General features: G+C 42.3%; 5 protein-coding genes, 10 non-coding genes and 2 pseudogenes across 24 annotated transcripts; 6 read left to right on the top strand and 11 right to left on the bottom strand.

Moving 5' to 3' along the window:
• Positions 1–19,465: 19,465 nt before the first annotated feature.
• Positions 19,466–61,097, top strand: Cep295 (centrosomal protein 295). 3 transcript variants are annotated; one of them, XM_055615403.1, is made up of 30 exons: positions 19,466–19,583; positions 21,381–21,508; positions 22,944–23,144; positions 24,159–24,283; positions 25,045–25,138; positions 31,002–31,082; positions 34,332–34,472; positions 36,864–37,047; positions 37,444–37,608; positions 40,452–40,673; positions 44,498–44,590; positions 44,705–44,808; positions 45,145–45,282; positions 45,455–45,552; positions 45,807–49,062; positions 50,067–50,226; positions 50,344–50,487; positions 52,995–53,147; positions 54,226–54,338; positions 54,823–54,925; positions 55,277–55,522; positions 56,665–56,810; positions 58,596–58,740; positions 59,118–59,713; positions 60,005–60,142; positions 60,240–60,330; positions 60,418–60,501; positions 60,608–60,707; positions 60,780–60,879; positions 60,958–61,097. In XM_055615403.1, exons 1-30 carry the CDS (start codon positions 19,466–19,468, stop codon positions 60,994–60,996), a joined length of 7,506 nt encoding a protein of 2,501 aa, XP_055471378.1. In that variant the 3' UTR covers positions 60,997–61,097. The 3 variants fall into 3 exon arrangements, with proteins under 3 accessions (XP_055471378.1, XP_055471377.1, XP_055471379.1); XM_055615402.1 differs by having other exon boundaries at positions 60,608–60,879; XM_055615404.1 differs by lacking the exons at positions 60,240–60,330; positions 60,418–60,501; positions 60,608–60,707; positions 60,780–60,879; positions 60,958–61,097 and having other exon boundaries at positions 59,118–59,210; positions 60,005–60,137.
• Positions 43,393–43,842, bottom strand: LOC129682867 (60S ribosomal protein L19-like; annotated as a pseudogene).
• Positions 54,441–54,520, top strand: LOC129683079 (small nucleolar RNA U2-19). The gene has a single exon (XR_008721094.1). It is a non-coding gene; the product is annotated as a small nucleolar RNA U2-19 (small nucleolar RNA).
• LOC129683078 (small nucleolar RNA U2-30) lies at positions 54,667–54,736 on the top strand. Its single transcript, XR_008721093.1, has one exon. It is a non-coding gene; the product is annotated as a small nucleolar RNA U2-30 (small nucleolar RNA).
• Positions 55,426–69,748, bottom strand: Taf1d (TATA-box binding protein associated factor, RNA polymerase I subunit D). Of its 6 annotated transcripts, none has more exons than XM_055615409.1 (13): positions 68,802–68,954; positions 68,504–68,595; positions 67,456–67,837; positions 66,301–66,476; positions 65,910–65,961; positions 65,010–65,168; positions 63,966–64,028; positions 63,350–63,391; positions 63,111–63,141; positions 62,304–62,334; positions 62,007–62,049; positions 61,346–61,666; positions 55,426–55,501 (listed from the first exon to the last, which is right to left on the bottom strand). In XM_055615409.1, exons 2-6 carry the CDS (start codon positions 68,572–68,574, stop codon positions 65,022–65,024), a joined length of 828 nt encoding a protein of 275 aa, XP_055471384.1. In that variant the 5' UTR covers positions 68,575–68,595; positions 68,802–68,954; the 3' UTR covers positions 55,426–55,501; positions 61,346–61,666; positions 62,007–62,049; positions 62,304–62,334; positions 63,111–63,141; positions 63,350–63,391; positions 63,966–64,028; positions 65,010–65,021. The 6 variants fall into 6 exon arrangements, with proteins under 6 accessions (XP_055471384.1, XP_055471383.1, XP_055471382.1 ...); XM_055615408.1 differs by lacking the exon at positions 55,426–55,501 and adding an exon at positions 61,013–61,235; XM_055615407.1 differs by lacking the exons at positions 55,426–55,501; positions 68,802–68,954 and adding an exon at positions 69,677–69,748 and having other exon boundaries at positions 61,013–61,666.
• LOC129683072 (small nucleolar RNA SNORA25) lies at positions 61,186–61,315 on the bottom strand. The gene has a single exon (XR_008721088.1). It is a non-coding gene; the product is annotated as a small nucleolar RNA SNORA25 (small nucleolar RNA).
• LOC129683074 (small nucleolar RNA SNORA32) lies at positions 61,466–61,589 on the bottom strand. Its single transcript, XR_008721090.1, has one exon. It is a non-coding gene; the product is annotated as a small nucleolar RNA SNORA32 (small nucleolar RNA).
• LOC129683069 (small nucleolar RNA Z40) lies at positions 61,856–61,928 on the bottom strand. Its single transcript, XR_008721086.1, has one exon. It is a non-coding gene; the product is annotated as a small nucleolar RNA Z40 (small nucleolar RNA).
• Positions 62,101–62,231, bottom strand: LOC129683073 (small nucleolar RNA SNORA1). Its single transcript, XR_008721089.1, has one exon. It is a non-coding gene; the product is annotated as a small nucleolar RNA SNORA1 (small nucleolar RNA).
• On the bottom strand, positions 62,465–62,601 carry LOC129683070 (small nucleolar RNA SNORA8). Its single transcript, XR_008721087.1, has one exon. It is a non-coding gene; the product is annotated as a small nucleolar RNA SNORA8 (small nucleolar RNA).
• On the bottom strand, positions 63,231–63,302 carry LOC129683090 (small nucleolar RNA SNORD5). The gene has a single exon (XR_008721105.1). It is a non-coding gene; the product is annotated as a small nucleolar RNA SNORD5 (small nucleolar RNA).
• Positions 63,452–63,580, bottom strand: LOC129683076 (small nucleolar RNA SNORA18). The gene has a single exon (XR_008721092.1). It is a non-coding gene; the product is annotated as a small nucleolar RNA SNORA18 (small nucleolar RNA).
• LOC129683086 (small nucleolar RNA SNORA40) lies at positions 64,305–64,432 on the bottom strand. Its single transcript, XR_008721101.1, has one exon. It is a non-coding gene; the product is annotated as a small nucleolar RNA SNORA40 (small nucleolar RNA).
• Positions 69,749–69,861: 113 nt separating the features above from the next.
• On the top strand, positions 69,862–90,313 carry CUNH11orf54 (chromosome unknown C11orf54 homolog). Its single transcript, XM_055615542.1, has 9 exons — positions 69,862–69,970; positions 73,928–74,073; positions 77,110–77,208; positions 80,736–80,809; positions 80,974–81,075; positions 82,168–82,344; positions 83,118–83,267; positions 86,787–86,903; positions 88,738–90,313. The coding sequence occupies exons 2-9, from the start codon at positions 74,019–74,021 to the stop codon at positions 88,909–88,911; spliced, it is 948 nt and encodes a 315-aa protein (XP_055471517.1). The 5' UTR covers positions 69,862–69,970; positions 73,928–74,018; the 3' UTR covers positions 88,912–90,313.
• Positions 75,677–75,796, top strand: LOC129683071 (small nucleolar RNA SNORA24; annotated as a pseudogene).
• Positions 90,314–93,801: 3,488 nt separating the features above from the next.
• On the top strand, positions 93,802–112,317 carry Med17 (mediator complex subunit 17). 2 transcript variants are annotated; one of them, XM_055615602.1, is made up of 12 exons: positions 93,802–94,180; positions 95,739–95,905; positions 97,652–97,871; positions 99,034–99,170; positions 99,249–99,333; positions 101,025–101,177; positions 102,115–102,245; positions 103,264–103,448; positions 106,466–106,603; positions 108,849–108,966; positions 110,579–110,738; positions 111,747–112,317. In XM_055615602.1, exons 1-12 carry the CDS (start codon positions 93,937–93,939, stop codon positions 111,956–111,958), a joined length of 1,950 nt encoding a protein of 649 aa, XP_055471577.1. In that variant the 5' UTR covers positions 93,802–93,936; the 3' UTR covers positions 111,959–112,317. The 2 variants fall into 2 exon arrangements, with proteins under 2 accessions (XP_055471577.1, XP_055471578.1); XM_055615603.1 differs by having other exon boundaries at positions 94,142–94,199.
• A 5,037-nt stretch (positions 112,318–117,354) lies between these two features.
• On the bottom strand, positions 117,355–136,900 carry Vstm5 (V-set and transmembrane domain containing 5). 2 transcript variants are annotated; one of them, XM_055615676.1, is made up of 4 exons: positions 136,519–136,900; positions 119,256–119,582; positions 119,025–119,165; positions 117,355–118,621 (listed from the first exon to the last, which is right to left on the bottom strand). In XM_055615676.1, the coding sequence occupies exons 1-4, from the start codon at positions 136,604–136,606 to the stop codon at positions 118,578–118,580; spliced, it is 600 nt and encodes a 199-aa protein (XP_055471651.1). In that variant the 5' UTR covers positions 136,607–136,900; the 3' UTR covers positions 117,355–118,577. The 2 variants fall into 2 exon arrangements, with proteins under 2 accessions (XP_055471651.1, XP_055471652.1); XM_055615677.1 differs by having other exon boundaries at positions 119,256–119,715; positions 136,519–136,581.
• Between the last annotated feature and the right edge of the window lie 3,807 nt (positions 136,901–140,707).

The raw sequence follows: 140,707 nt of genomic DNA, 5'->3' as shown, positions 1-140,707 counted from the left end.
GAAGAAAAAAACTTAAGTAGTAACTTTAAGTTAATGTGTCCTCTTAAATCCTAGACTGTCCAAGAGTATCGCTGGGTGCTGATGGCGGTAGGTGATTTTCAGTTTAATGACCTGTGCTGATAGCAGCAGGCCCAGGACCGCATCAACCTGTGCGGATGACCACAGGTGATTTAAAACTGAACGCTTTTTTCCTGTTGGGGGGTGGACCTTAAAAAAACAGTTTCATCCTATCAGCAGGGGACCCCTGCCCAGGAAAACCTAACCAACCACTTTTTTTTTTTTTTTTTTCTGCAGCTGAGCTTGGAAAAGCGGTGTATTTTATCAGCTGGGGGTCCCCTCCCTGACCTCATTGGGTAGACCAGGCTGATCCAGAGCTCAAAGATCTGCCTGTGTCTGTCTCCTTTGAGTTGGGATTAAAGGTGTGTGACTGAACACACCTTTAATTTGCTCTGCTCAAATATCTCATCTCTATTCCCTATTGTTGTAACTCAAAACTTTTAAACAAAAACCAAGCAAAGAAACAAAGGTCTAAAAAAAGGAAAGCCTAAGCTTGGGGCCAGTCTTAGTTGTGCCATTTTACGCTGCAGCTGCAAGCCCTGTTCGTCATTGCTTGGAATTTAGTTGTTGCTAAAATGTATCAGCCAGCCCTTTCCAGAAAGAGCTGACAAATAAATATCTTGCATCTAGAGAGCTCTGAGCTCTAGCCGCCATCAATTCTATGGAGAAGAATCTTACTCCTTTCTCCATTTTTACTGCCTGTAACTTAGCATTCCATCCCTCGGCTTTCTCCCCACTTTCTCCTTGAACTTTTTTGGAGAGTGCAGGGAGAAGCAAGATCACCACTGAACACATTGTAACGAAACCAGAACAAAGCCAGGAAGGATCCAAACACCCTCCGCCATGGCGCTTTCCATTTTTGGCGCAGTTCTAGGCCTGGCTCTGACTAGAAGGCTGCTGGCCCCCCAGTTTCGCCTCTCCATGTCATGTTTCCGCATCCGGCACTGCTCTGTGAGAACTGAGCCCACGGGCGGCAGCGGGGAGCAGCGCCTGTGAAATGCCCTGGCGTGTGGATGCACGTGTTAAACTAATGTGTGCCTTTCGAACTGAGCAAGGTTTGGGGGCAAGTAGGGGGAGAGACACCGTTGCTAAGGAACCATTCGTCCCATCTGCTTTCCAATAGCTAAAATTTGGAAAACGGCTGTGTTTCCCAGGCAGGTGTGGTAGGATCAGTTGGAGGCGATGGCTGGCAGTGTAAGCCAGCTCTGCCAAGTCTGCTGGATTTATCTTCATACAGTAGTTGTAAGCTTGGGTTATCTCTGTGGGAGCTTGTTCCTCCCCCATAACCACCAAACTATGGTGATTTTTAAGGGTGTGGGTACATTAAATTAGTTGGGTGCCAGTATGTTGCAGTTAGTTTAATGGTATGGTCTAATAAAATTTATTATTAGTCCTGTAATTATCATGGCGGTATTATCTAACTATAACTATTGCAATAAAGAAATGACACAGACACCTGATAGATTTTACAATAGTCTTATTTCTCCTGGAGCAGGGCAGGTATTAACCATCTAAACTACCTTTACCTCCCAGCCCCCTCCCTGGCTACCTCCCATCCTTAATTCCATAAGTAGTTCTCCATCTCACAGACAAAGCAGCTGAGACTACAGTGCAATCAATCCTGTGACTACACCAGAGACCCACACAGCTCTGCTGATCCACCAGTGAAGCACTTCCTGCCTGTATTAGTCAGGGTCCTCTAGAGGAACAGAACTGGTTAAATGAATCTTGTGCTCTCTCTCTCTCTGTCTCCCTCACACACACACATACATACTAACATATGCTCTATTTCTCATATATGATTATATATTATCTGTCATGTATGTGAATAGATGATATCTTGATGTAGATGTAATATATACATATATATGTGTGTGTACATAATAAGGCCAGCATTGTCTGATCCATTTTATATTCCTAGCACCCAGCACTGCCTTATAAGTAGTAGATATTAGTAAATTGGTCATGGGGGTTGGTTTACTAGAATGACTTACAGGCTGTAGTCTAGCTAGTCCGACAGTGGCAGTCTACCAGCGGAAAGTCCAAGAACACAGTAGTTCTTCCCAGACATCCACAAGGCTGGACATCTCAGCCGACCTTTTGTAATATGCCAGGATCCAGAAGAAGTAGGAATCCAGTGAAAAAATAAACTTGCCAGTGAGAGTGAGGGCAAGTAGGCAAAGAAGGCAAGCCTCCTTCTTCCATGTTCTTTATATAGGCAGGCAGCCTGAGGTGTGGCCTAGATTAAAGTTACATCTTCCCACCTCAAAAGACCCAGTTTAAAGGTGGGTCATCCTAATTCAAATGAATTAATTAAAAAAAATTTCAGCTGGACAGTGGTGGCACACACTTTTAAACCCAGCAACTCAGAAGGCAGAGGCAGGCAGATCTCTGTGAGTTCGAGGCCAGCCTCGCTCTACAGAGTGAGCTGCAGGACAGCCGGGGCTATAATAGAGAAACCCTGTCTCGAAAAACAAACAAAATCCCCACAGGCATGCCCGGCCACTTTGGTTTTAGGTAATTCCAGATGCAGTCTAGTTGACAACCAAGAACAGTCGTTACACCGCCACACCCACCGGCTCCTAGGCAGGGATGTTTAGGTGCCACTAAAGACTTCGGCTCTGTAATTTATTTCACACCTTCCTGGTATTGTGCTTAGCATTCCCTGCAAACAGACCTAAGAGGAGAATGTTGTAAGGGATGTAGGAGTTAATATCTTCACTGACAAGGACCATGACCCAGAAACCAGAGAAAGATTTCAGCCATGGATTTTTGGTAACCCTTGAAACCTGCTTCCATGGCAAGGGCTATGAGTCCACAAAGGACAGGATGAAGATTAGAAATATAGTTGGAAAGAAAGAAATGGAGCCCTTGAGAAAACAATCTGCCTCCACATCTATGAACCCTCGTCTGCCAGCTGTGCCCCAGAGCAAAATAGTGCAGTTGGGCCAAACATGTGGGTCATGGACGGAGACCTTGCTCCTAGGATCTTGCACTTTTGTCCTACCGGACTCAAACTCCAAGTACCAGCAGCAGTTCAGGCTGCACCAGAGACTGAAAGAATAATTCTGAAAAAGGGAGAGCCCCGGAAGGAGTTTGGATAAACTACTTAACTACATGACCTTAGATTAATCACTTAACCTCTTTGAACCTCAGTTTCCATATCTATAACATGGGAGGTAGTAATCCCTGTCTCCATCAAGAGTTTTCTTTAGATTTGTGTTTTAGTTATGTGACCTCATGTATGGGCAAGATCAGCAAACGCCCCAACCCCAATAACCAGATCATTAGTACTTACCGCTTACAAGGCAGTACCAGGTTCTAAGAATATAAAATGGCATGGACTTGATGCTGATCTTAACTTGTTTATAGGCTGGTGAAAAATGGTTCCACCGAATTTTACAGCGTTTGAATAAATAATTGTTAATGTAAAATGAATTCATTGCTCAGCAAGCACTCTTACCACTGAGCCATCTCCCCATCCTCTATCATGGACTTTTGTCATGATAAATTTTAACTAATATTACAATTGTTAAGGTTTTGTTGTTTTGCTTTGTTTGCTTTCCAGTGGGTACAAACATTTGAGGTCCAGATTTCCACTATCACACCAAAAGTTGTCAGAATTTGATAGAAGTCGCTGGCGGCTAGGCTTCCTGTGCTGTGTTTCAGACTGGACACGCACAAGTACAGTTTGTGTGGAAGGGACAAGGAATAGACTTCGGTGGCTCCTGGCAAAATGGCCCACCCATGAGTGAGTCACCTCATACGTCCCTAGCAAGGCAGTGCGTGTTCTTAGTTGAAGCAGAGTCCTAGCAAAGCTGGGAAATGAGACGTTTCTCAGAAAAGATAATGTACTGACTATTTACCACTTAACTTTAGTCTGAATTACTCTACTCACAGATTATCCAAGTACTATTCTGAAGCAAACACTCTGTGAGAAAATTTTCAAAGCTTGCCTGGCTGAACCTTGAGAAGTTGTATGCTCCTCTAGCCCACGAGAACTCAGCAGAAGTGATGCCAAGAAGCAGAGGCTTTCATCTCTTTCCTTCTTCTCAGTGGCAGAAAATGTTCCAGGAAGAGGTGGGTACATTAGCCTGTACCTTGCTGCTGGCCCGTGTTGGACATAAAACTCAGAAATGAGCCTGTAATAGAAACCGAGAGAGAAAGACTTGAGAATCTCATTTGTTATTATGGCATGCCTACCTGTCTTACATGTCCAGAAACCTCTGTCTCTTGCAGCAAATTCAGAAAGACAGGATCACAGACATGCAGGCACAGTGTCAGACTGGACCCTGGCCAAAAGCACCGTGATGTTCCACGGGTCAGGAAGAAGCTATGTGGTCTTTGATGATTTCAGGGCACGTGTGTTGCCATATCCTCAGTCCCTCTATTCCATCTCTAATGACCTTAAAAAAAAAATCTTACCTCCTGAGACCCACCTCATGGAAGAGAGCCAACCCTTGACACTATTGATGATATTCTCTGCTATGCTTGCAGACAGGAGCCTAGCATAACTGTCTTCTGAGAGGCTTCATCCAACAGCTGATGGAAACAGATGCAGAGACCCACAGCCAAACAATAGACCGAGCTCAGGGAGTCTTGTGGAAGAGTGGGAGGAAGGATGGAGGGAGCCAAACGGGTCAAGGACACCTCAAGAAGACCTGCAGAATCGAGTAACCTGGCCTGTGGGGGCTCACAGAGACTGAACAACCAATTAAAGAGCATGAATGGACTGGACCTAGACCCCACTACACATATGTCACCTAACAGTGGGAGCAGAGGCTGTCTCTGACTCTGTTGCCTGCCTTTGGACCTCTTCCCTCTAGCTGGACTGCCTTGTCTGGCCTCAGTGGGAGAGGATGCCCTTAGGCCTGCTGTGACTTGGGGTGCCAGGATGGGTTAGTACCTGGTGGGTTCCTCCTCTTCTTTGAGAAGAAGGAGAGAGGGAACGGGGGAGGAGGCAGGAGGATGGGACTAAGAGGAAAGGAGGGAGAGGACCAGGATCAGGCTATAAAGTGATCAAATAAATAAATAAATGGAAAAATCTTGGAGCTTAGAGCTATAGCTCAGGGATGGAGGAGGGGTTAGTTGTATGTGAGGCCTTCTATTGACACCACCAAAACAACCAAATAAACCCTGGTGTTTTGAAGAAAAGCAAAATGTACTCTCTTAGTGCCAAAGACTGACCCTGAGCATCTTAGGACTCTACCTCTTCTGTAAGTTTGGAATAACCACTCAGAGACTGCCGGTGATCCTGAGGTGTCTGACTCCCAGGTAACGTCCTGAAGAACACCTCATTACCACATTTACCAAGCCCTAGCCTCCCTCCTGTGAACAACAACATTTTAGAGTGGAGCCTTCTTCATGGAGCTAGCGTGTTAAAATTGTGTATGTGGCCCGGCTTGGAGGCACACGCCTATAATCCCAGCGTAGGAGGCAGAAGCAGGTGAATCTTTGGAGTTCGAGGTAAGCTTGCTCTACAAATAGAGTCCGAGACAGCTAAGGCTACACAGAGAAACCCTGTCTCGAAAAAAAAAAATTGTATGTGTGTTCGAAAAACAAAAACAAAGAAGGTACATGTGTTGTGTGCATGTGTGCTCCTTCCTTCCCATTGCACAGCTCCGGGAGACTCTTGGTACCTTGAACCGATAAGTTCCTATTTGCTGTCTATGAGGTTACCACATGGCCTGGAGCATGGTAAATGTTCAATAGGAATTGTTAAACAAAATAGTGAAGGAATGAGCTTGGAATGGTGATTCTTAAACAATTCACCACTCGTTATCTCCATGTCACTCACTTTCTATTCTGTGTCAATCCTGGCTCACTTGTGGCATCCATCAGATGATGGAGTATAAATGCTTCTCGGTGTGTGTGTGCATGCATGTACTTTATAACGGTGCCACACATGGTACCCTGAGCCGTTCAGAAGAAATACGAAATATGCAATATGCTCCTCCATACATCCTGTTGAACTGTGCATCAGCACCTGAGTGGCTATTAGTGTTCAACTTCTTTCCTAGTCAATGCCCCGAGGGGTTCAGCAGTGAGCAGACCTTTTCTGCTGTGCTGGCTGCTATAGATTGTTTTTCAAGGGTCCTTAGTTAACTAGCAAAAGTTACCAGCCATCCAGTGGTTTAAATTATACATGAAATCATAATAAAAATTTTTAAAAGGTAAGCAATACTGCCACTTGTATTTAATTTTGTAGCATGTGAAAAATAACAAGAGTTTGGGATTTGTTCCTGAACAGATGTCAGATCTTTCCTTACCTAAACCCTGTTTTGATGTGTCTGTCATATTACAGTGGGACCTACATTTCCCCCAAAGCCTGAGGTTAGATTCAGAGATTTCTAGGGGCATCTGGGTCCAGCGCTTGTTATAAAAATTTTTATCAGCTGAGACTTCACACTCAAGTGCTCCCGACTTACGAAGCAGTTCTCTCCCCACAAGCATGTTCGGTGAGGATAATACATGCAGGGTTTTGCAAACATGTTCTGTGGCAACCTGGCTCAGAGTTTCCAGATGAACAGGTTAAAAAAAAAGCTGATTTGAGGCTCCGCCACAGAGGGGGTGGGACAGAGTTTCAGAGAGAAGCTGGGGGTGGGGGGGGCTGTCAGTGGTGTTTTTTTTTAATATAATAACATTTTTTAAATTTTTTTCTTTATTAATTACACTTTATTCACTTTGTATCCCTCCTGTGGTTCTCTCCTTCCTCCCGTCCCAATCCCTCCCTTCCTCTATCCTCTGCATGCATGCCCCTCCCCAAGTCCACTGATAGGGGAGGACTTCTTTTCCTTCCTTCTGATCCTAGTCAATTAGGTCTTATCAGGAGTGGCTGCATTATCTTCTTCTGTGGCCTGGTAATGCTGCTTCCTCCTCAGGGGGAGGTAATTAAAGAGCAGGCCAATCAGTTCACGTAAGAGACAGTCCCTGCTCCTATTACAATGGAACCCACTTGAATACTGAACTGCCATAGGCTACATCTGTGCAGGGGTCTTAGGTTATCTCCAGGCATAGTCCTTGGTTGGAGTATCAGTCTCAGGAAAGACTCCTGTGCTCAGATTTTTTGGTTCTGTTGCTCTCCTTGTGGAGTTCCTGTCCTCTCCAGATCTTACTGTTTCCCACTTCTTTCCTAAGATTCCCTGCACTCTGCCCAAAGGTTGCCCATAAGTCTCAGCATCTACATTGATAGTCTGCAGGGCAGAGCTTTTGTGTCCTCTGTGTCAGGCTCCTGACTTGTTCCCTCTTGTGTTTTTAATAAGCTCCCTGGGTAAATCTTTTCCCACTGAGTTGTGAGAATCCGTAGTGTGTTGGTTACAAATGTGGGTTCTAGAATTACCTGAAGTCCAGTTTGTATTCTTACAAGAGGTCTGCCTTCCTTGGGCCTTAGCAGCCCATCCACACATCTGAAAAACTGCCTCACATACTGAAGGTAAAATGAAGCCAAGAAGATTAGGCATGGGAAGCATGCTTCTCTCTCTGGCATGCCAATCTCAGGGATCTTGTTAAAATGCAGATTTCGAGTCAGTGGATGTGAGCCTGGGCCTTCAATGAACTTTTTCTACTAAGTCTCTGGTAAAGCCAATGCTTGCCATTCTGTCTGTATGCACCTCCAGTAATTACCAGGCACGTAACAAGTCCCTGATGGGCATTGCCATCCCCTCCGTTATTCAGCTGGGGAAGATGGAAAGAGTGTGTGCACTTTTTTTTTTTTTTTTTTGTGTGTGTGTGTGTGTGTTTTGTTGTTGTTGTTTAATGCAGATCCCAGGGCTTTTATCTTAGAAGATGCTGAGAGGTATCCCCAGGCAAAGCCCAGGAATCTACATTCTTAAGCTGTGACCCAGTATGGACATGTAGAGGCTCAGCAACAATCAGCATCTTATGTGAATATTGTTTTAAAGCCAGTGAGAGATCGCCCGAGAGGTAGTCTCCCACTGACAGAATGAACCAATTCAAGCCAAGTTAGAGTATATGAGGACAGGTTTATTGGGGGGGGGGGGGTGTCAGCTCTCAGGTGGGCTCACTGATCTCACAGGAGGGGGTCAGGGAGGTTACCATGCAGAGGGAGACAGAAAAGCAGGAGGGGGCAGAGAGAGAAAGCAGAGAAGGGTAGGGGACCACAATGTCTGGATTATATAGTGAAGAGCTCTGGGGAAGAGAAGGAGAAGAAGACCCATCCCTAAGCTGGAAAGTTTAGGGTGGAGGAATGGGTATGCCAGCCATGCCCTGTGATAGGTAGGGACTGAGGGATGCTGGGAGGACCTGGAGGCTAGGTCCACTTTCCTGAGGCACCTCAGCCACCTGTTCCAGGTGTGAATTGTAACATTCCCTACTAAAAATTCTTATTCATCTTGGTGCCAGTTCACAGGGTTCCTGTCTGAGTCACCACATCAAAAAGGAAAATGTTGTGTCAAGACCTCAGCCCTCCAGCAATTGCATGGCCAGCTTCCACAGCTGATCCTTTACCACACAAAGGAAAAAGGGCTTACAAGAGGTCAACATCAAGCAGGCCCCAGCTTCATTGCTTGCCAGATATAGGATCTTGGACATTATGTTTGAACTCCCTGTGCCTCAGATGCCCCATTTATAACAGAGAAAAACATCCAGTCTGTTTACTCATAAACATGCTAGTATCTATTAAATAATCCTGGTGCTTTAGGATCCCACCGTCTCATTAGAAAAGGAACAAGCCTTATATTGCACATGAACAGAGAGAGGTGGGTACAAAGACAACAAAACAAAGTGCTAAACAGTATCCATACTTTTCTATTAAAAAGCAATGCCATTCCAGGTGTGGTGGTGCACACTTTAATCTCAGGACTTAGGAGAAGAGGCAGGTGGATTTTTATGAGTTTAAGGACATCCTGGTCTGTTTAGCCAGTTTCAGGCCAGCCAGAGCTATGGTGAGAACCTGCCTGAAAACAAATGCAATGGGCCTGGGAAGGTGGATAAGCAGTTTAAAATATCAACCGCTTTTCTGAAGGGCCCAGGTTGGAGTCTCAGCACCCACAGGGCAGCGCACAGCCACCTCTAAGTCCAGTTCCCGGGCATCTGATACTTTCTTTTGGCCTCTGTAGGTACCAGATTTACATGTGATGCACAGACATACGTGCAGACAAAACACATACATAAAATAATTTAAGAAATCTAAAAACAAAAGTAATGCCAGCAAGCACATCATTGGATACCAGTTCTGAATCACAGCCATCAAAGCTTTCCAAATGTGTTCACAGTCTCCTATACTGTAGCTCACCCATCAAAGTACCACAAAAGGACACAATTAAGACCAGTCAATCGCCTTGGGTACAACTTGTTTAATGTAACAGACAATCATCTGTGTATTTTTAATGTAGATTCTGGCATTAAGACAGCTGATCTTCTTGACCATGCACAGGACTTTGAGGAGTTAGACTTGGAAAATCAGGCCACCCAGGCCCTACACCAGCACTCTTGGGGACAAGGGAGAAAAATATCTTGGCATACTTTAACCACCTCTGCCACAGCAGGCGACCTGAACTCTTCCCACCCAGAAGCACTCCTTCTGCTCATAAGCACTGCTTCTGCTCATAAGCATTGCTTATGAGAGCACAGGTAGAAGACAAGGGACACCTGCTCCAGCTGCACATACACAGCAGCACTGTGACAGGGCACAGGAAATACAGAGGCAGCAGACGTACTGTTCTGTAATCCGAGGAGCCCATCGGCATAACCTTTCTGACTTTTCCAAAACTACACAGTTGTGTTCACGTACAGAACGTGTCTTGGAGCAGAGCAACATGAGTGCCAGCTTCCAGGAGCTACACAAGCTTCTCTTTGGCACTTTCTTTATGTGTAGATGTTTAACAACTATGTCAGCTCACCCTTCCGTGAATCTCCCTCAGGTAATTGGCTCTATAGCAATCTGCTTTGATGTAACATTCCTGCTCTACAGATTCATCGGAGTGTATGGGTGATGGGCTGGGAACATTACACCACCCCCATCTACATAGACTCATGATATAAATTTTAGCAAGGCATATCCCTACAAGGGAAGGCTGTGCTTAATAAACATTACCAAGAGAGCCTGAGCAGGCTCAGCACCCGAATATATTCCTACTTGGAAATTTAAAAACAGAGAAAGGAAACTGAATACATTTGATTGAATAAATTCTTTTTTTTTTTTCCTTCATAAAAACAATGCTGAAAGACAAATGGTGAGCTGGAAAAGGTACTGACAATTTAAACACAGATTTAATACACAAAGAGCTACCCCACAAAGGGAGATAATCACAGTAGGAAAGTGGGCAAAGGACATTCACACAAACAAAAAGATAAAAATGGCGAATGAATACACATAATGAGAGGGGCCCTGACCACCCCCGCAAAAGTTGTCAGTCCCAGGAAGTAGGTCACAGGTCACCAATTCCAGGAGAAAGACCATAAAATCCCCTACCCAAGGAATAGCCTGGAGATAACCACAAAAATGGGAAGGTATCTTATCTGTGCATCTGTGCTAGGCAGCCTTATCTTGTAATAGAACATTCTTAGCACAGGAATGCAGCCCATGGACCACCTGGACCCAAGCCAGTCAGGAGTTGACCCTTGTAACTTCCCTGGCACCCACCAGTTTAGGCCAGTTTGAACCAGTTTAGAGAGCCCCCCCCCCAAACCCCTAATCAAGGCCTAGCTAGCCCTAGCCAGGGCTTTGATGCACTCCTACCTTTGCTTTTGACCTGTGCTAATCACAATAAAGGTGACATAACTGTCTCTGACGTTCCCCTAGTTGACCTTAAGTAGAGTTCTTGTGCTCATCTGGGGGTCACCATTCTGCCAGGATGGTGGCCCCAGCATGCTGGTCTTCTGCAGAATAAATGCCTTTTATTGCTTGCATCCTTTCAGCATCTTCTGGACCCTAACAATAAAAGTCGCAAATAATTTCAAAATGCAAATAAGATGAAAGCAATTTTTTGTACCAGATTAAAAAAAGCTATTCAGGTGAGATATGGGCAGATAAACCTGTTATGTGTACTGTTCATGGCACTATAAATTGGCCACATGTGTCAAATATACCTTTAAGACACCTTGCAGTTAGCAATCACACCCACAGAAACCTTCTCCATGAAGGTGTTTGAAGCAGACAATGAAGATTAACATTCATACATTATAGTGACACTGAGCTGTGTGTGTGTGCGGAATTCAGTCTTGAATTAGGGGTACAGCTGAGCATAAGCAAAGGATCTCTGATTTCAAGAAACATAACCTATGCTCCAAGAAGATGCATGGCAGATAAGTTGTGGGGGAAAGCACTTGTAATGCATGCATATGGGGTAACAGTGGAAAGAAAAAGTAAAGCAGGTTAGGGTAGTGGAAGATGGGGTGTGCTGTTCTTAAAGAGAGATTAAGAGGCCCAACCCAGTAAGGACAGCAGAGCCGAGACTTGACTGACACGGACAGGCAGGGCATGGAGATGCTGCTGGAAAGATGATCCAAACTGAGAGAAGAACAGATGCAGCACCTGAGCAGGCTGGTATGTCTAAGTCCAGCAAGGTGGACTGTGGGACTGGAACAGAGTGAGTGAGGGATAATGTGATGGTTGTTGCCACTAGGGGAGGCGGGAAATGGTCCCTTGGAATCATGAAGAGCTTTGTTGGCCTTGCTACGCGGCCACCAAGCTGTAGTGTTAATGGGAGTCGATGTTGCTATTCTATTGCTGTGATAAAACGCCATGACCAAGGCAACTTATAGAAGCGAGTGTTTAATTAAGCTTATGGTTTCAGGGGATTAGAGTCTATGATAGTGGAGTGAAAGCATGGTGGCAGGAATAGCCAAGAGCTCACATCCTGATCCACAAACAGGAAGTAAAGAGAGAGCACACTGGGAAGGCTCGAATTGTTTGAAACCTCAAAAACCACCAAAATGTGACTCATCATCTCCAATATGGCCATACCTCCTAATCCTTCCCAAATAGTTCTCCCAGCTGGGAACCAGAGTTTAATCATATGAGCCATTCTCATTTAAGCCACCATGTTCCACCCTGCATATTGCTTAAAAAAAAAAAAAAAAATGTAGGAGGCTAGAGAGATGGTTCAGCAGTTAAGAGCACTGACTGATCTTCCAGAGGACCCAGGTTCAATTCACCCACATTAGATGGATCACAACCACCTGTAACTCCAAGTTCAGACAATCTGACCCCTCTTCTGGACTCCATAGGAACCTGCATTTATATGCACATAAACACACACACACAAATTAAAAATTAAAAAGTCATGAAAAACAATACCATTATTGATCATATTTTACAACGGGCAGAAACTTGCTTAGAACTATTTTCTCCACTTAGAGCTACTGCTGTCAGCCCCCTGAGAAATTGTAAGTAACGCATCATTTAATTTCAGCCCTTTCAACAAACAGCCCAGTTCTACTACTTATTAGCTTCTTGCTTTGAAAAATTTATTAATAAATCTAACTTTTATAGGTCTGCTTCTTCATCTGTTAAATAATTTCTCTTTTGTTAATAATTTACATGAAATTTTTAATTTAAAAAAATCGGCTCCAGACAGGTGTGAGAATCAAAGAAAACAGAGTGGATGGACGGCCCAGTGCAGTGCCTATCACGCAGCAGGTGCTCAGGGCTAGGCTGTATGTATCACGCCTACGTGTGCCTGTGTGCTCCGCTGGGGCAGAACTGGCATTCTGGACACATTTAGATAAGACGATGATGGCAGTGTTGTGGCAGCTTAATACCAGTGACCTTAAGTTATTCTTCGTAATAGGGGAACTGTGGAAGGAATTTGAGGAAAAAACCTGGGGTTAAGATGTAGCTCAAGGGAAGAACTCATGCCTCTCATGTTTGAAGCCCTGGCATGGATTACCTAGAACCACAACTACATTGAAATCTAAAAAAAAAAAAAAAAAATGAGCAAATATTCCAAAGTTTGTCTGGCCTGCCCTCTAGTGGTAAAGATTTTAATCTTAGGGTTAAACTAGAGCTGTTAAATAAACCCTGATGCCACTTCTTACTGTTGATTCTCCTCCACCACAAAGGAAAGACAGCGCGTGAGCCTGGACCCTCTCATATTCCAGTTTCAACACTTAAAAGATCCTTCTTAAAGTGAAGACAGGATTGTGGTTTGAATAAAATAGCCCCTTAGGTCCATAGGAAATGGCACTATGAGGAGGTGTGGCCTTGTTGGAGGAAGTGTGCCATTGGGGGCAAGCTTTGAGGTCTCAGATGCTTAAGCCATGCCCAATGTGACATTCCTTTCCTGCTGCCTGCTGATCCAGATGTAGAACTCTCATATGCCTCACCATGTCTGCCTGTGTGCCACCATGACGATAATGGACTATACCCCTGAAACTGTACGCCAGCCCCAATTAATTTTTTTTTCCTTTGTAAGAGTTGCCATGGTCATGGTGTCTCTTCACAGCAATAGAAATCCTAAGAGAAAGACATAGGAAGAGTTGCCTGTGAATCCTTGAAGTTGAACTACACCACCTGAAGAATAATAAGACCATGTAAATTACATCACTGTAGAAGGGTCAGGAAAGTCCACGGCAAGCCCGCCACCCAGGAGTACCAGGCTGTTCATAGACTGAAGAGCAGCAGAAAGCACAAGTGCCAATGATGTCTCTTCTCTCTCAACAGTCACAGTGCCTGTTTAGGGTCAACACCTCAAAGCAGGTAGGTGCAACCAAACTGGAACACAGGTCTCAAAAGAAATCTTTTTTCTTCAATGACTCTTCCCAAGTTCCCCATTAATGCTCTCTTACCTCCCCATCTCCTCAAGCTTGGGCCTCTAGGGCTCCACTTTGGAAGTTTCTCCCAAATCCTGCAATAAGGATCTACCCAGTCTGCACACATCTATCTCCTTGGCTTTACTAAAGAGCCAAGAACTTCATAACTTACCTTGAGGCCACTGGACCACCAGGTCAGAAGACAAGTGTTTCTTTTCGTACATTTCCTTTTTTTTTTACCACCACCAGCAGTTACCTTTCGTGATTCTAGTGTCTTCATAGGATAAACAAAACCATCACGGTCTACTAATGTTTCTCCAGTCATTGCCCTGAGAGCTGAATTATCACAAGCAAGCCCATTCTATAGGTGAGAAAACTCATGCTTAGACAGTCCAAATGGTTTTACGGGTATAAGTCTTGTCGGTAGCAAAAGTGGCACTCAACCTTTATCTTCTAAGCCTCCAAACCTAAGGTTCCCCATGCCAGCAAGCTCCAGGTTTAAGAGTAACCTTTTGAGCTAGGAGGAAGGTAGTTCTATGATGGTAGCACAGGAGAGTAATGATGATCAGACCGATCTTAACTTGAAAATAGCATCATCAAGTATTATTTGTTTAGGAAAAAAGTCAAGTCAAAGATGATTAAACAGTGATACTCCTAGATACAACACTTTATCACATCAGACATAGTGTGGATGACTCTGAAAGGCTGGAAGGACTTTCCATTGACTCTAGGAGATAAGATGTGGAAAGAAGAGATGGGGAATCGCCATAATCCCATTAGAGAACTGATACTGTGGCTGAAAACACTGTGGCTGAGAAATACAATGTCATATTTTCACTATTGATCCTAAAATATATAGCATAACACGGAGCTTTATCACTTACCATGAGGCTTTGTGTGTGTCAGGACTTCTCAGGTGTTAAGTTGCTGTAAACGATGGGTAGATGATTTCAAATACAGATTCTGAGGGCTGGGAGTGTAGCACAGTGGTAGAGAACTTATCTAGCATTCATGAGGCCCTGAGTTCAACTCCTAGCCTTAAAAAAAAAATCAAATGTAAAATTCAGATTGTGGTCCAGCAAAGCAGGATCCGAGAGCCTGGATTTCCAACCATCTCCTAATGTCTGTGCTGCTGCTGGCCTTGGGCTACACTTTGAGCAGCAAATGTTTAAATGTGTGTAAATTATTGTTATGTACATGGGTAATGAAAAATAATTTTGCTGCTGGTGTATTTCTTTTTTGAGGCAGGGTCTCACTGTGTATAACAGGGTGGCTTGGCCCAGCCCAAACTGGTTTCAATTTAAAATTCTCCTGTCTCTGCCTCCCAAGTATGATGATTTCACATTGTGCTTTCTAGCCTTGATTTGGACATAATTTTAGATGGGAAAATGCTACGCAGACAGGGTTGTTTCTCATGAGATGAATTAAAGCTGGTCAGGTAGCAGTAGTAGAAATGCTAGAATGGATGTCAACTTCCTTAAGTCAGTAATGGTGGACAAATCCTACTGTGATCTTTTGTAATTAGTTATGTTTCTAAGTAAGATGTTTACAGTCTATTTGGATTTTACAGCTTGAGGGTTTATTTATTTATTTTATATGTATGAGTGTTTTGATGCCAGGGGTATACGTTCCACAGAAGCCAGAAAAGGTTGTTGGATCCCCTGGAACTAGAGTTACAGATGGCTGGAGACACGTGAGTGCTGAAAATGGAACCCTGACCCTCTGCATGAAAAACAAGTGACAAAGCCATTGAGCCACCTCTCCAGCCTCATAGCTGCAGGTTTGACAATGTCTTTACAGCTACTGTTAGATGGAACAGGGATTTCTGGCACGGAGAACGTTCAGTGAAAGTTGATACTTTCATCCCCAAGAGCATCAGAGAAGCTAACTTCAGATGAAGCAGGTGTTCAGACCCACATCTGAATCAGCAAAACTAATGCTGGCTCACTCAGCCCCACTTGACTGTATGCTTTTCTGGGTTGGTAAATTATGTGTTTTCTTTTTGTCTAGCCTTCCCTGTCTTTGCAAGCAGGTAACAACAGCCTATTCAGCCTGGTATCAATCGTCTTGATACATCTCATTGGAACATGCCCAGAAGACTTAAATGATGGAACAATGGGTTTCCACTTCTTCTCATTCTTTTTTATGTGTTTTATCCACATGTATGTATGTATACCAAGTGTGTCCATGAGGCCTGCAGAGGTCAGAAGGGGGAACTGGAGGTAGGGATAGTGGTGAACCACCATGTGGGTACGGGAACTGAACCCTGGGTCTCTACAAGAGCAACAAGTGCTCTTAACCTCTTGAGCCACCTCTCCCATCCATTCTCCTCATTTCTTAAATGGCTCAGTCCTTGCTCCAGGACTTTAAAACAGTATTTGTGGTTTTGAAGTGTCTCAGACCATCTTTTCTTGCCACACTCTTAATCTCACTCCTGTTGAAAAACTGCCACTTGTAACGTTGTGATGCTAATATGAGGAAAGCCAGAAGAGCAGACTGCCAGATGGAGGCTCTTCAGTTACTTCTTCCTTCAGGATTCCCTTTCTTTTAGGTTGTTTGCTGAGTAGGGGTCTTGCTATGCATCCCTGGTTGGCCAGGAACTTGCTATGTACCATAGACTGGCATCAAACTTGTGACGATCCCTGCCTCTGCCTCCTGAGTACTGAGATTACAGGAGTGCATTGCACCTGACATTCTTCTGGATTTTCTACATAAGACTCTGAGGACTCCCTCCACTTAAATGTTAGTTTATCCTAATGTGGTAAGAGAGTAAAGGGGACTCAGAACCATGAAACCATCTTAAACTATTCTGCTGTGACTTGAGTACATTGTCTCCCTCCGCCTCAGGATTGCAATCTTTGGCCTCCACATGGTGGTGCTGCCTGGGAACTTTAGAAAGTGGGGCCCTAGTTTGAAGGTGTAGACCATTGACAGTGGGTCCTTGAGGGTATATCATCCCTGACTTGTTCCCATTTCACTCTCCCACTTCCTGTCCACCAAGATATGAGCTGTTCCTTGCCTCTCTGTAGGATGGGCTGAAGACCTCTGAAACTGTAAGCCAAAATAACTTTTTTCTTCCCTTCATTAACTTGTGCCTGCCAGGTCCTGTGGTCACATAATGCTAACATAACTAATGCTCCAAGCCTACCTGGGTTCAGCTGTATTCTGCAGAGAGGCAACATTACACAGAAACTAGTCACACTAATGTCCCAGTTCTTCCTCTGACCGGTGGTGATTGTTTACTCCAAGGGCTAGGGAAGTGGCCCAATGAATAAAGTACCACTGAGTAACTAAGTTCAGATCCCCAGTCCATATGTAAAAACATGGTGATATTGCAGAGACAGGGAGAAGGTGTGTGGAGAAAGGTATATCTCTGAAGAACTCTTGTCAGTATTACTACCAATCAGTCTAGCTCTGGGTTCAGGGAGACTTTACTTCAAAAGACAAGGTAGAGAACCATAGAAAAAGACCTGATATCGACCTATGACTTCCACACATGTGTACATACATGATGCACACGTTCACATGTGTGCTTAAACACACATACACACACTCACTCCTAATGGGTGGACATTAGAAGCTAAACATACCTGCTATCTCTAAAGTTCAAAGACAAAAATTAAAAATCAAAACCAAAGCATTAAAACACAGATTTAAAAGTTTATTTTCCGTTTTCTTCAGTCAATTACAAAGCATTATGGGGCATGGTGACCATGCCTTAATCCCAGCACTCAGGAGGTAGAGGCAGGCAGATCTTATGAGTTCAAGGCCAGCTTGGTCTACAACAGCAAGTTTCAGGACAGCTAGGACCACATAGAGAGACCCTGTCTCCAAAACAAGACTTAAAAACAATATATTAAAAGGTAAATATTAAAAAGTAGCATATGCCAAGCCTTGTCTTAATAGCTTTAAACCTCACAGCTACCTTTGGAACACTTTTACTGTATGTGAGTTGAGAAAACTGACTTGTAAGGAAATTCAGGAATTAAAAAACAGGGTCAGAGTTGGTAAGCTAAAAATTTACATCCATGAAGTTGGACTCTGGGTCCGACATCTCAACTATTATTCTGTTTTATTCCCCAAGATACCAAATAAACCTGTAGCCTGATAAGTCACAGTGGCACATGCCTTTAATCCCAGCATTAGGGAGAGAGAGGATCTCTTTGAGCTCAAGGCCAGCTTGGTTTATATATCAAGTTCCAGAGCACTCAGTGAGATCATGTCTCACAAGCAAAACTTCAGCCTTTTTTTTTTTTTTTTAATTTACAAAACACAGAACCCCATATTGAAAGCATCTTAAAATCAGGATTCCTGTCCAAAAGATACAGAATGACCAGGTTTGTTGCTGACCTCAAGGATGGCTGCATTCAGGAATCTGAATACAGAATTTCTTTGTGCTCCGTAATGTACATCAGACTTGTGCTTTCAGACCAGCTTGTTTGGAGATATATGATGAAGAATTTATTCAATGAGGGTCCAGATTAATATCCTGGTTTGAGCTCAAAGAAGAACGTGTTCGTCCTTGTTGTTTTCAGTAAGAACAAATTACTTCAAAATACTGTGGTGGACCCAATTTAAGTCATGTGCCAATCCTTGGGCCAGTCACAGTGGCAAGGGAGATAGAGTATGGTCATACCTCTGTGCCCTGAGGGGCTGGGTCTGTATCAAAGGACAAAGTTCTAAACAAGAAAGAAAACACAAACTAAAGACCTTCTTCTTTTTAAGAATCTGCAAAATGCCTTCACTTGATTCTTTTAAGTCTCCCATGGGTCCTGGGAAGAGAGCAGGCCAAGTATCTAAACAGTTACCTAAGGACACCACAGTGGATTAAGATGCCCACAACGTTTCTCACCCTGATACCTAGCCAATACAACGCGGCAAAATTTACAACTCCTCAGCCTCCCGTGCCAAAGTACTAGCAGCCTCACTCTTTCCTGGAGAATTCTCTTGGGACACTACCTCTGAAAACTCAGAGAACAAACAGTGAGGTAGACGTCCGGTCCTCATGGCAAAGGCACAGGGAGGCAGGCACTCCAGAACACTTCGAGCAGAGCCCTTAGCTGACAGGAACAGACGCCAGGTGAAACGTCACTTCGGACATTCCAGGGTGGCGTGGTCTACAGCAATACAAAACTTTAGACTCTCGAGACTCGGAAGCTATGACTCCAGTGGTTCAGGGTCCCAGCTAGAACGCATCAGAGTCGCGATGTGAAGCCTGGCACTCTCTGCTTATTGCGCTTGCTTTTACTACTCATGCTTTCCTATTCCAAACGGAACACGTCTCAATCCCAAACTTCACTTGAGGACTTTCTGCGCCAAGACGCCAGCTGGGTAGAGCACATAACTGGCCAATCATGAGAAGTGCCAAGCAACTGAGCCAAACATGCCTCCAGAACAAGAAAGACTAATGTCTCGATTCGTGGTTCGCCAGGGATCTTCCCTCTCCTACACCTCCTCTTCCGCACTTGGGAAGGGAGCACATCATCAGAGAGGGAGCAGGACTACACAACCGGCCGTTGTGAGAGATAATGGCTCGCTGCGCAAGACTGCGCATGCGCGCATGTAGGCGGGGTTGCACATGCGCAGCGCCGGGAGTGGGCGGGGCTTGGTACAGCTTGGCCTTCCCAGCGGCCTCGGCGGAGGCAGAACCAAGCTGGTTCCCGCCGTCCGCTCCCGCCATTGGCGGGCCGTTTAAATGACGGAAGTGACGAGAGCCTGGCGATGGCCGTCCCACAGGTGCCCAAACCGCTGCTGGGTAGTCTGCAGTCGGCGGGTTCCTGAGTGTGGTGAGGTGCGACCACGCCTATCGTCAGGTGAGTGACGGGGGCCCAGGAGGGTTCTCTTGGCAGGCCACGAGCAGCCTGGCGAGGCTCCCGGCCCTTTAAGCCGCCCCGAGACCGACCCTGCGGAGAGCTCGGCCTTTCTGTGGGATCCGCTTCCCTGGTACTCTGCCGTCATACGCTCAGCTTAGAAAAAATGGCAGTCCCGGCCGGGGGTGTTGATTCACCCTGTAACCCCAGCACTTGCGGGGCAGGAGGAGTGCCTCGAGTTCAAGGCCAGCCTAGGCAATATCGTTCGACCTTGCCTCAAGAAACTACAGCGGCCAATGGTTGTCGTCAGTCTTATGTTAGAATGTGTTAAGCAGTTCTTACTAATTAAGCCACACACTTAGTACAGCCACGTGTGGTAGGTATTACTCCGCTCACCAGGAGAAATATAACAAGACCCCAGGGAGTTGAGACTTGGCTACTGCCTTCTGCTAGTGAGTGGCAGCGCTGGCTCTTGCAGCCACATCGTTTAAGTCTAGTGCTAATTTTGTGATTATTGTGTGTCAGATAATGCCTAATTCCCAGAATGAAAACTATCAAGATAAATCCTACAGTGTCCATCATTATTGGACAGTTAAAACATAGGATTTAAAAATCTACATGGATAGAACAGACCAAGGCAATCAATCGGGATTCTACTTGATCAGTGTAGGAGGAATAGTTTTCTCCTATGGAAAGCAACTTACAATATTCCTCTCTTGGAGCCTCAACCATCTTCATGAGTCTTTCTTCTTTTTTTAAGAATGTCAGGGGCGGGGGGAGATGTATTGGGAAAGGTTTTTAATTCAAGCAGTTACTCCTGTTTGACGTTAGTCCTCTTGGATATAATCATGACTGGGTTTGGGTCTGCTATGTAGTACTGCACATGAATTAAAACAGTGTAATTCAGTCCATCCTGAACTATTTATAAGATGCAAGATAATTTTTTAGACAAAAGACATGGTGGTACACGCCTTTGATCTCAGCGCTCAGGGAGACAGAGGCAGATGGATCTCTGAGTTTGAGGCCAGCCTGGTCTACAAAGCAAGTCTAGGACAGCCAAGGCTATACCAAGAAACCCTGTCTTGAAAAACAAAAACAAAACAACAAACAAAATCAGACTTGTCCTGACCAACACTTGTGATAGAGAATTCTCTGAAAAACGTGTTAGTTTCTGCTAGGTTACCCAAGCACTCTATTGAAACAGGAATTTAAAGTTATTATATTTGAGTATTAAGAGTTTTGAAAACTATAACCACTATCAACTCAGTTATTAAGAACCTGTCTACAGAAGACAAATAGTAATTAATAAACTAAAAGACAAGCTATCCCCATATGAGTATAGGTAGTCTATATATTTTAGGTGAGATGAGTAAAGCTCATTCAGAGAGGACAGCTCCTTAGGCTGAGCTTCATCCAGCTTCACAGAGCTGTCAATATCCAGTTATACAGTTTGCCTGCCTCATCACTGTAAAGAGACCTGAAAGATGTGCACTCATCTCAGATAAAAATTGTAATAGTGTGCTGATATTAAGTGTATACTGTTTGGTAGTGGTATCACGGGAACTTGTTGATAGCAGAATCACTTGGAAAGAGTTTCAAAGAACACCAGCTCTCACATTCTAGTTTCCCATACCACACACTGTCTGTGTGTGTGTGTGTGTGTGTGTGTGTGTGTGTGTGTGTGTATAACCACTTAAATATCAAAAACATTAATATGGAGTTTTAAAATTATTTTACTTGTTGCCCTATTTCAGCAATATAATTTACAGACACTCATCTGTTTATTTCTCTTCGATTCAGACCCTTTATATTATACAGAAATGAAAAGAAAGGTAATGAATAATGGCAAGCTGAGACTGAGTCCTAATGAGGAAGCCTTCATTTTGAAGGAAGATTATGAAAGAAGACGGAAACTAAGGTTGCTACAGGTATCATCTACTTGGAGTTTAAATTTTTGTTTTCCTCAAATCATTTGTATATTTTGGATTAAATATAATTAATTCTAAACAAAATGTTGTTTTACAAGCTTTTTCTGTCCTTTAAAGAGCCCTGGTTCTTGCGTATTTACCAGTTTTGGAACATTTGAAAAATAATCTGCTGATAAGTATCTGAGAGAAGAGTTGAAAGATATTGCTTAACTCAAGTATTGGAAGATATTTATTTAATTACCTATATATATATTTAAAAAAATTTTTATTCTTTGGTAATTGCATGTATGGATACTGTATATTTAGATAGTTATCTACCCATCCCTCCTCCCTTCATTTCCTTCCCAATTTTCTTCCACATTCTTCCTACTTTATATCTTTTTCTTTTCCTTTTTTTTTTCTCATTAATCCACTGAGTCCATTTTACTCTGCGTGCACATGTATGGCACCATCCACTGGAGCATGGGCAATGTGCTATTGGAGCACATTGCTGAAGAAAACTAACTCTTCCCCCAGCAGCTGTCAGCTCCCAATAGCTTTTTAGTTAGGGGTGGGGCCTCATGAACCCTCCCTCTTTGTTCAGGAACATAGACTGGCTTGATCTTGTGTCAGCAACCACAGATTCATGTATGCAACAGTTCTGTTATATACAGAAGACATTATTCAGAAATCTTCTTCAGTTTCTGGCTTTTAAAATTTTTCTGTCCCATTTTTTAATGATGCATAGTTGCTGAACATTAGAAGAGGAAGCTTAGAAAGAATTTGGAGAAGACTATTGGAAAGATGAAAGACTTATTTATGTGAGCATCTGAGATAAGCTTCTTAGGAAATCTTAGATTTCTCTTTCTCAGTCTAAAGCTAAGCCTTTGTGAGTTGTGTTAATAGTTTTCTACCTAGAATCAGAGATGATGTTCCCTAGAGAACAAGCTCCCATCTGACCTCAGCTGTAAAACTTGTGAGATCACCTTACCATTTTAGCATCTTAGATGTTATTGGAGGTAGAATAGATAAAACACATTGATTAAGGAACTTCAAAAATAACCTTGCGGGCTGCTGAGATGATTCAGTTAGGTAAAGGTACTTGATTGCCAAGCTTGGCAAGCCAGGTCCTAGCCCAAGGACCCTCATGTTGGAACTCGTGAAGGTTGTCCTCAGGCTCTTGTACTATGGCACACACATACACAGAACATTTTTATTATATTCATTTGTTTGTGTATGTGTGACAAATGAATATAATAAAAATGCTCTAAATAGCCTCCCCCTTTTTTTCTCTGTTAGTTAGATTGTTCTACTAACCATAGCCTGTATCTAAAGAGTATTTAGGAGAATTGATAGAATCTGAAGAGAATTCATTGGAATTCCTATTCTTAGATTTTTTTTTTTTTAAATGTTTAAACCCCATTTATGTATTTTACACAAAATACTCATCTTTCAGGTTCGAGAACAGGAAAGGAGCATTGCTTTCCAAATAAGAGAAGACATAAAACAGAGACGAAATCAGCAGTTTTCTCGTTTGGCTGAGGAGCTAAGAACAGAATGGGAAGAAGCACAAAGTCAGAGAATACAGAAATTGGAAAAACTATATTTGGCCAGTTTAAAACATCTGGGAGAGGGACATCGACAGGCTAAAGAAAATGTGAGTGGGTGAGCTCATCTAATCACTGATTGAGACAGTATAGTTAGTTATATTTAATTTATTTATTGGATGCTTTCATGATAAACATGTTTTAATGTGAAGAACTGGGAGAGGCAAGGTGACCTTTATTTTCTAAATCAGTTTAAGCTGCTGTGAAGAATGTTGTATTCATTACCTGTCTTCCTCTGGTGTTCAAGTTTACATTATTTTTTCCATTTCTTGCCTGTATAAAATGACAGTCAGAAATTGTTTGTCTCAAGCAGGTTGGACACATTTAGAGGACTAAATTCAGATTTCCAAATTCAAATTCATTTCTAACACCTCTAAATATGTATGACCGAATACATTTGCCCTTGTTGTTACTATTCCCTTTCCTAAAGGCCAGGTAGAGTTGTTTCAGACAACTCCTTGTGTTTACTTGGTTTACTTACTATGATTTATACCTAGAAAATAGTCATTGGTCGGGCATGATATACATGTGTTCCTGTAATCCCAACATTCAAACGAAGAGACAGGAGGACTTCCTTAAGATCAGAGCCAGCCTGGTCAACATAGTTAAAGAGGAAAAGGGGGGGAGGGAGGGAAGAAAGAAGAAAAGAAAGCTAGTTTGTGTATTTTTACCAACAGCCCTAAGTTGTTTTTTTTTTTTAACTTTTTGTGAGTCACTGTTGATCTTGTGTTTAATCATATTCCCAAGCCTAACTCATTTGAATGAAACCCATATGATTTTTGAATGCCAGGAAACCACCTGTATTACTGTATACTTTTGACATTTTAGTTTAAATAAAATATTTTATTGGTTAATTTAATCCTTGTCCAAAGTGGCTTGATAATTCCTGTTTTCATAGTAAGTTAAGTGATTACTACTGTGGCGTGGTGGTGGTACCATTGCCATGCTTAGTTAGCTCTGTGTACTATAGGAGATGATGAAATTGAAAAATAACATGTTGATGTCAAGTAGACGTTTCTGTTCTTCTGTGTAACATGACCTTTTTAAGTCCTATATACTTCTAGGAACCTGACTTGGATACTCTGGCTCAGCGGGCAGCAGAAAGAAAAAGAAAAGCAGAAATGAGACATAAAGAAGCCCTAAGAATGCAGAAAAATGAAAAAGAAATGTTAATGAAACAGAAAACCAGGTGACATAATAACTTACCATATTTTCAGCTGAAGCCAGTATGATAGGAAATAGAGAGTGGGAGGCTTTGTAAGGATACACTAAAGGTTGTGTGTCCATTAACTTTTAACTGTGCTCACTAATGCAGGAGGTATTACCTAGTTGAGTAAACATTCTGAGTTTAGTGGCAGAATATCTGAAGAAATGTATGGACAGTTCAGACTTTACATTAACCGAAAACTGTCTCCAATGTAAAAAGGAAGTAAAAAATATGTAATTAAGAGTATTACAGAGATCTTGGGACAGGGTATGGTGGTGTACACCTTTAATTCTGATACTTGGGTGGCAGAAGCTGGAAGATTTTTGTGAGGTCAAGACCACCCTGATCTCAGAACACACACACGCACGCACGCACGCACACGGTTGTGACCTGGAAAGCTTCAGTCATTAGTAATTTTTGCATGGTGTGCCTGGTCTGTACTTGCCATTTTACACAGTGGCCTGTCTTTAACATTTCTAGTTCTGCTCTCACTGTAAAGAACTGAATGATTGTTCAGTTGACCCTCCTGTATTTAGATAAACCTCTTGTAGCTGCTAAACATGTTCTTGCATGTATGCTTTGTCAAACAACAAATTGGGTGTAGACTCAGCTAGAAGACTAGTCCCGAGGTTTTATGTTTTTAACTCTGTAATACGCTGATATCAAGTAAATGCATTTCTGGTCCTCTTGTGACAGTGGGTATTACCTAAGAAACTAATTGGTTGCATCTCTTCTCTTTTAAGGAATATAAAAGCTCGAAAGGAAGCATTACTTGTGGAAAAAGAGAGATCAGCTAAAATGGCCAGGCTGCCACCTCCTGTCCCAGCCCCTTTTGAGGTGAATTGCCTAGAGCTTTGTTTAAATAACTTTTAATTACATAATAACATATAAGTATATAGAGAGTACTTTTAAATCCTAGATATTGTTTTACCTATAAATACTTTGTTACCTAATGCTTGTTTTCCCCAAATGTGTTGCATTTTCCCTAGTGATTTCAAAACAATTGTGTGTTTACAAAGCATAATGGGTTTGTTTTTTATTGTGCTACTAATCGTTCTGGCTTTTATTTTTTATTTTATTTTTATCCTGTATTTGCCAAAAAAAAAAAAAAGTTACATTAGTTGTTCTGTAGACAATTCATATTCTGGATTTGGCTCACCATCTAAAAAAGAAGTAGGACTCATATATACTTCTAAATTTATTTACTGTCATAAGACCATGAGAAGTTTACTTACAGGTGTAGGTGTACTTTGTGCTTAGACTTATTTGTGTTTACACGTTTAAAATAGTTCAATCTTAAGAATACTAGAATGGGACCTAGAAACGATTATCCTGAGTGAGGTATCCCAAAAGCAGAAAGACACACATATTATATACTCACTTATATAGACCTATAAGATACGATAAACCTATTGAAATCTATATACCTAATGAAGATAAATAAGAAAGTGGACCCAGGGTAAGATGAACAATCCTCACTTAGAAAGACAAATGTGATGGACATTGGATGTAGGAGAAAACAAGTAACAGGACAGGAGCCTACCACAGAGGACTTCTGAAAGACTCTACCTAGCAGTGTATCAAAGCAGATATTAAGACTCATAACCAAACCTTTGGCAGAGTCCCTGGAATTATAAGAAAGAAGGGGGAGTTAATATGACCTGGAGAGGACAGGAGCTCCACAAGAACCAAATATATATGGGTACAGGGGTCTTTTATGAGACTGTTTCTCCAACCAAGGACCTTGTATGGATATAAACTAGAACCTCTGCTCAGATGTAGCTCATGGTAGCTCAGTATCCAAGTGGGTACCCTAATAAGGGGAACGGGGACTGTTTCTGACATGAACTCAATGGCGGGCTCTTTAACACACACACACACCCCAGGAAGGAGCAGCCCTGCTAGGCCACAGAGGAGGACTTTGCAGCCAGTCCTGAAGATACCTGATAAACCAGGATCAGATGAAAGGGGAGGAGGTCCTTCCCTATCAGTGGACTCGGAAAGGGGCAGAGAGGAGATGAGGGAGGGAGGATGGGATTGGGACGGAAAGAGGGAGCAGAATACAGCGGGGATACAAAGTTAACAAACTGTAACTAATATTAATAAAATAAAAAGAATACTAGAATGGACATGCTGACTCATGCCTTTATTCCTAGCATTTGTGAAGCTCAGGCAGGAGGATGGCTATTGAGCTTAATAAGACTTTGTTTCAAAAGAAAAAAAGAGAGGAGAAAAATTAAAAAAAAATGAGTTCTCTTATTTATATTAACACTTGGTAGTCATTGGAGTGGCTGTATAGATGACTATCAAATTACACTTATGTGAAAGTTAAACAGAAGCTTTTTTAAAAAAGCATGAAAACAATACTGATATGAGGCTGTCATCTATTTTTGTATGTATGTGATCAGCGTGAATGTCCGTCTCCTTCTTCTCTTTCACTGAGCCATTGGCCATGATCCAGTGAGGCCCAAGTGGGAGTGCCCTATTTCAGCCATTCCCCCAGGACCATGCAAGATATTAAAAAGACAAGCAGTATTTTAACCCATGATGTGATGCCTTTTGTTTGCTTATATTAAAATTTCCAGCATTCATAAGCCAGCCTTTAGCTTCTTGAAGGAGAATGCTTTTTAGAGTGTAGGATAGGTAGAATAATCAGTTCCAGGGTAGCAAATTTGTTGTTGTTGTTTTGTAGTGAGGGTATTTTGTTGTTTTGTAGTGAGGGTAGGGTGTCTTTCATTTTTGTGAGTATCATCCTGGAGGTATTGAGTTTTATTATATACCAACTGTTGTCATATTTTTTTTTTTCCTTGAAGTTTATACTCTTTTCACTGAAGAGAAGGCTCTTCAGTCTGGCTCTGTATCTGCGATTCTATAGTGTTGCTTTGTTCTGTAGCCCATAAAATGACTCTGGCAAATGACACACACTGCCCAACTTCTGGATCTTCAAAGCACCTTGCTCTGTGTGTGTGTTGTAGAGGCATTGTTTCTAGATAAATAACTCTTATATAAACCAAGATCCGAGTAATTATATTCTTTCTTTTTTTCTTTTCTTTTCTTTTCTTTCTTTCTTTCTTTCTTTCTTTCTTTCTTTCTTTCTTTCTTTCTTTCTTTCTTTCTTTCTTTCTTTCTTTCTTTTTCTCTTTTTTGTTTTTTTGAGACAGCTTTTCTGTGAAGCCTTGGTTGTCTTGAAACTCACTATGTAAGCCAGGCTGGCCTCATACGCAGAGATCCACCTGTCTCTGCCTCCCAAGTGCTGGGATTAAAGGTATATGACACCATTGCTGGCTAGGATGATTGTATTCATGTTTGGTTAAAAACAATGTTTCACAATATGACCTTTATTCAAACCTATCCAGGTGTTTGGGAAAGAACAGTGTCTTAGATTGTGTTTTGAGCTGGTTGTGAGTTTGTGGTGTGAAAGGAAAGAATAGGACTTAAGTTTGAAGGGCTGAGTTATAGTGTTTGGGGACCTTGAAGGTAAGGTATAGTCTTTAAAGATCATGTGTCGCATATAGAATACGTATATCTATGTCACTATTTCTTTAAACATAAAAATTCAAATACTGAGAAAACTGAGGAAAGAAATGTAAACTGTTTAGTTTCTCAAATCAAGAACAGTGTAGCTGGGCATGGCACCCATTCTTCTGTAGGTGGAGGCAGGGAAGATTAAGAGTTCAAGGCCAGTCTTGCCTCCATGGCAACTTGGAAGCTAGTTTAGACTTGTTTGAGACCCAGTCTTGAAAAACCAATCAAACAAACATAAAACAAGGTTTTTGTTTACATAATCCAAAGAAATATCATTTTGGATACATTAAAGCTTATCCAAAAACTGTTCCTATGATGTAAGTAAAACTTATATACACTATTGAATATCTGTGGTTTTAGTATGTCTCATTTACTCACCATGATAGCCATGTAAGTAAAAGTTATACCTTTTTCACAAGTTAGGAAAAATGAAGATCAAGGGTTAACTATCCTGAATAGAGAACCAGAGTTTATATTAAGATCTGATGCTACAAGCTCATCATCTTTTTCCCATGGCTCTTAGCTTTCCATGAATCCACTTCTGTACACTTCACTGAGGTCAACTGGTCAAACACCACATTCTGTAAATGTAAACAGCCATAATATTGAAAACCTCAGTGTTGTAAACACCATAATGTCTCTGCAACCAAAGTGTGTGGTGATTTCATCAGTAGAATCTTTTCTGCAACCAAGAACAATGGCACAATAGCTTATGTTGTTTGAGGACCTCTTGCCTCTGTGACTCATAGCGAGGTATCTCATGCCTGGCCTGGCACTAGATTTTTACTTAATAGCCTGGTATGGTGGCTTGTTCTTATCTTAAGTATATTACTATCCTGTGAATCTTTGCTTTGTGATTTCAGTTTTTTAGCATGTTGTGTAATTGTATTGAACCTTAATTCACAAATTAACTGTTGAACAAAGCATAGTGGCACATAATTGTAATCACAGCACCCAGGAGTTGGGAGGCAAGAGAATTAGGAGTGCATGGCTATCCTCAGCTGCAGTAAGTTTAAGGCTAGCCTGTACTACATGAGACCCTGTCACAAAAGTAAAATAATCAGCTAATGTTTTTATGAGTGGGAAAATATCCTTTGTTTGTAGTTTTGTTTTGTTTTGTTTTTTGCCTTGGTTATTAAGACTCTGAATAAGATTGCCCTGTTCTCGACCTTTGCTGCCTGTGTGTTCACATGCTCCTCAGGCTCTTCCGACGAGTTCAAAGAGTTCTCAGTTTGAACTGACATTTGCCACTTGAGAGCTTAAAAAATTAATGCTAGTGCTAGGCAGTATCTCCAAAGTTCTGATTTTCATTGGTTTGGAGAAGGACTAAGATATCTAGGTTTCAGAAGCAATTTAGGTAATTCTCTTAGCACATTCATATTGCTTGGTTTTCCTCAATCATGTCTTCTTGCCTCTTTTTTTATCCTTGAGTCCCGTTTGTTTTTCCCACTCATTTATATTAAAGCTGTGTCTAATCATTTCTCAATTATACTTTTCCTTCTGAGCTTGTCAGTGTTACCTCTTTGTGGTTTAACAGGTGCTTTCTCAGAAACATTGCAATTCCCACAATAATTGCCACCGTGACTTTGTGACAGATAGCTGTGTGCCTTCTTTTCATAGGAAAGCTGAGGGACAGAATCAGCACCAGGTGCAGAAGAGACTAAAGGGAATTGTTGGCATTTCTCTATGAACAGCCTATCAGGTTTCATACAGCATGTCCAATCCTTAGGATTCACTTTTCGAACTGTTACTTTGAGTTTCTTGAAAGCAGGGATTGTTACTTTATTTTCTGTGTTGTTACAATACCTAGCTTGAACATAGTGGAGCTCAGAAATCACTTGTTTAATATAATAATAAATTGTAATGGGCTGGCTATTTTTATGGGAAAATATCAGAAGCAGGGAAGTAGCTTATTTCATCTTTTTTAAATTTGTGGAATTAGTGTGCTTAAATATGAGCTCCTGTTTCTAGAGCAGAAATTAATACATTATTAAACATTAAGGAATGAGATTAATGGGATTTTTTTTTTTTTTTTAGTTGTGCTTCTAACTTGATTTGGTGTCTTTGTTTGTTTGGTTGGTTGGTTGGTTTTGTTTTTGTTTTTTTGAGACAGGGTTTCTCTGTGTAGCCTTGGCTGTCCTGGACTTTGTAGATCAGGCTGGCCTTGACCTCAAAGAGATCCACCTGCCTCTGCCTCCCTGAGTACTGGGATTAAAGGTGTGCCGCCATGCCTAGCTGTGTCTTATAAGCACATTTTTATTCAGGAGATTTGAAACTGCTCTCAGTTCTGAAGATGAAGTCAGTGGAAGAGCACCTGCCTAGCATGTACACCCTGGATAAAAGTCACCAGTAAAAGGCAGAATAAAGGAGGTGCGATAGCGAAAATAAATGTCTTTTAAGTAACATAGAAATTAGAGTGAACTTATGAAATGAAATGAAATGAAATGAAATGAAATGAAATGAAATGAAAACATTGACCATATTACAGATATCTAGAAGGTGTTTAAAGAATTAGAAGATCTAGTACTTGAAGTAATTTAACTTCATGAAGTAATTTAACTCTGGATGAAAAGCTTTATTTCATTATTAAGCAGATTTTAGCACTGGTCTTGTTGTAGTGCATTTTCTCTTTCTAATAATGCAGTGCAATAGGCAAGATAATTCATAGAAAAAAGACTGGCTCATGGTGCCAGACTGATGGGCTTCATCTGGTGGTGGTCTTCTTACTGGCAATCACAATTTGATGGAGAACATCAAAACCACAAACAAGGAAATCTAGGAAAACTGGCTTTTGTAACAGACTCACCTTAGAAACAATCAGCCTTGGAATCCATTAATCATTTGATCGGATTAATCTGTTTATTAGAAGAGCTGCCCTAATTACCCCTGAAGTTTCTCTTCTGTTCCCTCCTAACATCTTCTAGTGGGGATTAAAGTAGAACAAATTTTAGAATGAATCATAGCATGGATTAATACACAATTTTGTTTCAGTACACACCTGTAATCCCAGCGTTCAGGTGGTTGAGACAGGAGAATTAGCATAAGTTCTAAGCCAGATAGGCTACGTAGCAAAATATTGTTTCAATAATACAATCATTTTTACTTTTTGCAATGGTTCTAGCTTTAATTGAAAATATATTTTAATCTGAACTGTATTTTATGTTTTATTTTTCAGAACATTGAAGTAAACAGAATTCCTTCATTGAAAACCAATAGTTCCACCTACCATCATATTTCCGCTTTTGTGAGTAGACAGGTGAGCACAAAGGAGGTGATTGGCTTACTTGTTGTTCATGACTCACTTGAGTATTTCTGTGTTTACTCAGTTTATTTTATTTTATTTTTTAAGATGTATTTATTATGTATACAATATTCTGTCTGCATGTAGACCTGCACACCAGAAGAGGGCATCAGATCTCATCATAGATGGTTGTGAGCCACCATGTGGTTGCTGGGTATTGAACTCATGACCTTTGGAAGTGCAACCTATGCTCTTAACCTCTGAGCCATCTCTCCAGTCCTACTCAGTTTATTTTTATCTTGAGTGTATGTCTGGTGTGGCCAGTTCTCAAACTTTGATCAGTCCTACTAACTACTCTAGGGTAACAGAGAACAAAAAGCCTTCTAAATTTGCTTTGCATTATTATGTCAGATACATGGTGGTCCTATATAAATGGAAGAAATACATGACTATTTGTGACTGTCTTTTAAATGGTAAATATGTTTTTATCATACCTTCTACAAAATAGGCTTCATTGTAACGTAAAGTGGGTTTCAAAAACTTACAGTCATAAAATAATAAAAGCTTTGTAAAAACAGAGCTTTATATAGAAGGTAAACTAGGAGAACCATCAATGATCCCACTACCAAAAGACAAAATGGTTAATATCATATGAATTAGAGTCTGTCTTTATGTATAAATATTCACGCAAACATTTAAAAACGGGATTTTTTTTTTTCAAATGTCATGGATGTTTTGCCTTCCAACTATGTCTGTGTGCTTGCAGAAGCTAGAAGAGGGGATATCTGATCCTCTAGGACTTGAATTACAAACAGTTGTGAGCTGCCAAATGGGTACTGGGAATTGAACCTGGGTCCTCCAGAACCATAGCCACTGCTCTTAACTGGTGAATCATCTCTCCAGCCCCTAAAAACAGGATTTTTAACAGCCCACTCATAATTCATGCTTCATTTAATAATAAAAACGTAATAATCTTGTACATTTATGTCTACATCTGATTGTATATTAAGAATAGATTTCCAGAGAAAAAAATTACTATTTCCAAACTATGTAACATTTAATAAAGTTAATTAAATTGCCTTTTAAAAAGTTCCAACATTAGAGTGGCTTTCTTCCCATTTCTTTATCATGATGTGTGTGTGTGTGTGTGTGTGTGTGTGTGTGTGTGTGTGTGTGTGTGTGTAAAAATAAGCTTGTGCGATATTATGATTACAACATTAACTTCAGTCTACTACTAGCTTGCATTTAGTTACTCTTGATTTATGAAATATTAAATACTTGTTGCCTTAAAATAAAGTCCCACTCCTTCTACATCCCCAAACCTCTTTCTTTTCTTTTGTCTTTGTTTTTTGTTTAAAACTGGGTCTCATTTTGTAGCCCTGGCTGGCCTAGAACCCCACCTACTCTGTCTTCTACATTCTGGCATTAAAGACATGGACCACCATGACTAGTCCCTCTAACCCCTTCTGTTCTTCACGTTGCATATTTCATTATCATTCACGTTATGTATGGTTTTGAAGTTTCCCTCCCCCTTAAGATTTTAATTTATCCAAATTGACATTCTGCTTTAAATTTATCTTCATGAGGGGCAGAATTCCATAGCAACTTTTTTCGTGAAAATTTCATGGCCTGAATGGAGGGAAGTGTTGTTCTAATAGCTTATTTTGTTTAATATTCTATGCTCATTACAATTTTTATTTAATCTATTTTTGTTCTGCCTGAGATTATCTAAGTTTGTATAATAATTATGTTTGTAATAGGTACTAATGTTTGTTTGTTTTGCCTTGCTTTTGTGTAACCCTGGATGTTTGGCACTTACTCTGCAGACCAGGCTGGCCTCAAACTCAAAGAGATCCACCTGCTTCTGCCTCCCTGAGTGCTGCGAATAAAGGCGTGTGCCACCACTGCCTGGCTGTGTAACCATTTTTAATAGGCTTACTTGGTTAATGAAACTCTTCTTTTCCTTGTCAGTCTCTTCACCTCCTATCTCACTATTTGGGGAGTTTTTATGTTTTTTCTGTGAGACAGTGTTTTACTTTAGTTCAAAATGGCCTTAAACTCAGTGTCTGAAGGAGTGAGCCACCACATCCACACTGGGAGCCTTTAATTTTATGTACAAAGTTAATAACTTTTGTTTTTATTATTAATTTCCTTTGTTTGTTTGTTTGGGGACAGGGCTTCTCTGTATGGCCTTGGCTGTCCTGGACTCGCTTTGTAGACCAGGCTGGCCTCAGACTCAGAGATATCACTTGCTTCTGCATCCCCGAGTGCTGGGACTACAGATGTGTACCACCAAGCTTTTCTTTTGTTTTAATTTATTGATAGAATTTGATCATAAAAAAAACAAAGCTTTTCATTTCTGGTTACATTCAAAATACTGCTTATGGGGCTGAAGATGTGGCTCAGCAGTTAAGTGCTTATTTGTGTTACAGAGCACCCACACCCACAGTGCACTTCTTATAACCAGACTTAGCTCCAGCTTCAGGAAACCAGCTGCCCTCTTCTGGATTCTCAGGGAACCCTGCATTTGTTCACACATGCACGTAATTAAAATGAAATAAATGTTAAGCAAAATGTTGTATATATTTGAAAGTAAATATTCAAATAAGAGTAACGATGTGGTAATTGACATAGTCTGTATTTCTACATGAGTTCTAGGAAGCCAGGGTTATAGTTAAGTCATTATTCTGGTCTTCTTAGTTGAGTCAGCATTGCCATTTAGAGGAATATCTTAAAAATCATAAAGTAAGGTTGGGCAGTGGTGGTGTACACCTTTCATCCCAGCACTCAGGAGGCAAAAGCAGGCAGATCTCTGAGTTTGAGGACAGCTTGATCTACAGAGCTAGTTCTAGGGTAACCAGGGCTACTAAAAAATAAATCATGAGTAAAACCTTTGAGTAGACAAAATCCTGATGTGTTTTAAAATAGATGTACAAGATTTTCTACTAATAATTTGATCATTTTATAGTGGATGTTATAATTGCAGATATTAAAAACTGTTTTACTGCTGGACGTATAGTCCCAGCACTTGGGAAGTGGAAGCAGGTAGATCTAAATGGGTTTGAGGACAGCCAGGGCTACACAAGAAACCCTGTCTTGAAACCCCTCCCCCATAACCCCAGTAAATTCACTTGCTTTTAAATAATCAAATCTTATTTAATTTTATATAAGTAGAAAAATACTCTATTAATTACATTACTTTTTAAAGCTGTTTCTTTAACACTTCTTTAAAAAAGATGTAAAATTATGTTGATTGACTGCTAGCCAGATGCTCACTTGGCTGCTGAAGAAGAAGCTAGACGGTTGGAAGGACTACGTAAACAGGCAGTACAGGAGAGAATGGAACAGCTTGAGAGGGCTCATGTTCGAGGATCCCAAGCCATGAAGAAGATCCACTTGGCGCAAGTAAGATCTCCTGTGACCTGTGACTGCTGCTGATGGGCTGGTTGGTGGCCTTGTAGAACTGCTTGGGGAGTGAGGTCAGAGTCCTAGAGTATGAATTTGTGTCTCTTAACTGTCTTTTCTGTTGTGATAAATATACCCCCCCACCCCCAAAAAAAAGCTACTTAAGGAAGAAAGGAAGGAAGAGTTTATTTTACCTCACAGTTGAAGGTACAGTCCATCATGGAGGGCAAGTCAAGGAATCAGGAGCTAGTCACAGAACACCAGTCAGGACCAGAGCACGATGCCTAAAGCTGCTCAGCCTTCTTTCTCATACGGTTTAGCACCCACAGTGGTCAGGTCTCCAGTTTCTTCAGTTTCTTCAGCCAGATAATTCCCCACAGGCATGCCCAAAGGTACATCCCCTGGTGATTCTAGATTTTGTCATGTTACCAGGGTTAACCGCCACATAAAGTACATAAAGTCTCTGAATTCTATAGTTTCCTTAAAATTTCCCAGTATCCTTTGCCATCCTTTTTAAAGTTCAGGTTAAAGAAAGCTGTTCTTACAGTGTATCTTTGTTTTGCATGTTTACTAATGCATTTTTTAAACATTTATTCAATCCAAGAAAAGCCTAAAAAGATGACTCACTTTTTTCATGTAGTAATTTTTATTGCATTTGTGTTGTATAAATTTGTGCAATTGATTCTTTTAAGTATTTTCTAAGCAGAACATTTACTGTCCCTTTAGATGTTGATTCAAAGGTCAGCTCATGTCCTTATTCTTGAAACACAGCATAGAGTGACTTATCTTGCTGCATGTTTCTCTCATGTTTCTCTGTGTGTGTTTGACTACATTTGTGTATTTTAACCCCAGCACCTTAGGAGAGATTTTTTAAGTGCTTCATTGGACATTAAATGCTTATCCTGAGGAAGTTTACTTGAAAGTGGGATTTAGATTGTGACCTCCTCCCTCAAATTGTTCACTTTCCTAAGATAGAAGTAACTTATGACTCAGTTAACTGAATGTCTGAATTACTAATAATTGTCATCTAAGACTTAAACCTATGAGAAATAATAACAGGAACTGTGAGGAACAGTTACAAGTTGAATCCATTCTTCCATAAAAGCAGCAGTGTTGAGTGGCCTCAGAAGTGAGCTTCCACAGCCTGCCTGGATTTACCTCTGTGCTGTCTTAGCTCACTCTCTGAGCTGTTTTATCATCTGTTTCCTGAGGACTGCAAAAGGCTCATAGGAGCATGCATGGAATTTTATAAATTCACCGTAATTAGGAAAAATACTAATAGAGTGACATACCATGCTTCCAAAGAGCCAGAATAATGCACTTACTCAAATAGCAAGTAATACATATACTGTCATTAAAAACCAGTTGTTCAGGCCACTCCTCTTTACTCTAGACTAGTATTCCTCACTTAAGAAAAGTAATCCAGGCCAGAACGTAGCCCATGCTTTTAATCTCAACACTTGGGAGTCAGAGGCAGGCAGATCTCTGAGTTCAAGGCCAGCCTGGTCTACAGAATGAGTTCCAGAACAACTAGGGCTACACAGAGAAACCCTGTCTTGAATCCTGTTCTCCCTCCCACCCCACCCCCCAAAAAAAGTCATCCAAAGAGATTCCATTCTCTTACTTGATCTGGGAACTTATTTTCTACTGGGCCTGTTGTAATTGGCATTTAGATTCTGTCTGCATCTGGTTTTATTTTATTTTTTGTCTGTAATCCCTTTGCCCTCTTCCCTAGCCATACAAATGATAGGTTACCTTCATAGCCATAGCAGCTATGTGCTGCCCCTGTTTTTTCTTCTACTACTTCCTCCTCTTTTGTATGACTAAACACTTATCCAGAAACTGAAGAGGTTTCTCAGATCTGTCCTTTACCCTTTACCATCAAAGCTGAATTAGGTAACTTCATTATACTTTCATGTTAGTAGTACTCTACACATAAAAGAGTACTCCACACACAAACCCTCTTTAATCATGAGACTCAGGAGTTTGGAGTGATGCAAAAGTATGGTTATTTAAGTCACAGTCACTTAGGACCTGAGCAGTACAGGGAAAACTGAAGCACGTACAGCACCTTGCAGGAGCCCTTGGCAGTTAAACAGGGCATGATGATATAGCTTTCCTCTCCCAGGAGAATGGGTAGTGGCAGACACTTTCCAGACTTGATGGTCTAAGCAGTAGCAACTGTGCTACCCGTTTTTCCCATTACTAGTCTACTAATTCAGCATTCAGCAGATATTTGTTAAATGTATACATCAGTATACAATGTCTTCTGTCAGAATAAATGGAAGAGGGGGAAATTTTAGGCCTTATTCTTCACACTTTCACCTCTCCAGTTAATATAACTGTCTCAAATTTAACTCAGCTGTCACTAATCTGTTCATTCTATTGAAGAACCAAGAGAGACTAATGGAAGAACTCGAACAGCTGCAGAAAGAAGACTTGGCACGTAGACGACAGACAGTGGCACAGATGCCACCCCAACTAGTTGAACTGCCGTACAGACGCAGCGAGCTAAAAGAAGACTGGCAGCGAGAGCTGGAGTTCGCCTTTGAAGATATGTACAATGCAGACAGGAGTAAGAGACTTTCAGGGGTGCTTGTACATGTTTTGGTGGGAAATAATATTTGTAGTGATAAACTGTGTATTTATAAATGAGTTATTGTGCAAAAAGAGACCTAAAAACTGATAGCCTTTAAAAAGAGAACAAAAAAAAAAAAAAAAAGCCGGCTGTGGTGGCTCATGCCTTTAATCCCAACACTCAGGGAGGCAGAGGCAGGTGGAACACTGTGAGTTTGAGGCCAGCCTGGGCTACAGAGCAAGTCCAGGACAGTCAAGACTACACAGAAACCCTGTCTCTCAAATAAACAAAGAGAAACTGATAGTCTTAAAAATTTTATAATGAAGGATTTTTCTCCCCAAGTATTTTCATTCATATTAGAAGGGAAACATGTCTCTGTATTTCTTTATTCAGAGGTGAAAGGAAACCTGATTTTGCATCTTAAGCCTCAGCCTTTGCCCACAATATCTGAACATCTCCAAGATGAAGAACTGGACCTTTCAATGGAACAAGAAAATCAAGGAGAAACTGAGAACCTTCAAGTGCGAGACACTGAAATAATATGTCCTAGTGGAACAGGTGGTAAAAGCTCCTAAGCTGAATGTTAAAACTCGAAAGAATTTTAATCATTATCTAATGGTATTAGCTAATAATAAGTACAGATGATGACACTAATAGTAGCAGTGTCATTCTTTATGTCTTTGTATTTCTGCTGTTGGAAGTCAGTTCCACACTTGTTGGAGGGAGCCACTCACACATGATACCATCTGGAGATCTTGAGGTTATGTGAATGAGATGCTTAGTTCTAAATTCATTTGAAGGGTCAGCAGTCTTAAGATTTGACCAGATCATTAGAAATTCTATTGTGTTCCATTGCTGCTGGGTACTTCATGTAGTATGATGAGTTATACAAACTTTGATCTCCTACCCTTTACCCCTACCTGCAGTGTTGGACTTTCTCACTTGGCTGTTTCACAGGTACTTAACACCAGCACTAAGCTCAGTCACTTCTTGCCTACTGAAACCTTCGCTTCCTAACTTAAGTGATTGATGGGGTCGTCAAGATGCCTCAGTGGCTGAAACCACTTGTCTTCGAGCCTAATGACCTCAGTTTGATTTCTGGGACCCAATGGTGGAAGGAGGGAACCAACTCCTAGAAGTTGTCCCTTCCCCAGTAAATAAATAAATGTAATTAAGTGAGTGATGGTATTGTGGTTACCTGAGGCAGACCAAACACTTTTTCACTTCTGCCTCCTTAAAGACCAGATCCACATCATTGAACTGACCTCATTTTTCCTTTTTATTTCTATCTGTGTTGCCTTTATGCCATGCCAATCAGTTTACATCTCATCACCAGCAGCCTACACTATGGAACTAGCTCTTTTAAGGCTCTAACTTGATGTTGGGAGCTCAGGGCCTTCTCCCCGTCTTCTCTGCCTACGAGTCTCTCTTCACAAATATGGTACTCTGGTTTGTCTCTGCTGTTAGCTCAGCAGACAGTGGGTTCGGTAATTACCCACTCTGTTTTTTCAGTTTTTCCAAAAACTTTTTTCTGAAGAATCTTATTTTCTTGCTAGATTAATAGTGTCTTTGAGAAGACTTTTTTTTTTAACCATTTCATCCAGAGTTTTAGTTGTTCTAATGGAACTTTTTATTTATATTTCTAGTAAGCCAGAGTTGAAGCCTAGCATTACTTAAAGAAACAATCTGGTGCATGGGCTGTAATCCCAGCACTTGGAGGCAGAGGCAGGTGGATTATCTTGAGTTCAAGGCCACCCTGGTCTGCAAAGCAAGTTCAGGACACCCAAGGCTACACGAAGAAACCCTGTCTCGAAAAACAAAACAAAACAAAAAAGACAAAAAAAACCACTATTTTCTGTTGATCCCAGTTAGGATTTGGCTTAATGTTTCTTAGTCTTCCAGCTTTTCATAAAAAGCTAAGAAACTGGTGTTGTTCCAACTATTCAGGAGGCAGAGCCAACAGGACAACCAATAGTTTGGTGCTGGTCTGGACAAAATAACAATAATTTGTTTCTTGAACAACCACAAAAGGCTAGGAATTCCCATTACCATCCTCATTGAAAATAACTACAGATAAAACATGGTAGTGTTGCTCAGTGGTAGAGTATTTGCCCAGCATGTGTAAGGCCTTAAGTTTTATCCCTAGTACATACACGCAAAATATGGATGGATGAATGAATAGATGGATTAGACAATGAATCTATCTTTAAAATGGGTAGATCACAGATTAATGATTAACTAAATAAACCAGGCAGAAAATGTTACCCTAAGTATATGGCTCTGTTCATATAGAATTAAGGAACAGGATAAACTACTGTATAGCCCTGTGTGGCTTTGAGGCAGGGTACAGGTAAGTTACCTTTTGTGTCTATTGATGAATAAGGACAAAGGGCCTCAGTGCTAGAGATGTTGCACAGTGACCTGGACACTGTTGCTGGACACATCTGTGACATTTGCTGCACTGCACATACAGTTTTTGTGTGCTGAACTATAAACTACTTTTTTTTTTTCTTCTCCTTTTTGGAGGTTGTGGGGTTTTGAGACAAGTTTTTGTTTGTACCTTTGGCGGACATGGAACTCGCTTTGTAGACCAGGCTGGCCTTGAACTTACAGAGATCCTCCTGCCTCTGCCTCCAAAGTTCTGGGTTTGCTACATTTTCAATTCTGTTAGAATTTTTTTTTAAATATGGATTATAATGTACTTCATTGCCAGTTTTCAGCATCTTTGATATTCGTAACCTTTTCTTGATTAAACCAAAGCATTGTGTGCTTGCATCACAGTTTGCTCCCCACAGAGAATTTTTAGTTCTGTTCTTAGGTTGTGCCATCTCTGTGGAGGAATACTTGAAGGGATACCTTGTTTTGGGTTTGATAACCGAAAGGGTTTCCTTATGATGAGAGAGAGATTTATCCCAGGTGTTAACAAGAACCATTTGAAAGCAGGTGCTTTACTTCGAAGAGTTTAAAGTTGTTTTGGTTTGGGTGTTTTGTTTTGTTTTTTATTTTTCCCCTGTAGCCTGCTAAGAACTGTGTGGGCTATTCCCTAGCACAGAGCATGAAATCTTCCGGTGTGTTACTCAAACAGTAGCCTCAGGCACCAGGTAATGAGGAGTGTGCCATCACCTAGCAAGCAGAGTGAATGTCCTCCTGAGAGTTAAATTTGAAATTAGTATACATGTATTATGTTATTGGAAATGCTCTAAATTTGAATTTAAGTTGAAAAAATTAAACTTGATTGTTAAACTAAGACAATTTTGCTATCGTTGTTGAATATACTGCTAACCTTTAAGTACTGAAAATAAAGTCATGCTTTTGTTTTAACTAAATAATTATAGCAGTTACTGAGTATAAAGATAGAACAATTTGCCTAAAAATATTAAAGTAAATTTTCTCTGTTTTAGTGTCCTTTGCAACAAAGACCCAACAAATTCCCGCAAGAATTCTTTTTAAAAGATTATTAAATAAGATTCGAAGCCAGCAATCTCTCTGGACAATTAAATCCGTGTCTGAGGATGAAGGTGAAATGACTACAAGTACCAGTGAGATTGAGAGTAAAGCAGCAAGCATGGAATCAGGAGCCATTGCCACGGAGGAAGGAACACTGTTCTCTGAGCAGGAACAAGGTGCGATCTCCAGTAGTTGTCTGACAGCACATTGTTAAAAGAATGCTCATACCTGAGTTTAGGGGTTAGCAAAGTGGTAGAGCCTCAAGGTCCTGGTTTCAGTCTGTATTTTGGCAGTGGGGAGGGGGCGGTAGGGTTGGGAGTAGTGGGGAAGGGTAGTAGTTGACTCATGTATGAGAAATCAAAGAATAGAGATCAAAAGTTAAGAAACTGACTGGAGAGGTGTCTCAGTGGTTAAGAACACTTAGATTCAATTTTTGCACCCACATGGTGGCTTGTGGCCTTCTATAACTGCAGTCCTAGACAATCAGACCCCCTCTCTGTCCTCTGAAGGTACTAGGCTGGCACGTGTTATACAGACATACATCAGGCAAAATACCCATATACATAAAACTTTTAAATTTAAGAAACAGTTCAGCTACTTAATGGCAACAGAAGAACATTGAGTATGTTAATGAACCTCCTGTACCACTGCTGCTCTCTGTGTGAACTCTGGAAATCATTGAGCCACAGCAGTTAGTTACCGTAGTAAGTACTTGTAACATTTAGACTATTGCTTTCTTGTTTCTGCATGCCATGCCTAGTCATTTACTTATGTCTTTTTAAAAATATATACGTTTATGCCTGTTTATGTGCACAACGTGCATGTGGAGATCAGTCAGAAGGCATCAGATCCCCTGGAACTGGAACTACAGTTGGTTGTGAGCAACCATATGGGTGCTGGGAACAAGACCCAGATCCTCTAAAAGAGTAGTAGGCACACTTGAACAGCTAAATTTTTCTAACCTCCCCACACTTTATTTTATTTTTTTGAGACAGGGTTTCACTGTGTAGCCTTGGCTGTCCTGGACTCACTTTGTAGACTAGGCTGGTCTCGAATTTGGAGATCACCTGCTCTGCCAACCCTAGCGCTGGCATTACAGGCATGCAGGCATTTACCTGACTTCCACATCTTTATTTTTTAATAAGAATTTTTAGAAAACTATTTTTAGTTAAAAGAAAAACATATATTAGTGATTTTCAAAGTGTTGAATATGTCTTTCCATTCCCATCAGAAATAGTTTATTTATTTGTTAACTTTAAAGAACTGGGGAGTAGGTCTTAAATATACTTTCAGAAGTCACTAGGATCATATGAACAAGGTTTCTATATATTGTGAAGGTATACTCTGATTTCAACTGTTTTTCTTAAGAGTTTTATCTTTTGGATTATTTTTTTTTTTTGAAGGTATGTTTCTATGTGTATGGAAATGTTTTGCTTCCAAGCTTTTGAGAGAAGATAGTTGGATTTTACACTGTACATAAGAAGCCTTGGCCCGCGCTCTTTACTAGGCCTTCTAACACCTCTCTCTGTTTTTCTCCTTTGTGGTTTCTTTTGCTGCACCCACTGGGCTATTGCCCTCAGAATCCATTCTTTAGATCTGTTTTCCTTCATTTAAATCTCTGTAGCTTACTCTGACTCACACTTTACAATATTACATATTTACTGATGTCATCTAAAGTGCATGTTTCTCCAGTTGGTCTCCTTGGACTCAACTCATTTAATATTTTCTCTTTCAAATCTAGCACCATCTGAGATTTTCTCCAGATTGAATTCTGAATAACTCTTTCCCCATCTACAGGTGCTTTTGTCACTCCCCTCCCCCAGTTCCCCACAGCTCAGTACTTGGTAATATGTTCATTTGTTCAAGCAAAAAAAGTTTAAATCATTTTGGCTCTACTTGATTACCTACATCCAGACTATCAACAATTTCAATTGGTCCCACACTTAAACTATATTTAAAACCCAACCATTTCTCACCACCAGTCATTCTAGTTTCAGCTGCATTTGTTTTCTAGTGTAGATTCTTGTCACAGTTCAATCTTCATCCTTTGCAACTCCCACTAGGGTCTCTTCATCAAGTGACCATGTAAGAACCCAGGTCAGCTCATTTTGTTCTTCTGCATCAGGCCCTAGCGTGAGTATGTGATTCACTCAGTTGAAACCAGACTGCTCAGTGTGGCTTCACACACATATTCTCTGACTTGGTTCTCTTCATATCTCTTACGACCACTGTACTGTAGATGCTGGCTTCCTCCCTGCTCCTCAGACGGCCTAATCACAGCTCACATTGTTCAATGTTTTGGCCAGTATTCTGCTGTAGATGTTTCTGTGGCTTGCTCCCTTACTGCCTTTCTGAATATGTTCAACTGCTGATTTCTCAGTGAGGCTTTCTCGCTCACTTTATATAAAATGGCACTTCTGCCTTCTTGGTAGTGCTCCCATCTCGTCACAATCTCTCTCAATCTGCTTTTTCTTTTTAGCTCTTTCCAGCAGGCAATAGACTTGCTTTCTTGTTTATTTTGCTTATTTTCTTCACATCTAACCCATTTGTGAGAGAGGACCTTGAAGATTTTATTCATTGCTCTGTTCTCAGAGGCCTTGTGTATAAAAAGTTCAGTTGTTGAATTAGTTGAATAGCTTAGTTAATTCAGGAAGTCACATATTTAAAGCATGAGAATGGAAGTTTCTTTTGGAGGAGAGAATTCAGTGAGAAGGGAGCTGACATATGACCACCTAAGGGATTCCAGCTATAGAGGAAGCTATAGGAGGCCAGACAAGTAGAAAGAATACATTATTGGAATCCTAATAAAAGGAACTCTGCTGCTGAACCTATAATTACATTCTTTTGAAAATGTCCTGCATGAATAGGCATTCTCCTTTTATTTTTGCTGTTGTTTTACTTCAATGACTGATCCACAGCCAAGCCACTATGTACAGACATGAAGGAAGCTTCATTTCTTGGTCTCTTCCTCTGTCTCTTGATGATCTCCTCCTTCTTGGCCTGAAGGCTATCCTCCCTGCACTTCCATGCTTCCTTGGACTTAGATTTACTAGCCTCAGCCTTCTCAGCCAGAAGCTCCTTTTGGCATCTAAGCGTTGGCTGTACCCTTCTGCTTCCCTATGCCCTTGTGTGTGCCCTTCCATCAAGCCAAGGTGTTAGCCAGCATCGAGCCCAGAAATGGACTGTCACAGGCTGATCAATGATCAGCCCATCAATGATCAGCTTCCTGATTTGCTGATGGGAGTTGGCATTGGCGATTTCATTGGTCTCATTGGGGTCCAACCAGACCTTCTTTTTTCCAGAGCAGAGGACACTAGAGGAAAGCGTCTTCTGTAGCCTGAGCATACTCTTGGCTGTGGATGCAGCAGCAAAAGGGGGATTCTCCACTTTCATCTTACTTCATTCTTCTTTTTTCAGCTTACTACATGCCTTGCCTGTGGTGTTTGTGTAGGTCTGTTCCTCTCCTTCACCTGACCTCCTTCCTTATCGTTATCATTTTCTCAGAGAAAGCACACCTGACTCACCAATCTAGTGTCCTTATTTATTGTGTAATAATAGCCTTTATTTTCTTTACATAGTACCTGGTTTTAATTCTCTAAGTTTTTCTGAGCTGATTATATGATGTTTCTGTCCCTCTTTCAACCTTCAAACCTCTTTGAGGTCTCTTGTCATTCAGTACAATATTCCTTGTCATCTGCCATAACATGATAGATGATTGAATGAGTGCTCTGTGCAAAATAATTGGCTATCCTTATATGATAAAATCCCTAGAAACTAGTTATTCTAGTAAAAATTCATTGATATTTCTTTAGCTCCTCTTTGGCCTTTGATTTTTTTCTTGTAATATTTGCCTTAGGTTGGATGGTTAATGTATGTAGCTACCGAAAAGATGACTGAGTCTTCACTGAATGTCCACTTCATGTGGACCAAGAGAGAATGGCTGATCTGAATTCAGGTTCCTGTTGTTTTGACACTGTCATAACAGTGCTATCTTTTACAGTCACGGACAGTGATAGGCTGACGATTGAGTCAGGACCACTGAGTAGTGAAGATAAGCTATTTTTCTACCAAGCGGGTGCTGGAAAGGAACAAGGTATTTCTTCTGTCTTATACTCCAATTAAACTTACTTGGTTCCTCATATTTTTTCTGTAGTCATCTTTCTGAATAACAATTGAGAAGCTTATTTTTGTTTGGGGGCTCTTGTAGCGATGGCTGTGTCTCCACCTGTCACAACTGTGGCTCAGAGTTCAGTACTGCTTCATCCTCAGGAAGAAGCAGTCAGAATTCGAATGTCAGCAAGGCACAAACAGGTAAGCAGGCCCTGGGGTTACAGTTTTGTTTGACCTGTGCAGCATGTCTTAATCTATGATTCTTTGATAACATGATTTATATATCAGCTTGACATAGTGTATTTGGTCTCTGCTTATACTCATTTGCCTCCTAAATCTCTGCTGCATGCTTTTTTCCACTTTCTCTTGGTTCTCCCATAATCCCCTTGGCAACATCAGTGACAGATTTAAGACTACTTATTTCATGGATAATGGGTCCGTTTGTTGATGACATATATTTCTTTTCAATGCAATGTATGTGAACATTTCTCTTCAGTGTCTGTTGTTAGTTAGAACAATAATATTCTCATTACTTAGATAATGGAGATAGAAGAGCAGAAGCAGAAGCAGTTGGAATTACTTGAACAAATTGAGCAACAGAAGTTAAGATTAGAAACTGATTGTTTCCGGGCTCAACTGGAAGAAGAAGAGAAACAAAAGAAAACTCAGTTTGAGGTAGCATGGCATTGGGAGGCCAGAAAATGTTGTTTATGTTCCATTCACCTGGTAGATTTCCTCTTCAGTTTGTGTCCTGTGCCAGTATAGATATGATCAGGTTTATTAGTAAGATGTGTGTTGAGCTGCTGGATTTACCTGACACTGTAGAAAACAGTATATTCATTTTTAGGTTTGCCCTGCCTCAATGTCACATGCTATGATTTCTGATGAAGACTGTCACAGGCAGATGATTCGTAACTATCAACATCAGCTTTTACAACAAAATAGGTACGGAATGAAGTATAATTTCTGTGAGACAGAGTCTTTCATCTTGGGGATTTATGATTTGTTTTCTATTAGGATCCTATTGGAAGTACCTTAGAAATTGCCATGGTGTTTTTTTAAGGGAAGTAGAATCACTGTAAATATCGGCAACCTTAGATTGATGCTTATAGATTGTAATGTGTAAGATTTGGGAATTTGAGGGTTTTTTTTTTAAATTACAAATTACTGGTATTTGTTTTTATATTTGTTTTTGATAGGTTACACAAGCAGTCTGTTGAGACTGCCAGGAAACGATTACTTGAATACCAAACTGTATTAAAAGAAAGATGTCTCCCTGTACCAGCCATATCACTGGCACCTGATTCTGTTGTATTAGGGCCGCCACAGAAATCCCAAAAGTCTGCTGCTGCATCAGAGCATTGGGATCCAAGCCAGAGACTGAAGCTAAGTCCTACCAAATGTCAACCTGTGCAACCCTCACATACCCCTGCATTAGATCATGGTGATATTCAGTTACCAGGTGAGGGTCACTTTCCACAGAGGCAAGGAGAAACAGGTACATCAGAGAAGTTAACCAAGCAGTCTGTGGAGTCACAGGAACATCGACAGCAGTTCTCTCAGGCAGAAATGCATGAGAAAGACTCTGAGTCCATCCCTGAAGATTCTCAAGCACTTTCAAGAACTTTGTCTTCTGATAGGCCACTGGTACTTGCATGTTCTTTTGCTAGTCTCCCAGTTAAACTTGAATCTGGAAAAATTCAGAAACCCTTAAAAACCATAAACCAGTCTGTAATCACTCAAATGCCTGATCAGCCTTTGTCATTCTCAGAAACAAGCACAGCCCAGCAGGGTGACTTAAAAGTTCTCCAAGAACAGTTAGAACTACAGAAGGAAGTTCTTCAGGCAAGACAAGAGGCTCAGGAAAAGCTGCTTTTGTATAAACAGAAAGAACTGGAAAAGCAGACTGCTCTTCAAGTATTTCTACCTTCATCTTCATCAGTTGGAAACTTACTTCCTTCACTGTCATCTGCCTCAGCTGAATCAGGAGAAATCCAGGCATCTTCAACAGAAAGTGATGGCACTGTTTCCTCAGGCAATGTGGACAGGCTTTGGGGTGTTTCACAGCCTATCTCCTCACAGCAAACCAGTTCAGAATTTCTCCAAGAACAGTTCAGTGTTCAAAAGGATAACCTTCAGGCTAGGCGAGAAGCCCAGGAGGTCATGTTTGCACATAAACAGAGTAAACTGGATGAAATTGTATGTCCTGAACAGGCTGGGCCTTCTTGGCCACATCAGGTGGCTCAGCAGTCATTTAGTTCCCTAACATTGGCTTCTAAACAATCTAGAAAAATCCAGGAACAGCCTTTACCTACAAACAAAATAGGGCTTTTCCCAAGCCAGTCTGAAACCTCAAAATCTCAGGATGGCTCTTCAGCTTTTCTACAGCAGACCCTACCACTTCACAGAAGTTTAAAGTTTCTGCGAGAACGGCTGACAGCGCAGATGGATACGATTCAGCCTAGACATGACACTCAAGAGGCATTACTTTTACATAGAGAAAGTGCTTTGGGAGGCAGTAGGGCTGGGCCAGTAAATTCACTTTTCTCAGTGTTTGCTCACCATTCAGATGCTTCTCGTGCAGTTTCAGAAGCTGGTTCGAAGAGATTCCAGGAACAATATTCATCTGGGAAAGAGAATATTGTTCCCCCCAGTCACCCGATCACCCCAGAACTTCAGGAGGAGTCTCGTGGCTTTCCACAGCACAGCCTTCCAAGACAACATTTTATAACACTCCAGGATCAGGCACATATTCCGAGGTTTATACATGGTTCTAGAAAAGAGATTCAGGAATTTTCACACAAACTAAATGAATTAGAAAAAGGACTTTGTTCGCAACAGTCTGGCACCTTGTCTTCTCCATCCCAAGTAGTGGAATTAGAAAGATCCCAGGAGTTTATATCAGTCAGTGATAGTACAGGTCCCTTAAGCCATTTTAAGATTCCAGGATTTCAGGAAAGACTAGTTAGATTTTCACAACATACATTCCCCCTACCAGATAATTTTCATGAACACCAAGAATGGGTAGACATGGGAAAAGAGAGCTGTCAGCTTAGTTCTCAAACTCGGGAAAATTCATTTTCTCAACAGACAGGCTTTTCTCCCTTCATACCCTCATTAGGACTGCCACTGGGTGTGTCCTTGCCTTCTGCTGACTCTATAACACAAGGCTCACTCTCAACAGAGAGCAGCAGTAGAGTGACATCAAACCTTCAGCTGCCAGAATTGCAGGGTAGACTTTTAAAGATATCCCAACTCATCCACCCTCAGCAAGACAGTTTGAAGGTCCTTCAAGAACAGTTAGCTGCACAAAGGGAAGCCATCATTCACTCTCGACAAGAAGCTCTTGAAGAAGCCCTAAGAGAGTGGAAGGAAAGAATATTTCCAGAGCAGGTTGGTCTGTCTTCTCCCCTGAAACCACAGTGTTCACTTGCTTCATTCCCTCTTTCTGACTCTGAAAGAACACAGGAGCTGTGTTCAACTATCAGTGACGAAGCAATATCTTCCAGTCGTTTTGAGATTATGGGTTTACCTGACAGGGCATTGGGTTTATCACATACTGCTTTACCTCAGCAGGATGATCTGACTGCACAGCCAGAACACCGTCATGCACAAACAAATTTATTTTGTTCTACTGAGGAAACCCAGGAAAAGCTGGTGTTTCCCAGACCATGTAAATTTGAAGAGATGTCTGCTGAACATTTTATCCAACCTCATCATGGTGATTTAAAGACATTTCAACAGCAGTTAGATAGGCAAAGGAAAGGCATTAGATTTGGCCAGGAAATACAAGAGGAACTGCTTTTGCAAAGGTTCAATAAATTGGAGCAAAGGGTATCTTCTGAACAAATTAGCTCCTTTTCATTCTCATCCCAGAAAGCACTGCCTATTGTCAACTCTGAAGATTCCTTACAGTCTTTCCCAGACAAAAAGGATGGTACTGACATACCCAGGTACCATAGTGAATGTCTGAGCTTTTCACAGCCTCTTCTGCCTCCACAGGATAATCTGGCAGAGCAGTTGGACTTAGAAATGGTATTTCATAAAGAACTGCTTTTACACAAACAAAACAGCAAAAACAAAAGTGAATCTCCTGAGCATACCTTCCCTGCTTTGTTTCTCTCCAAGGAAATAGAGCATCCATTCATTCCACTACCTTTTGCAGAAGCTAAATCTAAAAGCATTTGTGAGTTATATTTATCTAAAAAGGAGCATGAAGCTCCTTCTAATGATGGTGTGATCCCAAGATTGCAGGACAGTCTTTTAAGTTCTTTCCAGCCTGCGTTAATTCAGCAAGATAACATGAGTCTTCAGAAGCAGCTGAATCTACAAAGAGAAGCTCTATACTCTAGGCAAAGAGCCCAAGAAGAATTGCATGTGCAGACACAGACAGCCTTGCAACAGCAAATCGAAAAACACAGAGAGACTTTGAAAGATTTCTTTAATGTCAGTCAGGTATGTTCTGAATTTTAAACTTCAGCATTACATAATAGATGTTTAAACCTGATTCCATTCCTTCTCCTTGGTTATTGGGAGTGTGGAAATTAAAACAGAAGTGTATCTACTTTAGGATAATTTTAAATACAGTCTACATGAAAGAATACCCATCTTCATATATGAGTTTTGTTGCAGTTTTGTCTGCACTGCAACAGATAAAAATTGTAAAAAAGAACTGGTTAACAGGCTTTTTCTTATACTGTGGCAGTTCTGTTCTCTAATGATGTTGTTAACATTTGTATATGAATCAGTCTGTGTTGTGTTTTTTTCCTAAATGACATTGTGGTATAGCTGGTATGGCTATAGGCTGATAGAGGCCAGACCTACTGATGGTGCTTACATTTGAGTTGTTGAGGAGACTGATGTGGTCACTCAGACACATGCATAGTTAGAATGGCTCTATTCTATATTAGGCCACTTCTCAAGTCTCTTAGTACAAGCAGAATTCTGCAGCACTTAGATGTTCAGGAAGCACTTGAGTCCATAATATAATAGTCCTAGAGTTGTGAAGGAAAGATAATGGGGGAAAGGCAAAGGGAAACATTCAGATCTAATCTGTCAATAAGGCAGAGGGAGCTAAGGGTTGGGTGTGGGGCTGAAATGTGGTTGAACCTTGTACTGGGAGTTTCATGCCTTCAGTGATGGAAGTATTTCTCAGTTTTGATCTGTCAACATAAAACACAGATTGTTTATTCTGAGCTATACCTGGGGATATAGGTTCAGGTTTTCCTGAATAGCATGTTCCACTTTGGAAACAGTTACAGGAACTTTATAGTTACAGAGCAAAAGAAAATCGTAAATTCATGGTGTTTTCCAAGTACTTTGTTGGGCCCATGAGGTGGGTGGATTACAGAGATGCAAGGAAGACTGCATTGATAGACTATTCATTCAGTTAAGGTTTGACAGATTAAAATTCACATAACCCCTTAACACACATTGTTCTTATCATCCTCATTTTTCAGGCAAGGCAGCCCTCAGGTGAGAATGACTTGAAAATGCAGAGGCTAGAACAGCTCACAGGGTGGTTTCCTCATATCCAAGGTCTTGCCTGGGGAGACTCAGATCAAGAGAGCCCTAGTGATGAGCAGCCATGTTCAGCAGATGTCCATGCTGAGTACAGTGGTGAGATAATCCCTATTCTCTTCTGACCATACCTATTTGCCTTCATCCCTGCAGCTAGCTGGCTGAAGAAAAGCTTGCTGTGTGTTCACAAAGTTTCATTTGTCCTTGACCTGATAGGTGAGAGTTTGGACAAAGAATTGAGTGGAAGAGCCTCAAAGCCACCTGTCTCCAAAGTTAAATTTGGTTTGGACTTAAACCAGCATGAGCTTAGTACTATACAGGAGGTGGAGTCACCAGCAAGTGGCAGGACTTCCATTCTAGGTAAATATTGTGATAAAATACAACATCTTACTAGTTTGCTAGCTTTCTACCTTTTTTAAAAGTATGCTAAAATGTATCTAAGAAACAGCTTTTGAATACTTATAAAAAGAAAAACTGGTTTACATAAAAATAATTAAAAATTTGGGACCAGATAAATGGCTTGCCAAGTAGAAAGCATTTTCCTCCTCGTTGTGCAGTCCTGACAGCTGAAGTTCAGTCTCTGGATCCCAAGTGGAAAAAGAGAACCAACTCCCAAAGGTTGCCCTCTGACCTCTACACACATGCCATGGCAACACTCCAACACAGTAAACACAGTAATAATAAATAAAAAATAGAATTTATGTAAGTACTTAGATTTTGACATAAAGAAATGTCATAACACACATAAACACAGTAATAATAAATAAAAAATAGAATTTATTTAAGTACTTAGTTTTTTGACATAAAGAAATGTGGCTCTTTAATTAGCTTCTCTTTCAATGAGGAACGCAGTGTAAACTGTAACTACCTTCTCTCACATATGGAGAAGGGCAGTGTGCTGTGACAAAGTCTTTGCTGTCTCACATTCTAACACAGTGCTTCCTTTTATGTCAACTGTCTAGATGTGTTTCAAGGTGGGACTCAATTCTCTTTTTCCCTTCACCTTTCTGTTCTTACTGGTCTTTTTCTACATCTTGGTCGGGGTTTTTTGTTGTTGTTTTGTTTCTAGACAGGCTCTCACTTAGTAGTCCTGACTGACCTGGGACAAGATAGGTAGACCAATCTGGCCTTGATCTTTTCCTGTATCTTTTGTAGGATAATTATGCCTAAAATTTTGGCTTTACTTGTAATTAGGACATATACATTTATTTACTATACTACTTTTATGATCAGACACCTAAAAAAAAATTCTTCCTGAAATCCTTTAATTTCTTAACATCTTTATATTTTAGAGTCACCAGATAATTTTCTTGACAGATTTACCAAAGATCTTGTTTAGGAAAAAAATCAGTTTTTTGTTGACAAAAAGGTACATAGGAGCGCAGTGTTACTTTCAGCTGTTGGGGTCGAGCCATAAAATAAGGTGCCTTTGTTTCTTACTGAAAGAATATGGTAAGGTGGGGAAATATGGGCCCTCTAAGAATCAGTGCCTTTCTGCTTATAACAGGTGAGAACGTGATATGCTTCGTGAAATGAGAGTCAGGATTTTTCACTGGCTTTGGAAGCTTTTTCCCATTCAGGAATTAAAACCATTTACCTGACTCAGAATGATTGTGAGGAAATGCTTATCACTTATTCCTGTAGTTAACTGAATCATTTTTGAGATTATAAAATGCTATTTTGTCTAAAGGGAAAATCATGTTATTCCCCTTCCTTTTTAAGAGTTGACCCCTTCCGTGGTGGACTTCTAACCCAGTAAATTACTATCTCTTCTCTCTTTGAACTCTTACAACAGTTCATTTTCCATTCCCCTTCAGTCCTGCCTGTTGTGAGGTTTTTTGGTTTTTTGTGTGTAGACAGCTGCAGTAATTCCCAGTATTATTCTTTTGGCTTTTTGAAGCAGAGCCTTGCAGTGTAGCCCATGACGGCCTGGAACGCACAGTATTGCTCCAACATGTGGTTCTCAGCTTTCCATGTGTTTGGGATTGCAGATGTGTCCCTGGCTAAACAAAGTCATTCATAAAAAATGTAATTTCCCCCAGAGAGGGGGGAAGCTGTTTGAGGGGTAAGTGAAAGCCTTGCCATGCTTTTTAATCCATAGAGCAAAGCTTGGTTGAAATTTCATATGGGTAGGGCAGTTAGAGGGCACATAGGTTAATAATTAAGTTGAAAATACTAATCTGTATTGATTTTTATTTTTCCTCTTGTAGTTCATTACTTTTGTCTTTGTTTTCTAGATAAATTTCCTTAATTCTTCTATTTCACTCTTTCTGTTTTTCTTTCCTTTTTCTTTTGCTTCTGAATTTTATTGCTTCTGAATTTATTTGATCATACATTTGCAGTTAACAGAAAATAACTTTTCTCTGGTTCCTATGATACTGTACCTTAGTAACATTCTACTTTTATTCCATACAAAATAGGAGTAACTTTAAAAGTTAAGTTTTGTTTTGGTTCTTTATTTTCTGTTGGTCTATATTTTTCCCCATCATATATTTTAGAATCTTTCTTCTAAATCCCTTCTTATTTGGGATGCTAAAAGGCTGGCTGTATTTTAAAAACTATTATCTACATAGCCATTTTACATGATAAAGTGGCCATTTATGCACTAGAGAGGTGGTTCAAAGCTTGAGTACACACTGTTCTTCCAGAGGACCCATGCTCAGTTCCCAGCACACAGCTATTTCAATTCCGGCTCCATGGGATTTAATGCCCCCTTCTGGCTTCCACAGGCACTGTACACAAGTGTATATTCATACAGGCAGGCAAAGGCAAAGCACTCAAACACGTAAAATAATATATCTAAAAATAAATGGCCATTTTACTTTGAGCAGCTGGAAATCTAATGAGTCAGGTCTTTTTCTACCCAGGAAAAGCAGATTTCTATCAAGGCCGAGACCCATTAAGGGTCTCAGTAAGCAGAGAACAAAGTTTCCTGGGGAGCCCGCTGGCGCATGATCCATTTGGTTGTCACCAACCACCTGCCCAGGATAACAGTAGAAGCCATGACGACGATGAAGCAGGTAAGAGATAATTCGGGAGTGGATGTGCTATACACAAGGACAGGTGGACAAAAAGTGGTTGTTTGGTTCTGTGTAATAGTGGTAAGTAGCCTTGGTGACAGTTGGGGATCAGCTCATTGTGGTACATCTGTGCTCTCTAGATTTACAAAATCATTAACAGTTATGAGGGTGAGGCTGGGATATGTGTAGACCAGGCTGCCCTGGAACTCACACTGGTTCTTCTGCCTCTGTCTTCCGAGTGCTAGGAAAGCTTTTTACTGTTAAACTGTCTCATTAAGTGACTGCCATTAGGAGGACTGTACAAGATTTGATGAGTTGGCGACTCTGTAGGCTACATGGTGAATACAGTAGTAGGAAAAAGACTATCTTCTGTAAACTGGCCTTGCAAGAGAGTGCTTCATGATACTTGTAAACATATGAAGAATTTTAAGTCAGTTGATTCCAGCACCCAGTGGCAACCAAAGTTCATTTCCTTGCTTTTAAGTTTATAGGTGTGAAGCTGTAATAGCGCTTGCTGGCCTGCAAAGCAGAGCTCCAGTACTACTTTATTCATTGTGACTTCTTTTTTTAAATCATTATCTTTCTAGGATTTCTTTTTATTTTAGCGTAAATTAAACACAGATAATTGATATATGAGTTGTAGCTAAAGCATAACACAGGACATGAGAGATTTCCTGTTGGAGGGTTCATAAGAGAAGGGTTGACTCCAGCATCAGTTTCTTGTGTTGCAGTTGTGTTACAGGACATTATCATTTTTAATATTTTGATATATTTTGACTCTTCCAACTTTATAATTGATATTTAAGTATTTTAAAAGAAATTTAGCCCTAGACTAGCATTGATAACTGCATTCCTTTTTTTTTTTTTTTTTTTCCTTAAGTATTAAGTATTGCCCTAGTGAGATTTATACATGATAGTAAATAAACTGGTCTTTTTTTTCTTTGGCCTGAGGTAAGGCAGTTTTAAGAAGCAAAATATAAAAACAAGGTATAGAAATACAGGGAATGCTACCCTCTGGTACTAAAATTTACTTTAATTTTCTGTACCCCTAATTTGAACCCTCCAATCCACATTTTAGTTCAAGTCAAGGAATCTGATGTGGAGAATCATGCAGTCTTGAGTCATGCTGTCTCAGAAGAAGAAAAAGAAGCGTGTACATACCTGGGTCCAATTGTGAAGCTAGATGATAAGGTCAGTGATACTTCTGTGTGTAATATATTAAGCAGTGTGGTTTTGTATTTCTGTTTAGTTTGTTAAAAACTTAACCTCTGTTCTCTGAGATCTACTGAAGTGGATCAATGATGAAAATAGCCAAATCTGAGCATCAGAAGACCTTCTGGTCTGCTTGGTGCATGATCTTCTTAGTTCTGAGAAGCAAACTACAAAACAGCTTAAAACAATTAGGGTCTGTGTATGGTGAGAGAAGGCTGTGTGCATGCGTGTGCGTGTGGGGGTGGGGTGGGTGTGTGTGCGCATGCTTGTGTGTGCTTGTGTGTGGTGTGTGCGCACAATCATTTCTGAGCAATGATGAAAAGGTTTTAGTACTGAATTTTGTCACTATGAAGGTTTCTACACTTGACCTGAGCTCAGAATTGACAACTGGCAATGTTGATGGCTTGCAGTTTTTTTGAGATGTGTCATGATCATGATCTAATATTTACCTTTGAAATTTTAGGCTGAAACACAAGAGATTTCTCAGGAGCCATTATCTTCAGTAACCTTTTCTACTGGAAGCTTCTTAAGTTATGAAATCACAGATTTAAGCCTCACAGATACAGGTATTATCAAACTTTGTGAACATATTGAAGGAGCAGCACTGGCTGAATTGCAGTGTGGTAATAGAGAAAGCATTGTTTATTCATGTGTATCCAGGGGGTATATTTGGGGAAGAAGCTGTCTCTTTTCTACACAGGAAAGCATCAATGTCAAATAGAATACCTTAAGTCTAATATTCTAAAAAATGACAAAATCCTGTGTACACTCTGGCCCACTTTCCTATTTAATGGAAATCCCTCTTAACAAATCTCAACAATATATACTGCTCTAACATATTATGTGAGGGAGTTTCAAGATGTTAAATTACTGTATTATAAATGTTAATTAAATGTTTTCATTACATTCATTTTCAGAGTCATTTTCAGAACAGACCGAGCATCAAGAAGAAGAATCTACCAGTAAACAAGAAGAGACCGATCCTTTTAGTTGTACAGTTCCTTCAACACAAGTTATTTATTATCAGCAGCGTTTCTTACGTGCTCATGAATCTCTATTGCCCACGGAGGAAGAAAGCACATTCGATCACACACATGTTCAGCAGATCATAGACAAGGATATAAATGAAGCAGATTTGATACCTGAAAAAAGAGATTTTCAGGGTAAAATTATTTTAAAAGAATATTTGTATTAACTTTTTCTAGCTTTTCACCTTTCAGCCTTTTTAGTTTTAAGTATTATTTGAGCTTCATATTTCTTATGGCATATACATTATTTATGCCACAGGTAATATTGAGGGCATTTATGAGACAGGGCATCTGGGAACACTGTAACTGAAAAGTATAAAGGGACCATGAGATATCTTAGCATTAAAGGTACTTGTTATCAACTCATCACTTCTCTGACTAATAAGTTCAGTTCCCAGAACTCACATGGTAGGAGGAGACAACTAACTTCTGGTGGTTTTCTCTGACCTACATACAAGCACTGTGGCAGGTGTACCATGGCATGTACATGTGTGCGCGCACACACACACACACACACACACACACACACACACTCATACGAATGAACATAAATTTTTAAAATATAAGCGTGAAGACCCTAAACAGAAGATTAAAGAGAACATCTCCCTTTATGCACTACAATAAGAGATCTGAGTAAGATTTAGAGTGTTTGCTCGCTGGGAAGTTTAGAGAAGTTAATTTACCTCTTTCCTTCCATAAAAGAAGTTGCAATTAAATAAAATAGTACACACAACAGCAGTATAGAGAGTCCCAGAAACAAGGAAGACAACCTTTCTCGTTTTAAATCATTGATCATGAAGTAAGCTAAGAGCTCAGAGCTCTTACAGCTAAGCTTTCCCTCATAGTCTTATATGTCCTGCTATTCCTAATTAACTTTGTTCACTAGAAGATTCCATTTCTCCTATCTGGGAATAATCATGACTTACTTTGAATGCATCTTGTGAGCATATAGAGTAACTGGAAGTAATCCTGATGTATTAAAAATTATTTTTGGGGGGATGTTATTTATTTTTATTTTATGTAGATGAGTACTCTGTCTGCATGTACACCTGTATGCCAGAAGAGGGCATGAGATCCCAGTATAGGTGGTTGTGAGCACCGAGTTGTTGCTGGAGGTTGAACTCTGGACCTCTGGAAGAGCAGAGTTCCTGCTGAGTCATCGCTCCACCCAAACCCCCACCCTAAAATGTTTAAACACTCTAAAGAATATGTTCTTAGCCCTCTTTTCCCAAGTTTCACTGCAGGTTTTTAAACTATCTTTTTTTTCCCCTCAAAAGTTCCAGCTGTGGACCTTGACTTTCCAGAATTAGAACATTTATTTCCACACTTGCACCGTCTGCTCTTTAAACCCTTAGAACCACATCTAGATTTTGACTTGTCATCATCCTCTGGAATTTCTCAAGACAACAAAGACTTTTACCAGGTACATTAAAGTTCATTGCATTGAGTATTATGAACGGGTGTTTTGTTCTTTTTTTATAGTCCAAGCTGAAACGTGGTATGTTGCTGATTCAGTCTGACTCTCCTATATGCTAGGATTATAGGTGTGCACCACCATGCGAGTTTGAGTCTTTTCTTTTGTAGAAAAGTTGGCAGCCTATTAGAATCATAGAAAAGGATGTCATTTTCTTCAGATGCTCATGCTCCAGCAAATAACCTTCCACCTGTGCTTATGCAAGCAATCCTGGTAAAGTCAGTGGTCACATATACATACACAAAGGATATGAAAGTAGGAGGGGTCCTTTTGTAAGAAAGGCTCAGGAGGAGAAAGTATAGGAATGACTAAAATTCTTCATATATGCAAGAAATTCATTAAAATATATTAACATTACATATGCATGATTAGTCACATTTTCGATTGGATCAGTTTTGGTATATTTTACTGTTTTAAATATTAGCACACTAAATGTAGATTGCTAAATTTATAAGCATAAATTTGTAATATTATCCCTTTTATAAAAACTGTAAAAATTCCCCCTAATATAAACACCACACCTCTGATCAATTACATTAGAATCTTAGACAACTAAGTGTGTACACATATACATTCTGTTTTCCAAGTTTTTCTTATGTGGAAACATACAGGGAGGTCATGTACACTTGTAATCCAAGAACTTGGAAGCAGATGAAGGCCAGCCTGCTGCAGAGATGCCTTATGTCAGTCAACCTCATTTCTAGCCATAAGAGCTGAGAACTGTTTTAGAGTGTTATTCTTTTTTTTAAATATCTTACTCATATAAAACAATCTTCCCTATTAAATACAATTCAACTAGTAAGTACGATTTCATGGGATTTTAAAAATGTTTTCTTTCAGTTATAAAGCAAAGCCCAAAATGAACTTCATAATTCTGTAGCCTGGTGGTTTTTCACATTTATTGTATGTACCACATGCAAGCATGTGCTTTCGGTATGGTGTATATGTCAAAGTCAAAGCACAGCACAGTCTTCTTAAACTATGTGATCTTAAGAGGTCAAACTGAGGCCATTGGGCTTTGTATGCCGAGTCCCAAGTCCTACAGACTGACATTTTTGATAGCTAATCTATATGGTTCCTATTTGTCAGAAAAAATATTTAGGGATATTTATCTTCATCTGAAAATCATGTTTGTAAGGCATCATGTTCATTCTCCTGCACCAAGAAGAAAAGATAAACTTTGTTCTGACAAGACAGATTCATCGGTTTAAGGCCACTGGGAAGGAGGAAAAAAAAAAAAAAAAAACCAAAACCAGACTCAATTCAAATTATAAGTAGATGATTTTATTAATACCGCTTGCTGGGCAACAGCCTTAAAGCCAAGTCAAAGCTGTGCCATACAGAGATGAGGGGATATTTTTTTTAAGGTGGAGACCAGTTACTTTCTGTGGAATTTGCAGCTGTGAGAAACTGCTTCAATCCCTTTAGCTATGTGAGGCACTGTCCCTCTACCCCTGTACAAACCTATAAAGGAACTGTCTCACTTATCAATGTTTAGGTTTACAGACACCAGAGCAGACTGAAGCAGTTAAAGCATTCTGAGCAAGGTACAGGCTACTGGCTCATTTTTCAGGAATTTAGGTCAGCAGCTACTAAGACGGGTGTCTGGTTTAGAATGGAATTTCTTTACAGTCATGGTTTTGTGATGACTACAGGTTGTAATTAAGGAATTTAGTTGATTAGCAATATAGAATCAGTCTCAGCCCTTTTTTTTTTTCTTACTGTTCTCGACAGAGCTCAGAATCTTCATCTGAAAATCATGTTTTTAAGGCATCATCCACAAGCACAGTTGATTTCACAGCACTGAGGAGCTTGCCTTCGGACTCAAGACTGAACCAGCAACTCGAGGCTAACCTTGCTCAGGGTCTTGCTGCTGAAGGTATGTGTGACTAAGTTAGAGCTAAATAAACTTGAAGATCCTCCCCCATTTCTTTGGCATAGTTTCATCACCCCTTCATCTGTTCCCTTTCTGGTTCTGTTCCCTTAAATAATATAATCCTTTCTTCCAGAACTTTGTATGTACACACATGTACATGTCCACATTCTATTTTTGTTATTCAGAACACTCATGAGAATGCGCTTAGGGTCCAATAACCATGTAATTTATTAGATACATATAGTATGTGATTTTTCAAATCACTGACTGTTGGAATTTATTGTGTTTGCACACAGCTACTTTTCCTTCTAAAAGTTTGCAGTTTAAAATGTGACTCTATCCAGGGCTTTGCTAACTTTGTGAAATCATTTTTAATGCAGGGTCTGAACAGTCTTTTCAACAGCTTCTACCAGAATTCTCACAGGAAAGCCAACATGATGATCTACCGAGTATTCATAGCATTGAAGCAAGAGGTACTTCCCAAAGCATGGAAAGCCAGAACTTTTTTGAGCAGACTGAAATAGTAAACAATAAGAAAAGAAGTGTCCATACCCCATCTTTGACAGAGAATTTGACTCCAGCCTGCAGTCCATCTAATGATGCTACTCTATTTCATCAGTCACATATGCAGCACAGCACACCATGCGGTTCCATCTCTAGTGAGTGCTCAGTAAAGCAACTAGAAACCAAAGAAATGCTGGGCTTTGAAGAACTGTCAAGGACAGTTGCAATGTCACAAAGCCAAAGACCCATTGAAGATGAAAATGTACAAGACTCTAAGTTGTATATAGGTACAGTGGAGATGGAAACTTCAACTCATGGACCTAATTCATTAAGCATTCAAAATGAAAAGCCCATTCAGAATGTAATTAAAACTGAAACTACAAAAGCTGTAACAAATATGTCTCAGCTGGCACAAGCAGAGCACATCACAAACTCAGAGTCTCATTCCTTTCGGATCCCTATTCCAGTCTGGGTAAGGACTGTTTTATAGAGCAGCACTTAACATTTCCTAGAAAGTGTAGCTCAGCGTTGTTCCAATGCTATAGCCAACCAGATGTGGTTTTCCCCAATACATTCTGTGGCTGAAGGAATGGCATACACTCCTTAATCCCTTGTGGGTCTCAGATCAAAGCCAGGCTGGTCTCAGGCACGGTCTCTTGAGACCTTGCCAGCCAGGGGAAACCCAGCAGTCACCACACCCACACACCTGTTTCATTAAGGCCTTGCTACTTGAACATTATGTTCACTTTGAATTGCTGCACAGGAAACAGAATCTGGCTATGGTATAATGGAAGAACCAGATCTCACTCTAGTAAGCACCAGTGACATCAGTGTTGCTGAAACAGATCTTGCAAACCTGACACTTGAAGAAAAAGATAATGAAGCACAAAGCTGTCCCCAGGTAAATGCCTGTGACCGGAAATGGGATATGCAACTAAACTGGCAGCGGGAGGGAAAGTAAGATTTGGTTTAGGAAAACAAGACTTTCTTGTAATTAGGCAGGTGGATTTCTGCCTCTACTTTCATCGGAAACTTCTATTAGAGATGTATTAGAGCCTTGTGTGGATCAGCCCACAGTGGCGCCTTCAGGTAAGCAAGCCCCTTTATTATCAGTCTCTACCTAGACAGCCAGCAATATTTGGACATCTATGAATAATCTTTCTCTAAAATTTACAGCCATATCAAGTAGCTCACAAGACTCCTTTATGAAAGAAAGGACATCTATGGAGCAATCCTACCAGAGACAGATGCGAAATAAAGGTAAATTCCCTCAAACCAAAATATCTTAAGAGAACCTATTTATAGGTATGTTTAGCAGTAGAGATCCAAAAGTCATGACATAAAGAACCTGTTATTTATTGCTCAGGTTCATTCTTAAGCCGCCTGAAAGGTGTGAATAAAGTTAGAGCATCTCTTCCTGAAGAGAGGAAAGCTAGACAAGCCCTCATAAACCAGAAGGCACTAAGGTATGGCTTTTGTTGTTCATTTGCTTTATTTTGCCACACATGCCCACACTTACTTTCATGTATTTCTAACAGATTATACAGGCAGTTTGCTGAAGTAAAACAGCAAAGAGAAGAAAAGGCAAAGCAAGAGGTCGGTGACCAAAGTACAGCAAGGGCAAAAGAATTTCATAAGGTGAGTAGGAGCCAATGTTTCACTAACAAAGACACAAACTAAAACAAAACCTGAATTTAATCTTCATTCCTTCTGCAGGAAACACTACAGAAACTTCGAGCCAAATACACATGCTGACTTCTCACAAACTGTGTAAAGGGTTTTCTTTTAGTTTATTTAATGTACATAAAGCTAGATATATTTATATGTAAAACCAATAAATTTTTGTTTATAGATGATTCTTCTGCTGTCCATCCAGGTCATTATGTTTTTTAGGGCTGAGAAGAAGCCATAAATTAAGTCTTGAAACTTGTGATTCAGGGCGATGCATGTATCTTCATAGAAAAACACAGCACTATCAAAGTGCCTGTTTTGCTCTGTGAAGAACATCAATCTTTGGTCACAGCGTTAAGAGCTTTTGGTCTTAAAGCCCAACAAGCCCTCTTTGAAATGACCTTTACCACCTGCCTCCCGTATACCTACCTACCTCAAAGATGGTCCATGTATACCTATCCAAAGATGGTCCAGTGTGCCCTGCATGAGAAGAACATGGGCATAATCAGCTGAGCAACCAACTACTTACCATTAGTTACTTGGAAAAGATTTAAAGTGTCCCCAACAGGTTAACTGCTAGCCAAGTAGCACACAGAAAAAAAACCTAATGGGATTTTTTTTATGGTCATGTCCACAGCAAATGAGAAACTGCATTCTAAAAGCCTTGGTAATGACCATTACTTTGTAACATGATTAAAATGACTATTACTTGCCTTTATTCTTTTATCCTTGGCTTAACTTCAAAGTTCTCAACCTGTGGGAAAGTTTTTCAAATTCATATGATAAAATAATTACAAAAATTTCTACATGAGGGCATATTAATAACCACAGAACCAGATGGGCTACATGAAGCCAAGATTGTCTTGTAAGCCCAAGAGGATTCCCATGGTTAAAGGAGTCCCCAGGCCTGCATACATGGGATCTGTAGAGACCTACCCAGTGTAGATGTTCAGAAAGGCTACTTTCATTCAGCCCACTCAGAGCAGTTGAACATTTTGCCCATCATCACAACATCTGTCACTGGTATCATTGTCAACCCTGGTAGTTGACTTCACCTAACTTATAATGCTGTTCTTCTAAAGTTAGCATCTTACCGGAAGATTTCTGATGATGTCTTCAATTTAGAAACCTAAAAGACTGATAATAGAAAGTATTGTGAGATGAATTAACTAACATCTACACATTCAATAGTGTTACAGGTCTCATTGTCACCACTGCAACTTATCTACTGTGATGGAAGCATGACCTGTGTCAATTTAGCCACAATGACCAATTCTGGACACTGACCAACAGTGCCCATTCTTATGTACAATGAGGCTCAGTAAAGGTTCCCAAGTCTTTTATACACTAGGCATCTACTCAAGTTAGAAGCAACAGAAACAACGCCTTACCATTTTAACGTAGGCTTCACTAGTTGACACCCTAGGAAGAAAAGGAGTGGTTTGTTCAGCAGGTAACACTTGCCACCAAGCTTTAAAGCCAGTTATTCACCAGAAACCATAGAGACCCAACTTACATACTGCTTTGACAGCCACAAATAATATATATAATAAACTGTATCATTAGAAATACCAGGTTTAACATGCACAAAGCCAAGAAACCAACGATGCCAGATAGTGAGTTTCTATCGCACTGTCTTTTGAACACCCAGAAGGAAAGAACTCCTGAGTGCAGATACCATGCAGTGCAATTCCTAATCCTGAATTACAACAAACAGGAGACCTACTCAAATAAAAGATACTCTTCTTGGGGGATACCTTCCCTGATCACTCCTAATGATATATCTCTAACTGAAGCCTGAGTTTCCAGATTTGGCTATCATATATATCTGCCTGGCTGCTAGGGTTTTGATTTATAGTACTTATCCACTGAGCCATTTACACAGTCAAGTTTCCCCATTTCCAGGCTGATCTCAAACTTGGATCTTCCCATCTCAGAATTCCAACTCCTAAGATTACAAGTGTGGGACAAGCACACTAGTACATGGTGAATCTTTAAAAAAAGAACTACTGAATGAACATTTCTAACCACTTTGATCTGCCATTTGAATGATGTATAAGCACAAATTAGAAAACCTTTTTTCTAGTCTGTACAGACAAAAGAAATACTTTTGCTGAAATTTAGATCTGGAGCTTGAGACACTGGACTTAGATGTTTAATTTCTTAAACTAAAAAAACAGAAATTTAGTTTTACTTACCAACATCTCTGAAGTCTGATCATATTCATTCCTAAAGAACAGTAAAAGACTTTAAAAAGTATGACAGAATTTCCTGTTATAAAAAACTATACTCCTGTCCAACTTAATAGCTATAGCCAGTTCTGTCAGAATTAAGTTTTAGTTCATGTCTGTATCATTCAGCAGTTGAACAGTTTAATTCATCATCTGAACTGCAACTCTATTTTCCCAAGATGACATACAGTACCATCAAAACTCACCTAACACTTGGAATACGGATCTTTATGAAGGATATGCACTGCCTGAAGGGGAAAAAAAAAATCCCAAGTGATATACATTAGTGTTCCACACTTTGTTACTTGTTTTGTATGCAGTTCCTTCCCACAGATCTAATAAACAGTCCCGTGAGTCAAGGAAACCACAAGTTACTATATGAGGCGTTTCCAACGATGTGTGGCTACTAGGGAAGCCCCATCGGGATAGACCTCAAAATAAGAACAACTATAGCCCTGCTCTCCAGCCAACCTCTGTATCTACAAACAGGCGATTAAGGAAATCACCTGAGAACAGTAGGCTAGCACAGTAAGCTCAAGGTTAAGATTCTTACAGTGCCGGGTTCACAAATACTTATTTTACCACATGGAAAAGTTTCTTTAACAAGCTGTTTTTAGCATTATATATAAGAGAGGCTAAAAAGGTGCAATCAGACTTTAGGAACAGTATTATTGTAGTTACCTAATACTTCTAAAACTACCATTGTATGAGAAAGTTTAAGATCCTAACTTATGTATATGACCTTACAGCCTTCACTGTTTATTCTTGCATTATTCTGCTAAACCTACCTATCTTGGTTCAAATTGACAATATGCTACTTACAACACTGAAACAAGCATCCCTTCGTGGGTGTCTTCCAATTCTGACTTCATAATCAAGACAAACCTTGAAAGAGAGAATATTCATCTAACATACCTTTTTTTCTTTATGGAGACAGGGTTTCTGAGTAGCCTTGGCTGACCTAGACTCACTTTGTATACCAGGCTCGCCTCAAATTCAAGAGATCCACCTGCCTTGTATACCACTATGCCTATCTTAAGACATCTTTATAAAGTGTGTGTGTATACACACACACACACACACACACACACACACACACACACATACATTTCTAGCATTTTGCTAGAAATCAACCTCATCAATAGAATACCTGTGCTCTTTTATATTCCTTCTTGAATGTATCAAAACTCATACTGAACAATGAGTTCTGGGTTGCAAAAGAGGATTTAATTTTGCACCTGTCCAAGCTGCCTTTGTTCACTAGCTGAACAAAAACACACACAAGTGCTGCCAAAGGAATGCATCCATATCTGACACGAAACAGTTTACAATTGTGACCACTGTATGAACAGTAGCAACATTCATAGTATCTTAGGGGAAGACAGGTCACTCAAGATCTACACAACCTAGCCGTATGCTGGCACACAGGTAGTAGCATCAAGAAGCTGTGTGTGGGTATGTGAAAAGCTAGGATTAAGAGTGCTCTTGCAGGATTGTGGTTCAGTTCCCATCACTCCCACAATGGCTGGCTAATAACCATTTTATAAGTCTAGTTCCAAGGGCTTTAATGTTTTCTGACCTTGGGTACCAGGATGCATAGTACACACACACAGCCAAAAATAGACACAATTCTTTCCTAAAAATGTTTGGACCAAGGTTCCTGAAATTAGAATCAAAATCACATTTGCTTTAAATGTTATAGTAATCCCTATAGGGTCTTTTACTCTGAAATCAAGCACTGAAAAGAAAGTACTTCATAAAATTTTATTAGCTTTGCCCAGCAATGTTATCCTCTTCCCCAGATTGGTTAAGATGATTTTATTCTTCTTCATCTAGCTGGTGTACACAATCACCTGTGTTCTTTACCTTCTTTGGTATTCACATGTTTGTCTTCCAGCCTGTTCTGTGCTGTGTGGTATCTTTGGCCTTGGATTTTTTAGAGAATCCAAATTCTTTCTTACTCTTCTCTTGTTCTAAATTTCTCTTCCTTGGGAATTCTGAGCTTATTATGAAGCAGCTATCTTCCTGCATTTAATAGAAACATTAGTTAGTAACTAAACTCACCACTGACAGGTGGGTGAATGCTACATCTACTCCTCAGTACACCATTTTGTCATTTGACAGCCTATATAGAGGGCACACCAGACTAGCTAAATGTATTTTCCTGGGAGCTGGAGAGATGGCTCAGTGGTGAAGTACACTGGCTTCTCTTCCTTCCAGGACTAAGATTCAGTTTTAAGGACACAACATGTGTGTAACTCCAGGTCCAAATGATCTACACTCTCTTCCCATGCTAGCAGGTTAATCTATTCAATTGTGGTCAAGAGTTAATTATCTCTCATAAAATGGAGACAAAAGACTGCCTTTTAGCCATAAGTGTACCCATACCTGTATGCAGGATCACAACATTCTACACACCAAAGCTAAGATTATATAACCCAAGCAATATGCAATGTCATAATGTAAACACACAGACAAGGCTTTGAACCAACAGTGGGGCTAAGAGAAATAATCACAAAAAGAAAAGCCTCAATAATCAAATACCCTAAACATAGTGTGGGACTGGGAAGAGACAAGGGAAGGGGCTACAGCTGGGATACAAAATGAATAAACTATGAATGAAAAATAAAATTAAAAAAAAAAAAACTCTAAACATAGCATTCATTTTCCCTTTCCCACATTAAGCTTTTTTGAAGTTTAAATGGAATTTAAACACAAAATACAACTTCTACCATTTTATAACTCGAATAAAAATCAGCTACTTACAACCAATTTGATATCACTTTCAGACTCAGGATTCGTTGCCTCATCTTCTGTTCTGTAACATTAAATAAAATGTGTCACAAGGCAGTAGTTACTACTGAAACCTAGTCAAAGGAAAACATCCTCCCAAAGCTGTCCTGTACATGTGCATATGCCTCAGATTAAACAAACAATCCTAAATGAGCTTATGATTAAACAATCCTAAATGAAGTTATGATTACTATTTAAAATTTAATAGGATGCACATTTTATAGGTGGCATATACCTTTAATTTCAGCACCTGGGAGTAGAGGCTGGTAAATCAGACCCAATAAAGCTACACAGCAGTGAGACAGTCTTAAAATAGTTAAATTTGGAGTAAGATATTTGAATAACCCTTCAAGTTCCAACTTACAATGACTCTTCAATAGGAGAAAGAGGACCATCATCATCCATGTACTTGTGTCTACGGCTGTCAAGGTCTTCCTTTTCTAAATCCTCCCCAGCATGCATCTGCTTCAAGCATTCTGTAAGGTGGTGCTCATACTTGAGTTTTTCAATGTGGTGAAAAAATCCTCTTGCAACAGCTTGCTGCAAGGTAGAACATACAATTCCTTAAATATTAAAACATGTATTCATTAGAAACAAGCTTGAAACTGTGCCAAGGGCTTTGTTCTTGGGTACTGTCTTCACTATCCAAGTTTGGAATTACAGTAGAATCACCACATACACAGCATTTACATTGTTTGTTTTTTTTTTTTCAAATCTGGTCCCCTGGAAACCACTAGAGGGCACTGCTAGGGTTACATGATTGGAAGCAACCATGTAGGTAGGGTACTAAGAATTTAACTTGGGTTTTCTGGAAATACTCTTAGCTGTATCTGTACAACCCTTATCCTAGTTAAGCTTTAGCTGCCAACGAGACAGCTCAAAATCACTTCACATGAGATCTCAACTGAGGTACTGCTTAGTTTTGTACAGTGATTGCACAGGTGGTACAATTCCTTCAGCAATAGCTCCTGAACTACAATGCACATGACCAGCTATCAAGCACCATCCTTCATGGTCCTATTCTCCATCCCTTTCTGGGTAGATACTTCTGAAATTAGGTATTAAGAAATGACATCATAGGCCAGGCATGATGACATATGCCTTTAATCCCAGCACTGAAGGTGCCAGAGGCAGGTGGATTTCTGTGAGTTCAAGGCCAGCCTTGCCTACAAAATTCTAGGACAGTCAAGAGTTGTTACACCAGGAATGAGGGGAGGGGAGGGGGAATGATACTACACTTGCTGACCCTGAAATGACAAGTTTGAAGGCAACTAAGAAAGTTGGGTGTGGTGTACTTCAGTGTAGTGACATTGAAGGGATTCTGAATATTAAGAAATGATTGCAATACCATTCTGTAAATCTGTACTTCCACTAACAGCATGCCTGTGCAGATTTCAGACACTACAGTGATATTTATCCTGACCTTACATGGTAGTCATCAAAACTTCCATGTATCCCTCAGACAATGGCCAACAAACCATTCTGTTTTCCCATATTCACCTTCATAAAAACAGCTCACCTCATATGTTAAAATTTTCTTCCAAGGTAAAGCTTTTCTTCCATTTTCAGATTCTAAGAATGGGAACATAGCTCCTTTGTCTTTAATCTGTTTCACATCTATCTGTGACCTTCTAATGTTTCTTCTAATGCTTCCAGGTGGTCTTCCTCTTGGTCTTAATTTGGGCTTATATTTTCTTTTTCTCTTTTTCCGTTTCTTGTTCTTAAATCTTTCAAAAATAGCCCTTAAAGTCAAAGGCCTTGGTTCAAAAGACGAGTCACTTGATGAATCAGTTTCAACACTTGTAGGTGCAGTAACACATTTTACAGTGGAGTTTCTTTGCTTTTGTGTAGATGGAGGAACACACTGTGTTTTAAATAAGCTGCTATCAGATGAGTCATCACTAAAATAAAAATTAGACTGTATTACTGAATTATCACTAGACATAATCCCCACCCGAGTTTCAGAACTCTAACACCATCTACTAACCTGAGAGGACCAGAAAGACTATGTGTAGGCAATGCACTCATGAAAAGATGCTAAAAATTCAACGTACATTTCTCCCAAAGCCAATTCCTTAAAATCTTAACAAATATTTTAAAACAGACTCAGTACCCGGTAACCACTGTGTCCTTGTCTTATCTAAAACAAAGCTTGTTAAAATGTATCTCCCAAAAAAAGCTCCACTTAACTACTAAAGCTTCCACTATTAGACAAAAATGGGCCAATGTAATTAATCAGAAAAATATCTCCAAAAAGTTTATCTAAAAGAAAACTATAGAATATATTCCACTTTTACATTTTCAAGCTCAGAGTCAACTGCAGTTAAGTTTTTAAAACTGTATTAGTCAAGCCTGAAAGATAAATGGTAATCCAGTTTATCTATTTCCTTTTCTAACAAGCATTACAACAACTTCCCATCATTGAAACATACTGGGTCCCAGGGTGTTACGAACATGCCTTCAATCCAGCTCTTGAGTTGAAGCCAGCCATGGCTACCTATCGAGATGCTGTCTCATGATATACTGAACATTTTGAAAGAAACACATGGACCCAAAAGCTCCCTTACCTTTGGTTTCGAATATCCTCAGCTCTATCAGATGTTATGGAGTCATCAGAACTCACTTCTGATTGAGCCATCACTTTGCCTTCCCCAGTTTTCTGCAATTACAAATTTTAGTCATGTACTGTGGACAGTACACTTCAGATCTGCTTTTAAAAACTTTCAACCCTCTGGGTTCGCCCTTCTGTTAACTCCAGCTGCATCAGATGGTGGGCTCCTTTTGACTACCTGGGTACTTTCATGTATGTACTTTACATACATTCACACAGTATTTCCCCACCTACAAGTGAAGGAAACCACATACCGATGCGCCCTGCTTGCGAAATGCACACCAAGGAGCACCTCTTGGCTTTAACCACCAACACCAGCCACACAGTAATATAGCATTAATTCCAATGTTCGCTGCCACCTTAGCACTAGGAGAGTTGAACAAGAGTATCAGTTTGGGCAGATGGACTATACAGTGTCTCAAAGATAAATTACAACTGCTCAAGATAGCCACAAGCCTGTAATAGTGTAGAGTCCCAACAGTGTACAAGAACGGTTACGATAGGGCTGGAGAGATGGCTTAGCAGTTAAAGAGTACTGGTGGCCCTCCACTGGACTTAAATTAGATTCCTAGTACCCACATGGCAATTTAAAAATCCTGTAACTAATCAGAACCTTCAAGGGTAAGAAAACAGGTGACCAAGACCTTAAGCTGGCAAATACCCACTACACATGAATTACTTTTACATTAACTCATCAAAATTAAAATTTCACATGACTGCACCGACGGTAACTCTAGATAACTGCAAGCTACACTGTAGAAACCTATCTTTCAAACTCTGAAGGTGCACGTTTTGGAAACCACGTGGTGAGTGGCTATCGGCTCAGAAAAAGTACGTAGGGCGAGCCTTTAAAGCACATTAAGAGATGTGGGCAGCCAGCACATGGCCCCTTACACACTAAGAAAGCCCTCCTCCCCAGATACACCTTGTCGCCTCCCAACAGCGTCAGGAAGCCCTTCGCGGCCTGCGGGGGCCCGAAGCCTAGCCCGCTCCGCTGCTCAACCAACAACAGCGCCGTTTCCGCTCAGACAGCCCAAGGCGCCCCGGCCCGTGGTGACCGTGACCCCTGTGTCCCCCATGGGGTCAGCCGCGGTAGAGAGACCGCCTTCGCACAGGAACAACCGCTTACCTCCTTCACCGCGCCAAAAAGAACGCACTGAGCCCAGGCGCCTGCCTTAGACAAGGCCGAAATCTCGCGCGAGCTCTTCGCGGCGGGTGACTTCAGGAGCGAATGCCAGTTGACCCGCCCCCAAGGGGCACGGCTACGTGCGTGGGCGTGGCTCCGAGGGCCGACTCGGTGGAGGGCGGGTCTCTAGCAGGGGCGGTACCCAGCTCGTCCCTAGGCCTGGAGCAAGCAGAAGAGAAGGAAAGGCAGGAGACTGAAGCTGTGCTCCTGAGTGGGAAGAACCCACGCACGCGTCAGGTGAGCGTCATTTGTTGTGGGGGCTGAGCCCGCAGTGGGCTTAAGCATGATCAGTCCTAGGGTCTGCAGGGTCTGTCTGAACACGTTCTTCCTTTTGTCTGCTGAAAGGGCCGTTACTTCACTACTGATCCAACTTGAGATAAGGGTGCATTCTGGCATTACAGATCTGCTTTTGAGTTAGTTATTGGTGCTGTTGTTTGACAACAACAACAAAATTAAGCAACAACAAAAAATTATGGATATATTTTAATCAGGTCTCTCTATGTAGCCCTGACTGCCCTAGAACTTAATATGTAAACCAGGCTGACCTCCAACTCACAGAGAACATCCTGCCTCTGCACCCCGCTGCCCCTACACCCCTCTGCCTCTAGTGCTGGAACTAAACATGGGCACCACCAAGCAGTTTCTCCCACTGCACTTATCTCCTGTTTGGTCAACCTCTCTCTACCCGAGTTTCTGAACCTTTGACACCTACCACTTAAATCAGGAAAGTAAATATTGCCTTTATCTGGCTAGAGGCTGGGCTGGAGCCACTGTGACTGTATGTGGAAACCATTCCCTTTTGGTCCGAACGTCAACTTCACCTTCCACACACATGTGTTCTCCCCTGTTGTCAGCCTGCCTGAACGTCTACATTTCTAAACCAGTTAGTCAGGCTGAAGCCTGCCATGGTTAGACTTTGTCTCTATTTTGATAGGGACTTGAAACAAACGGATATATATACATTTTATTTATTTATTTGTGAGACAGGGTTTCTCTGCGTAGCCTTGGCTGTCCTGGACTCTTTGTAGACCAGTTGGCCTCAAACTCACAGAGATGTACCCGCCTCTGCCTCGAGTAATACCCAAGTGCTGGGATTACAGACCTCCGCCACCTTGTCTGGTTTGACTGATCTTCTTTTACGAAAATAAGTTACCGGACCCAGGTGCCTGTAATTCCAGCACCCTGGAAGGTAGAGGTAGGTGTATCTCTGTGAGTTCAAGGCCAGCCTGGTCTACAGAGTGACCAGGACAGCCAAAGCTACACAGAGAAATCCTGTCTTGAAAAACCAAAAAAATAAAAAAGTAAGGAGTTGTGGCATGTGCCTTTAATTCTAGCACTAATGGGAGGCAGAGGCAGGCGGATCTCTTATCTACAGATCAAGTTCCAGGACAGCCAAGACTATACAGATAGACGCTGCTGTCTCAAAAAAAAAAAAAAAAAAGTATGTGTTTTAATCTAATTTGAATTCCTATTCCTACTATAAGCATAATTTAAAGTGCTTTCATTTTCCTCAGCATATGCTTAATTATACTAAGGCCAGGCATGGTGGTACATAGATAGAATCCCAGAACTCAAAAGGTTTAAACAGGAGGAGCACAGTTCCAGACTTGCCTGGGTCATATAGGGAACCTTGTCTCAAAAAAAAAAAAAAAAAAAAAAAAAACGAAGAAAGAAAAGAAATAGAAGTAGCAATTGTTTAATATCCTGTCCATTGTGCAGATTTTGACATGTTCATATATTAGCAAGTATCACTGGCTGCCTGATAGAGGATGTGATAAACTGTTAACATGGGGCAACTGGGTAGAGAGCGTCTGAGATCTATTTGTATATGATATACTAATCTTAAACTATTTCAAAAGAAAATTAAGGTGTTTTAGTTCTAAACAGTTAAAGACCACTCAATTGATAAGTATGTTTAGAGTAATTCAAGCATGATTATAGCAGCTGGGGCCTATTTTCAATAATTACTTATATTTCATTTGCATACAAGAGTATATTTGTTAAATAACTAAAGGACAGTAGAAACAAATGTCTACTAAAATACTAAAGTAAGTGTCACTTATTTAAGCTACCTTGGAGGCTGAGGCAGGAAGATGGCTTGTGAGGACAATGTAGGGATCCTATGTCTTAAAGAAAAAGTGTAAATGCTAAATATGAGCAATGGTATGTTCATGGAGAATATTATGTTCTGAAAGTATGGTCAAAAATAGAAATCTCAGGCCAGAGATGGCTTCGGAGTTATAAGCACTGCCCCAAGCCTGATAAGTGGAGTTTGATCCCTGGAGCCCACACAGTAGAGGGAGAGAACTCACTCCTGCAAGTTGTCCTCTGGCTACCACACATGGGTTGTGGCACACACACACACAACATACATACATTATTTTTTAGTGAAACAATAAAAAAAAATCCTGTGCCCAAGAGACATATGAACCTGGAGAAATGGCTCAGCAGTTAAAATCACCTACTGCTTTCCAGCAGGACTGAGTTCCAGGCCCAGCACCCACATCAGAGCTTCCTTCTAAGCCAGGTATGATTGCACTTCACTGGAGACAGAGGCAGGAGGAGCTCTGTGAGTTGCAGGACTTCTGTTATGTACACAGGTTGTGGATACCCTGCCTAAAGATAAAAACAAATCAAAAGAAACCCACAAGCAAACTGAAGAAGCCACTTTTCCCTTGCTGTGGGCACATTTAGAGCCAACCATTCTGATTAAGGAGATGGCCCATTAATGATACTGAGTGCTACTCCCATGGTGCTCTATGAGGCAGAAATGCCTTTAGTGATTTGACTGTCCTATGCTGTTATTGGCCCTGCCTGTCATCTCCCTGCCCACTTCCTTTTCTTTCCCTGAATTCTCTCTAGTCATTTCACTTTGCATGCTTATTAGCCTCATCTCCTGAACAGGGGAGGTAAGTGTCATCTTTGCATGTGTGTGCCTGTTTTCTGTAAAGTGTTTTTGCCGTGTGTTTTTGGAAATATAAGATTATAATTGGTTAGGTAACCAGATTAATTGAATGTTAGAAGTACTTACCAAGTAAGTATACTTATTTGTAAATTAAAGTAAAAAAAAAAAATGAGTTTTAGAATCTAATCACTCCATAGGTTTCCATTTCAATTTGTTAATGAAATTTTCTCTTACTAAAATGATAGACAAAAGGAATAATTCAAATGTAAAAAATGAAATTTGGCAACATCTTATAATTTTTTAGCTTCAGGGGAAAAAAATAAAACAAATCCTGTTATCCTGTTTTTCTATTATAATGCCACCTTTTGATATTTTGCTGTCATTGAGATCTACTTTTAGAATTAAATTTGTTTTCCATTTAAAAATAATAATAAGGGTAGTCAGGCCAACAAGATAGCTCAGTGGGTGAAGGTATTTACCATTAAGCCTGACTTTCTGAGTTAAGTCCCCAGCATCTACATGGCAGAAGAGGGAACCAACTCCTACATCCTGTGACTTCTACAGGTATGCTATGGCATATATGCATAGACACACACAAATAAATAATTGTAATATTTAAAAAATTTAATAAGTCTAAGACAATTAACTATTAGCTTAAATGTCAAATACAGCATAGTAATCAAGTGATCTAGCAGAGGCACCTTATGTAATACATGTTTTCTATAAAACAGTAGAGACTCCTGTGGATGGCACAGACGTATACACATGCACACATATATAAAACCACTTATTTTTAACTCTTTGTACACATCTTAGGTTTGGAGACCATATTCTGAGGCCCTCTGTTCGGAAAGCTTAGGTTCAAGCTGAGTATAGGGAGCATAGCACTCAGTGGGAAAGTGCTTTCCTGGCATACCTGAGGCCCGGTTCAATCCCAGGACTGAATAAATAGAAATGAAAGGGGAAAAATTATAAAGAACAGATTCATAGAACAGTATTGGGCTGGCATATGGCTGAGGCCCTTGGTTCTACATACAGCTCTGCCAGGAAGGAAGAAGGGAGAGGAGGGAGGGAAGGAAGAAAATGGAAAAATCGATCAAAAGGAAGATGAGGGAAAGAACAGTAGGAGAGAGTCTCTCCAGCTCCTGCTCACATGGAATGCACGTGAGTTTGTTTGGCTCCGAGTGAAGCCTCCATGCACTTTGCCCTTTTTATGTAAGTGAACTCTGAGGCTATGGAACCTAGATAGCCTTTGCCTTCATCAAGTAACTGAACTCTTTCATTTCCAGAACCAGGACTGCTTGTGCCCGTGCCCGTGCCCGTGAGCTCTTGTAGTAGTTGCCCAGCTGCTGTTGGGCATCCTTGGCGATAAGAAAGAGAATGGCTTGTGTTGAGTTTTCTTTTTATGTGCCAAATCTGGAGGAACTTGCTGAAGGTAAAAAGGATGGTAGTTTTGGGTTGTTGGTTTTTGGTGGGGTTTTTTGTTTGTTTGTTTGTTGGTTTGTTTGTTTTCTTTTTTGAGACAGAGTTTCCCTGTGTAGACCAGGCTGGCTGCGAACTGCGAACTCACAGAGATCCTTCTGCCTCTGCCTCCTGAGTGTTGGGATTAAAATCATGTGCCACCATGCCTGGCTAGCCTTGGATATTTAAGGACTGTTCCAGGAAACAAAACCAAAAGTTCCCTGAAGTACATATATGACTAATTACCTGTTTAAACGTTATTGAAATAGCACTTTTTATAAAATTCCCATTTCAGTGTCTGTTTAGTATTATTTTTATTTTTAAAAAATCCAAAATTCTGTGTCTCAAAAAAAAAAAAGAAAAAAACCCCAAACTTTTATAAGTTTTTAGGCTTCGTTATTTATAAACATTTACCATTATTATCCCATCTTGATCATAACAAACTAGAAGTTGTTTAATTTCAAGGTCCTTAGCAACACATGAAACTGTGTATAATACCATCTTAAAAGCCAGTCCTTTCTACAAAGTGACACATATGCATGGAGTTTGACTATCTTTGAAAGACAATGATAAATTCAAAATTCATTTTATTCCCAGCACTACTGCTGGTTCCTTCTCTGCTCATTCTCCCAGAAGTAACCATCATATTATTTCTAGTAATCTTGTTGCTACCACTTCATGCAGTGAAAACTAGCAGAGGAACGCGGAGAGTTGTGCAGTACCAACAATAATGTATTCTGATACACTTTAAATAGTTTCCTGGGGCTGGAGAGGCGGGGCAGTGGTTAAGAGTACTGGCTGACTCAGATGACCCAGAACACACGTGGTGGCTCACAGTTGTCTGTAATTGTTAGTTCAAGGGGATTCAGTTCCCTCTTCTGTCCTCTTTCAGCACCAGATGCACACGTGGTGCACAGACATTCATGTGAGCATAACACTCAGAGACATTAAAAATAAATAAATAAATAAAACAAAATATTTAGTCTACTATTGAGTACTGATCATAGTCCCAAATATACTTTGCCTCCTGATTCACAGGCTGTCAATTCGCTTATGTAAATTTCTGTGTAGATTTTTTTTTCTTTAGTTTTTTTGAGACAGGGTTTCTGCGTGTAGCCCTGGCTGTCCTGGACTCTGTAGACCAGGCTGGCCTTGAACTCAGAGATCTACCTGTCTCTGCATCCTGAGTGCTGGGATCAAAGGTGTGTGTTACCATGCCTGGCTTGTTTGCTTGCTTGCTTGCTTGCTTTCTTTCTTTCTTCCCTCTTTCTCTCTTTCTTCCTTTCTTTTACTTGTTCAAACAAGAATTTAAGGAAGTTCTAAACTAGAGAAGGAGAAAGAAGAGGCTGAATCAAACATGTACTTGCTCTTTGCTTTTTTTTTTTTTTCTTCTTATTTGATCCTTAGATATATATTCCTCATGGGGCGGATGCTCAGTGACTAAAGGTACTTACAGCACAAGCACAACAACCTGAGTCCCATCCCTGGAACCAACATAGAACTAGCTCCCACCAGCTGCCTACACACACACACACACACACACACACACACACACGGACTGTAGATAAATGAAATGCATATATGTCTATTAATGACTGTAGCAGTGTCCTTTCCTATCTGTGGAAAAGCTTGTTCTTGTTGGCAAAGCTGTCACCCACTTACTTGGTATCAGATTCTCACTTTCACAGGTAACATTCTTCACTGATAAGGAGCTGTGGAGGCCAGGTTGTCGGACATACTTTTCTGAATTATTACTGAAGTGTCTCTTGAACAGAGTCAGAAAGATCTTTATGAGTTTGAGGCCAGCCTGGTCTATGTAGTGAGTTCCAGGACAGCCAGGGCTACATAGTAACATCCCTGTCTCAAACAGCCAAATAAAATAAAGTTCTAGAAAAAGAAAGCTCTGGAATGTTAAGACACTCCGCTTGTCTATGTTTGTATTACAGCATGATACACCTACAGTAAAGCATAGCATTTGCAGAGTGTGCCTATGTAGCTGCCACTCAGATCAAAATACACATTCAGCACTCTTTTAGGCTCCTCACAGACCTTCCAGTCAGCCTGTCTGCCCCCAGAGAATATTTACCTTAGACACCTGCATTTGAAACACTTCAAGTAGAGCCATGTAGTCTCTATTCTTGTATCTGGTTTCTTTGGCTTGAGGTTTTCTCTGTAACCTCCATTGAATGTGTGGTTTGAAATTCCATCCTCAAGAGAGGCAAACCCTTACCTGTGTACAACCCATTTCCTTTCTTCATGTCCTGGTTACTGTGCTATTGCTGTGAAAAAACACCATTAAAAGACATGATAAACCTTCCTTCAGAGTTCTTTGTTACACCCACAACCTAAACTCATATTACTAAAAAAGTGATGGACCCAGGGTTTAGTGAAGACACAAGGCATCTCCTATAAAAGAAAGCATTTAACTGGGGGTTTGTTTACAGTTGTAGATGGGTAGTCCATGATCATTATAGAGAGAAGTAGAAAGGCATGGTACTGGGACAGCAACTAAGAACTTTACATCCTGATCCACAGGCAGCAGGGTGAGACAGAAAGGGTTGGAGGGAGAGAGACTGGGCCTCAAATAGGCTTTTGAAACCTCAAAGCCCACTCCCAGTGACATACCTCTCCAGTAAAGCCACACATTCTAATCCTTCTCAAACAGTTCTACTCCCTGGTGACTAAGCATTCAAATTTATGAGCCTATGGGGGCCATTCTTCTTCAGACCACCACACCATTAGTAATTAAGGCTATTTATGTGTCATAGAGTACATTATATTTTCGGATATTGTCAAAATCTAATGTTATTCATCAGTAAGTCTGTTCCTCGGTTGGTGGTGCAGGTCAGTGGTAGACTATGCTTTGTCCTGAAGCCCCGGGTCCCTCACTCTTTTTAGTAATATAAGTTTAGGTTATGAGTGTAACAAAGAAACTTTGAAGGAAGATGTAATATGTGGTGGCCACTTTTTAACCTAACGCTAAGTAACTCCTTTACATGTTTTTTATTAGTTTTGCAGAAAGGACTAAAGGACAACTTTGCTGATGTCCAGGTCTCCGTGGTTGACTGCCCAGATTTAAGAAAGGAGCCCTTTAACTTTCCTGTAAAAGGTGCGTTTTTTTGTTTTAAGTTTTTAGTTTTCAGTCATACTGCTTTTTGGAAGCCAGTATTATTTTCCTCTATGAATAAAGGCTGTTATAACAACCTTCAGGCTCAAATTTGCTTAATTTTGGGTCAGATTTCATTGTGTGCCCTTGTGGGGAAAGATTGTATTTCAGGTGTGTTTTTAACGCTCAGTGTTTTGGTTATGTAACATACTCAGTAGGCTATAGTAGTGGGTTTTTGTTGTTGTTGTGGTTTTTTTTTTTATTTTGTTTTGTTTTGGTTTGGTTTTCTGAGATAGGGTTTCTCTGTGTAGTCTTGGCTGTACTATGCTCTCTTTGAGGACCAGGCTGGTCTCAAACTCACAGAGATCCACTTGCCTCTGTGTCCCGAGTGCAAGGATTACAGACGTGCACCACCACACCTGGCAGTAGGCTAAGTTTTAATAGCACAAGAATTTTGTATTTAATTTCCCAAGTGACTTGTAAAAAGCTTTTAAAATTTTTGATTGTATGTGTTTACTCAAAGTCAGAAAATACCTTAAGAGGCCTATATTTGGGGGCTGGAGAGATGGCTCAGCAGTTAAAAGCACTTGTTGCACTTTTAGAGGACTCAAATATGGTTCCTAGTACCCACATCAGGTGGTTCGCAGCTTTCTGTAACCCCAGCTCCAGAGAATCCAAGGCCTCTTCTAGCCTCTAAAGGAACCTGCATTCCTGAGCACATATCCCCACACATATATACATCATATACATAACTTAAATAAGCCTCTTTTTAGGGCTTATATTTGATTCATCTATTAAATACTTGGGCCCCTTCAAGAAATTTGCCAAGTTTGAAGTAGTAAGAACAGAAAGAAATGAATATTGGTTGAGTACAACAGTCTCAGTGTGACAGACCTCTGGACTGGACATACTGTAGCAGCTATACTCCAAGGTAAGGGCTAGCTCCAGCTTATTGATGAGAAAACAGCTTGAGAGAGCTGAGCCAAACTGTCAGTCGTAAGGCCAAATGCAGGTGTGTTTCAGAAGTCCAACCTCCCTCAATTATGCCCTGTGGTGATAAGGAATTAGAGGTTCGTGCATTTTTCTGTTTCTCTTATGTTAATTGACATAGTTGGTTGAAAAGTAATCTGCTTGGAATTCTTAGACACTAGTCTTGCCCCTTGTGTCTGTGATTCCCATTACCTGTAAGCCCCATAATGTCCCAGAGCCTTGAATACATTAAATAGGAAAGGTCAGTTGTTATTGTAGGGAGTCTTCCAGGTTAAACAGTCTTTGACTGTAGTCTCTGTCAACATGTGAAACTTTTAGAAACCATTCTAAAAACATGTTATATGTAGTGGGTGATTTGTCTGCATGTATAACTCTGTACCTTGTGTACGACCGGTGCCAATGGAGGCCAGAAGAGCATGTCAGATCATCTGAGACTGAAGTTACAGATGTTGAGGGTGCTGGGAACTGTCTTCTGAAAGAGGAAGCCTGTCCTCTTCTTGTAAATGAACAAAAACTAAGATCACCTCTTCCCCCCCCCTCTTGTAATTATCTGTGATTTCTGATTTTCATTTTGAGGAGAGTAAATTGCTCTTTCTTCCTTGTCTCTCTTGAGGACCAGGCTGGTCTCAAACTCACAGAGATCCACTTGCCTCTGTAGCTTGTCTCTCCAGCTTCTTTTCTCTCTGTAGCTGACTCTTTGGAATATTTTCCAGGATCTTTTCCCCCTGCCTCCACCTATTTTGTAGAATCTGAGCTTTGTCATCTAATCTTGTAGATTTAACCAATAAATCTATTGGAAATCTTTGTCTCACCTAGATCTCTAAGAACTTCCAGCTGTGTGTAGCACTCTCCACCTCTGGCTTCCCTCTTACCTGTTCCTTGGACAGCTATGAGTCCTGTAGTAGTTCCTCTAGCCATCAATGTCTCAGTGAAATCTGTGGCTATTTTTTGCTCTTCCCCAAACACAGAAGGCACCTGTTAAGATTTTTTTGCATCTCTCCTCTATGTAATAGTAGTGTGATAAATATGCTTCACTTAATAATATCCTTGCAAAACTTCTCAAGTAAAACATCATTTCTACTCTGCTTTAAACATTGCCTTCTCCCAAGTTGTGTCTCACTGTGTTGTTAAAATTGCCTAAAAATGTAAGTAGAGGGGCTGGCAAGATGGTTCAACAGGTAAAGGCCCTTGCTGTCACACCTGATGAATTAAGTTCAATCCCCAGAATCCGTAGGCAGAAGGAGAAGATTCCCACAGGTTGTTTTCTGACCTCCACACATGTACTCCCACCACCACACACATATAAAATAAATAAATGTAGTAAAGAAAAAAAATTTAAGTCTCTAGAGGGGCTGGAGAGATGGCTCAGTAACAGCTCTTCCTGCTCAAGCATGAGGAGTGGCATTCAGATCCCATCACCCACATAAAGACCTGCAAGTGCTAATGTGTGCCTATCACCCCAGCACTCTGGGGCAGACACAAAGGATTGCTGGGGCTCACTTCAAGTTCAGTGAAAGACCGTCAAGGAATAAGGTAGAGTGATGGGGCAGGTCACCAGCATCTTTCCCTGGCTTCTCCTTGTGGTAGATATGTGCAGTATACACACATAAGTATATTTGCATATACCATATACATATACCACACTCAGATATATACACATGCATATAAAATCAATCAAGCAGTAAATAGAATATATTTTAAAATGAAAGTAGATAATGGGGGTTGTAGGGATGCCAGCTTAGTTACCCATTATTGTTATTTGTATAACCTTATAAAAAGATTTCTGGAGAGATGGCTCAGAGGTTAAGAGCACTGGCTGTTCCAAAGGTCCTGAGTTCAATTCCCAGCAACCACATGGTTGTCTCACAACCATCTATCATCAGCTGTGGTACCCTCTTCTGGCATGCTGGCACACATGAATACTATATAAAAAAAATAAATAAATCTTTAAAAAAAAATGTGAGAATGGATCTAAAGAACAACATTCTACCAAAACAAAATGTTTTAGAAATTTAAAAATAGAGCTGGAAGCAATAGCATGCCAGTAATCTCAGCGCTTGGGAAAGCAGAGGCAGGGAGATCTCTGTGAGTTTGAGGTCAGCCTGGTCTACAAAGTGAGTAGGACAGCCAAGGCTACACAGAGAAACCCTGTCTTGAAACACACAAACAAATGCAAACAAAAAAAATTTAAAATACAATTTATGCAAAAAAAAAAAATGAATTGTTTGAATGAAAATGACACCCTCCCCTCAGGAGGATAGATTCTTATAGAATTAGGCAAATGAATTCTAGAAACTTTACCCAAAAGTTGGTCCATCCCCTCTCAGAATCAGTTGTTGGTATGCCCCTGGCTACCAGGCCATGCTTAGTAATGACAGCATAGGTGGCAGTTAAGAGCCCAGCAGGGATCGCTTGCTTATTTCACCTCTGTTAGTGCAACACTGAGATTCGCTTACATTTATTCCTAGTAAATTAGCATCTTCTGGAATGATACTTGAACGATACATTTGCCTGCTTTTAAGATGGCTTGTGTTTTTTAGGCATCTGTGGGCAAACTAGAATTGCAGAAGTAGGAGGTGTGCCTTACTTATTGCCTCTTGTAAACAAAAAAAAAGTAAGTATGCTTTTATTCTTTGTGTCACAGACTATAGAAACTGGCTTGAGTCCTGTTTCTCAGGAAGGCCACCAGTGAGTGTGGCAGGCAAGGAAGCCAGTGGTTGTAAAAAATAAATCAGGGAGTTGATATGTTACATCTTCAAAATTTTTTTCTTTTTATAGGTTTATGACCTAAATGAAATTGCAAAAGAAATACAGCTGCCCGGAGCTTTTATCCTTGGAGCAGGAGCAGGTCCATTTCAGACCCTTGGGTTCAATTCTGAGGTCAGTATGTGTATAGTATTATTTTATTTTGTTCATTTGATGTTTGAGTTATTCATGACCTTTTTACTGGCCTGTCAAAATCTACTTTTAGCTGGTAGTGGTAGCTCCTATATGTAGTTCTGGCACTTACCAGGCTGAGGCTTGAGGTTCAAGGTCATCATAAGTTACATAGTGAGTTCCAAGTCAGTCTGGGTTTTAGTGGGAAAACCTGTCTCAAGGGAAAACAAAACAACAACAACAACAACAACAAAAAAAAAACCTTCTTTTTTAGTGAATTATTAATAGTTGAATCTCTGCACATTTGGGCCAAGTGCACACTCCAAATGGTCGAATGCTCATAAAATACCTATTTTATTTTCATAGTTTTTAGAGAACATGTTAAGGCCAAAAGACTTGTGTATGTGTTATGTGTGTGCATTATGTGTGTCCTTGTTTTTTTGAGGCAGAATCTGGCTATGTAATCCAGGCTGGACTTTAATTCACAGTCCTCCTCTACCTGTTCAGTTCTGGATTGCCATGTCCACTGTACACCTGATGATCTTTTTTAAGGTTTATTTTTTTTTTAATTTTATGTATCTGAGTGCTTTATCTGCATGTACACCTTGCATGCCAGAAGAGGGTACCAGATCATATTATAGATGGTTGGAAGCTGCCATGTGGGTGCTGGGAATTGAACTCAGGACCTCTGGAAGAGCAGCCAGTACTCTTAGACTCTGAGCCATCTCTCCAGCCTACATTTGTTTGGGTTCATGGTTTCAGAAGTTTCTGTCCATGTCCCAGTTGCTTTGGACCTTTGGGGAGAGAGAACAGTGAGGAAGACATGGTGGAACAAAGCTGCTTCCCTAAACCATTAAATCCTACAGATGCATTAATCTGTTCTTGAAGTGACATTAGGGAATGATAATGTTGTTTGATTGTAATCTGAATTTGGCAGGGAATGAAGGCAGTGGTAGAGCCCTGTCTTAGCATGAACAAAGGCTTGGTGCACTCTCCAACAGTGCAACAATATGTGAATATATTGGAAAAGACCCAAGATAAAATCTTAGATCTAGGAGAAAAATTATTAATAACTAAAATTGACTTTCTTTCCAGTTCATTCCAGTTGTTCAGACAGCAAGTGAACACAACCAACCTGTGAACAGAAGTTACTTTGCCCATATAAATCCTGCAGATGGAACGTTCCTGCTGGAGAAGTACAGCCAAAAATATCAGGATTTTGGATGTGCATTACTGGCTAATCTTTTTGCCAGTGAGGGCCAACCTGGCAAGGTGATTATGCCTGTAAGAACATAGCATTCAGCTGGGCATCAGGACAGCCAGGGCTACACAGAGAAACCATGTCTAGAAAATAATGAATGAATGAATGAGTGAATGAATAAAATTACCTAGTAAACAGAGCATCCCTTTGCTCTACCTTTCTGAGTAGAAGGTAACAAAACACAAACTTTGGGCATTCATTATTTGCATAAAGCAATAAGATTACGCTTACTTATGGGTGGTAACCAGGCATAATAACATGCATTGTGCTAGAAGCTGTGGTAACAAAAACAAGAAAACAATAAGGAGAATGCATGCCTGCTTGATCTAGGTACAGCCTCTGTGAAGACTTAGATCTGGAAGGGAGAAAGCCGCTTCAGCTATTTAAGAAATGAGACAGAGATGTAAAAGTACACAAGAACACAGGGAAACCTCTGTCAAGAATTTTACAGGAAGTGAGATCTTGCAAACCTGTCTTCAGTCCCCATTACCAGAGGTGAATCCCTTCAAGCCTAGTAATCCTCAAACTTTCCAAACCATCTTGGTCTCCAGAATTCAGGACTCAGTTCAAGGACTCATGAACAAAATTGTTGGAGTTACATATAACTGGTGTGTGTGTGTGTGTGTGTGTGTGTGTGATTTAAAACAAGGAATGAGACATCTCAACTCTGATCTTTGTGTGCTGAGCAGATAATATTTACCTGGTGGCAGTAAGTTTTATAATGGTACAGTTAGGTAGTTATTAGAATTGTACAGCTTATGCAGTACCATTTCACCCTCTGCAGGTCATTGAAGTACAAGCCAAGAGAAGAACAGGACAGCTTAACTTTGTGACTTGCATGAGGCAGACTCTGGAGAAGCATTATGGAAACAAGCCTGTGGGGATGGGAGGCACCTTCATTGTGCAGAAGGGGAAAGTCAAGGCCCACATCATGGTAAGGGTTCTGTGTCTGCCTGCCTGCATAGGCACGCCAGCTAACTTTCACATTTTGGGGTTGGGAGCCAGGGTGTTTGCTATAACTCAGGTTAGCCTCAAAGTTACTGTATAGAGCATATTTCACCTTCTTATTTAAGTTTATTATGAAGTATTTTATTTTCTTTGATGCCTATACCCACTTCTAGAGCCTTTTGCCTCAGCCTCCTAAGTGCTGGGATTACAGATATGTACCACCATTCATGGTAGAAGTTTTTTTCACATGGCCCAATAAACCACAGCCAACTCCAATGTCAGAAGAATTCCCATGTTTTTGTACATTCTCTGTAAATCTTAGCTGGCATGTTATCTTGGCTTCATTTGAAGGTAACTTTCATACATCGTGCAAAGAGTCTACCTCCATCCCTTTGCACGAGTGTGTCAGTTCTTCCTACTTCTGTTGAAAATCACTCATCCAGGCAGGGGAAAAGATTCAGTGATTAAGAGCACTTGCTCTTGCAGAGGACCTGGGTTCAATTCCCCCCATAGTGGCCCACAACCTTCATTAATTCCAGTTCCACAGGCACGAGGTATGCATCTAGTGTACACACATATATGCAGGTAAAACATAAAAACATAAAAATAAAAAACCTTTTTTAAAAAAGAAAAGGGGATGTGGGCTGGAGAGTTGGCTCAGTAGTTAAGAGCACTGGCTGAGTTTCCAAAGGACCCAGGTTCAATTCCTAGCACCCACATGGCAGCTCATAGCTGTCTGAGACTCCAGTTCCAGGAGATCTGACAGTTATCACACACACATACAAGCAGACAGAAGACATGTGCATACAATAAAAATAAATAAATCATTTTTAAAATTTATTTCATTTTATTTTATGTTCATTAGTGTGAAAGTGTCAGATCCCTTGGAATTGGGGTTACAGACAATTGTGAGCTCCCACATGGGTGCTAGGAATTGAACCTGTGTCCTTTGGAAGAGCAGACAGTGCTCTTAACCACTGAGCCATCTCTCCAGCCCCCAATAAATCATTTTTAAAAAGAGAAAAAACACTCCCCCACACACATACACATACACAAGGCTTCATTTCTGGCCTCTCTCTTCTGTACATTTGGCCTACATGTACTTTGGTTAGTTTTTTATAAATTTGACATAGATTAGTTGCCTGGGAAGAGAGAATCTTGAGGAATGCCCCCATTAGATTGGCCTATGGGGAAGTGTGTGGGTATTTTCTAAATTAAGGATTGATGTGGGAGGGCCCAGCCCACTATGGGCAGTGTGGAATAAGAAAGCAGGCCTAGCAGGCCTAGCACGCCATGGAGAGCAGTAAACAGCACCCCTCCATGGTCCCTGCTTCAGGTTTCTGCCTTAACATCCCTTTATGATGGACTATAAGCTGTAAGATAAAGTAACCCCTTTTCTACCAAGTTGCCTTTGGTCTTGGTTTTATCACAGCAATGGAAAGTAGCAGGTAGAGCATGCCTGTCTGTGCAGCTGGCACCCTCTCATTGTGGTAGACATGTACATTTAGAAGCTAAGAAGTAAGAACTTCTAACTTCTTTTACAGAACTATTTTTAAATTTTCATACAAATTTTAGGTGCATTTTTCTTTTTGTTTGTTTGCTTTTCGAGACAGGGTTTCCCTGTGTAGCCTTGGCTGTCCTGAATTTGCTTGGTGTAGACCAGGCTAGCCTCAAACTCATAGAGATCCACCTGCCTCTGCCTCTGAGTGCACCACCATGTCTGATTTTTTTCTACTTTAAAAAAAAAATTGTGCCAGCCGTGATGGCCTGTAATCCCAGCACTCTGGGAGGCAGCAGCCGGCCTGGTCTACAAAGCAAACCCAGGACAGCCAAGCCAAGACAGAGAAACTCTTTCTTGAAAACGAAACAAACAAAATAATAATAATAATCATTATCATCATCATCCAAGGACATGGGAGGCAGAGGCAAACAGATCTTTATGAGTTCCAGACCAAGAAGAGATACATAGTGAGACCAACATTTAAAAAGCAATTATACTGATTTTCTCTGTTTTGCCCTTTGCCATGTTGGTAAACAAATCCAGGGCCTTACAGTCACTTTAACCACCGAGCCCTATTCCTGGCAATGATGAGTGTTGTTATTGGTGTTTGCTGTTCAGTGGTTCTAGAATAGGATAGAAGCCAAGGTCTTACACCCAGGAAACCAGGGCTGTAGTACTAAGACATCGACAGAACAGGGCCAAGTCCTTAGATAGCCTTCAGTAACACTGACATCTTCAGTCATGTCTATTTTCCCTAAATGCGGTGTATTTTTCCATTGAACTTCTGTGTTTTTATTATTGTATATGATGTATGTGTGAACACAGGGACACACATGTGGAGTTAAGGGGACAACTTTCAAAAGTCTGTCCTCAGGCTGAGAGTTGCCTTCTCAGAAGGCCTGGAGATAAGAGTTTAATGCCCAGATCCCACTTAAAGATAGGAGAAAACAGACTCCACAGAGTTGTCCTCTGACCTTCTTAACTGGCACTGTGGCACACACCCACCCATTGTGCACACATATATTAATAATTTTTATCATGAGTTTTTGTTTTTTATTTTGCATATGAGCGTTCTGTCTGCATATACATCTGCATGCCAGAAGAGGGCATCAGATCTCAGTATAGATGATCATGAGCCACCATGTGGCTGCTGGGAATTGAACCCAGGTCCTCTGGAAGAGCAGGCAGTGCTTTTAACCTCTGAGCCATCTCTCCAGCCCTAAGTTGGTTCTCCTGTTGTAAGTTTTGGGGATTGAATTCAGATCACCATATTTACATGGTAAACCAAATTGCTGCCTCTACTCTGATTTCTATGTGTTTCCTATATATGTGTTTTCACTTTATTATTTAAGTTTATTACAAAGTAGTTTATTCTCTTTGATACCTCTACCTACTTCTAGAGCCTTGTTTCTATGTCCCATCCACTTTGTTATGAGGTACAAACTCAGAAGAACTGGGGCTGGAGCTCAGAGGAGAGCCTTAATTGGCATGTACAAAACTCTGGATTTGATCCCTAGCACTGAGAAAAGTCAAAAGATTAGGTTGTAAGGAATGGAAATGGAAAGCCAAGTAGCTCAGTGGTGAGAGTGCATGCCTAGAAGGCAGGAGGTCCTGTTTTCAATCCCAGAACTGTATAAAAATAATATTTTAGAATGCCGAAGAGCTGGGGCTATGGCTAAGTGGTACAGTACTTGCCTAGAGTGTACAAGTCCCCAGGTTCAATTCCCAATATCACACAAAACAATTAAAATCACACATAAAATGGAGAACATATACAGCAGAAAGACTGTAGATGTGTGAAAAAAAATTAATTGCCTCACTTCTTCAGTAACTTAGGAATAAGTTTCAGTTTGTACAAATTGGATGGCTAACCTTTTAGAAACTGGGAAAAGTGATGCCAAAACCCAGTCAGTAAGATGTATTAAAGAGAACCATGAGGTCGTACTTATCACACTTAATTCCCATTCACATTCAGTGTGTTTTCCTGCTTACGTGTTGTTGCAGCCAAAAGAGTTTTCTTCCTGCCCCCTGAGCTCAGATGAAGCTGTCAATGAATGGCTGCACTTCTATGAAATGAAGGCTCCTTTGGTTTGTCTACCAGTTTTTGTTTCCAAAGACCCGGTGAGTCTTCATCTGCCTTTTATATACAGTGAAAATTCTTGGTAGCATACTTGTTTTTTAAAGTATTTACTTACTTTTATTTGTGTTTGTGTATCTGTGTGCATGTGCATATTCACATCCATGTGTCTATGTGTATAGCAAATGCTACAGCATATGGGTAGAGGTCAGAGAACACCTTGTGAGAATCCGTTCTCTCCTACCGTGTGAGTACAACAGATCAAACTCAGGTTGTCTGGCTTGGCAGCAAACACTTGCCAGCAGAACTGTCTTGCCAGCAGAACTGTCTTGTTTTAGAATAGATAATTTGGGTTTTTGTTATTGATGTGTGAGGATAGCCTTGGGGTCATCTTTTTGTTTTGTTTTGTTTTCTGAGACATGGTCTTTCTACATAGCCGTGGCTGTTAGGTCTCAAACCCTGGACAAATAGCTAAGGGCACCCTAAAGGGAGTAGCAGGCTCCAGGATCCAGGGAGACACTTGCTGAGTAGGTGAGGAAAGATGGATGGTTAGATTAGGTAGAGGGAAGGTGCACCAGAAGAGGCAACTGTAGGATCAAATTTGGTGAGTGGCAAAAGCCAGCAGAAACAAATGATCCATACATACTGTAGGAGAGTCGTGTGATAATAAGACCACAACCACAGTTTTTGAACTAAATTTTTAAGCAGGCTTAATTAAAAACTGGCCAGGATGATGGATTGTGGCCAGGTCCATTCCAGGGTTCCCAGACAATGGTGGCACGCCACATTTTGCAGAGGCTTATAAAGGCAAACATATAAGACTACATATTTCCCACGAGGTCTAATAGGCGCAAGAACATAGCCTGATGTATTTCCTGGCTTCGTATCTCCCACCTGCATCTAAACAAGCACATCCAGTGCAGCTCTGTCAAAGACACTCATTTAGGGCAGTGGTGAACATGTGGCTTGTTAGTTTACATAACAGCAGGCCTCAATATCTCAGAAATTATCTGTCCTTGGGCAAGGGGCTTACAGGTTAGAGGCATTTTCATTTCATGGATCTCTTAGACATCTGGGAGAGTCCAGAGTGGATATGACCCTGAGGAAAGTAGAAAGTGGATGGGGAAGCACAGAGTGGGACAAGACCAGGTGCAGCAATCAAGAGGTTTAAAAAAAAAAAAGGAGGCGGTAAGTGGGTGGATAGCCAAAACAGCTGAATTATATAGGACAGGGGGAGGGTAGCCCAGCCTCTGGGCTGTAGAGTTTGGGGTAGGGGTCAGGGCATGGCAACCATACCCTGTAATAAATAGGTAGGGACTGAGGGATATTGGGAGAACCTGGCAGCCAGGTCTGCTGTGATGTGTTAAATAGGCACCTCTGCTGTTTGTCCCAGGGTTTGAGACCTAATATTGCCTATCCTAGAACTCACTATGTAGACCAGGCCATCTGCCTCTGCGTCTCAAGTGCTTGGAATAAAGGCTGTGTCATCACGACTGGCTTTATTTATTTATTTTTAATTTCTTAACCTTATACATCAGTCCAGGCCACCTGTTTACAATAAACAAAGTTCTTGGATTAAAGATGTGTGCTATGGCTCAACCACAGCAAACAAGAAACAGGGTTTTACAGTTCACAGTTTTGGGGTTCACAATGGGATCAAATATCCTGCAACAGATCTGTCACTCAGAAGATACAGTTAGGAAAATTGGGAGTTCAAAGCTAGTTGCAACCACACAGTAAGTTCCTGTCTCAAACAAATAATAATAATATTTTTTAAAGTTTTTTTTAAAAAGTAATAAAAGGCTTCTCTCCTTCCCCTGAAATGCACTGTAATCAAAATGATTTTAGTCCATGCTAACAGACTGTCTGCTGTCTTAGGGACTTGATTTGCGACTGGAGCACACCCATTTCTTCAGTCATCATGGCGAAGGCGGACATTACCACTGTGATACCACCCCAGACACAGTGGAGTATCTTGGCTACTTCTTACCTGCACAGCTCCTCTACCGCATTGATCGGCCCAAAGAGACCCATGCATTTGGGAGAGATTAAAGCAGCTGATGCTTGCTTAGAAAATGGTTAGCTAAGGTTAAATCCCTAACTCAGCAACTGATACTAATTAAAAAATCCAGTAGGGAGCCAGAGAGTGCTTCCCAGCAAGCCAAGGCCCTGGCTTAATCCTCAGCATGGAAGAAAAACACACAATAAGAGTAATTTCACTACATAAACACTAGTTTTATACTATTTCAAATGCAAGGATACTTGATACTCCTATTATTTAGCATCTTCATGTGAAGAAGATTATTAGTAACAAAGATATCTAATTGAGATGCTCACTTTAGTAAACCAATTTCATATCTTTATAGCCCGGCAAAGTCTTCTCTTCATACCTCAGATATAAGCAGAACAGGGACCTTCCATTATTCCTGCTATCTAGGAATAACTTACATTTGTGTGACATTAAATCTTGCAAGTTCATCTCACAAGTGCTAAGGGATTATTACTGAGTATTAGACACAAAAGTGTGGAATCTTTGCACTGAGTTTTTAAAGCCCACAAAGAAAACCAGTGTACTCTGTTCTCAGCACTCGGGGGACAAGGTGGCTCTTTACTCTGGTGACAATCTACACTCAGAAGTCTGCAGCCTGCCTTCCACAAATGTTAGTAACATTGATTAGCCAGGCTCTTCTTGAATTAGATCTCCATCCAACGGTTTGTACTTCAGTAACTGCAAGATAAGAAGGGAAAGAGTAACAAAGCACAACACTAACATGAGTATACTTTAGTAAGGCTGCTGTTGAACACAGCCGTTCTCCATCACGAGATAAAACTACACTCTTAATGTGTGGTGTCTTGAAGACACACGTCTGTGCCCTTTTGTTGGCTATTAGAATAGTGAGACAATGGGCCCCAGGAAATTGGAATTCCCTCAGTATTCTCATGCCAGGAGAACCCTGGTGCCAGCCAGAGGAAGGACTTGTCTCCTGGAAAGAGTTGTCACATAGTTCTGCAGGACCAACAGGAGACTAGTCAGTCAGTGGGGGTGGGCAGGACCACAGCTTGACCTGGTGAGTTGGGCATACATCTTGCCCTCTATTTAAACCTGAACCTCATGCCAGGATCCCAACATAGATTTTGCAGAATAGTGGGGAATCAGAGACTTGTTTGTTCCTCTTCTCAATGTGACTACATTCAAGAAATCTTTTTATGCTTTTCAAAAAATTACATTATTACTGTGTACTGATGATTACAAAACTCCTTGCTGTTCTGTAATATAGAACCTGTGATGATCATTAACCAGAAATCAACCTTGCTAATGGCAGTAAGGTGTGGGTCTAGGAAATCTTTAGAACTAAGCCCTAAATGTTTTCTGATTCCTTACTTTGTAATGAACATGTCTGTGAGTATAAACATGATTTTTGAAACAAAACTGAATAAAGTAATATTTAGTCTATTGTTTCTTTTTCCTCTCCTTCCCCCCCAACCCCGACTACTGAGATAAGAGTCCAGACTGGCCTTGAACTCTGAGATCCCCTTGCTTCTGCCTCTCGGGTGCTAGAACTAAAAGTGTGTGCCACCACTGCCTAGCTGATTAGCTGATATTGTTGTTTTTGAGTCTCTTACCTCAACAAAAACAGTATTGCTATTATTTTAGTGTGCTTGTGTATGCTCTGTGCATGTCCTCGTGTGTGGACGCACGAGTGCATATGCATGTGGAGAGCAGTTATGCCCAGTAGCTTTGATTTCTCTCTCCCTTAAATACTGAGGCTTGCTGATTCAGCTAGGCTAGTCAGTCAGAATGATCCTGTCTTTACCTCCTTGACCAGTGGGATTACATATGAGCTGCCACACCCAGCTGGCTTTTTATGTGGGTACTGGGGATCCAATCTTCACACTTGTGCAGCAAGGACTTGATGCATACTATCCCCCCAGCCTAGTGTGTTAGTATTCTTTTTATTTTTGTTTTTGAGACAAGGATTCTCTGTGTAGCCTTGGCTGTCCTGGACTCGCTTTGTAGACCAGGCTGGCCTCAAACTCCAAGAGATCCACCTGCCTCTGCCTCCCTGAGTGCATGTGCCACGTGCCCGGCTGTGTTAGTATTATTTTATTTCACTTACCCTGTACTCTGGAGGTGAGTGAGGTGTTAATTCAACACTATAGCACAGTTTCAAAGTAAGCATACAGGAAAAATTTGTTGGGTGGGTGGATGATTATGCCAGATATGTTACTAGATTCTGGGATATATTTAGTTGGAGAGAGCAAACAAATATGTGATTAATAGATATTACTGTGTGAAGAAAAATACAGCAGAGGTAGAAAGAAGGTAAATTCTATTTCCTTGTGGGGTCCCAGCTGAGAGGATGGATTCACTTGCTTAATTTGATTCAAATATCAAGACTAATGAAATCACCCACCAGCAAGGCATTAATCCTAATGGAAAGGTTTCTAGAGAGATCAGGACAGCTACAAGGCCTGTATGGAAAAGAATGGCCTGACAGAATAGGGGAAGTCTGGCTTTAATGGTTCCTCCGTGAGCTTTGAATTTCTCACAGATATCATGGGAGTATGTGGGTGTTCTTGACTTGTCAAAATGTAGGTTTGAAGGCTGCCAGCAGTCATGCATCAGGAGCAGGATGATGGAAAGATGGCTCAGCAGTGCTTGTGCTTGCAGTTCTTGCAGAGGACCCGAGTTCATTCCCTACCATCCACATCAGATAGCTCACACCTGGCTGGCTCTAACTCCAGCTCCAGGGATTCCAGTGCCCTCTTCTGACCTCCATGGCACCTAAACACATGTATATGGACATTGGGACACATATATACCCCTACCTTCTGAGACTGAACTGCCACAACATTCAAGGATTGATACTTGGCTGGAGAGATGGCTCAGTGGTTAAGGGCACTGTCTGCTCTTCCAAAGGACCCAGGATTCAATTCCCAGCACCTACATGGCAGCTCGCAGCTGTCTGTAATGCCAATTCCAAGGAATTTGATACCTTCACACCAATGCACATAAAAGAATTGACACTTCATCATCATTCAGCTGGCTAAGTGCTCTCTGCTCTACCTGGATAGGAATCCTGGGTAGGCAAGCTTGTTAAATGTTGGTCTCCAGCAGCTTTTGTTTCCCTGTGACTGACAGCAGTGAGTGGTGGCAGGGGCGGGGCCTTGTAAATGGAACTCTCTAATGCTTCCACTTTATTTTTTCTTTGTGCCTTAATCACTCCAGGGACTTTTCAGCATCTCTTTCAGCTGTCAGTGCCATGGTCACAACTACTTGGGGTACTGACTCTGCTAGGACAGTGTTTGAGAGCCAGGGCAGCTGGAGGGTTGTTCAGTCTCAGGGCACTAGGCCCAACTAGGATTACTCAGGAAGCATCTACTCCAACAGATGGAATCTCCAAGGCTTTAGTGGCTGCACCAGCACCACCAGAGGGATTCAGGCCCGTGGACACTGTCAACAGTAAGTCGGGGGCTTCTGAAGACTACAGCTTCTTCAGCTCAGACAGCTTGCTGAGGCCTCCATCTACACTTTGTCTTGGGAAGCAAGGACCCAAGGACCCAACAAATAATTATTAGACAAGACAAGGTTGTTCAGGATACCAAGATTAGACTCAATGTGGTATCAAAAGCCAACCTAGTCTACAGAGCGAGTTTCAGGACAGCCATGACTACACACAGAAACTCTGTCGCACACACACACACACACAAAGCAACCAACCAATAAACAACAAAAACATTGGGCAGAGAAGAAGTAGAGGGTTTAGCACCTGTCAAGCTGTGGGCTGCAGTTGCCAACCTGCTAATGTTCCTTGTTTTTTCTGGTGTAGCCTGCATACTGACAGTGACTAGGAAAAGGCTACTCAATAAAAGGTATCGTTGGATCTGAGGTCCTAACACCATGTAAAGCAGTACAGGAGAGTGCCTCTTGGCTGAGTACCTGAGGAATAGCCTCCTTATACAGTCCAAGAAGGGCCATTTGGGCCAATCGTAGCCATCTATTTGGTTAATGACAGGTGCCTTTTGTCTGTGTGTGTACATATCTGTGAGTGTATGCCCCATGTGAGGACATCCGCAGACCTGGACCGACAGCACAGCCCTCCATTTAGTCATTAAGTCACCAGTCACGGTGGTCCCTCCTTTAGGGCAAGTGCACCCTCTCCGGCCAAGGTGAAAAAGATTAATCCAGGCTTGTGACTGGACGAATCCCTGGCCAGAGGTGTTCCTACTGGGTCTGGACGATAAGATGCAATGTTTTGTGTAGGCATAGCTAAGCGTCCTTGGAGTATTTAAGGCAGCTGGTGCAGTCTGAAGGTTAGTAACACTAGCTGTTTGACTCAGTCCTTTTGGTGAAGGCAGCTCCATCAACGAGCGAAACGCCAACAATTGCTAATTAGAGTTAAATCGCCATCTACAGTGTCTTTGTGAGAGCTTAAAGGTAAAGCACTTGTAACGGTACATATATCTTCACCGTTAACTTCACTGAATGTAAAATCACCTAGAGAAAACACCTCTGGGTGTGTCTGTGAGGATGTTCCCAGAGATTATTAACTGGGAAGTGAAAACCTACCCGGATGATGGGTTGATGCATCCCATGGACTGGTGTCCCAGATTGAATTAACGGGGGTGGGGGTGGGGGGGGTAGAGAGAGGTGTCCCAAAAATCAAATAACTAACCAGCTTAACAAGAAAGCTGCATGTCTCAATTACAAATTAGTCAGGTCAACAAGAAATAAACTATCTCAAAAACTAAGCAAAGAAGCAACGAACTAACCAAGAATATTCCAGCTCCAGTCATATCAACATAAGACTAGCACACCCTGCCTTCTCGGCTGCGGCTGAACTTCCGTCAACCGGACGCTCCCGCCTCCCATGTGCAGCGCACCGGAAGTGTCCGGGCGGCTGTACCTCCGCGCCTGCTCATAGTGTTCCATGAGGCGCGACGCGGAGCATTGTGGGGTGGCGGCGGCCCGTCAGCTTCCGGCCGGGCTTCAGCGACTGGCTTTCGGGGAGCTTTGCGTCCAGCCTCCCGCGTCGGTGCTCAGTTCGGCGGTGTCGCCCGCAGGCTACCGCCAGCATGTCGGGCGTACGAGCCGTGCGCATCAGCATCGAGTCGGCCTGCGAGAAGCAGGTGCAGGAGGTGGGCCTGGATGGCACCGAGACGTACCTGCAGCCGTTGTCTATGTCGCAGAACCTGGCGCGCCTGGCGCAGCGCATCGACTTCAGCCAGGGCTCCGGCTCTGAGGAGGAGGAGGCGGCGGGGCCCGACGGCGACGCGCAGGACTGGACGGGCGCCGGAGCCGATCAGGAAGACGAGGAGGGTGAGCCCCGAGGGTTAAAGTGCGTTCTGTGATGAAGACGTGGACGGCTTTGGGCCGGTCATTTTGCTTCTCTGTGCCTGTGGGTGTAAAGAGATGAGTTGACTGCAGTGGGAAAGCCGAGCTAGTCGAGACTCAGGTGGCGTACAGCCTGTCAGGTCAGGAGAAGTAGTCGGCTTTTTTGTTGTTGTTTGTTTGTTTGTTTGTTTGTTTTATTAGAACAGCTGAAAGCTTTTAGGGGCATTTTAGGTGTAACGGGTGATTTTTAATGATGACTGCGGAAACTTTGAGGTAAATGAATTACAAGTAAACTAAACTGAAAGACAGGAATTTGGAGAAGTAATCAGACTGGATTTTGGATTCTTCTTATTATCAAAGAATTTTTTGAAACCACAGTTCTTAATTTAGTGATGTCACAGAGAATGTGTAAGTGTGGAGTGTGGTAACACAGTTTATATTCCCAGCACTCACCAGGCAGAAGAAGTCAGATTTCTAAATGGTCACAACAGCCTGAGCTAATAGGGAAACGCTGTCTCAATAAAGAAATTAAAATTTTAAATTAAATTAAAATTTAAACTTGGCAGAAAATTAAAACATTGTTATTTTCCTATGTTTGGATGGCAGATCAGTTTTGAGTGCTCAATTTGAAGTGTGTATTTCATTTGATCCGCTGAATTCCCTACCTAAGGAAAGAACTATATAGCACAATTATGTATGAAGTTACAATACTGATATCATTGGGGACATTTGAACTGTCTGTTAAGTAGGAGTGCTTACATGACATGCCTCCAGGTTTCCAAATATCCTAAGGTGTGTAAAGCAATGCTTGTATGAGATGTCTCTAGGACATAGCAAATGAAGGAAAGGGCAAATAACAGTATGTGTTAAATTAGCAGGAAAATCTCTGAAAGAGTTCACCCAACTGTTAATAGTGGTCATGTCTCAGGAGGGAGGAGAGTCGGGCCTGAGACTGAAGAAAAACTTGGACTTTCACTCCCTGATTCTTATAGCTGGAACTCTGTAGAGTGAGCATGTGTTAAAATTGATTAAAAGGAAGGTATGCTCATGGAGCTAATAGTATGCTGGTGTTGAAGGCTATCTGGGCCTTTGCCTGTTTTGCAGTTTAGAAATTCACTACAGTTATTCAAGTTTTAAATGCTGGAACGAAGCAGGTTATTTTAAAGACTTGCATAAGGGCTGGAGATATAGTTCAGTGCTTGTCTGGGATGAATGAAGCCATGGGTTCAAAAAGAGATCTGAGTGCCTATCCATAGTGACAGATTTGGCCTGTGGGAGCATTTGTTTTGCCATAGAAGGAGTGCTGTATTAAATGGTAACAGTTCAAGATAGCATGGTGAGAAGGAGAAGAAACAGGGCAGTTTGGAAAAAAACCTTTTCTCCCTTTTAAATATCTAAATGAGCTTTCTTCTGTCTTTTTTTTTTTTTTTTTCTTTTTTTTTATCCAATTACCTATTTTTGTTTTTTTTCTTTTTTTTTTTTTTTTTTTTCCTTCATTGTAACCAGTACACACATATTTCTGTTTTTCCTTTCTGTTTTTCAGGGTTGGTAAAATTCCAACCTTCTCTGTGGCCTTGGGACTCAGTGAGGAACAACTTGCGAAGTGCTCTCACGGAAATGTGCGTTCTCTATGATGTCCTCAGCATTGTCAGGGACAAAAAGTTCATGACTCTGGATCCTGTCTCTCAGGATGCGCTTCCTCCCAAACAGGTATATGTGGCCTTTAACTGAACAGCTTTTCTTAAGTCTTAGGACCAGTATTTGGTCAGATTTTACGTGCTTGAAAAATTAAATCCACAAACTAGAGCAGTGGCTCGATGACGGAGAACACATACTGTTGTTAACAGATAACCTGAGTTCAGTTCTTAGCACCCACATCAGACAGCTCACAACTACCTGCAGCCCCAGTCCAGGAGCTCTGGCACCCCTCTGACAGCTGGACATGCACACACATGTGCACATAATAAAATTACATTATTACTAAGGAAAAGAAAAAGTAAGTTCAGGTGAAGCTGTGAGGCCCGAGCTCTTCACAGATAAGGAGCATCTTTGCATCAGGCTCCTTAAGTAGGAAGAGAATGATCTTGGCTTCTCTCCCATCCGAGTACTAACCAGGCCTGACCCAGCTTAGCTAACTTGCAGTCAGTGAAGTTATGGGTATTCAGAGTAGTATGGTTGTAGAAGACTGTGACCTTTTTGTGAAACTTATGCATGCAAAACTTTTTCCTTTGTTTTTGGACACACTCCTATGGTCAGAAAACTTGCACTTATTAGGCTTATCATTTGGAAGTGTAGCTACTCAGTAAAACACAAAAAAGGTGGTTGTGGTGTACAGGTCCGTAGTCATTTGTCAACATCTTCAGTCAGTGAGTGTAGTTAATGTAGCGCTGTGGGCTGACACCAGCCGTGATTTCAAAAGCGCGTCAGTAGGTTGTGATAAGTTTTAAAGTGTATCCACTGGAGTACCGACTAGGCCATATGTCAGCTGAGTGCTGATGTGTGCCATGCAGATGGTGGTTTCTGTGCACAATTATAAGCAAGCAAGGGTTTAGAGTTTAACATGAAGTGTGTCACAGAAGGAGATGCTGCGATGGTAAAAAAGGACAGGGCCTAGGTGTGCCCCAGGTGGTGCACTGCTGTGTTCTAGTTCCGGGCCACTGGTTGTTTGGCTTAAAGTCTTTTTGTAAGTTGGCCAAGAAACAGGTTACATTTGTTTAAAAAAAAAAAAAAATGTTTTGTGGGCTGGAGAGATGGCTCAGAGGTTAAGAGCACTTCCAGAGGTCCTGAGTTCAATTCCTAGCAACCACATGATGGCTCCAACCATCAATAATGAGATCTTGTGCCCTCTTCTGCATACAAGTGTACATGCAAGCAGAACACTGTATACATACTTAATAAATCTTTTTTAAAAAAGTTTTGCCAGGGTAGTTCATTTCAAAGTATTGGTATATGTTCATTCACCACCTGCACATTTTCCTTCTACATTTATTCATTTCGTTTCTCTATATGGAGTGTGTATGTGTGCGCACACAGGTGTGCACGTGGAAGGGTGTAGAGGCCAAAGGTTACTTTGGGTGTCATCTTCAGTTACTCTCTGACTTTTTGTATTTTAGAGTCAGTTTCTCTTTCTGAAGGTAAAATTCACTAGTTGGCTAGATTGCCTGGCCAGCAAGCCTCCAGAATTGCTCTTCCTCCCTGAGAAGGGATTCCAGGTGCATGCTGCTGCACTGGGTTTTTATGTGGGTGCTGGGGATGAGGTTCAGCAGGCCCTCATGCCTGCATGGCAAGCCTTTTGCCAACTGTCTTCCTTCTGCATTCCTATGTGTTTGTTTGTTTAATTGCAACCTTTCTTCCAAGTAAAACATTTCCTGCTTGAGAAAATAACAGTTTAAAGTTATCTAAAATAATTTGGAACTCAAGTTTTTGATAGAAAACATACTAGATTATTTTTGGTAGAGTCCTCAGACGCTGCAGCTGATCTCTAAGAAGAAGTCCCTTGCTGGAGCAGCTCAAATCCTCCTGAAGGGGGCAGAAAGACTGACCAAGTCGGTGACTGAGAACCAAGAAAACAAGCTCCAGCGAGACTTCAACTCTGAGCTCTTGAGACTACGGCAACACTGGAAACTGAGAAAGGTTGGAGATAAGATCCTGGGTGACCTGAGCTACAGAAGTGCAGGTACAGATATCTGACCATAGAAACTACTTTGTGTGAGCAAAGGGGTAACGGTGATGTCTCCTAACTTCCGGCCATGATCAGTTCTCAGCTCCCGATTGTACAGTGATAATTAATTCCTTTTACCCGTAATCCAAACCATTCTGGGCAGAGCCAGATGCCGTACACCTAGAGTCCTAACACTTGGTGGCTGAGGCAGAAGGGTCAAACATTCAAGGCCAACTTTGCCTGCATGAGACCCTAGCCTAAAAATCTCCAGACAGACCAGTCTTACTGTAGCAGTTACATTTAAGAGAAAGCTCAATGGGAGATGGCCAAACAGTTCTGCTGAGATGTACAAGACACCTTGAACCAAAGTCAGGCTGTTAGGAAAACAGTCAGTGCCCCAGCGCTGATGTGAATCCCCCTACAAGATGAACTGGTGTTTTTTGGTTTTAGACATTATAAGTTCTTTCCCCAAAATAATTATGGGCAAATACTTTTATTTATTTAGAAATTAAATAATTTTAATTTCTCTTTGAAGTGGTCCCTTGAGATTATGGAAGAATTTAGTTGCATTCTTTAATTGCAAGAAGATCCTGAATGTCTTTCCTTGGTAGACAGGCATTGTACTTAACCATCCACTAATAATGTAACAGTTACTTAGGTTTCTGACCTGCACGTAAAAGTAGAGGAACGGCTAAAACTAATACTGTGAGCACTGTTGGTTTGTCTTTCCAATCCTGAATTCAGACCTAAGAAATGACCTCAGAGAGGCATGTTCATTTTATCAAAACTCCACAAGAGTGCAGTGTGTGGCCTGCGGGTTCAGGTTACAGTGATGTCTTTAACACAGGTACAGCTGTGGCATCAACATGTTCTCATAGTGTTATTTTGTGATTGTTTGGTTTTATTTTCAGACAAATTCTCATTGGATAGCTCCCATTGGCTGGGAATTTGCTATGTAGACCAAGCTGGCCTCAAACTGTGTAGGTGCACCTGTCTCTACCTTTTTTCTACTTCCTTTCCTTGGCTTAACAAGGCCTCCCTCTCAGCACATTTTCACTGCACATTTCCAGTGAAAAGGATTCATGTTTTAGTAACGTGGGTGTAAAGCGTTACACTTGATAATTTATGTTAAATTAATATGCTGTGTTGATTATTTTAATCTTTAATACCCAATTAGGTTCTCTCTTTCCCCATCATGGCACCTTTGAAGTGATAAAGAATACAGACATTGACTTGGATAAAAAGATACCAGAAGATTACTGTCCTCTGGATGTCCAGATTCCTAGTGACTTAGAGGGGTCTGCATACATCAAGGTACTGATTAGAGTCTTTCAAGGAATTTCTTGGCAATTACCCTGAAGCTGTTTTGCTAACGTTTTTCATGTTGTCTAGGTTTCTATTCAGAAACAGGCTCCAGACATTGGTGATCTTGGCACAGTTAACCTTTTTAAAAGACCTTTGCTCAAATCCAAGCCAGGTATGATATGATGTCTAACCTTCATTACACTTATAAGACCTTTGGTGTGAAAACAATAGGCAGTTTAGAAGCAGAGTTGGTGGTTATTGCTGATGTTGTAAGCATGGAGGGTTAGTGGAAGGAAGGGTTCTTAGAAAGAAGGACACCCCAGTGTATGGATATGGGTTTCTTGAAGAACTGCCATTTGTTTTTGGCTTTTTGAGACTTTAAACTTTGACTTTAAACTTTAATCCTTTTGCCTCAGCCTCTTGCATGCTGGAGTTACAGGCATGAAGCACCATGCTTACTTCTGGAAATGTACAAGTAAACTACTATTGAATAGCTGTATATTTTTGTAGATTGAATGATACTAGTTGTCTCTGTGTAAAAGAAGTAAGACTTTTTAGCTTCTCCAAGGCTCAGGAAATACCATGGAAAGTGGAGACAGAAAAAATGTAGGAGCCAGAGGTTGGAGAGAAGTGCTGTGTTCTGGGCAGGACAGCCATTACACTTGTGCACTTTGTGGCTGTGGTTACCTGTACAAGACTGGGCCCTACCATTCCATTATGGGTGTTCAAGGGGCTTGTAAGACCTCGCCCCTATTGGGGGACTGTGGTTTCAAGGCAAGGTGTTCCATTTTCCTCAGTGGTATAGTTGGGGTCCCTGCAGGCATAACAGCCAGCAGCGAAATGGTCCAAATGAGGTAAGACTGAAACTCACTTCAGCTTGACTTAATTAGCCATCACTAGTTCAGACGTCTAGAGTCTGACACCAGGCAGCTTATTTTAGACATATTTCAGCACAGTTTTGTAAAAGAAGTTTACTGATGACAATTAACTCAGTCCTGTGTGTGCAACAAAGCTTAAGACATATTTACATTAAAACTGTTTACAAAGCACACATAATTTCTTCCATAAAGATATGGGTACTGTTGACTCAGAAATCAGTGCTCAAGATTTAGGGTCTAGGGAGAATGACTGAGGTAATCACAGTGCCTGTTAGAGTCAAGATTGGCCTGGCCCTGGATAACATAGAACTCACTTAGGCTGTTATAAAGTACAAGTGACATCACTCATAAGGATGGGTTTGATGGACTTAAAAGCAGTGCTCAAGATTTAGAACAAAAGGGTCTAAGATAAACAAAACAATATTCTGGAGGATATGGGAGAAACCTGGCCCTACAGATAGCAAAGGATTACCAGGTTGTACACTACATCCTTTCTCAGCATCCCAGGAGGATGTCTTCCTTTGAAGAGATAAGCTTGTATGTTTAACTTTTCCTGTTTTCTAGTGCTTACTGTGTGCACAAGGACCTCTTGCCCTCTACAGTGTAGCCACTGATTAGTTGCTTCTCTTCCTTTAAATAACCTCTTGCTCATGTGAGCAGCCACAAACTCACTCACTCTCTCTCTCTCTCACACACACACACACACACACACACCACATATGCACACGCAAACACACACGAAGGAGGCTTTGGAAGAAGAGTTTGAATAGGAAACGGAAGGGGTAAGAGAGAGATGGGTGAAAATAACCAAAAGTTTGTTTGCATCTGTGAAATTGTTGAATTTTTTTTAAGTGAGATTTTATGTTTGAAAAGAGATTTTACTAGTATTCTCTGAACCTTTAATTATGAAGTGAGCTTATTGTTGTGTAGCTATGTACATAATCTGGCTGGACATGGGTTTATACACATGCCTCCTGTCTTTCAGGTTCTCCACACTGGCAGACAAAATTAGAAGCAGCACAAAATGTTCTTCTTTGTAAAGAAATTTTTGCACAGCTTTCTCGAGAAGCTGTTCAGATCAAATCTCAGATCCCTCACATCGTGGTGAAAAACCAGATCATCTCTCAGCCCTTTCCAAGTAAGAGCAGCCAGCCTGCTGAGACCTGCAAGCAGGACTTTATGGTGTGGGTATGCTGGAAGAGTGGCCTCAGAAACAGGCTGTGCTGTGTATCATGGCAGCCAGTAAAACCATCAGTGCTGCCCACTCTGTGTCCTGAGGGTGGCATCTTGGGCTTTCATAGTATATGTTAAAAATGCTGGTGGCTGGAGAGATGGCTCAGTGGTTAAGAGCGCTGTCTGCTCTTCCAGAGGTCCTGTGTTCCAGCATCCACATGGTGGCTTCCAACCATCTATACTGGGATCTGATGCCCTCTTCTGGCATGCAGGTGTACATGCAGACAGAGCACACATAAATTAAATATATATATATATTTTAAAAATTTTGGTGCTATGGCTTCAGGCAGTACTTGCTGTCAAATGGTATTTTATCTCAAGAATACTGCAATTTTCTAAATGAGGTCCCAACTTTAAAAAAAAAGTTAGATTATTCTTAATTTGGAGAAACAATTTTTCAGAAGCACCTGGGCTTAACGAGAAATCAGTTGTCATTAGCTGTGCACTTGTTGGTTTAGGGTTAGACATGAACTCTTCTGCCCTGTGCTTTTGGGAGCAGGGAAGAGCCTGGCAAAACCAGCTACTATCTTCATGTTGTAATTTAACTAGGGAAGCTTGTTTTTAAGATTCTGACTGTAAAGACAAGAATTGAGAGTTTTCCCCAGTCTTCAGCTACAGTTCAGGATCAGAATCACAATACAGTCTGTGGATTATTACAGTTGTCCAAGCCCGTGAGAGTTTATCATGTTGAGTAGGGAAAGTCATTGGATTAGAGGTGCTCAGGTGAAGCCTGATGGTCTGGTTCAGAGTCTTGAGAATGTGCTGTGATTGCTCCTTGTGAAAATGGTCTCAGTGTCCAGTTCTTAGCTTATCTGCATCTGTCCTGCCACTCTTCTACACAGGCTTGCAGTTGTCCATTTCCCTGTGCCACTCCTCAGATGACAAGAAGTCCCAGAAGTGTGCCACAGAGAAGCCAGGTCAGGAGGACCACCTCTACGTCCTGGAGCACAACTTGCACCTAATGATCAGAGAGGTAACAACTTAGTGAGGCTGTGCAGTGTGAGCACAGCTGCGCAGTGCACAGACCTCCCCTCCACCAAGTAACTTGCTCTCTGCCTGGGGTGAAAGAGCCTGCTGTGTGCCAGAGATTCAGAAATAATAAGTACACAGTCTTGGCGCTAGGGATAAACATCAAGTTACAGTGGGAAGCACATGCCACCATACAGAGTAGGGTAGCTCTGGGTAGGAGACCTGAGCTCACAGAAACATCCTGTTTTGAGACTTCATAGAAGTATTAGAATATATACTTCCAGCCTCCCATACCCGCAACCCCACCTCCAACTCCCAAAATGGAGTTCAGTTGTTCATAATGGTATAAAAGCCAGTGTTTTTAAATGGTTTTCAGACTGAGGATTTCCCTCAGAGTTGAACACTTGCTTAGCATGGGTGAGGCTCTCAGTTCAATTATAGTATTACATGTTTCTTGGGGTTCTGGCAGGCAGTCTAGGACAGTTGATGAGACTTAATGAAGAACACTGGGTTTTGTTTGTTGGTTTGGTTCCATGGCTGTCCTGGAACTTGTTCTGTAGACCAGGCTGACCTAAAAATCCCAAAGATCTGCCTGCCTCTGCCTCCTGAGTGCTGGGATTAAAGGTGTGCACTGCCACCACCTGGCAAAGAACGCTTTGTATTTTAAAACTTCAAAACAAAAATTACAGTTCAAGGGAGCCCTCCTCTTTGCAGACTTGAATAATGCCGTTGGCCACTCAGTACATTTATCTTTGTATCAAGGCAACCATGATAATGATTGATGATGATGATTAGGGGACAAGATCTCACTATGTAGCTCTGGCTGACCTGTAATACCTATATAGACCAGGCTACCTCCTGAAATTGCTACTTTATCTGGCAAGATTGCTTTTTATTTATTACTTTCATTATTTCCAAAAATTTGAGCCAAGCTTTGATTAAACATTTTGGCATGTTTGTTTAGTATGTAGGTGTTATTAAAATTGGCCTATTTATTTATTTATTTATTTATTTTTTGTCAGTTTCATAAACAGACCTTGAGTTCCATCGTGATGCCTCACCCAGCAAGTGCTCCCTTTGGTCACAAGAGAATGAGACTTTCAGGTCCTCAAGCTTTTGATAAAAATGAAATTAATTCAATACAGTCCACAGAAGGACTCCTAGAAAAAATAATTAAACAAGCAAAGCATATTTTTCTGAGAAGCAGGTAAGGATGAAGAAAGTTACTGTTTTTCTGTGAAATTGAGGCTTCTTCCTGTCCTCTTTATGTTAATTTTGGGTGCATGTAAGCAGGAAGTGGCTGGAACTAAAATTATGGTGACAGACTGGGTCCTTTCCATTGTGGGTAGGGGAAGGAGGATGAGGGGCTGCAGATCCTGCTGCCTGTCTGTTTTTAACACTACCCGAAACCAGTGCAGACAGCTGATTAATAGCCAGGAAAACAACTTTTCCTCTGGCTGTGTGTTTTATTTGGAAACCTATTCTTGAGGCCCTTATTCCTCGGTATTGACTTAATCATTACTTGGGCAAATAGCATTAAAGCCATTTTTTACTGATGAGCTGGTTGAGGCTTAGGTAACTCAGTTTGCTCAAGGCTACACAGCTAAAGGTAAGAGCTACGGTTCTGGCCAAGGCTGTATTAGCCCAAAAGGGCCTGTCTTTTGTTTTTTTGAGATAGAGTTTCTCTCTGTGTAGCCCTGGCTATCCTGAAATGACTCTGTAGAGCAGGCTGAAGTCTGCCTGCCTCTGCCTCCAGAGTACTGGGATTAAAGGCGTGCGCCCCCATGCCATGCCTGTGTTTTTTTGTTTTGAGAAGGGTCACTGTATAGCCCTGGTTTTGAACTGATGATGCACCTGTCAGTGACTGCCTTTGATATTAAAACTGTGTACACGCCCAGCTTTATTGTCCATTTTTTGGGCACATGTATTTGAAGAGTAGCTAGGTGTGATGAGAGAGAAGTGCATCTTGGTTGGTGTTAACATCTGCCTTCTCTTTCATTACTGATAGCTGATGAGTTCTGTTTCTCCTTGATAATCTTGCGTTGAAAGTTCTGTAGCATTGTTACAGAACTTTTGATTTTGCTGGTGGATATCTTGATTTTCAGTGTTTTCTTACCACTTGTCATGGTGATGCTATCTAGAGGTGCAAGAACAGGCTTATTTTTTCTGCTGACTAAAGTGTTAAATGACAGGAGGGCTGGAGAGATGGCTAAGTGGTTAAGAGCACTGGTTGCTCTTCCAGAAGACCCGGGTTCATTTCCCAGCACCCACATGACAGTTCACAACTGTGTAATTCTAATTCTAGAGGATCTGACACCCTCGCACAGATACACATGCAGGCAAAACACCAACACATTAAATGAATGAATGAATGAATGAATGATTTTTAAAGAAGTTATTAAATAGCAGGAAAAAAGTACCAGAAATATTGAGGGGTCCCAGCAGAGCCATCTACTGGTACCTGGAAATTGGGGTCCCCTCTTATGATTAAAACAGTTTGTTAGAGTTTAAAAGGGAAACCCCAGGGCAGGCAAGCTGTAAGTCTCCCAGCTGCCTGGAAGGAAGAAGAGGAGGGGAGAAGAGAAGGAACAAAGGTGTGCAGCTTGAGTTGAGGTAGTGAGAGGTCAGAGCTTTAGCTAAAGAGCAGAGAAACCCGGAGTGGTTGTTAGGGAGCTAAAAGTACACCCAGGCTCTTCCCTGGTGGGAAAAGGAGACAGAAGAAAAATAGTTACATTTTTCTGAGTCAAGCCTGAAAAAGAGGGGTAGACCTAGCTGAAGCTTAGACTTTTTTGTGGCTCCTGGGTACTGTACCAGGGTGAAGAAATTGTGGTAAAGAAAAAGCATACATTGTCTTAAGGTAAACCTGCCTTCTTAGGGTGGTTGACTACCTAGCTCCTGACCTGCCCCAATGGATTAATCTTTCAGGAAAGAGACAAGGGCCTGTCTCCTCCTAGAGACAGATTCCATTCTTTGCAATGGTTTATTAAAACATTTGCTAATGGTCCCAGCAAAAATAGAAACTTGTATCCTTCAGCTTTCAGTAAACTGAGTTTTTAGAGTACTGTGATGCAGTGGAAGAAAGGGGGATTTAGAGTGGGAGATGGGTTAAGTATCGGCTTAATAGTATTTATGGCCTGTGTTTCCTGGTTCACTATGAGTATATATAAAAGCCTAGTCTTGAGATAAATGAAGTAACACATGCAGAAGTATCTTAGAAACACTAAATTATTGTGTCAGTGAGATACCACTTTCATTTATTGATTTCAGTGATAAATGGTGTTAATGTGAATATATTGTTAGGCCTAAATTTCTTCAGTGACCATAAAGTTCAATATTCTTTGAAATATGTGATACAGAAAAAAGAAACTTTAGAACCATTACTGATCTCAAACAATAAGTATATCTCAGAAACAGAAAAGCTAGAAAGTGTTGTATCCCCCAACACCCATTCATAGAAATAATGGACTCCTGCAAAATGTGTAGTCAGAACACTATGTATATATGCTGCCACACCAGAGGATCATTAATGGAATGATAAAGTTTTACACCTGTCAGTGTGTAGCGCTTCTGGAATTTGCTATGTATACCAAGATTCCAGGCCAGAGGGATAGACTGTTTCAAAGCAAAAATAAATAAACCAAATCAACCAAACAAAAAATAAAGCTACTGCCTGCCAAACACACAGGGCTGTTAGGGAGAATAAATGAAAAATTTCTTGACTGTGCACAGTTTTAGATCCTATGTGTAGTGATCATTGCTGACTTTTTTGATGGGTGGTGTTTGGATTGTGCTCAAGGCTCTAGTTAGCGTTGGTGATGATTTTAACTCCCCTAGAAATAGAGGTTTGGGTATGTCTCGAGTCACTTGTTACCAAAGATCAGGCACTGAATCTGAGAATGGTGCTTGTCAGATTAGTCCCTGGGAAGTGTCTTACTACCTGTGGCCCTGCTTTCGTGAGCAGGGCAAGGTGAATGCAGTTATAACAGAACCAGTGGAACAGGGTAATGATAGGTGGGATGAGTGTGTGTTGTGCTGCAAAGCGTAGACCAGCAAAGCAGTGTGTGTTCAAGAACTCCAGAACCAGCTCACCTCTAGAATTGTCACCTTTCAGATGGTGATATGATAAAAGAGCAGGCAAAATTAGATAATTTTTGTAAAATTTGTATATAATTTAAATCCTTTAATTTTATATGATAATTTTTAATTTTTTTTTTTTTTTTAAAGAACTGCTGCAACCATTGACAGCTTGGCAAGTCGCATTGAAGATCCCCAGATCCAGGCCCACTGGTCAAACATCAATGATGTTTATGAGTCTAGTGTAAAAGTTTTAATCACATCTCAAGGTTATGAACAAATATGCAAGTAAGTCTTACCAGTAAGTTGCGCAGATAGCTTCTAAGGGTGTTGGTTGTATCTGTTTCCAAGGGACTCTATAAAGCTGGGGTTTTTTGTTTGCTAGGGTGCCATGGAGTTTCTGTAAAGTGTTTGCAAAAACAAGAGGTAAGAGGCTGGAAAGATGGCTACATAGTTTATAGTGTTGCAGAGGATAGTTCCTAGCACCCACATCAGGTGGCTTACAACTGCCTGTAACTCCAGCTCCAAGGAATCTTAGAATCTCTTCTGACACACTTTTTTTTTTTTTTTTTTATCTTTGATACAAGGTTTCTCTGTAGCCTTTGCTGACCAGGCTGCCTCAAACTCAGAGCTCACAGAGATCCACCTGCCTTTGCTTTCCTGAGTGTTGAGATTAAAGGCGCGTGCCACCAAGCCTTGATTACAAATCTCCTTAAAACTACAGAAAATATCATGTTTATAGTTTTGTGTTGGGCCACATTCATAGCTCTCTTTGGCCACATGGCAGCCTTTGGGCTATGAGTCAAACATGCCTAGATTTTAGAATGACAAATGAAGCCCACATTGAGCAGAAAGCTACTTCACTTGCTAACACACTTACCAAGCCTACATCTGCTCTTGTCTAGAAACTATGCAGGTCTATTGTGTGAGGAGATGGCTAGCCAAGCCGGCACTCAGCCTGCTCAGGGTAGTCTGAGTTTGTAGTCTCCCCTGACCTGCTATTGTCCTTGGTTCTGATCCGTTAGTTGATGATTTTTGCCTCTGAACCAGGTTGACCATTGTGTGTCTGTGAAATAGCAGCAGCATCCTTGTCCTAGCATTCTTAGGCAGATGCTTGGGCAAGGTGTATGTCTCGGAATGCTTGCTTGGCAAGGCCCTTGCATGTAAGGCTCTGGGTTCCATTCCCACATTGCAACGAAAAGATGTGTTCTGGGTTTGATTCCAAACACCTTATAATAAAACTGGGTGTGGTAGTACACAACTGTAATCCCAGAGTTTGGGAGGTAGAGGCAGGAAGATTGCACTGAGGTCAAGGCCAGACTGGGTTTTATAAAGCTTGCCTTTAAAAACTGCAGTAAAATGGTACAGCTGTACCACCCTGTGTTTGAGCATTTGTGTCCTTCCAGCCTTGGTCTGAGAGCCCTAGCCTTGCCTTTCCAGGCTCTGCAAGTGCTTCGATTCTTTAAGACAAAGCAAACTGGCTACACGAACAAAGCACTGTGACATTCAAAGTCATTCCCTTATGAAGGAGGAGCAGAAGATCTTCGTGCAGTACTAATTTTCAGTGTGCCAGATTTAATGAATAATCATAGCGGGCATAAGTCAAACACAGAAAGTAAAAGTATGTGATGTAAAGGAACTGAGGGGTGTGGGTTTTACATTTGTTTTCTTATTTTGGGGCTTGACATTCATGTATGGGGATATAGGGATATAGAGAGCAATTTATAGAAGTAGTTTTTCTCCTACCATGTGGGTACCTGGGATTGAACTCAGATCATCAGATGCAAGAGCCCTTACTGACCTCATAAAAATCTGAGCACAGGGGTCTTCCCTGAGACTGATACTCCAACCAAGTAGCATGGATGGAGATAACCCAGAACCCCTGGACAGATGTAGCCCATGACAGTTCAGTCTCCTAGTGGGTTCCATAGTAATGGGAACAGGGACTGTCTCTGACATGAACTGATTGGCCTGCTCTTTGATCACCTCCCACTGAGGGGGAAGCAGCCTTACCAGGCCACAGAGGAAGACAATGCAGCCACTCCTGATGAGACCTAACAGACTAGGATCAGAAGGAAAGGAAGAGCTCCCCTACCAGTGGACTTGGGAAGGGGCATTCGTGGAGGAAGAAGAGGAAGGGGAGATTGGGAGGGGAGGAGGGAGGGAACTACAGGGGACATACAAAGTAAATAAAGTGTAATTAATAATAATAATAATAAAAAGAAAAAAAAGTCAGGGCCACTCCCACATATCTTGCCACTTGGGAATTGGGAGGTTCTGCTGTGTGGGTATCATTCTATGACAATCCAAGAAAAGACAATCATCTTACTAGCCTGCCATGGAACAGGTTCCCTGTGCAGTCTGGGGAAGTCTGCCTTGAATTTCATTTGGTGGGTGCTAAGAAACCATCCTTCTCCCTCCTCCCTGTAACATAAAAGTTAGTTTAGATTGTCAAAATGGGTGCATTTTTGTTTGTGCTGTTAGCATGATGTAGAGCTCCTTGGGGTTATACAGACAAGGCATGTGTCTGCAGGTCCATCCAGCTACAGTTGAACATTGGTGTGGAGCAGGTGCGAGTTGTGCACAGAGATGGGCGGGTGATCACCTTATCTCATCAGGAGCAGGAGCTGCAGGACTTCCTCCTGTCCCAGGTATGTCGCACATTGTGCTTTTGCTTGGAGTTTTGTTTTGTTTCTTTAAGATATTTTTCAGTGTAGCTCAGCCTAGCCTGGAATGAGTTGTGCAGCCCAGTGGTCCCCCTACTTCTCCTCCTGGTTGCTGGCATTGCAGGTGTGCAGCACCTGTGTGGCCACATCTCAAGCCTCAAGTCCCTAGGTTCATTAATTGCTTAAGGAACAAGTTGAACAAGCAGTAGGCACAGTGGTTATAGAAGGAGAAAACCATTTTCCTCCCTGTCACTTATTTCCAGTACTTACTTTTGGGTCATGATCTGACTTTATTTGTACTCACTTTATGCTGCAGTGAAGGATCAGTTCTGAAGCCAGCAGGGTTTCTGTTTCTCAAAATTGTCAGGGTACAAGACCCTGTCCAGGAGTGAAGAGGTATTAGCCCAAGGGAACCAAAGAGAGGAAGGTAGCTGCAGACCACAGCAGCCATTATCTATAATAACAAGGGCAGTGTTTCAGTCTTTGGCCCTGGAAAGGACTGCTCATGTGAAAGAACACTATGTAAAGTACTGGGTTCTAGTCCCTGTTCCACAGACACTGTAGTGCAAGAAGAGCAGTAGTTCGCCACCTTAGAGTTGGGATTATATAGTAAAGTGATGAATTGTGGCAGAAAAGGGAGGCTTTTTATGATAATGTAAAATAATGATTATTCACACAAATTAAGAAAAAATATGCTAATACTTCCCTCCAGGTGCGGTACTCTCATAGAGGATTTGCCTCTTTGATGCCAGGTAATCAGGTGCATCTGTGAGGGACGCAGCTGCCTTAGCCCCCTGCCCGTTACATCCTAAGTGGGTTTGATTATCTGACAAAGGTGTTGCAGTGTCTAGAGAGAATGGCATGTTTGGAGACCAAGGTCTGCAAGTAGACAGGGCCCAGAGAAAGCAGGGAATGGTAGCATTGCGGCACTAGTACTGCTGCCTTTACTGTTGGTGGCAGAGTGCCTTCCACCAGGGTAAGAATGAAGAAATGCGGGATGCTGCTTACTAAGGGTCAGGTGACCCTGTGGGCGTGGGAGATCCAACAGTCACTGAGTGATTGAGATCAGTAGTCCTCTGGCCTTGAGGGCTATAATGTAGAACAAGAGACTTAACCAGATGAGCAGCTTTTTGTCACGAGATCCAACTGGCCTAGCCAGTCTTACAGGAACAAGTACCAGGACAAGACCTGACCCACTCTTCCTTACCCTTCTGCTGGCTGCATTGGGTAGCCCCCAGCTTAGATGCTGTTCCCTGAAGCCAGAGAAAATAGTAAGCTAATGTGACACCTCCCCAACACAGAGCAAGGTGATACTTTGTTTGACGGGCAAATGGGAGATGCTTGAGGCACTGCAACTTCTGATGTTACACATTCATTGATCCAGAGAGGAAAGTCCATGGGGCAGGCACAGAGCCTGAGTCTGCACTTAAGCTGCTGGTAGACACAGACAGTACCAGGCAGCCACTGCTTTTGCAGTGGAAGTGAGGATCTACCCTCCTCTCTAGTAGTCATGTCACACAGAATTCCTTAACAAGCTTGTGATTACATCAGATCACCAAAGTGTGCCTGCGATTCAGTCACATCTTCTCATTCACAGATGTCCCAGCACCAGGTGCACGCAGTTCAGCAGCTTGCCAAGGTTATGGGCTGGCAGGTCCTCAGCTTCAGTAATCACGTAGGACTCGGGCCCATAGAGAGCATTGGCAATGCCTCCGCCATCACAGTGGCCTCCCCAAGCGGTGACTATGCTATTTCAGGTACTTTCCACTGCTCCACTTGGAGCTAACTCTTAACATTCTGCTTTAATAACTAACCGTGGGTAGAAGCCATTTATCTCTATAATGAGGTAACATGTTTACACTGCTGTTATCTGGCATTATTTGTTACTCAAGACAGGATAGTATTCGTGTGTGTGTGTGTGTGCGCTCTCACATGTATATGAACTTAATAAGCAAGCTTTCTGTTCTTACAACTACAAATATTGGTAAGTTCAAAAAGCCATTTTTTAAATCTTACCTACATCAGTTAAAACTTCATTAAAACCAAGACTTATTCCATCCACCCACCCACCTACCCACCTATCTATCTTTCTGTCTATCTTCTATCTTCTGTCCATCTATATGGGAGAGACCAGGTCTTATGTGCATTTTATTCTGTCTTCAAATTCTGTAGCTGAGACTGCTGTTGAACTTGCTTTGTGACCAGGACAGCCTCGGCCCTCCTGTGTCAGCTAATGAGGGTTTAGCTTGCCAGCATAAGTCAACACACCTGGCACATCTTGCCTGATTTTTATAGGATAATAAATAATTCAGAAATATTTAGATCATCTTAGAGTGTGTGCAAAACTTTAGCATTTGGAGGTGTGACAAGATGTTTTAGCAGCAAACGGCACAATGCCTCCAAGCCTGATGACTTGAGCTTGATATCATGCCCCACATGGTTTTCAGATAGAACAATCGGAAGTTGTCTTGTGACTTTCACTCATGCATACACACATGTATTCATACATACACACATATGTGTAGAAATTAATAAATAAGATTAGTATTTTGGAAGTGAAATACTGTCCTTGAACTTATGTAGGCAAAACTGGTCTTGAGCGCCTGATCATGCAGACTGCACCTCCCAGGTGCTAGGGTTAGGGATGTGCACCACCATGACCTTTGAAACACTTGTTTATGAGATTGTGTACGATAATTGACCAGGGTTTTCCATCACTTTCTAAGTTGCAAAGTGACTATACTGACATTTGGTTTCCTCATTAGTTCGGAATGGACCTGAGAGTGGCAGCAAGATTATGGTTCAGTTTCCCCGTAACCAGTGCAAAGATCTTCCAAAAAGTGATGTTTTACAAGACAGCAAGTGGAGTCATCTCCGCGGACCATTCAAGGAGGTTCAGTGGAACAAGATGGAGGGCCGTAACTTCGTTTATAAAATGGAGCTGCTTATGTCTGCCCTGAGCCCCTGTCTGCTGTGATTTTCTCCAGAACAAGTTTCAGAAGCATTGACTTGCATGTTTGCAGATGAGTTACAAGCACAAGGGAGAGATGCCTTCCATATAAGTCCTGAGCGCTGGCTCATGTGCACCGCTGCTCCAGCCCTCCACAGGAGCCCTGCTTAAAAGTTAAGTGTTTACCTAGCAGCTTGAATTCTCTCACTTTATAAGTGACGAGAGCTTTGGAATGGAAACATTTATGTACAGTTGTAGTATGCACCATGGGGAGATGTAAAATAGTACATTTTTTTATACAGCTAACCTGAAAGAAAACATTATTAACTTAAGGATTTGACTTTGCTTTTTAAAATAAAGAATTCCATCTTTGATATTAACATAAACTTTGAGTTTGAGAATCTCCAAGTATTTTGTGAATTTCTTGTAGCCCATATGACCTGTGTCACTTTTGTTTCTTTAAAAACCAGCTAAGAACATCTTACAGCACAGATTAACTGAGCACACCAGCCTTGTTCTCTGAGGTTCTCCAAGCTCACCCACAGGAACAGTCTTCCCGAGTAGCGGGGCTCTTGGGGTGTTTGGGATGGGAAGTGCTGTTTAGCCATACTCTTACCCACCTTGTCAACAGGAACAGAGGAAGGCAGGTGGGGTCTAGAGCTTGCTGTTCCTTAGTCTGTTTTCCTACTTATGTGCCTCACTCCCCTCAAGACATGCTGCCCCTGCTCTGGATGCTTCCTGTTTCACATTAGCCTTTGATTCCCTCGGAGGAAAGGGGTCATCAGAGTTTGCCCCTTGGATTTTTGCTTTGTGTTTTAAGACGTCTTACTCTGTAAAAGGTTGCCCTTGAACTTGAGAAAATTCTACCTCAGCCTCTGAAATGTTATGATTCTAGACATGCCAGGTTTGGATGTTCTTCACCTTCAGGGTATTTGGATACCACTATCCTGCCTCCTTTGTCCAGAAACCAAAAAACCTACCATGATACAGTCTTTGTTTCCCTGTTAGTAGTGACTAAGTCTTAGGCTGTATAGAAACTTCCATAGAGCTGACTGCACTCTACTTGAGATTTGACAAGTTAAGTCTGAGATATAAAGGAGACATGCCAAATGTGATGACACATACCCAGGACTAGGGAGTTGAAGACAGGAAGATTAGGAGTTCAAGGTCAGCCTGATCTCCATGAGACCCTGTTTCAGGAAAGAAAGAAAAAAAAAAGTGACATATGAACTGAGAACCCTGATAGTAACTAAATATAGTGAGTATGTCAAGGAGTGGCAGAACATAGCCAGTCTGCTCATAGCCTTTTCTCCATACCTTGCAGCAAGGCTCTCGCAGCAGTGAGTCCCTTGGGAATTTTATCCCTTGTTAGACACTCGAATTTGTAACTAAACTGTTGTTGAGGAATAAAATGAGGAAACTGAATTATTTAATAAGTCTACTTTGTTTAGCCAGGAAAAAGAGCCTAAAGCAGGCAAAATATGAGGCTCCTGAAGAAAAAATATTTGCAGGTATACCTGGGTCTGTTACACTAGTGGGATTTAGCCTTCCCTTGTGTGTACTGTAAAACCAAATCTAAGGTAGATGTATTAATTCATCCCACATTGTCAGTGTCCTCTCTCACCCTAGTACTCAGTTTCACAAGCTTTCTCTGGAACCCCTTCTCATTATAAAACACTAAAATTCCCCGAAGGTGTTAGTCAAGGCATCATCAGTGGGGAGCCAGGTTGGGGTGATGGCCTCAGTGAAGCACTTGATGTGCAGGTGTGAGTTTGGATCCCGGCATCTGTGTAAGTGCTAGATGGGTGTAATGGTCTGTCTAAAGTCCCAGGTTCCTGTGGCAGAGATGGGGTCCCCAGAGCCAGTTCTACCTCATCCTGTAGATTGGAGAGCCACCGAGAAAGATAGCATCTGTGTCTCCATGTGTACATGTGCATGTACACATGCCTGCACGTTTACATGTACACACTACACAGCGTTGGTTGATGGAAGTAATCTGAGGTAATAGAAAGTTGACCTAAGATTTTTGGTTTTGCATGGTGTATTGTAAACCTTTAATTCCAACACTTGGGAGTTCCAGGCCATCAGGAGCTACATAGGGAGAGCCCAGTTTCAAAATTAAATAAATAAATAAATAAAAAGTTTTAGTAAAATGTATCCATGGTATGGATTATGTTTTGCAAGGGGGAAAGAGTGAAATTTAAGATTAGAGAAACATGAAATGAAGTAATGCCAAGACATCCGGAAAGACACGCAATGTATATGAGGTCAGGTTTGGGGCTGGGATGCAGCTCAGTGGGAGAGTGCTTGCCTAGCATGCTTGGGGCCCAGGTCTAATCTCCAGAACTACAGAGAAAAAGGGTGGGTGGGTGTGATTGTTGAAATGTGTACTGTAACATATAGACATGTTTGTTTATGTTGTATGTGTCTAGAAAGATACTGTTCCCTCTGAGAGATGAAGTTGAAGAGGGAGAACTTTAATTATATTGGGGACTTACATATCTTTTGACTTTTAAAGAAGCATTATTTTTGCTATTAGAGATTCTTGAAAGGCAGGAGAAATCATGACTCCAGCAACTGATGTCCTTGAAAACTGGCAGCTGAAATTGCTGGTCACATGGAGACGCACACAGGGGCAGTCCACCCTTCTGAGTGGAGGTTGATGTGTAGTCGAGGTAACAGTGGTTTCTCAATTAACTCCAGAGGTGTCTGATGTCTGGAAACAGCACAATAAGCTAATTCCAATACAGAAATCTGGTGACAGCTGGAGGAAAGAGTACCCAGTACCCACCACGGCTGTCAAGGCAACTGTATCTGAGACACATTCCTGGTGGCCACCTATGGTGCCTTGAATATAATTGCCCCCCCTAGACCCATAGGGAGTGGCACAAGGTGGCCTTGCTGGAGGAAGTGTATCGGTTTGGGGATGGGCTTTGCGGTCTCAGATGCTCAAGCAACACCCGGTGTGGTGCAGTCTCTTGTTGTTGCCTGTGGATCAAGATTTAGAACTCTCAGCTCCATTATCACCACCACATCTGCCTGCATGCATCCATGTTTCCACCATGACATTAATGGACTGAACCTCTGAAACTATAAGCCAGCCCCAATTAAATGTTTTGCTTTGTAAGAGTTGCTGTGGTCTTGTTTTCTCTTCACAGCAATAAAACCCTAAGACATCACCCCATCATGTTTGGTTTCCTGTTCATTCCTTGACACTCTACCTGCCAGTGTCTCTGTCCATGCTTACATTCCTCGAGCCCTTCTGAATGATGTCCTTCTCAGCCTTGTCTCCATATTCTTGCCCTGGCCAAGATATCCTGGCAGCCTTACCTCATTGTGTCTGTTCTCGATGTGGTGTTGCTTCTGTAATGTCTGAGATGGTCTTGAACAGTTACCATCATTGTGGGCCTGGAGCAACTGGGGTTTTATTTCAGCTCTTAATACCAGAAAGTGCAACACGAGCATGGCATGCACCACTGGATCTCAGTTCATACTCTGAGAAGACACACTCAGGTATTCATCAGGGCAAGGTATGTACTGTTGAAGTGTGTGGAATGACAGTCTCCTAGTCTCCACCCTTTCCAGAGGGAGCAAGGACTCTAGCATTAGTTAAAATTCTGGAAGCACCCAGAATTTTAGTCTTCTGGCTACAATAGACCAGGTTTTGTTTTTCTAAGGCTGTGAGACTATGTTGACAGAATCAATGTGTTAAGCTCTGTTGTCATTTAAAACATATATCTGACCCCTGGCCATTTGCCAGTTCTGTGTGTTCAATACTAGCTGGAAACTTCACCCACAGCCTTTCACTTCTTTTTTTATTTTTATTCTTAAATCATTTACTATTTTATGCACATGTTTGCTGTACCACATGTGTGCCTGGTGCTCAAGGAAACCAGACAAAGGCATCCGATCCCCTGGAACTGGAATTAGAGTTGTGAGCTAGAATCAAACCTGGGTCTTCAGGAGGAATGACCAGTGCTCTTAACCATCGAGCCCTCTCAGGCCTTCTTGATGAAAGTGGACTTTATTTTCAGAACTTCCTTTTCATTCACTTTTTACAGTGTCTGAAACAACTTATTGTCTAACATTATACTGGTAATTCTCTATTGTCTTAAAAGCAAACCAAACAAAACTTCAGGCCCTAGAATTTAAAAAACAGGGCAGCTTGAGAAGAGCACAGGAAAGCCCCTTTACAAATAGGGCAGTAGAGAAAATGACTCCACTGGATTCTCCCAGGACAATGTGATTTGCAGACAGGTTTGCCAGTTGAAGCCTCCTTGGGATCCAGCTCCATTTCCCTCTTTTCCTCCAATTCCCAGCTGAAGAGCAGCACAGGCTCCCACAGCACCTAAGGCTTCTGAGAGGTATGTACCCTTGTTTCCTGTCACCAGCAGTCCTCACCCTGCTGCTTCCTGGCATAGGTGGAAATTGCCCTGCTCTGTGCCTCATTCCTCAGACTGCTGCTGGGAAAGGGGGCCACAGGTGTGGGCGTCTGTACGAGCACAAAGGAAGTGGCAAGGATGAGTGCCTCTCGAGTCAGGCGCCACCTGAGCCCTGTCTAGCCTGCTGCAAACTCCTGTCTGAACAAACCCTGAGACCTCATCCTCAAGCTCTGGACTTTAAGGAAAGGCTTCCAAGTGACTTCTCAGGTAACGCCTGTAGGATGGGACTCTTCCTCCATCTTCACGAGTTCTGCTGGGCCTGTTGACTGCCTACTTTTCTCATCAAAGGAAGGGACAGGGAGATTCCTGAACCCTTCACCTGAGTATCCAATCATCTCTTCCAGTCAGATGTATGCAGTCCTGCCCTGTTGAATGTGGTCTTGCAGGGAGAGGCTAGAGCACATAGGTGGGGAGGAAAAGGAGGTGCTCCATCAAAGCAGACCTTCCTTCGTTTTAAAGTCACCTATGTCCTGCCTCTATCTCTTCACCCAGTGCTCTGTAAGAAACCCAATAAATGCATCTGCTCCTGGGTGAACTTTGGTGGAATTGCACCTTGCTTTGTTGTTGGGACCTGAGGAGAAGAGGCAGCCAATGTTTACATTTCCCCCAAGGAAAGGAATTTTAGCAACAACTCCTTACCTACCACATGGGAAGAAGAAAAGATACAGGCATTGGGGGCCTGAAAGGAAGGAGGAAAAAGAAATGTTCTAGCACACTTTTACCTTTGTGTGCATGAATCTGCAGCCAAAGCCCTACACACCTCAGCTTCCATCATAGCTGGAGTGGTAACTTTGATATGCAGATGTGCATAAGAAGCAAGAAGGGAGGGAATGCTTGCTGCCAGAGCTTAGCTGGGAAGAAGACCCATTCAGGTAAACATATGACAACAACCTGAGAGTTTGAAAGCCAAGGCCAACTGAGACCCAACCTCCAAGTTCAGCTGGAGCCCCTATAACCCAGGTCATTGGGGAAAAAAAAAAAAAAAAAACTTTTAGGTTAATTTTAAAATTTTTATTTAATGTGCATGAGCACTGTCTTCATGTATGTGTGTGCACCTCGTGCATGCAGTGCCTATGGAGGCCAGAAGAGGGCATCAGATTCCCTGAAATTGGAGAAGGTTATGAGCCACCATGTGAGTGCTTAGAATTGTGTTTTGTTCCTCTGCAGGAGCAGCAAGGGCTCTCAGCTGCTGAGCCCTCTCTCTAGCCCCATCCCAGAGCATTTTAACCTTTGCTATGCAATGGTGATTGCACTTTCCCTTATAGCTTTCCAGATCCTTAAAGAATTCTCAAAAAAATAAAAAATTAAAAAAAAAAAAAAAAAAGAATTCTCATGCTCTTCTTAATCACTCCTAGAGATATAAACTAATGCTGGCTTCTCCTGATGCCATTTGAGGTAGGTGAAGGTCACATGCCCCTCAGCCCAGGATATGACTGGAGACTTGAAGTGTTGGTGACCAAACAGGATGAAGATGAATGAAGCCTTACAGATTTTCCCTGTTGTGCCACCCATCCAGCTGCTCCTGGCCAACTTAAGCCATGTTTTTCTCATACCAGCCCAGTTTAAGCTACTCAGTTAATTTTGGATGAGGAAGGATGAGAGTGACTTCTGCTCCCTGCGTTCAGAGCTGGTCCGTCAGTGCACTCAGCTGCTCTCCCTGAGGAGCAGTTCACCACCTCATCAGACCGTCTCCCTCCGAGCCTCAGGCTTGCTCATGTCTCCACAGCAGCACTTATGGGATGTAAGACAGGGAGATGGAGGGTGCCACACTTTGCAGATCAGACGGGAGCACAAAGGAACAGACTGCATGTCCCGATGCTAGCTGCACGTCAGCCCCTCTGTAGATACGCTGCCCTGGAGATGGGGACGTCTCCAGCAGGCCAGTGTGGGACCGTAGCCTGTACTGTAAGTGGCAGCTGGTGCCTGCCTGTGTTAGGGGTGAGAATGACCCTGAAGCCACAGTTCCTGGTGGAAAGCCTCAGTTAAACTTTCCTTGAACTGCATGCAAGTCCTGGAACTGGCTTGTTTAAGGAAGCCATCATCCTCAGCGCCACACAGCTTTCTCATCTTCCAGCTGTCTCATCAGTAAAGGGGTGCGGGCCCAGGTTTCGAGAGGCTACAGCAAGGACTGGCTTGGTTTGTTCCTTCGACTGAAAAATACTGTTTTTCTCTTGAGGTAGCAATGTATTTGGGCACAGTCTTGGCTAACATTCAATATCTTTCATCTCAATCTCCTCAGTGGTGCTTTCTGCAAAGCAAAAGACAAGTCAAGGGGTTGAGGAGGTGGTTCATTTGGTAACAAGCACAATCATAAAGACCTGGATTTGGAGCCCCAGAACCCATGTAAGAATTATGGGGCTCGTATCTGCAATCTCAGTGTTTAGGGAGACAGGCAGATTCCAGGAACTCTTGGTCAGCCAGTCTAGCCTATCAGAGAGAAACTCTGCCTCAAAAGTAAGGGGTGGAGTGTGCTTGAAGACACCTAATGAGTTCTGACTTACACACACACACACACACACACACACGCGCGCGCGCGCGCGACAAAAGGTTGAAAACCTGCCACACAGTAGTTTCTAAGTGTGAATGAGGTAACGGGTGCCACCTCTAGCCTCAGAAGCATGACGGGATTACCACAAGGCCCAGCGCATGACCTTTGAGTTCGTATCTCCTCCTCCTTTGGAACTTGTATGCACACTGATTGCAAACCCACATGAGGCTGATTAGCACCACAGCCACCGCGGCGAGCAGAGTGAAGAAGACAGCAACAAAGTGGAGGTCTTCGTAGAGGATCTCTGGGTGGGACAGGAGGGAAGGCAAGGTCTCTCTTAACACTAGAGTCATCCCCCTCCAACCCGTGCCTGTGGTGCAGGCACCTCTCTTACCAGACACATGCAGCACAATGGTGCCAGACTGGCTGCTCCCTGGGTGCTCTGTGACAGTGATGACATAGTAGCCAGAATCCCTCACACCCACACTGAAGAGCTGGATGGAGCCATTGTCAAAGGTGCAGACTCTGTCTCTGTGGCTTTGGGAGACGTTGGCTGGGGTCCCTGCTTTCCACTCCACAATCTTCTGTACACCCCAGATGGATGTGTACTTCCACTCAATAGTGGGCACCCCATGGCAGGAGTAGTCCACGGACAGCAGGATATCGTCTTGGACAGTGGCGTTGATGGCTGGCTGTGGAATGTGCAGTGACACACCCTGACCTGTAGGGCACACATATGAATCCATTCACTTAACAGTTTCTTCACGAGCCTTTACTGAGCACCTATGGCATGCCGGGTGAAAAGACACAGAGGCTCCTCCAGCTCTGTTGTGTATTCAGCAAGTGATGGGATACTAGGGACCAAGAAACAGAACAGCCTGGTGTTAGATAATGGCCAGTGCATTGACAATGATAACCGTGAGCAGTGGAGGGGACACACAATGGCTGGGGAAGACTCTCCTGAGGAAATGACATTTGAGCTCAGACCCAGTGGACAAGCAAGAGGAGGTAGCCCCTGTGAAGGAAAATATGAGGGAGATATTTTTGGCACAGTTAAGAGCTCTAACGCCTGTGTCCCGAGAGTGAGCAGATTGTGTTTGAGGGTGGCTAGCAATGCTAGAGAACTGGGCAGGAATCTAGACTGACAGTGTGAGAAACTCGGAGGTCATGGGAACTGCGGAGTGCCGTAAGCCTAATGACAATGCTATCTGCCATGGAGACCAGGGGTCGTTGATAAGAGTGGAAATAAGAGAGGCCACCAGGTGGTTATTGAAAGGACAGGGTAATTTAGGAATTCTTTGGGAAATATTTGGGACTGAGCATGAATATCAACTGGATGTGGCAGTAGAGTTGGATAAGGCAGCTTTCTGCTGAGTGTGTAAAGGAATAGTAGTGCCTAGGGGGTGCACACACGTGTTTCACAAGTCCTGACTAGACACTGTGCTGTACAGTGCCCACCATGCACCAGGCCCATGCTGTTGAGGCCTCCCATAACCCATTGCCAGTTAATCAGTGCTCGAGCCTCAGGCTCATCATGATTAAAAAGCCCGTCCAGGGTCACCGTGCAGGGCTGAGGTTTACACATGAGCAGCTGACTTCAAAGCTCAAACATTTACATCTAGGCTCAACTTGAAGGCCAGTGGCTGGCTGGAGGGGACGGAATGTGACAGGTGCCTCCCCCCCCCACAGGAAGGCTAGACATGGGAGAGTGAGTGGGGCAGGAAGGATTCGGCCTGGAACCCAAGCCTGCCACGCTGCCTACTTTTATGTCAACTTGACAGAAGCTAGAGTCATTTGGGAAGAGTGAACCAAAATTGAGGAAATTCCCCCACCAGATTCGCCTGTGGGCAAGCCTGGGGGGCATCTTCTTGATTGATGATTAATGTGGGAGGGCCAGCCCACTGGGGGTGGTGTCACCTCTGGCCTAGGTCTAGAGTGTAGAAGAAAGCAGGCTGAGCAAGCTATGGGCAAGGAAGCCAGAAAGCAGGGCTCCTCTGTGGCCTCTGCCTCAGCTCTTGCCTCCAGGTTCCTGCCCTAACTTCCTTCAAAGATGGACTGTGACATGAAGAGTTGAGTGAAATAAGCCCTTTCCTTCCTAAGTCGCTTCTGGGCATGCTGTTTCATCAAGGACACTTAGTTCCCACTTTTATTTCCCATTTACCTCTCATCCTCTGGTATTCAGCTGCCCCTGCATCCATGCTGTCAGTTGTAGATAACCCTACGTGTAATGTTTCCAGACCCTTTCTTTTGTCCTCTGCCATTGATAACAGTATCCGACTTGTCCCCGTTTTCTAAGGCATTGTCGGGTAACTAAAACAATGCAATGGATTGTGTCCTTCCACAAAAGGGGGGAGGCATAGGACTACTGAGATGGCTCGGTGGTCAGTGGGTTAAGGAATGTGTCACCAAGCCTGATGGCCCTGAGACCCACACAGTAAGAGAGAACTGATTTCCTTCAAGTTGTCCACTGACGTGCGCACAGTCCCCATGGAATGTGTGCCTCCCTTTTCCACACAAAATAAGTAGACACAGTGAAAAATCTTAAGGTGGTAATCATGACTTTTCAGAGCGATTCTGCCAAGAAACGTTCACTTGCTCCCTTTAATATTGTAAAGATTTGATTCCTGCCTCCACTTCCTGTCACTCCATTCCTGGACTCGCCAGAGCAATGGGAGCTATGCAGAGCCTCTTTGGTGGCTGGCGACCAAGGGGTGACTGGAATGTTAGAACTTTGAGCCCATCTTCTAGCCTCCAGGGAGGGGAGAGGCTGAGAGCTAAGCTGTTCCCCAGTGGTCTGCGTGTAGTCATCCATGCCCACATGGAGAATCATTTTCAAACCCCCACGGGCAGTGTTCTGAGAGTTGTAGAGAGCCAGACACACAGGTGCCCACAAGGGCAGCTCAGCCGGAATGGGTAAAGTTCTGAAGTCCTCCCACATCTGCAGCCCGTGTAAACTCCCCATGGATGGGAGAATGTGAGGGAAATGTTTCGACATGCTCTGTGAGCTGTTTTAGCAAATTAATTGAGTACAGAGTGGACCAGGCAGCCGAAAGCATGGGGACAACCTGGGACTTTTCAAAACCAGATTGATTTGTCTTTTCTTTTAGTGTGTACACTGTCTACATATATGTATATGGACCACATACATGTGGTACTGCAGAGGCCACAAAAGGGGTCGGATCCCTCGGAACTGAAGTTACAGATGTGAGCTACTATGTGCTTGCTGGCAACTGAACCCTTTTCCTCTGCAAAAGCAGCACATGCTCTTAACAGATGCACCATCTCTCTAGCCCCAGCCCGGGCTTTTGATTGGCATCTGAAGAGGAGGGGAGTCTCAGGGACTGAACCACAAGAAAGTATGTTACAGGCACCCTGAGACTTCACCTGAGAGCAGGTGTTCTCAGACGCACGCACCATCATTCGCCCTGGAGATTTAGCTTTGGAGTAACACCATTTTCCTAGTGTGTGTTCATTTACTTATGGATGTCTGTGTGCAGTGTGTGCTATGGTGCATGCATGGAGGCCGGAGGACAACGTCTGGGAGTCAGTTGTCTCCTTTCACCATGTAGGTCCTGAGGATCAAACAGGTTGTCAGTGTTGATGGCAAGCACCTCTCCCCACTGAGCCGTCTCTCGAGCCCCACAGATAACACTACTTCCTAATGTGTAGTGTATCTGTGCATCTTTAACGTTCCTGAGATGTTCACAGAATGACCCACTGTGTTCTTACACAGAATCCACTCACTGCATTTGATCCTTATGCCCTGTTAGTCCTTTTTAACCCGGGAAAGCGTCTCCCCCTTAAAAATGGTGTGAGACTTTCATGGCAATGTTTTAAAACATTTTACACTAGATTTGTTTGGAAACATGGTAGAACCACTGTGAGAGTGAGATTTTTCCTGTTGCATCAGTCCAGAAGACAAACAGTGGAAGTCTTTCCCATGGCTGGAAGAGCTAAGACGGACAGAGCACCTGGGTTGTGATTCCTGTTCTCTAGAGACCATGTGACCAACTTGTTGGATAACATTGGTGCATTTGGAGGTTTTGGCATCCACAGCTGCACTTCACCTCTGTTAGCTACTTCATAGATGGCTACAGCTGTAAACCCATGATACTTTAAATTCTATCATTCTTCTAAGTTTGCTGCCTGGTACTACTCTGTAAAAAAAAAAAAAAATTAAAGATATTTCTCAAGAAGACCTGTCTCAAACAAGACAGAAGGGGCCGATCTCATACATGCAATGTGGTGTGCATGTCCCCACAACTCCAGTGTAAAAAGAAAGCTGTTTTTCAAGACTAGCAGCGTGACCTATAGTCCCAGAATTTAGGAAGCTGAGACAAAAACATGGGAAATTTCAGGCCAGCCCGAGCTCCATCATGAGTCCCAGACATGTCTGAGATTCAAGAGGAATGGGGTGTTCTTCTTAGTGTTCCTGTAGATTCACGGGTTTATTTCTTCAAATTGACTCCGTCATACTCTGTTCTCATGTAAGATGACCTACAGTTTAGCTTACACAGTGGGAGCTTCTTCCGGGGTGTTAGATAGATGCTCATTAAAATCTTCTTGTTGATCTTTCAGCACTTTCTTAAACTGATTACATTTTGATAAGGATCATCATGTCTCAAAGCCAAAGAATGAGAAACATGGATGATTTGGCAGCAAGACACTGATGAGGAGACTCTGAAGGTCAGTGGTGAGATTCTGAAATGTAGTGTTAAGGAAACACCCACAGCTACTGGTCTTCTTGAATCCCGCGCTCCACCATTTGCAGTGGCCACATAGCCGTCTTTGGGACAAAAGCCTGGCCTGGTGCTATGCACAGGTGGATCTCAGCCTCCCTAGGTATAAAGGCTCTTCCTGGCCAACCTCCCTTCTAGATGGAAATTCAAAGAGCTCAGCTCCCAGCCTCTGGCAGGTAGGTCTCCCTCAAAGCATGCTGTGCTCTGCTCAAGGCTGTCTTTTCTAAGTCTCAAGGCTCTTCAGGAAGCTGCCCTTTTTCCCAAGCTAGAACAGTGATGCAAGCCACAGGAGTTGTCCAGGGTCCGAGCGCTTCAGCTACCTAAGGACCATTCTCTCTCAGGCCAGTGTTAGTTATCCTTTAACAAAGAACACAGGGCAGAGGTCAAGGCTAAATAAGAAAATGGAGGTCAAATTCCAGGTTAGCCGTAGCGGGCCTGATTCCTGTACTCAGCACAACCTGAGACACATGGTGGCTGGTCAATCAATGTCTGTTGAGTCAGTGAATACATGAGTGACAGGGGGAAGAGTCAGCTTGTCCTTCCAGGGAAGCTGCTGCCTTGTGGTCAGGAGGACTCGGCTTATTTAACAGCCAGTGTGTGGGAGGACAGGAACTGGTATCAACTGTTTGCTTCTGTTACTTATTTGTGTGCATGCGTGTGAGTGTGTGTGTGTGTGTGTGTGTGTGTGCGCGCGTGCACAAAAATGTGAGTATGTGTATGTGTGTGCATGTATGCATGTGTATGTGTGTAGGTCAGAGGAAGCCTTTTGGGAGTTGGTTCTGGGGATCAAGCTCAGGTCATCTAGCTTTCACAAAGTGCTTTTATCTTCTGAGCTGTATCCCTAGGCTTTCTGTGCTTGATGTACTTTACAGCTTTCTGTATGTCTATGTACAGATGTTATGTATCTATGCATTTGTCTATCATCGATCTACCTATCCATGTATCTTTCTAGTATCTATACATATATGTATGTGTGTATGACCATTACTACTTATTTATATTTATCATCTATTTATTATTTATCCATTTCTGTTTATTTGCTATCATCATTTGTATATCCTCTACTTATAACCTGTCGGTCATCTACCTACTATCATCCATCTATCTGTAACCTATCATTCATCTATTATCTATCATCCATATATCTATCAATTTATCATCCATCCTCTCTTAGTTTATTTATCATCTATCTACTATCTATTTGTTTATATATCTGTCTATTTATATCCATCCATCTATCTATCATCTATCTATCCTCTATTTATCTATAATCTATCAACCATCTTTCTACTATCATCCATCTATCAATTCTCAATTTGTTTATCATATGTCTACCCATTATCTATTTATCTACTTATCCCTCTATCATCTATCAATAAATCAATCAATCTAGCTATCTATTTGTTGGGGGTTGGTCTGGTGCTATGTATTCAAATGCTGGCCCCCAAGATCCAGATGAACACATTTTTACATACACCAAGTGATGTTGTATAAATCTTGCTTCCGAGTTTAAAGTTGGTTGATAAATAAAAATAGTGATAAGTTTGTAACTGGGCAGAAGAGCAGTAGGTGGAGCTTACGTTCCTGGCCTTGGGGTCAGATGGGGCCACAAGTCCAGAAAGAAAGGCAGAGAGGAATCCAGAGAGAAAGAAGTTGTCATGGGGCAGTATGGACCATGAGCATGTGGCCATGAGGGCTGGCCTGAGGGAACAGAAGCAGCCTAGGCAGGGACAATTATGGCAAGCAGCTTGGGGTGTGTAGCTGGGAAATAGCAAACTAGCTTAGTAGGTTGATACTTGACTAGTTACTGTGCTTTAAAGCTTTTATAAATCTAAAAGGTCTCTGTCTCAATTATTTGGGGACTAGCTGGGGTAGAGAAGCCCTCTAGAGTTTAATATACATTCTGCAACATCTATTCACTTGTGTGAGGTAGGGTTCTGCTATGTGGCCCTGGATGGCCTGGAATTTGCTTTTTACTTGAACTTGAACTTGCAGTAATTCCTTTCCCTTTTCCTTTAAGTGCTGGGATTACAGGTGTGTACAACCATGCCAAGGTTTTACACTGGATCATTTTAAATTATTTATTTCATTTATTTATTTTTATTTTATTTTACTTTTTTGAGGCAAAGTTTTATATTGTCCAAAGTGGCCTTGAACTCTGCCCAGAGTTTATTCACCTGTGCTATTACACCCAGATTTTTATTTTCATTTCCACTTAGCCAAAAGGCTAAGAAGCATGATTTTTTTTTTCACTTTTCAAATATAGAATCAACGACACACCCAAATAAAGGTGAATTTCCCTGCAGCTGTGCATGGTATCTTATCCTTCATCTTTTAATCTACATTTTCTGTGCCTCTGACCTCTATGATTAGTGATTGCTTTAAGATTAGAAAGATAGCTGGTGACAAATTTGCATTCTACCCTCTGAGCAGCTCTGTGTTTGTTAAGGTCACTGACTAGTGTGTTGGGAGACCATCAGCCTTTTAGTAGCCTTGGGTTATAATTTTGAGCATTTTAGCATCCATCACAGGGCCGGGCACCTTGTTGGAGCTTGTTGGAGTGTACTCTGAAGATGAACAAATGATTGCTTGCAGGTCCTGATTGTCAAACTGTTGATAATTTGAGGTGGCCAAAATGACATAGGTTTAAGCAGCAACTAAAATACTCATTTCCTGGCCAGTTTCTGCCACCCAGGCAAGGCTAGAATTTGGAAGACGCCTTTGTGTGAAGGCAACCAAATACTGGCTGGCCATTTTAATGTGCCAAGAATCATGCTAATGGCTGACATGCTCACACAGTTTACGGCGTACCTCATGCTCTTGAATGCTCATCAGTGTCTGGTTATGCAGAAACCAAAGTTCAGCTCCTGCAGGAGTCCCCCCATCTTGCTGATTCATAACCGTGAGAAGTCACCCCAACACTCAGGACAGAGATAAGCATAGGTACAGGCTACCAGGCTGCCTCCCTCACCAAAACGCACAATTTGCACCCCCAAAAGAAAAATCACTCCAATATGGCAAACCTTCATTGCCTATGAACAGCATCTGTGGGCGCCAGACCCATATCACACACAGTCCAAGGAAACCAAGGGTGGGAAGTTCAATTACCCTGGCCATTATCAGACTGGCAAAGAAAAAGAACCTTGATAACACTGGGCTGTTAGGGGTGTGTACAGAAGTTTTACTCCAGCATTACTGGCGATTGTAAACAGGTAAAAGCCTGCTTGGAAAGCCTGTCCCACTACTGTGTTTCTCTCATGGCACCTTTCCATTACCCTACCTCTCACAGCCTGAGCGTCTTTACTTGTGTGACTACCTGACATCTCTCCCCATTTAGATTGTAGCTTAGCCTGCTTCGTCTGTGCTAAGAATCATTCAGAGTATCTAGCACAAGGCTGGGGATTCCTGAGCAGTGGCCTCCCCTTAATGGGTTGCGAAGCTGGCCTGCAGGCATGGGTTGCAGAATGTTGGACTACGCCACGCTGGAATAAGATCAGAGCTCAGGCCCCGATGGATAGCTCTGGTGTGAACTCCGGGATCCAACTCGCCTCCCCTGCTGTGTCTGAAATAAACATTGAGCCCTATGTTTTACATGTGAGTGCAGGCATGCCTGCCCCTGCCTCCATGTCTGCTTTCCACAGAACCTCATTTCTTGCAGATGGCAGCCATACCTGGAGACAAGCCCAGCGAATCCCATCAGAGAAATCAAGGCCTTCAAAGCAGATAAGTCAGCAGAGGTAGGTTCCAACACCAGCCAACACACTTTGCTATAGTTGTGACTTTGGCCAACTTATGGCTAATTCACAGACTAGGCCTCCGTTCCTCAATGGTTGATGTACTGGCTATAGCCACTTCACAGGCCTGGTGTGTATAGAAGGATTCAAAGAAACGTCACAAATGCCAAAGTTAGCCCAGGACTCCATGCTCCAATAAGTAAAGAGTAAGTGGTAGGCAGGCATGGAGGCAGTCCTGCCTACCAGGATGCCAATAGAAAGACACTTGGCTGTGCACCTCAGGCTGCTGCAAATATACCAGAAAAAAAATCTCCACCCCCTATTTTGAGGCAAGGCCTCACTATGCTGCCCCAGCTGGCCTGGAATTCAGAGAGATCATCCAGCCTCTACTGTGATTACAAGCATACACTACTACGCCCAGCAAAATTCCTATTTGTTTTAAAACAAATAGGCACACTTCTGCCTCTGACCCTGACGAAGACACTCAGTGGCCTTACAGAAGATGTGAGCTGTGACTTCTCCTGCCAGAGCATGCCTTACTCACAGTAACAGGGCCAGGGATGGGAGTGAAGGGATCTGCCAGCTGGAGCAAAGGGGCCAAAAATGGCAGCCAAGGAACACAGAGATTACACACAGTGCAGAAGACTCCAGTGGAGGATCCAGCTTTACATGACTGCAACCATCTTGGTTACAACCTTGTCCTGCCTATAAGCTCACACTGGCACATGTCTGAAGTCTTATGGAAGGAACAATGCTATTTAGACACTCAGCTAAGTCTGCTCCTTGACACCCAGGCTATCTCTTGACTGACATCTCAGTTTCATAGTTTGCTCTGCTGCTGCTGCTGCTGCTGCTGCTTCTGCTTCTTCTTTTTTGAAAAAAAAGCCAAAACAAAAACAAAAAAAAAACCAAAAACATATATGTTCCAATTTGCCTATGGCTTCCTTCGTCTCCTCCTACCCCTGACTTTCTGAGACAGGGTCTCATGTAGCCCAGACTGTGCTTGATATATAGCCAAAGATGACCTTGAACCTCATATCCTCCTGGCTCTCCCTCAGCAGTGCAGAAATTATAGTCATATACCACCATGGCCACTCTAGACTGTGCTGGAGATTGAACCTAGGGCTCTGTATATATTCTGTAGGCACTCTACCAACTCTACATAACCAGCCTGTCTTTGTCTAACTTAGTATATAAACCCTCTACCTCCCAACTCTGGGTTCACAGGTTGCACCACCTCGTAGGAGCCTACAGTCCCTGAGACTTAGTTGTCTTCCGTGCTGCAGTCCTGGCTTTTAGCTTGGCCTCCAGGCACCTTCCCCCTTTGGCAGCTGGTTCTTGCACAGCACTTTTTGCTTTAGTATCCAGCTGTGTTGGCTGCCTAAACCCTAATGGGGTGACTGTGCACAAAGCTCTTCACCTCTCTCAGCTGTTTCCTCCTTGTTTGTAATTATGGATCTTTATGGCTTGGCAGTTAGTGAGTCAAGACAAAACAAAACAAACCCAAAAACTACTTTGTGGGGAAGGAACAATTGCTCCCAAGGGCATGGGGCTTCTTTGCCCTTCACCCAGGGTTGCTCTGATTCCATCCATGACACTCAATTAGCATGGCTGTTAAGCTCATTCTCTGGTGGATTAAAAAACATGTTCCCAGACTCCACCAGAACTAGCTTGAAGATGTGGAGCAGTGAGTGAGCACAGACACAGCAAGGGCTGGTGGGAGTCACAGACCACACTGAAGAGGTTCTCCCAGACTTGGGCCTTACCCAGAGTTCCACCCCGCTTGTCTGCCTGTTACAGTTTAAATGGCATCCCTCAGAGATATGATGGCATTCTAGCCTGTCTCTGTAGGTGATCTTTAGAGACTGTGTCTTTACAGAGGCCATCAAGTTAAAATGCAGTCATCTTAGTGGGCTCAGTTGGCCTGGACACAATTGACACGGTGTCTTTTTAAAAAGAGGGATTTGGACCCAGAGAGACAGCTCCATGTGTAGGCAAGTGAAGGCACAAGGTGGTATGTGCACAAGGCAAGGAACACCGGAGAACCAGAGATTGCCAGCAACCTGCAGAAGCTGAGAGAGGCCTCGAACAGAGTTCTACACAGCTTAACTGCCCCTCATCTCCGAGTGCCATTCAGAATGACCTGGGTAAGTGGTTCAGCTGTGGGAGGTGGGCAGGATGCTGAATGTCTCCAGGGGTCATGACCCTGGGTATTCAGTTTCCCAAGGGCAAATTGCCTTGACTCTGGAAGGCCTCAGTGCTGGTTCTGACTTTCTTTTCCACCTCCGCCTTCCACGATTCCTTCTCACCCTCAACTCCAATCACCCCAAACTATGGGCCACTCCCCAGTGGCTTTGTCTCTTTATTCTCAGTTCAACTTGTCCCCTCCCTGGTCTTAAGGTCATTCTTTCCCTTCAAGGACTGTTCTGTCTGCCAGGCCAGTTCACAGGGGCTGCTGAACTGAATTGAACTTTAACCCTGTCATATCAAGAGTTGTTGCCTGTCAGGTCAGGCCACACCTGCAGCAACCTTTCTCCAGGTGCAGGTGTGGGAAGCTGACAGGAAATGCCTGCTGTAACCTTGCAGACCATCCCTCTTCCCCTGCCACCTGGGAACCAAAGGCGACCCAGCCAGACACACATGCTGTAGGCTACTTATCAAACATTATGTATGGGGCAGCGCCTGGCCCAGACCCTCAAACTGGTAATTCTGACAGCTCATTTTGTCCAATGGGAAACGGAAACCTCTCTTGGTTTAGAGCATTGGCACTTTTTCTGTCACATTCAATAACTCCCCTAATATACTGTATACCCTGAAGGATAATTTCTTTCAGCACCTCCATCTCAAACCTCTACAATGTGTCTAACTCATCTAATGAAAAGAAGACAAATTCTAGTTCAAGAATACTTCTAAAATCTCATCACAAAGGATGTCCAAGGCTGGATGATGGGGAAAGGAAAGATGATGGAGTTCTGCTTCCAGGCGTTGGCTTGAGCCTTAGGGCAGAATTCTTTATTAATATAAGGTTGTCCGTAGAGATGGGCAGACAAGCTTCATGTTCGGTCCCCTCATAGTGCTTAGTGTCCATGGCTCTCTACCTCTCATTCTTTAGTGCTAGAGTTTATTCCAATAACTTCCACCCAGGATCCATGACCTCCCCAAGCTCCAGTTTCCTAACTGGCAGGGTGTTGATCAGAGAGGAAGTGGATTAGACTCACTGGGCTGGTGCTTGGCAGGTCTGAGGCTCCCTGGACTTGGGTCCCTGAGAAAACGGCATCAAGAAAGGAACATATGTGCATTGTTGTTTAATGACAACATGCATTCTGAGAGAAGAGTGATTGACAAGTGACGTTTTCCCATGATGGATATGCAGAGCTGGGAAAGTACCAAGGAGCCCTGTAGGCAACAGGAGACTGACACACAGGACCATAAAGTATCGTATAGCTACAGAGTGATCTCCTTTGCACTGGCCTTGGCCCAGGAGGCTCCCCATAATTCCTGCAGCCCAAGTTGTCTCTGATTCCGTACTTACTCAGCCTTCAAGGCTTCTTCTTTAAGGCAATCCTCCCTATTCCAAACTGAGCCCCAGTCTCAATGCCCAGTGCTGGTGACATAACCCACCCTCTTGGCATTAGACTTTCCCAAGAGATCCCTCAGAACCTCCAGCATCAGATGGCCAGTCACAGAAAATGTTCAAGAACTTCAGAGACAGGTGAGACCAAAGCAGAGTTGACTTGTTCCATACCCTAAGCCCCGTAGGAAAGCCTTTGTAAGTCTGTGTGGCTGAAACATACAATAAGCAAGACATAATGGTGGACATTCTGAGAAATGAAGAAACGAAGGGAAGAGACACCTGGGTGCTTCTTGGCCAGCTCTTCCCCTAGGACCAGACTAATGGACGTTGTCTATGAGAGATGTGCTCTGCCTGGCCACACTTCAGCAGGAGAAGCTCAAAGACAGAACCATACAGTCTGGTCCCTGCCCTCAGCGATTCTGATTTTACTGGGCTGGGGCAGGGCATAGGCACCTGTCTTCCTTTTGAAAAATACTTATTTGTTTTATTGTGTTTTGCATGTGTGACTGTTTTGCTGTGTATGCATCAATGTGTACCTGGTGCCCACAGAAGGCAGAAGAGGCCGTTAGATTCCCTTAAAACTTGAGTTATGGGTGATTATGAGCTACCATGTAAGTGCTGGGAATTGAACCTCTGGAAGAGCAGCTAGTATTCTTAGGAGTCACCAAAAGTCATTCTGCCCCTGAGCCACCCCCCAGAGTTTATTTTTGTTTGCTTTTGTACCTGCCTGTGTAAGCAGGTTCAAATGTGCAGCACTATTTGAAAGCATGGAGCTCCCTTCCTCACTGCCCTTGTCCTGTGAACTCAGGGCCTACAAGGCTGTGACTGGCCCTGAACCTCTGGAACTCCTCTCTGGCGATTCTTCACAGCAGAGCTTCTCTAGCTCAGCACAGGGCAGGCTTGAGCTACAACCCCCACCCCCGTGGCATTCCTCAGCAGGCAGAAAAGTGAGCATTCATTCTCAACTGGCTGGACATGTGGACAACAAATGTCTCGTTGCTTCCTTTCTGGTCTATTTTGTCATCTCTGTGTCTCCTGAATCCAGAGAGTTGACTGATATCCAGCAGGCTAAGGAATCAGTTATGAGAAAGTCATTTTGAAACTCTGAACTTGTCAATTCTCCATCTTCCTACTCCTGTTTTAGCTATCTATGTAAACACAGGCATAAACCACGTTACTATGGGCCACATATATGATTGTGACCCATGAGAGTACATCTCCTGGTGGCAGTAGAGATTCCTTGGTTTCTGTGAGCACCCTCCAAGATGTCCTCATCACACTGAGATTGGCTGCTAATGCAAGTCTCATGGTATATCCCCATCCTAAAGCTATGCCCATGCTTTTACCCCCAGTCCTACTATCCAGGAGAAAACCCAGGTCCAGGGCATCTATAGGGGAGGACCCTCGTCCTGGCCTTCAGGCCATCATCATCTTGCTGTCTCAACATAACAGAGAAAAGGCAGATTCTCATCTTTTTTTTGTGAGGACACATTCAATCTGCACCCTCCATTTCTGGTCTCTCAAACTCATACCCATTCTACATTAAAACAAAACAAAACAAAACATTTATTTTATCTCAGTAGCGTTGAAAGCCTGAACTCATTCTGGAATCAACTCTAAAGTTAACTTTGAAGTCTTACTTAAAAGTCCTCCAAGGCAGAGGCGGTGAGGCACCAGGGACCATCCTGAAGCGAGGTTCTTTTTGGCTGTGCAGTGGGAACCACAGAAGCAACAAATTCCAAAACACAGTGATGTGGCCACCACTGCATGGGGCACAGACTGTCATTTTATTATAAAGAACTGAAGGGAAGGTAGGGGTGGTGGGTTCCAAGCTTAGTAAGACACACTACTAAGACTAGATTCTTTGGTTGGCTGTTCTGCCTTCAGGCACACTAACGTGACCCCTGATGTCCTTCCAAGAGGCCTATGTCCACTGTCTGAGCAGTTGACACTGAAACAATGTCCCCCTCCTCTCTCTTTTGTGCCAAGGCAGCCCTGATAACCTTAGTCAGTCTTGCTTACTTTCCTGATTGGAAGAACATGTCTACAGTTGCATAGTTCCTGGAGTCAGTCAAGAAGGATGTAAACCATCCACTTTCTTCCTTCATTTGGTCCTGGCCCCTTCAGTTCAGATTGGCAATGCTTCTGCTGGGGTGGCTGATTAATGCCTCAGTTCACACCCATACTTATCAAGGGTGCTCACCACACCCTTCTGTTCTCTTCCTAATATACCTTCATTATTATTATTATTATTATTATTATTATTATTATTATTATTATTATTTTACACTACAGGCAGATTACAGCCAAATCTTTAGGATCTGGCTTGTTTGTTTACTTGTTTGTTTAGTTATCCAACTTTTTTTTTTTTTTTTTTTTTTTGAGACATGGTTTCACTACGTAGTCCTACTTGGCCTAGAACTCTCAATATAGGCCAGGGTGACCCTGAACTCCTCAGTGCTGAGATCAAAGGTATGCACCACCACACCCAGCTCAATTCATTATTCCCACTTGGGTTTGCTATAAGAGGCCGGGTTTGCTATAAAAAGCCCCCTTTTCAACACCCTGCTTAAAAATGCCCTCAGCTGAATAACCAACTGCATCATCAGTGACTTCTACCTTCCTCAAAACGCTGACACACAAAGCCGGCTCAGCTTGGATCTTTGCTGCTTTACATGAATTCTCTCTCCGTTGTCCAAGAATGCTCCTCACCTGAACTTCCCTTCCAAACCACAATTCTAGAATATGCCTCTAAACTTCTCCAGCCTCCACCCAGTAACCCGGTTCTACAATGACGTTCACATATTTAGATGTTCGTCTCAGTAACTCTCCACTTCTCGATACAATTTCTCTAGCTTGAGCTGTTGTTAAGGTTCTGTGGACTGGCTGACTGGAGCAACAGGCGTGTATTTTCCCCTCAGTTTTGGAGAGCAGGAAGTGCAAGATACTGGGTATTTAATGCAGTCATATTTTATTTTATTTTAATTTATTTGAAAAGCACTTTTTCATCGATTTATTTACCTTTGTGCATATTATTTATATGGGTGCCTGTGTGCCTTGGGGTCTGTGTGGCAGTCACAGTTCCCTCTTTTCACCTTGTGAGTCCCAGTGATCAAACTCAGGTCTCCAAGACTGGTGAAAAGTGCCTTTATCTGCTGAGCTGTCTCACTGGCAATTTCTAGTTTGGCGGGTACCTTCTTTTTGGCTAATTAAATTCCTCACTGTGTTCTCACCAGCAGAGGAAGAGTTGTGATCTCTCTCTTTGATAAGGGGGCTAATTTCACCACAGCGGTTCTACCTTTCCCTCAAGGGCCCTTCCTCCGATATCACACTAGAGGTTTCAACCCATGCATTTGGGGCCATCTATTTAGCCTGTATATGTAACACCACATTTATAGAGAAAAGGCTTCCATATACAGGAGTTTTGTCTTTGAGGGAATGTTTTAACACAGGCTTTTTGGAATGAAGCTTTTCTCTCACTTTCTTCTTTTTTTATTTTATTTTTAATTATACTTTATTTACTTTGTATCCCCCCTCTAGTTCCCTCCCTCCTCCCCTCCCAATCCCTCCCTTCCTTCTTCTTCTCCACACACTCCCCTCCCCAAGTCCACTGGTGGGGGAGGGTTTCTTTTTCTTCCTTCTGATCCTAGTCTGTTAGGTCTCATCAGGAGTGGCTGCATTGTCTTCCTCTGTGGCCTGGTAAGGCTGCTCCCCCTTCAGGGGGAGGTGATCAAAGAGCAGGCCACTCAGTTCATGTCAGAAGCAGTCCCTGTTCCCATTACTATGGAACCAAGTACCATGCATGGCAGTTCAGTGTCACTTTCTTCTTTTACATTGTTTTCCTTCCTTCCTTCCTTCCTTCCTTCCTTCCTTCCTTCCTTCCTCCCTCCCTCCCTCCCTCCCTTCCTCCTTCCTTCCTTCCTCTCTCTCTTTCTCTTTTTCTCTTGTCTTTCTTTCTTTCTTTCTTTCTTTCTTTCTTTCTTTCTTTCTTTCTTTCTTTCTTTCTTTTTCTTCTTACAGGATCTTGTCCACGCTAGAAAAGGGCTCTGCTATTGAGCTATATCTCAGCCCTGGACTGAAGCTTTTAGCAGCAGCTGAGGAGGCAGAAGATGCTGGGAGCTGGTGAGAAGCAGACAGGCCTACCTAACTGCACTGCTAGGGTTGGCCTCCAGGACAGGCCTCATCCAGGCAGGTTCACATGGACTTATCATTTGAAAAGACTGGCTCCTGGTTAGCATGGGGCAAACACTAGGGACTGATGAGAATGGACAGGACTGGCCTTCCTGAAGCCGACAGCCAGGCAGGAGATAGTCCCCAGGTGATGCAAACTTTCACCTGTTCTTCAGGCGTACATGCCTGGAACATCCCGTATTCCCTCTGTCACACTGTCATGGTGGCTCCTAGCCAACTGCTAGGTCCAGGTAAGCGCTTTCCTTTGGATGGAGTGCTCTGGTTTTTCAAATCTGAGGTCTGAGTGTTTCCAGAAGCCAGCATCTACCTCCTCCAAAAGCAACCCCTGTATGCACTGTGGCCTGCTTCCTGCAGGGAGAAGATAGGGTCTGGACACTACCTCCTTAACATCACAGGCATATGTACCAAGAGCAAGAATGGGGATTAGAAACCAGTGTTTTGGGGCGTGGAAAACAATGGCAAAGGTCACTGCCAAGATTCCTACCTGCTGGACTAACAACCGCCTACACCCTGCTCTCCAGCTGTGGAAGCAACAGCTGCCACCAACCCCCATCCCAGTCTCACAGAGTCTTGCAAAGGCCGATGCTACTCTCGCGGAAGACTTAGAGGCTGTACGAGCCCTGGCTTCACAACACACCGGGTAGGTAGTCGGTCACCTTGTCCAGGCAGCATGGCCTTCCTGTGCCTCAGTGTCAGCACTTGAAGAACACAGAGAAAAGGGGCTCTCTGGTTTTACAAGGCTGTTCTGAAGACTAACCGGTTAGGAAGCTTGTAGAGCCCAAGAATCTATGAACAAAAGCCCCCTCAACTCCCGTCTCCCTGTGATGGTCCTCTCTAAACCTCCGCTGACTGATCTGTAGAGTGGGAATGGTAATAATGCTAGTCCAGTCCTTGAACAAGAAAATAAAATCGCTACATTCTGACTCACCATGGCTTTTAGTGCTGGCTCACTGGGTACCTTCTCTGGTCTCATGCTCCAATGAACCCCGGGACCTCTTTTCCTGAGTGAGCCCCAGGCTACCTGCAAGTCGGCTGCTTGTTAAGAGAGGCCCATCGGAACCAGAAAACTCACGGGGGGGGGGGGTGTTTTACCACCAGAGCCCTGTCATTTCCAGAAAGAAAGTAGAAATTGCTGCCCAGGAGGCCAGCCCGGCAGGGACTTATCTCCAGGCCGGCTTCCTGCTCCTAAAACAGCAGCAGCGGCGGCGGCGGCGGCGGCGGCCCAGGGCGCTTAAGGAGCTGGCTCGGCCAAGGACTCTCCAGCCGCGCCCCGCCAGCGTGGAGGCTGTGAAGTTACCCTAGCCCGCATCCCCGCGGCAGCGGCACCGTGCCGGCGTCGGAAGGGTGGCCTGGTCCGGCGACACTGTTCCCACTCGCCATGTCGCTCCCACCTGCGAGGTCTGCCGGTCAGGTACTTACTCTGCAGACAGCGGGCTGTAGCCACCCAGAGCGTGAACAGCCCCAGTGGGATGCCGCGGGTCCTTCTCCCGCACCACGGCGGCCTCATGAGCGAGCTCCAGGCTGTGTTGGCCTCTCATGGGCCTCAGGGAGGCGGCCCGGCCCACTGCTCGCCCTCTGTGTCCCGCAGCGCGCCAGCCTGGCCTCCCTAGCTTCAGCTCAGCTGCTCTGCAGGTCCCGGCTCCTGCAGCTGCTCTGCTAGAGGCAGATGAGCAGGTTGTACTCTGGTTGAACCAGTTCCCAGGAGAGAGGGAAGAAAGGAGGAAGGGAAGAGGGAGGGAGGAGTGAGAGAAGGAAGGACTATGCATACGGAAAGATACGGGGTAATGGGAAGGTACTCACTCAGAGGCACTAATGGCAAATAATGAGCAATTTCCTGAGGGTCACACCCACTGTATCAATTCAAGGTTCAGAGCAGGGAGGTGGCTAGGAGTGAGGGCTAGTGCTAGCTGCTGCCCAAGGACCCAAAGAGAATCTGAGGGCTTCATGGGCATGGGCAAGGGGGAGGCTTTCAGGAAAGCCAAGTGACAGCCTGGGGTGTGAGGAGTGAGGAGGGGTGGACAGGGAGACTCAGGCTGACTCTGGATGGGAGGAGAATGGCTAGCTCATGCTGTCCATCCAGGAAAGGGCTCCGAAAGCTGCTTACTGCACAGGATCTGCTTAATGCATAGAGCATTTCGGTCCCTCACAGGCCAGTGGGGGAATGATGCCTGAGCTATGCTAGAGATAAAAGGACTGGTTTGGAAAGCCCCCAGAGGTGAGCCATACCTGTAATCCCAGCATTCTGGAAGCCACAGGAGTGACTAGGAATCCTAGCACGGGGTGGGGGCTAGAAACCACGATCAACCGTCCTGTAGTCTGCCCATTGCTGTGAAACAAAGAACCAGGGTGCTGTACTGTTCAGAGCAACCGGCCTGCAAGGGGTGTGTGCAGGAGTATGGAGCCGCAGAAGATAGGGGAACTAACACAGGCTTGAGCGGGTTGTGCCCTTCCTGTCCACTCTGTCAGAACCTAGATTTCTTCACATACACACCCCTTGCAGTATGAACGAGAGCCAGTGATAACTTAAAAGGGAAGCCTGCTTGGCTGTCTCTGGAGAAGGTTTTGCTTTCCTGGTAAAAGGGACAGAAAAGGTCATGGCTCCCCGTTGTGTAGCTGCTTCCTTCAGATTGAGGCACTGTTTCCTGAGAGGAGGAGGGGGCTCACGAAGCACAAGCAACTTGTAAGAGTCAGGGTACGAGGGTACTTACAAAACTCTTGAGTTATATATGCAGTTAACAACTGTGGGGAAAGGAGAGTGCTCTGTGGAGCCGCAAACAAGTTGTACAGGAACCGCCAGTGGCTGTAAGACAGCTGCTTGAATCATCCATGCTCCTGACCGTTGCGAATGTAACTTTAATAAACTCATTGGTTCAGCAACCAGAACTTGGAATCCGTTCTTTCTGGTCCATGGTAGACAGAAGCGGTCTCTCCAGGAAAAGCCATACAGCTCTGCTTCTGCCTTGAAGACATTCCTTCTCCCTAGATCTGTGGCCCTTGACATACTTCCTGAAGAGTCAAGTGAGGACAAATCTCTCTAAGAAAGGATGAAGGAACAGAAAGCAGGAAGTGCCCAGGGGACTGCGGTGTAGCTCGCCCTCCCATGAGACCGTGGAATGTAGCACACCTCCTATGTTCTTCTTGCTCTTTGGGGTTCTTTGTTAATTCCACATGGTGTTGGCTACTTTCCTCACTGCTGTGACAAAGCAGCGTAGTGGAGAGAAGGTTTGTTTTGGCTCATGGTTCCAGGGTACAGACATGGCAGGGAAGCCACGGTGGGGAAGCCATGGTGGCAGGAGCTTGAGGAGGAAGCCAAGACTCAGAGCAGAACAAACGCTGGAGCCCTGCTTGCTTTCTCCTTCATGTTTAGTCCCTGGGATGGTGCCACCCAAAGTTAAGGTGGGTCTTCCTACCCCTGTTAACCGAATCTAGATAATCTCTCGAATGCATGCCAAATGGGTTCTTTCCTAGGTGATTCTAGAACCATTGAGTTGATCATTTTAGCCACCACATAAGCGCTCTGATGAGAAGAACTGCAGTAGTTTCCTGTGGGCTGCAGTCAGGAAGGGATGTGACCAGGCCAGCCACTCAGTGTCCTCTTCACCAGCCAGTGTGGCTTACAGATGGGAAGATGAGTTCATGAGGAAACTTCTCTGAGAGTGACATGTAGCTATTACTAAGCTTGCTAAAGCAGAGGGCACAAACCTGGGGTATGAGCACCCCACTCCTGTCACACTGGACTAAGACTGACACTAAGTCGGGCATGGTGATGCAATCAAGAAGTTGAGGCAGAAAGATTGCAAGTTCAAGGCCAGCCTGGCCTATGTAGCAAGACCCTCTTTCAAAAATAACAACTGAATAAATAAAAATATTTTAACAGTCAAATGAATGAAGCTAAGAAGAGACAAACAGCATGGGCTCTGAGGTTTGAACTCTGTTTTATGAGGTAGTTGCAGATAAATGTTGGTTTGCTTGTTTGCTTGTTTGTTTGTTTTCTGCTCAAGCCAGATTTCTGTGACATAAAACTAATGTTGGTTGAAAGATATGACGTTACAACGTGTTAGGGGGAATGAGTTCAAGACATCTGCTGTACAGCAATGGTGATTAAGATTAAATGTGTTGAGTGAGTGCTGAGTGGATGAAGGTGCTCGTGACGCACATGAGGGGCATGTGTGGAGTGTGTCACCTTGTTCGGCTGCCTTTAACCAGTTCACAGTGTGCACATCCTCTAAAACACCAGGTTGGGCGCAGTTACTACCACCTGCCACTTCAAAATCGACAAAAGAAAGCGTGTGTGTGTGTGTGTGTGTGTGTGTGTGTGTGTGTGTAGGTCAGAAGTCAAGGGCAAGATCTTCTGTGATCTTGAGACAAGCTTTCTCACTGAACTGAGAGCTCACTGATTCTGCTACTTGGGTGACCATCAAGCCCCCAAAAATCCTCCTGTCTCGACATCTCTGGCGCTGGGATCAGCCATGCTCAGATTTTTTTTTTTTTTTTTTTTTAAATCCAGGTCTTCTTGCTCATATAGCAAGCATTTTCCCTGGCTGAGCCATCTCCCAAGTCTTCCCAATTTAAAAATCCCACCTTACAGTCGGTGTCCAAAGTGCTCATTCTCCATCCAGTGGTGCTTTGCTAGAGGCTCTGGAACCTTTAGGGTGGAGCCTAAAGCAGGTGCCTAGGGTCTGACACTTGGTAGTTACCTCTTCCCCTTTCCTGCCTTCTGCTGCTTGGTTTCTCTGAGGTGAACAGTGTCCTCCACACAGGCTTGCTAGCGTGAATGGAGATTTCCTCACCTGCCTTCCCCTCTGTGACAAACTGGAGCCTTCTGAAACTGTGAGGCCGAATAAATCCTGGTCCATCAATTTGTTTCTGTCAGATACTGTGGTCACAGGATATAAAGTTAATGTGCTTACAGACAACAGTGTTATAAGGCCAAAGAGCCAATTATTTTCTGTTTTTAATCTTATAAAAATTTGGATAAAGCGAGGGCCCCGAGGTGGAATGCAATGCTAGATCCCTTGCCTGGCATCTTGAAGCCCTGGATTTGATCTCAACCACAGGAAGTAAAACACAGCAAAATGTTAGAAACAATTTATTTGTTTTTTTTGTTGTTGTTTTGTTTAGTTTAGTTTTGTTTTGTTTTGTTTTTGAGACAAGGTTTCTGTATGTAACCTTGGCTGTTTGGGACTCACTTTGTAACTAATAGAGACCTGCCTGCCTCTGTCTCCCAGAGTGCTGGGATTACAGGTGTGTGCCACTGTGCCTGGTTTAGAAACAAATTTTAAATTGAGAATCTCCTGACTGAAATAAGGGGTCTTTCAAGTGTTTCTGTTTTCCATATCCTTTGCGTTTACTTGTTAGTTCATCAAACATTTACCCAGCATGCCCTGAGGCTGGCACTATTGGCACTCCAAAGATGAACGACTCATAAATTAATCTGATTGGCCTGCTCTTTGATCACCTCCCCCTGAGGGGGGAGCAGCCTTACCAGGCCACGGTAGAGGACAATGCAGCCACTTTTGATGAGAACTGATAGACTAAGATCAGAAAGGAGAGGAGGACCTCCCCTATCAGTGGACTTGGGGAGGGGCATGCATGCAGAAAAGGGAGG

This window comes from Psammomys obesus, unplaced genomic scaffold, assembly GCF_907164565.1.
Source record: "Psammomys obesus unplaced genomic scaffold, mPsaObe1.curated_primary_1811, whole genome shotgun sequence".
Classification (NCBI taxonomy): domain Eukaryota; kingdom Metazoa; phylum Chordata; class Mammalia; order Rodentia; family Muridae; genus Psammomys; species Psammomys obesus.
Note: the sequence above shows the minus strand (reverse complement) of the source record. Positions and strands in the feature narration are given on the sequence as shown.

What these genes read in the sequence shown, in the direction of transcription:
- Vstm5 (XM_055615676.1), bottom strand. Translation starts at nt 136,606, where the DNA reads ATGAGGCCGCCGTGGTGCGGGAGAAGGACCCGCGGCATCCCACTGGGG. An exon ending in CATTGTGCTGCATGTGTCTG is followed by an intron (nt 119,166 to 119,255) that starts GTAAGAGAGGTG and finishes TGTCCCACCCAG; the next exon opens with AGATCCTCTACGAAGACCTC. An exon ending in GAGGAGATACGAACTCAAAG is followed by an intron (nt 118,622 to 119,024) that starts GTCATGCGCTGG and finishes TTTGCTTTGCAG; the next exon opens with AAAGCACCACTGAGGAGATT.
- CUNH11orf54 (XM_055615542.1), top strand. Translation starts at nt 74,019, where the DNA reads ATGGCTTGTGTTGAGTTTTCTTTTTATGTGCCAAATCTGGAGGAACTT. An exon ending in TCTGGAGGAACTTGCTGAAG is followed by an intron (nt 74,074 to 77,109) that starts GTAAAAAGGATG and finishes GTTTTTTATTAG; the next exon opens with TTTTGCAGAAAGGACTAAAG. An exon ending in TTTTTGTTTCCAAAGACCCG is followed by an intron (nt 86,904 to 88,737) that starts GTGAGTCTTCAT and finishes CTGCTGTCTTAG; the next exon opens with GGACTTGATTTGCGACTGGA.
- Med17 (XM_055615602.1), top strand. Translation starts at nt 93,937, where the DNA reads ATGTCGGGCGTACGAGCCGTGCGCATCAGCATCGAGTCGGCCTGCGAG. An exon ending in CGATCAGGAAGACGAGGAGG is followed by an intron (nt 94,181 to 95,738) that starts GTGAGCCCCGAG and finishes TCTGTTTTTCAG; the next exon opens with GGTTGGTAAAATTCCAACCT. An exon ending in CGGTGACTATGCTATTTCAG is followed by an intron (nt 110,739 to 111,746) that starts GTACTTTCCACT and finishes TTTCCTCATTAG; the next exon opens with TTCGGAATGGACCTGAGAGT.
- Taf1d (XM_055615407.1), bottom strand. Translation starts at nt 68,574, where the DNA reads ATGGCTCAATCAGAAGTGAGTTCTGATGACTCCATAACATCTGATAGA. An exon ending in GAGGATATTCGAAACCAAAG is followed by an intron (nt 67,838 to 68,503) that starts GTAAGGGAGCTT and finishes TTTTTATTTTAG; the next exon opens with TGATGACTCATCTGATAGCA. An exon ending in AAAGTGATATCAAATTGGTT is followed by an intron (nt 65,169 to 65,909) that starts GTAAGTAGCTGA and finishes TATTAAATGCAG; the next exon opens with GAAGATAGCTGCTTCATAAT.
- Cep295 (XM_055615402.1), top strand. Translation starts at nt 19,466, where the DNA reads ATGACGGAAGTGACGAGAGCCTGGCGATGGCCGTCCCACAGGTGCCCA. An exon ending in GGGTGCTGGAAAGGAACAAG is followed by an intron (nt 44,591 to 44,704) that starts GTATTTCTTCTG and finishes GGGCTCTTGTAG; the next exon opens with CGATGGCTGTGTCTCCACCT. An exon ending in GGATCCCTATTCCAGTCTGG is followed by an intron (nt 59,714 to 60,004) that starts GTAAGGACTGTT and finishes ATTGCTGCACAG; the next exon opens with GAAACAGAATCTGGCTATGG.